The 118,785-nt window shown below is 35.3% G+C and overlaps 5 protein-coding genes, 5 long non-coding RNA genes and 2 pseudogenes across 12 annotated transcripts; 5 read left to right on the plus strand and 7 right to left on the minus strand.

Moving 5' to 3' along the window:
* Positions 1-19,514: 19,514 nt before the first annotated feature.
* Positions 19,515-22,224, minus strand: LOC141701376 (transmembrane E3 ubiquitin-protein ligase FLY1-like). Its single transcript, XM_074505040.1, has 8 exons — positions 22,197-22,224; positions 21,910-22,043; positions 21,762-21,821; positions 21,500-21,593; positions 21,221-21,385; positions 20,252-20,577; positions 19,742-19,868; positions 19,515-19,618 (listed from the first exon to the last, which is right to left on the minus strand). Exons 1-8 carry the CDS (start codon positions 22,222-22,224, stop codon positions 19,515-19,517), a joined length of 1,038 nt encoding a protein of 345 aa, XP_074361141.1.
* A 13,264-nt stretch (positions 22,225-35,488) lies between these two features.
* Positions 35,489-37,926, plus strand: LOC141701378 (uncharacterized). The gene is made up of 7 exons (XM_074505041.1): positions 35,489-35,521; positions 35,685-35,762; positions 36,066-36,094; positions 36,284-36,432; positions 36,556-36,737; positions 36,824-37,522; positions 37,773-37,926. Exons 1-6 carry the CDS (start codon positions 35,489-35,491, stop codon positions 36,863-36,865), a joined length of 513 nt encoding a protein of 170 aa, XP_074361142.1. The 3' UTR covers positions 36,866-37,522; positions 37,773-37,926.
* Positions 37,927-44,183: 6,257 nt separating this feature from the next.
* LOC141701379 (transmembrane E3 ubiquitin-protein ligase FLY1-like) lies at positions 44,184-46,698 on the minus strand (annotated as a pseudogene).
* A 7-nt stretch (positions 46,699-46,705) lies between these two features.
* On the minus strand, positions 46,706-56,083 carry LOC141701375 (uncharacterized). The gene is made up of 3 exons (XR_012566759.1): positions 55,869-56,083; positions 46,928-46,988; positions 46,706-46,739 (listed from the first exon to the last, which is right to left on the minus strand). It is a non-coding gene; the product is annotated as an uncharacterized LOC141701375 (long non-coding RNA).
* A 3,340-nt stretch (positions 56,084-59,423) lies between these two features.
* LOC141701380 (amino acid transporter AVT6C-like) lies at positions 59,424-60,949 on the plus strand. The gene is made up of 5 exons (XM_074505042.1): positions 59,424-59,555; positions 59,654-59,731; positions 60,256-60,331; positions 60,533-60,712; positions 60,798-60,949. The coding sequence occupies exons 1-5, from the start codon at positions 59,523-59,525 to the stop codon at positions 60,947-60,949; spliced, it is 519 nt and encodes a 172-aa protein (XP_074361143.1). The 5' UTR covers positions 59,424-59,522.
* A 7,230-nt stretch (positions 60,950-68,179) lies between these two features.
* Positions 68,180-71,167, minus strand: LOC141701381 (transmembrane E3 ubiquitin-protein ligase FLY1-like; the record flags this gene model as incomplete). Its single annotated transcript, XM_074505044.1, has 8 exons — positions 68,180-68,297; positions 68,426-68,542; positions 69,061-69,389; positions 69,990-70,154; positions 70,269-70,362; positions 70,531-70,590; positions 70,679-70,793; positions 71,061-71,167. Coding segments are annotated over 8 exons (1,089 nt in total), but the record flags the coding sequence as incomplete, so codon positions are not given.
* A 101-nt stretch (positions 71,168-71,268) lies between these two features.
* Positions 71,269-72,013, minus strand: LOC141701385 (uncharacterized). The gene is made up of 3 exons (XR_012566763.1): positions 71,990-72,013; positions 71,846-71,906; positions 71,269-71,317 (listed from the first exon to the last, which is right to left on the minus strand). It is a non-coding gene; the product is annotated as an uncharacterized LOC141701385 (long non-coding RNA).
* Positions 72,014-73,089: 1,076 nt separating this feature from the next.
* LOC141701382 (uncharacterized) lies at positions 73,090-73,494 on the minus strand. Its single transcript, XM_074505045.1, has one exon. It carries the CDS (start codon positions 73,492-73,494, stop codon positions 73,090-73,092), a length of 405 nt encoding a protein of 134 aa, XP_074361146.1.
* A 10,924-nt stretch (positions 73,495-84,418) lies between these two features.
* LOC141701386 (uncharacterized) lies at positions 84,419-85,499 on the plus strand. Its single transcript, XR_012566764.1, has 3 exons — positions 84,419-84,484; positions 84,583-85,229; positions 85,330-85,499. It is a non-coding gene; the product is annotated as an uncharacterized LOC141701386 (long non-coding RNA).
* Positions 85,500-85,617: 118 nt separating this feature from the next.
* On the plus strand, positions 85,618-87,066 carry LOC141701384 (uncharacterized). 3 transcript variants are annotated; one of them, XR_012566760.1, is made up of 3 exons: positions 85,618-86,339; positions 86,580-86,779; positions 86,973-87,066. It is a non-coding gene; the product is annotated as an uncharacterized LOC141701384 (long non-coding RNA). The 3 variants fall into 3 exon arrangements; XR_012566761.1 differs by having other exon boundaries at positions 86,592-86,779; XR_012566762.1 differs by having other exon boundaries at positions 86,595-86,779.
* Positions 87,067-101,001: 13,935 nt separating this feature from the next.
* On the plus strand, positions 101,002-101,781 carry LOC141701374 (uncharacterized). Its single transcript, XR_012566758.1, has 3 exons — positions 101,002-101,392; positions 101,460-101,541; positions 101,620-101,781. It is a non-coding gene; the product is annotated as an uncharacterized LOC141701374 (long non-coding RNA).
* A 4,564-nt stretch (positions 101,782-106,345) lies between these two features.
* On the minus strand, positions 106,346-113,990 carry LOC141701383 (transmembrane E3 ubiquitin-protein ligase FLY2-like; annotated as a pseudogene).
* Positions 113,991-118,785: the final 4,795 nt, after the last annotated feature.

The following is a 118,785-nucleotide window of genomic DNA, read 5'->3' on the forward strand; positions in this document are numbered from 1 at the left end:
TATATTGCAAAGGACAAATATCCTAGACCGAACAAAACCCTGATTTAACCCCCAAGAAGGGAGGACCTGGGCAAAAGTTCACTGATACGCTAAGCTGAATGCTCCTAGAAGTCAGATTTTGATGGAGATTAAGAAAGATAGAGATATTCGCTGACCTAAGCCCTTGAAGGCTGATCCCGCCAAGCTAGATAAGAGCAAGTATTGTAGGTTTTAAAGGATGTTGGCCATGACACCGATGAGTGTAGGCAATTGAAAGATGAAATTGAGTTTTTGATTCGAAAAGGAAGATTGAACAAGTACTGGAGATGGAGGGGACAGAAATAATAATGGAAGGAAGAACTTTGAAGATCGTAGGAGGGACCAAGACGATCAGGGGCGGAATCCCCAACCTAGAGGGCCGGTTATAAATGAAATTTTTGGAGGACCACGACGCCCTCGAGGACCTGTGATAAACACGATCTTTGGAGGTCCAACTGCTGCTGGATTGTCCAAAAATTCCAGAAAGGCATATACTAGGGAGGTTATGCATATTGTTGGAGAAGCCCCGAAGAGGGCCAGGACAGAAGTAACGTTGGCTTTTGATGATTCTGACCTAGAGGGCGTGAAGTTCCCTCATGACGACCCGCTGGTCATAACACCGATAACAGGAAATAGCCCGGTTAAGAGGGTCCTTGTGGATAATGGTGCTTCTGTGGATATCTTGCTCCACGACACCTTTCTAAGGATGGGGTATAACGACTTCCAGTTGACACCAACCGACATGCCGATATATGGATTTGCTGGAGTAGAATGTCCTGTGGAAGGGATAATTAAATTGCTAACCACCAGGACGGACAACCAAGGCAAGCAACGCAGATGCTGGATTTCGTGGTGGTAAAGGCTAGTTCAACTTATAATGCTATCATGAGGAGACAGGGATACATGCCTTCAAGGCAGTCCCCTCTTCCTATCATTCAGTTATGAAGTTTCCCACCCGAAACAGGATTGGAGAAGAGAGAGGAGATCAAAAAATGGCTAGAAGCTGTTATGTGGCCTCTTTGAGAGCGGATGGAGTCGGGGGGCAGGTTCTTCCTTTCAAAGATATGGATGTCCTAGAAAATGACGAGAATGGAGGAAGGCCAGCAGAAGACTTGGTTTCCGTTCCTTTAGACCCCGAAAATCCTGAGAGGATGACTTTCATTGGAGCCACATTAGAGGAGCCCCTTAGAGGGCAGTTGGTGAAATTTTTGCAAGAAAATAGTGATGTTTTGCATGGTCAGCAGCTGATATGCCAAGCATAGACCCAGAATTGATTACTCACAGGTTAAACATGGATCCAAGCCGGAAGACAGTAAAATAAAAGAAAAGAAATTTTGCCCCAGAAAGACAAGAGGCTATAAACAGGAAGTAGAAAAACTCTTAGAGGCTGATTTAATTGAGGAGATTCAATTTCTGGAGTGGTTAGAAAACCCTGTAATGGTGAAGAAGGCTAATGGAAAGTGGAGGATGTGTATAGACTTCACTGATCTGAATGATGCATGCCCCAAAGACTATTTTCCGCTGCCAAGAATTGATACTTTGATTGATGCCACTACTGGACATGAGATGCTGAGTTTCATGGATGGATTTAGCGGATACAACCAGATCAAAATGCATAAGGATGACATTCCAAAGGTATCATTTATCACTGACTTTGGTGTTTATTGTTATCTTGTTATGACGTTTGGTCTCAAGAATGCAGGAGCCACCTATGAAAGGTTGGTGAATAAACTTTTTAAGGATCTTATTGGTAAGACTATGGAAGTCTATGTTGATGACATGTTAGTCAAGAGTCTAGTAAAGACTGATCATATAACCCATTTGACGGAAGCTTTTGAGGTCCTGAGGTACCACAAGATGATGTTGAATCCTACGAAGTGTGCTTTCGGAGTAAGATCTGGAAAATTCTTGGGATTGATGGTCTCAAAGAGGGGAATTGAGGCTAACCCGGATAAAATAAAGGCGATCCTGGACATGGAACCACCAAAAACTGTCAAGGATGTTCAGAAGCTCACAGGAAGGGTTGCTGCGCTAGGACGATTCATCTCCAAGTCGGGAGACAAGTGTTTGTCATTCTTCAAGTTACTAAAGAGCATCAAAGACTTTGTATGGAGTGAGGAAAACCAGAAGGCATTTGAAGAGTTAAAGAAGTATATGGCCCAGGCCCCGTTGTTGGCCAAGCCAGTTCTGAGTGAAGTTTTATTCTTGTACTTGGCTGTTTCAGAGAGCGCCTTGAGCGCGGTGTTGGTTAAGGAGGAGCTAAAAGTCCAGAAACCCGTGTATTATGTCAGCAAAATTCTGCATGGTGCTGAATTAAATTATTCAACTATTGAGAAATTTGCTCTAGCCTTGGTAATGGCTTCAAGAAAACTGTGTCCTTACTTTCAGGCTCATCAGATTGAGGTGCTAACGAATCAGCCACTAAGAAATATCATTCACAGTCCCAAGATAAGTGGGAGATTGATTAAGTGGGCAATAGAGTTGGGAGAGTTCGATCTCAAGTATAAGCCACGTACGGCCATAAAAGCCCAGGTACTAGCTGACTTCATGGTGGAATGTACCATACCCAACCAAGAAGTCGGGGGGCAGGAAGATACCATACCTCAAGATAAGGGAGTCGATAATGGGGACAGAGAAAGGATGATAAGGAGAAAGAATATTGGGTTCTCTATTTTGATGGAGCATCAAAAACAAATTCCAGTGGAGTAGGGTTGGTTTTGCAAAGTCCTGATGGGTTCTTAATTGAGTATGCTATGAAGCTAGACTTCCTAACCACAAACAATGAGGAGAGTATGAAGCCCTGATAGCTGGCCTTGGTCTAGCTGGGACACTTAGAGTCAAAAACTTAAAGGTCCGTGGAGACTCGAAGCTGATCATATCCCAGGTAAAGGGAATTTGAGACAAGGGATGATACGATGGCTAAGTATGTCCGCCTAGTAAGGGCTGTGATGACCCAATTTAATGAATGCCATGTTGAACACATTCCAAGGGAAGAAAATGCTAAAGCAGATGCGGTATCAAAGTTTGCTTCATCTGAGATAGAAGAAAGTTCAGGAAGTGTGTACTTCCGTGTTTTGAAGACACGAAGCATAGATGTTAAGCTTGTGGCTCCCATAGGCCTGGGGACGTCATGGATTGATCCTATCAAGGCTCACATTCAAATCGGTTGGTTACCAAGTGATGCAACTGAAGCACGGAAGATAACTGTTCGAGCACTAAGGTACTCTTTGATAGATGGGATTCTTTACAAAAGATCTTTCGTGGTTCCCTACTTGAGGTGTCTCAGGCCCGATGAGGCACGCTTGGCTCTTGAAGAAGTGCATGAAGGTATTTGTGGACAACACTTGGGGGGCATGGCCTTGGCTCATAAGATAACTCATTTAGGCTTTTATTGGCCAGAAATGATGCCTGATGCCAAAAAATACGTGAAGAAATGTGACCGCTGTCAGAAGCATGCACCTGTTGTTAGACAACCCCCCGAGATGCTGACCTCTATCAACTCGCCCATTCCTTTTGCTATGTGGGGAATGGATATTTTGGGGCCTTTTCCCATGGCCACAACACAAAGGAAGTTTCTGATTGTAGCCATTGATTATTTCACCAAGTGGATCGAAGCCAAACCCTTGGCCAAGATCACAACTAAGCAGGTTGCACAATTCCTGTGGGAAAACATTATGTGCCGATATGGAATTCCCCGTATCCTCGTCAGTGACAATGGAACACAATTCAACAATGAGGAATTCAAGAAGTATTGTGAAGAAAAAATGAAATTGAGTTACGGTTCACCTCTGTGCCTTACCCGCAAGCCAATGGGTAAGCGGAGGTAGCAAATCGGATAATCCTGGATGGACTAAAAGAGGATCGAGAAGTCAAGAAATAATTGGGTGGATGAAATACTTCCAATATTATGGGCCTACAGGACTACCTGTAGAGTCACGACAGGAGCAACTCCCTTCATGTTGGCATATGGGGCAGAAGCAGTAGTTCTAGTAGAGATATCACATTCCTCTCCAAGGATTCAGGCTTTCAATGCAGAAGAAAATGAAGAAGGGCAGAGGTTAGCCCTGGATTTAATCGATGAAGTACGAGATAAGGCTAATGCAATGATAGTAGAATATCAGAAAAAGGCTTCATTCTACTACAACCTAAGGGTTAAAGAAAGGTTTTTCAAACAAGGTGACCTAGTCTTGAGAAAGATAGAAGCTTCTTGTGTCGGACAAAAAGGAAAGCTTGCCCCGAATTGGGAAGGGTCGTACAAAGTCAAGAGCGTTCAGGGTAGAGGAACCTACAAGCTGGAAACTATGGATGGTTTTGAAGTCCCGAGAACCTGGCATGCACAAAACCTGAAGGTTTACTATGTGTAAGATAGTCGAAGTACGATTCTTGCTTGTCATTATGACAAGCAGGTTTAAAAGCACCTTGAAGCTTTGCTTACGTAGGACTTTATATTCTATTAGAGTTTACATTGTCAAGTTATTATTGATTAGGGTCGAACCCATGCTATGTAAGGTTTTGGAAAACCAGACTTCGTATTAAAGAGTTTGAAATTATTTCAATCTAAGGATGCTTAAAGTTTAAGTGCATATTAAGTACTGTAAAGAAGAAAGAGGCAAATAAGGAAAACAGCATATCTAATATAGCCCCGAAGGGTAACAACTTCTGACATAAACTAAATTCACATATTTTCTCGAAAAAAGATATACAAAAAAAACTTAGGCCTCGGAAGCCTCGGATTCTTCAGAACCACTATCTGAAGTCTCCTCGGACGTCTCAGTTGTCCCCTCAAAAGTCCCCGTAGAGGTCCCATCAGATCCACCTTCGGATGCTTTGGATGATGCGGGAGACACTGGATTCTGAGGCGCAGCCCTTGGAGGCTCTTCCACCCTGACCTTCTTCTCAGCCGCAGAATCTTCTTCGGAAGAAGTCTCCTCCTCCCCAGAGCTGGACTTGAGTTCTTTCCTCTTGTGGCCTGGGCTCCCCGAAGGGCCGTCTTTGATCAAATCAACCAGCTTGTCAGTAACACCCCCAAGCTCCGGGACTCGCACAGGGCAAGGAAAGGAGGACCGCTCAAGGATTTCTGGAAACTCATCTTGGACGGCCTCTACAGCACATCCCAGCCTTCTTTATAGCTAATTGGGTGAAGAAGGGCATCGTGCTCCACCATCAAGTCTTTGAACTCCTGGGTGTCCATCCAGCCGTCAAAGGCTTTATCTTTCTGCGCCTTCAGAATAACATTTTCGACCCGGGCCGTTTCCAGGTCAGAAGTGGAAGAGGCCAGTTGAGCTTCAAGGGCCTCTATTCTCTGGTTGGCCTCCTCCAACTTCTTGTTAGCATCTTCCAGGCCAACCTTCCAAGCCGTAGCTTGGTGAATTGCCCCTTGGAAGTGGGCGTTAGCCTGCAAGAGAAGCAGCAAAAGTATGAGAAAAGAAACATGAAAAGGCAAGTATGAAGGGCATAGGTAAATGACGTACCGTCGTCAAAGCCTGCGCTCCGAAAAGCTCATTCCCCTCTAAGTCCTGTTGAAGGACAAAGTCTTGATAATCCACCGGGGAGATGGAATGCTTGGACCATTCCTTGGACAGCGCCGTGCTGCCAGTGATTGAATCCTTGCCCCGGATCCCCCAAGCAGGTTGAAAATAGGCCCCTGGCCTCTGCTTGGTGCGCAAAACCTGGCTGGGGCCTTCCTCGCCCGGTTCTATTGCTTGAAGAAGGAACTCAGGGAAGCGGTCACCAAGGCGTGGGACTTTAAAGACCTTTCCAGCCCTCTTCATCCTGGTTGTCTCCAGGTCCTTAGGCTTGGTAGCCTCCTCAATCTTCTCAGCCACTGCAACAAAAGAAGTAAGTTGAAAAATCAATGGAATAGAAAATGAAGGAAATAAAAAGGAGGTAAGGAAGGGAACTTACTTTTCTTATGAACGGGCGAGAGGCCGCGTTCTACCAGGACGGTCTCCCGGATAAGGTCCCAAGAATGGGAAGTCCCATTGTCTTGCGTAAGGAGGTTGAAAGCTCTAGCCTCCTCCTCAGACAAAGTTATATCATTTGGGCTCCCATCCACGGCCAGCCCAAAGGACGACCGAAATAGGGTGCCCCAATCTCCACCTTCCCAAACAATGAATAAAAAATCTTTCTTTCACCCCAAGTTGTTGTCGAGGATGGACTTCCCATTCACAATATGGGGAATAGTGGGGCGCTGGTTTAGAGAAACCCAACCCGGACTTTTATCAGGGCTGTTTTTGAACTGGAAAATTTTCCTGAAAATGGCAACGGAAGTAGGGACCTCGTGCTTGGCACATTGTGACAGTTAGCACAGAATAAGCCTCCAAGAATTGGGGGGGGGAGTTGGCAAGGGCTGATGCCCACATCAGCCAGTAACAAGGGAATGAATGGATGAAAAAGGAGTCTGATACCTACCCTTAGAGTATCCCTATAGACGCATAATGCGTCCTTTTTCCACTGGCAAGCCCTGTCAGCCGGACCCGAGAACAAGCTTAAAAGGTTCCTTGATTTTGAAGCAGCTGCTCAACTTTTCCAGCTCCTTGAGATCCCATAAAGCGCTAATATGGTCGTGCGCGTCCAGATGCGCATCAGACGGGTACTCGTCCCCTCGAGTGTTGATCATGTCGATCAAAGAAGTGTACCTCGATCGAATAGGAAATTCATTGGACTTTCTAGCCACATTCATCTCGGCCAAGCGAGTTATTTTTTTGTCAGCCATCTGAAAAAAGGGGGGCACGTAAGCAGGCTATCTTAAAAGGGCACACAATGGAAAAATAGACACGAAAAGTAATGGGAGGAATTTTACCTGAAAAAGCACTCCTAAAAAAGGATTTGAGCTCCGACTTGTTGTTATGCTCTGAGAATCTTAGCAGGAGGAGAAAGAAGAAAACTTAGAAATGAGAAGGTGAGAAGTAGTAGTCTCTCCTCAGTCCTTTATGTAATTGGAAAAGGAAGTTGAAGGGACGGCCCATTAAGGACAAAGGCCCATAGGAAAAAGCCCAGAAAAAAGGAATATTCTAGAATATTCCTAGGGATTCTAGAGGATTCTAAACAGGGTATACTAAGCTCAGATTAATATTAAGCCCAATAAAGATTTGAAAAAGCCCAAATAAAAAAGGCCCAGTAAGATTTGGAAAAGCCCAATAAAAGAGGCCCATTAAGATTTGTAAAAGCCCAATAAGATTTGGAAAAGCCCAATAGAAGAGGCTCAGTAAAATTTAATAAGGCCCAATAAAGAAGGCCAGGCCCAAATCCAATTAGGATTTGGAAAATACAATACCCTAAATTAAAGCCAAATGAAGAAGGCTAGTGGAAGACCAGAATCCAGGTCGAAATCCAGGTCGTGAATCCTGCCCGAAATCTTTCGAGCAGACACCCGAAAATAACGGGTAAAAAAGACCAGAATCCAGGTCGAAATCCAGGTCGTGATACCTGCCCGAAATCTTTCGAGCAGACACCCGAAAATAGCTGGAATAACGGGACTGAATTAAGGTCGAAACTTCAACCAGGAATGAGGTCGAATAAACCAAGCATCTTTCAAGAATGTGGATTAAAAATCCAGGTCGAAGTTCGACTAGGATCCTGGTCGAATTCCAGGTCGTGGATCCTAGTCGAAATCCTTCGACAGGAAGCAAGAGAATCAAAAAAATTTCGAACAGGATTCAGGTCGAAATGTCGACTAGAATCCTGGTCGAAATCCTAGTCGATAGGCTCAAGACCAGGAGCTAAAAAAAGTGGGGGAGTTTTCGACCTAGATCCAGGTCGAAAGTTCGACTAGGATCCTGGTCAAATTCCAGGTCGTGGATCCTAGTCGAATTCCTTCGACCAGGATGGCAAGGCTGACCCCTATTTCGACTAGGATCCAGGTCGAAATTTCGACTAGGATCTTGGTCGAAAAAGGGCTGGAAATCTAAAAAATCAAGAAATTAAGGATAAATCCCAGAAAATTAGGGAAAAATCCAGAAAATTAGGGAAAAAACCCAGAAAATTAGGGAAAAATCCCAGAAAATTAGGGAAAAATCCAGAAATTAAGGGAAAACCCCAAAAAATTAGGGAAAAATCCCAGAAAATTAGGGAAAAATCCAGAAATTAAGGGAAAAATCCAGAGAATTAGGGAAAAATCCCGGAAATAAGGGAAAAATTCCTGGAAATTAAGATAATTCCTGAATAAAAGGAAAATTCATTGTAAATGTGTAGGTCGCTCCACACTTTACGTAAAAACGAAACCCTGTAAGGGAACGAATAGACTTAACTTCTGCGAAACCTAATCAATGTTTCCCAAAAGTTGGGGGGCAAATGATAGGGATAAATAAATTATGATAGTATAATTAAATACTGCATTAATTGTACAAGGTGTGGACTGCTAGGCCCAATAAGAAGATGTATGACATTCAGACCAGAAAGGTTAACATGCTGATCAGGCCTGATGGACCAGATCAGGCCTGATGGAACAAAGAAGGCCCAAAAACCCTGATTATTAATTAATTTCGTAATTAATTAATAAGGGAAAAATTAGCTATTGAGAAGAGTCCCGATAAGGATATAAATCCTTACAGATTAGCCTCAAGGGGACCTAAAAGGATAAGGAATCAGTTTCCTACTATCTAGGACTCCAAAGTCCATTCTAATTATGAGACTTGCCCACCAAGTCTCGTATACCAAGTCCAATTCAAGGACTCCCAACATCTATATAATGGGCCTCACCCCACAGATCAGAACTATGTTTTTTGGCTTGATTCTCTAATTCACAGAGATACGTAGACATCTCGTAAAGGTAGAATTAAGCTACGAAACACGAGAGCAGCTATTAAAGGCCTTGAGCTCCCGAATCTTAGTAATAAATACAGCAAATAATAACCTTAGTTTTTTATCCATAACACCGGTCAACGTCGATTTCAGAAGCCGTAGCTTCACCAACAACCATGTTCACTACAGGCCCAATTGCTGTTCCAAGCACAACATTCGCTTGCGCTACCTCAGTTTTCTTCGCTTTCTTCGTAGGGCAGTCCTTACTCCAGTGCCCAACCTACCCACAAGATGTGCATGGTTTGTTTGCCTTGGGTTTCTTGGCCTTGTCCTTGTCACTCTTAGGTTTATTACTATTAGTTTTCTTAGCAAGAGCCTTCCTCTTCTGTCCTACAGTTGCTATGTTTACCTTCAAGGTACCATGTTTAGTAGGCATCACATGTCCCTTTTTGGACTTGTGTTGTTCTTGCACCGAGATGTCCAGCATAAGGTTGGTCCAGGTGATCTCTCCTTTCTGTCTTTTCAGGGAGAGAGAGAACTCTTCCCAAGACTTTGGGAGCTTTTCAATCACACTCATCACCTTGAACTTCTCTGGGAGGTCCATTCCAGACTCCTTCAAAGCATGCACTATCATCTCGAACTCATGCACTGCTCAGTCATGGACTTATTTTCCACCAGCTTGAACTCGAGGAACCTTGCCACATAATATTTTTCTAGACCTTGTGAGTGAGTATTATGTGTCTAGTCCAGCTTCTCCCATAAGAGTTTTGCAGAGTAGGCATCAGAAGAATAGACATTAAACAAAGTGTTTGTTAGTGCCGCCAAAATGGCCGCCCTAGCCACTCCATCCTTCTCAGCCCACTTTGCAAAAGCCTTAACTATGTCAGCCTTCTTTTGATCCACTACTGGTTTCTCATATTCCACAACCGGCCACTGACCCTTTATAGTCAGCCACAACTTCATCCTTTTCTGCCAGCGAGAAAAACCAATGCCACCGTTGAATTTCTTCGGTAAACCGGTAAGTTCAACAGCTTCTGGGAAACTATAGGTGGTCCAATCAATGGCCCCAACAGTTGCACCCGAATCGCTACCACCACCAACGATAACCTCACTTTCGTTAACCATTATGCTAAATTCTAAATAACTAATATTCTCTTTAAGAATGTTGTAAATTTCACTAACAAATATTGCAACATAGAGGCAAGTATATATAAAATTTAGCAAGTCCAGGCCAAGACCACAGTTAACAAAACAAAGCATGCATGTAAACAAAATTAGTAACTAAAATAACAAAGAGAAAAATAAAGATGTACCCGAAACCATAGCTTTCAAATGTGTCTGAAAATAATAGTACACAGATACAAAATGCCAAGAAAATACGATCACAGCTGAGTCACCAGGCCTTGCTTGAAGCCCTGGCTATTCTTGAAGAGAATATTGCCCCTACCTACTGTATTTGGGATGCGTGCAATATCTCCACCAGGATAAAACAGCTCGGAGTTTATGTTAACAGCAGCAACAAAACCTCCACCTCGACTAGCACCTCAGTCGCTGGAAAAATAACAGCACTTCGAACTTGTATTTTTGGGAGAGAAATGCAGAGAGGGAGAAGAGAAGAGAATGTTGTGTGGTGTATTTCATCAACAACTTAGGCCTCTATTTATAGAAGCTAAGTGTAACTTACAACCTTGACATTAATAGACTTTAATATACTTAATATCAGAAATCAAAACTGCTCATTTAATACATAAATCAAAACTGCTGATTTTGAATTTAAATAAAATGTAACAGCTTTTGTATTTAATCCACACATTAAATCAGTTTTAATGTTTTTAATTATGAATCTTTATTTATCAGTTACATGTTCAGATTCATTGAATCTGACTCAGCCCACTTACAAAGTGACCAAGCCCAACAGAGACAATAACCCAGCCCGACTGATAAATTAATTCTAATTAAAAAATTAAATCACAAATAAATATAATCCTCACTTTATTTATTTTCAATGTGGGACAAATGACACATTCTCCATTTCAAGCTTTTACAAGCTACTAGTTTCAACTCTATTTCTCTATGGATTTCATTAAGAAAAATTCTTAAAACCATACATGAAAGGTTAAGCCCACATATCATGGAACAACTTCCAATCATTAGATTTTAGGGTTATTATCAAGAACATAATAAAACTATGATCTAAAAATCCAATTTTTCTAACAGATGGATCATATATCATGGAAGTAGCCACCTTGAAAGTGGATAGTATATATATCTAGCCAAAGATAATAAATGAAGGCGCTTATTCGGAGACACATCATATATATTTATGTACTTGATTTTTGGGGAAATTTTTACTTTTGGAAGGGGCCTAATCTAGAAGACTTTAAGCTTGATCGCACAACTTCCTTGTCAACACATGGTGAGTTTATTCCCTTTAGCATGTCCATGTGATTACATTGCATGCTCATGCTGCCGCCCTATTGCTTGCCTATGCAGTCATCCACACTCTTGTCACGTATATCTACTATTAGGTTTTGTCTATTTGGCATGATCAATCACACCAATTAACTCCATGCTCACGCAACCTTACAAGAAGCGTCTGCCATATTTTTCCATTTTAGCATGAGCATGCCAATATTAAGCATGGTCATACAAGCTTCACATTATTGTCTTCACGCACACTTAGGTTTCAGGACTGTAGCGCTTTGTTTATTACGGGCCCAATTGCTTACCAGCCCATTTACCTGTTCCTTAATGTTTGCCGTGTAAAAAAAAATTCATGACTATCCCGCTCTATTTCTTATGGGCCCAATTACTTACCAGGACATTTATTCGTTCCTTCATATTTGCTGTGTAAAAAAATAATTGTACTGCTGTTGCATGAGCTCCAACTCCTGATCTTGTAGAGATCAAACATTTTCAAGTTGACTAAACAACCAGATGAGCTGATTCATATTTGTTCAATAATATGATCTTAATTATTATCTAAGGAAATTGAGCCTCAAGTTTGGTTCAATGGAGGGGGCAATTTTTTTTTCTCTTTTTTAAGGATGCACCTCATGCAAATGCAAGGGGAGTATTCTTAACTGTCTTTTGTATAATATTATTTTTTTCTAATTATAATTAGATATCATATTCATTGGGGATAATGAACCATTCAAGTGTGGGGATGTGTCCTTAATATTAATAAATTTAAAAATAAAAAATAAAAAATTGTAATCTTGTAAAATAGTTAAAACATGCCATGTTCGACTAAATTGTTGCATATTTATTAATTAATTCATATACATTGTATCAAATCATATAGTTGTATAATATATTAGTTGTATAGCATTGCGTAACATAGCATGATCTCAGATTAGTAGTAGTTCAAGTCAGTGGCCTATGATAATTTTATGTGTAGTTTGTGTGTAATTAAGTCTTGCTATGACCACTTTATATTACACTAGATAGTGCACTAGAGCGGAATTTATTTTCCTATACAATCTTTTTACGCTCTTGAACTGAGACTTAGATATCCTTATCTCTTGAGGGGTAGCCGTTTGTTGATAATTAGGATTTTGACTATTCATGTTTTAGCTTAGCACATAAATGCTTAACTTTGGGGGAAGTTGTGGGATGTAAATGTCTTTAAAAAACATAGAATCAATAAAGTGCGCGTCAAAAAAGTGGTATAATTGACTAGGTTGGGCTCATTAATACTCGAGTATTTAAGTCTGAGGGGACTTTGTGCCTTTAACCTAGAGCCTTTTATGGTTTGGGATTGCTGACCCAACACTCGCTACATGGGTATTAGAGCATAAATCTTAAGGGATCTCGACCATTGCACAGTTAAAATAAACCACTTATATACATATACGTGTATAATTTGATTGGCAAAGTCTGAGAGTGGTCGTAACTCACTTACCATGAGAAGCCACCCGATCTTAAACTTAGCTTGTGAAGTCTTATGGTGGTCATTACTCACTTACCCTAAGGAGTTTCCTGACCTTAGACCAAGCATTTTAAAAAATCATGTGTGTATATATTTATAGTATTGTAGCAATAAAATAAAACATAAAAATTCATGGTTAAACTTGAACGATGATTGGTTCTAAGTAACAAAGTGCTTAAGATCTATTCTAGTGATCAACTTGGGAGCTATTAACTCACGTTGCTTGTCATGTTAAAACTTGTGTTTCTTTGCTCTTAGTTTAGTAGAGAGCATTTTGTGAATATAAGAACACTCGCACACTCCGCACACTCCGCACTTGTGTTTACTATATGTGGTAATATTTTAGTGTGAGCTGGATGTGTTTAACTTGTTGCATATTCTGGAGGTTATTGCTCACTTGGTGTATACGATTATGTTTGAGATCCTTTGTAATCATTTAGTATCATTCATCTACATAGTTTTAGTCCTCCATTTCTTGAGGACGATTGTATCATATGCATTATTATTTCATGAGTTAGATATACTTTATGGGTTTATCTTCTATAAACCCTCACGAGACTCAGCTTGTCCTACTAAGGCTGCCTATGGGTTAACGACTTGTTGCATATGCTCAATACAATTGTGTCACTTACGAAAGTGGAGTTAGTTAGTTAAAAATAATTTTATTTTTCTTCTTTGCCAGAGGACGTGCAAAATGCTAAGCGTGTGTCAGATATTTGATAGGATATATTTGTGTATACTCTAGATGATTTTTATTTCCATATTATTTATATTTTGCATTTAATTGGATTTTTTGTTAATTAAATTTTAATTTTTTATTGTATAAAGCAAGAAATTCTAAATTGAAAAGGATTGAAGCTAAAATAGAAGAAAATTCGGATTTATTGGGTTATACGCGCAAGACATATTGTTTGGGTCGTATCTTGAGTTCTACTTATCATATTTGAGAGATTCAACTGCCCATGTGAAATAATGATTCTCTTTCATTATAGACATGCACATATATCAAATTTCACTTTGAACATTCCAGGATCAGATGAAAAAAGCCAACTACGAATTTGACTTTGAGAAACCTTTTCGGTTTGGTAAATATGTGTTAATTCCAAGAAATAATAAAAAAAAGACTTTATATTAAATGATTATTATTAAAGATTGAATATAGGTATTCATAGCCATCAAGATGAGAATCCAAGAAGAGAAGAAGGAGGACATTATGCTTGGAGATTTCACCGATAACAACATAGGGATAATCTTCATTCTCTACACTCTGTATTGTTTTCTAATGATCTTCTCATGAACCTTTTAAATTTTATTATGAATATGGTTGGCAAGATTATTATTATTATTATTAGATGGCTATTTTGAAGCTCTAAACTTTATGATAATTATACAATTTTGATATTTTAAGATGTGTTCTTGGTTGTGCCTGTTAGTGTATACTGAAAATATTTATTTGAAGTATGTACATTTATTTCTGGCCAGTTTATTTGAGAATCATTTGAATGTTTACATGTTGTCTAATATTATATATTATGAACAATCTAGTATCAAATGAGATACAGAATATTAGATTGTTAAATACGGTTATATATATAATTCACATCACAAGTGGTGTTGGACAATCCACTGGTATGGTTGTAGTATATTTAGATTAGTTTATATTGACTAATAAATAATACTTGTATACTTTGTGTATATTGAACAAGATCAAATTTAGAATTGTTCCCTTAATACTGATTAAGAAGGAGAACTAAGATTCTATGTTATTATTAATTCTTAGGTTCTTAATCCGGAAATAGTAATTGACACGTGTATATTATTTACATGCTTTGATTTATATATGAAATAATTCTTTTGAATTATATCATTATATTTTGGGTGATGGAATTATATACATGGTGGATATTATTTATTGAAGGAATCCATGTCCTGATAATATTCGGGTTAATGATGTCCCCTTGAAAGCTCAAAAAGATTTAATTATGTGAAACCCTACAGGTGGAATTTATTCTGGCATAATTAAATAAAGGTTGAGTGGATGATCAAGGATAAAAGATATTAATTAAATAAATTATCAGTAATTTATTTAATTAATGTACATGATATTTTAAACATGGGGAATTTAATAAGCAAATAATATTGGAACCGAATTAATTAAATTACGGTATTAGAAAAGGTAGTGCAAATATTAATTCTTTAGTGGATTGAATTAATATTTAATTACATTGGGCTAGAGGCTCAAGATGTAATTAGAAGGCCCCACCTAATTATCCATGGTCCCTATTGTAGCCTATATATTCTTATTCTCTTCGTGCGTGGGATTGTGTGAAAACATATTGTAGCCACCAAGGAGCAAGAAGAGAGGATAACTTGAGAAGACGGAGGTCACACTTCGCTCAAGGGAATTTGGGAATACAATAGAAGAGCGTGGAATCTACCATTAACAAGGTAATCCTCTTTTCGTAATCTTTATCGTAAAACGTAAGTAACACCTAAGCCCGTGGATAGAAGGCTTTTGGGAATACAATAGAAGAGCATAGATTTTGCTCTGTCCTGCATGAATGTGCTTATAACTAGTAAAAAACAAATTGGTGTTAGTTGTGTAATATTAAATTAAAGGATGAATGTGCTTAAAGGATGTATGTGCTTATGGTAAACAAATGTTAGTAAATTTTTGTAGAAAAAGATGAAGGAGGAGGTTAAGGAAGGAAAGCTTAAAGTTGAAGATACTAATGATGTGTTAACAATGGCGCTCGGTAAGCCTGAGCACGGAGGCAAGTACGTGGTCAGGGAATTCATGTGAAGCAGTCGGTTTATTTTGATCTTCCGAGGGAAAAAAAAAGCGGGACAGTGGAAGAAAGGGTACGTGAGGCAATTCAAAAGTACATGGCAGAGGAGACTCCAAAATTATTAAAGAGAGAGATGCATTTTGGGCTGCTAAATTTGAAAAATACAATGCACATTAATCGAAAAATGGTGTACAACATGATGGTAGTCCGAAACCAAATTCCCAGCAGGCAAGCTGTCCTCTAAGGGTGGGGGTTGATGTGGATGTGGATGTGGATGTAGGTGTTCATAAAAAATGTGACATTGATAGATAATTTGTTTATGGATTTAGCGGTGGAGCTTGAGGATAATAAAAAGGTGGCTGGGTGAGGATGATAGTGGAAGGGGCTGTTGAGGAAATGAAAGTGGATTCTTCGGGTAGTTCTGTATGCCGATTGGCTGTTGGATCGTTGAGCAACATTGTTGTTTGTGCAACAATTGATGAAGTACCGCGTTCCCGAAGGCACATGAGAAGACTATCCATGAAGTAAGTCTTGGAGAAAAGAATGCAAGGGTGTCCTATCACTAAAGTCATTCAAGGAGATGCTAAGATTCCCTTCCCTATTGGGGATGAAATTTTGACTGTTCAAGAAGCCATGGGAACTTTTATTGCATGGCCGAGAAACATGATAATTGTAGGAAATAATAGCAGTACCTTCTCATGTTTTTGGCCACCAAGGTCAGAATGCTTTTTTAGTATGGTTAATATATGTACTATGTGTTTGTTTAGTCTGTTTTTTTAATTATTTTTATTTGCAATTGTTTTAGAAAAACCAAGAAAGCCCATGCTAAGAAAATGAAGAAGATGTATAAAGTAATTGAAGATGTTGAACCAGAGCTTGTTGTTCAATTGGTTCAATTATCCTTCTGCAATGAAACGTTTGTGGACATGGGCAAAGGAAGCCTTGAGTGGTGGCCGAACAATTTCTTTTGAGCTAAGCAAAGAAGCATTTGGCTTTACAAGAAGCAAATCATGTTCTTATCTGAAATACATGCAGTGTGCTCTGGTGGTGAAATGGCCGGCTCTGTCATTTTGCCTTTTTTATTCAGTAAGCTTTTCATTCAAAGTTTTTTTTTCGAAGTAGTATAGCCTTGGATAAATATGACAATCTTTACTAAGGACTTCTTAATTTAATTTGTAGCTTCTTGAATGAATATGTGAAGAAGCATAAGATGGTCAACATGATTAGCTTTGTAGATCCGGGCACAATCGGTGCCATTGGATGTGGCAGTGCAGTGTAGAGGTCGCGTGAATTGTGTACAAGATTTAAAGATTCTAGGAAAGGGCAAACATTTCTCCTGCCGTACAATGATATGTAAGTATTTTTACTATCCCAAGCTATTAAGCTGTTAAGCCTTGCCATTTTTTTATTAATTTTTTTTAAGAATTAGCTTTTATTTTTAAGGAATGGATTCAATTGTATAGTTAAACTCGATTATATTTGTTGTTGAATTTATAATTAATTGCATTGGTTCAGTATAAACGTAATCAAATACCTTGACAGTTTTAAAGTTAATATAAAAGTAATCACATGCCTTACAGTATTTAATTGATTTTGTTACTAGATGTTAGGTTTGTTTCTAAGGACGGGGGAAATTGTATAGTTCAACCTCATAATATTTGAACTTCAAATTTGATGATAATTGTATAGGTTCAGTTTTAAAGTTGATTTATTTACCGGAATTTAAATTTTATGAGTACGAGCCTTCAATTTTTGAGTTATACCTGATCATGTTATTTACAGTAAATTACACTCTACTAGTATCACATTTTGGATTATTTTTCACAAATAGTGAGTTTAAATAATTTTAGGTTGATTTTAATTCAATAGAAATGTAATTTTTTTGATGATATTTTAGTTGTTTGGTTGAGAAAAAAGCATCAAATTTAGGCTTTACTATTTAACAAGCACCTCTATTTATTTTTCGTAGCAACCACTGGACCTTGACAGTTGTCAATCTAGACGCAGAGGTAGTCTACTATATGGACCCTCTTAAACGCCGAATTGCAAATGGAGAATGGGTGGAAGTTGTCGACAAGTAAGAGTTCACGTTATAAAATTTGATTATTAAGTCTTGACTTATAAATCTTGTCCGACCATATTTTGTAGTGGTTATTTTATGTTTTGATATATCTCGTTTTGGTTGCAGTGCCATTAAAATGTACAAGGAGGATTTGAGAAAGGTTCTGAAGAAGAAAGTATTGTGGGAGAACATGGCGGTATTTATTTATTTTTGTGATCATATATTAATTATGTTATTAAAGGAGACTGGATATTTTAAATGAATTTTGTTTGAATATTTTAGGGAGTTCCAGTGCAGACCGGGAACAAGGATTGTGGCCTGTTTGTGATGCGATATATGATGGAAATCATTCATGATAAGGAGCTGGACTTTGCTAATAAGGTGACAATTGACTATCTGTGGGCCTTTTCATCCACTTTGTATTTACTCTTATAAGGGCAGAACATGTTACTTATACAAATTTTGGATGATTTTTCAGTGGTTGCGTAGATCAAACCTGGTTTACACTGAGGATGACATCAACGAGATGGGTTGAGTTTGCAAAATATTTTATGAAACATTGTGCAAGCTAGGTCCTCGCCTTTCTTTTCTTTTGAACTTATCGTAAACTGGATGTTTTATGTATGTAGTTGGTGATAAGTAGACTCGTTTGAACTTATCGTATGTTGACAAGTAGACTCGTTTGAACTTATCAAATGTTGAAAAGTAGACTCGTTTGAACTTATCGTAAAGTGGATGTTTTATGTATGTAGTTGGTGATAAGTAGACTTGCGATAATGTATTTTGTGTTCGGTGGATTGCTGATAGTTTGGTAGGTAGATCTGGTTGTTTTGGATTGTTGAACGGATGGATTATGGTATGGTATGGATTATGGTATGGTAGTGAATTGGTTTTGTTTTGGGCGGGGGCCTAGATTATGGTATGATTTTGTTTGGATTATGGTATTTTTATTTTGGCAGGGCCTATTTTTTGTGGTTTTTTATGCAACTAGTTTTAATTAAATATGAAATTAATATGCAAAATGTATATACCTAATAAGATAATGGTTTTTTTAAATCAAAAGTAAGCATTATATCATTTTCGGACAACGGTTACCTCAAGTACATAATTTTGTCAAAATATAAGTCATTGTCTAAACAACAATTCAATAACACCAGTTAGTTATTAACTGTTGTTTGAACTATGAAGACATGACTTAGAACACAATATAAAAAGAATTGGTTTAAAAGGTTTTACACAATTGTTACTTTAAACAACCATTGCTTGAATAATAAGGAATTAGTTTTGAACTATTTCTTGCCATTGACTCCCTGTTGTCTATTACTTAGTAAACTGTCGTGTTACAAATGTTTCTTCAATGGTTCCCGAAAAGTAACCCGTTATCTCTTTTGCATTATAACACCACCCTAAAATTGTTGTCTAAAAGATACTTATATTACTACCTCTGAAAATAATTGTTGTTGTTCTTTTATATAAATAATAGATGTATAAAATAACTGTTGTTTGAAAAAGATATTTAAAATTGGAAAGAAAATTTAGAACTTTCTCTTGACGTAAATAAACTGTTGTTTATTACTAAGAAAACTGTCATGTTAAAAATGTTCCAACAATAGTTTTTCTAAAACAACCGTTGTGTCATCCAGATTGTAACCAGTGTTAAACATTGTTGTTGAATCTCCCTTATTACAACTGTATTAACGACTGTTGTCCAACCTTCGATCATACGAGTGTTGGATACACAACGGAAAAACTACCTTTCAGACAACGAAAAAAATAGTTGTATGATTGCAAAAATGTTGTAGTGTAGTCAGCATCCTTTACGGTTCCCGGGTTGATTGTTGTCTCTATTGGGATGGATTTTGGCGGGGGGCATGGGTCGCCATGGTCCCCTCAATGTTCCAATTATATATATATATATATATATATATATTAGATAGTTTTGATGGTCCCCCTCCCGGTTCCGTCCCTGTAGCTACACTGGTGGAAGCCGCCGCCTGTAGGTTGGGCAATCCATCTTTATATCCATCCACTTAAGTAAGCAATGTGAATGGAAGACATGTTCACATGGCGTCACCAGCACATATAGGTTCGGACAACGTTAGTTACACAGGGAGTGGCTAGCTACCTTTTACCCTTAAACATTTTTAATTAGTTTTACATAGCCTTAAACTTCAAGCTGAAAGCTGTCCAAAAGTACCATGCAAAAATCTGGATGTTGAGTGAAATCAATGGCAGTCATGCAGATGACGCGGTCACTGGCCCGGTTTATATCCTGATCCAACCTTTTATGGTAATTATATTTTATTGGAAACATCTGCATGAGGATCTATGAAAGAAAAAGATCAAAGTTAGGATATGATTTTCATAATTTGAGGAAAAAATTACGAAGCCATGGTTTACAGAAGACAAAAGTTGCAAGCAGCAATGAAAAAAGCATTATACAGACAAGACACAAGAATAAAGCAACTGATCTTTCCTAGAAACTACTATTTATAATGATCAAGTGAACCAGCAATATACAGGGATTAGAATATTCAGCAACTAAATTAAGTTAGAATATTGGTTGGCACTTTCTTTACAACAATATGCAGGGACTAGGCATTCTCTACCTTGATTTTATATATAATAACAGGGAAGAGTTACATAAACTAATTAACAAAATAGAAAACGGTTGCACGAATATATGGTGAAAAGTTACATCAAACCTGCCAAAAAAATGAAGAATCGACATCCAAGATAGTGCTGCAGAAGAAGAATGTTTGCTTGCAACCCAGCAAAACCCACCAAATAGATGCACCAACTCCTGTCAGGCTTAATGTGCATGAAGTTGCGGGGACATCCAAAGATATATAAAGGAATTACAAGCCGAGTTACACTCATTCCAATAATGTAACTAGGCTGTAGTGGCTTTCTTGGGTCACGAAAAACATTTGTGGCACTCTGAGGTATCCAGTAGGAGTGCACAACCAGAGTAATAACTGGAAGGAATTTAGGGAACTCGTACGTGATCAGAATACCTCCCAGAAGGATACCACCTGAAAACGTAAACCATAAAGATGTGTGAGTGTGAAGTAGCACTACTTCCCTACTAAGAATAAATATCCATAACTTTTAGGTTAATATAATTGATACTAATGCTAATAAGTTGAAACATTTATTCCACAAAAAAGTTATACGCCATCAAATATTTTTATCAGATATCTTATTTTACAAGTACACAAATGCTTTTCTTTCAAATGCAGAAGAAGAGGATAGCTTAGGATTGCAACTGTTCTGGAGCAGAACTGGCAACTGTATATATCCTCTCAAAAGATTCATGATTATGTTTTCTGGTATACTATTATCTTCTGTTACTAGAATGAACCTTACATATACTGCCAAACACTATAACAGCACAACGTTGCACAAGCTCATGCAATAAAATGATCATAATCTTAGCATTTCATGTAGGATTGTCAGAATAGGTAATCCAAGTAACAAAGATACATGTTAAATTGGGGAAGCAATTTAAAATTTAAAATTAAAAAAAGGTATCTTCCTATACAGAGTGGCCCGAGATTCAGGTATAACTGCATTCATAGTGATAAATGTTCAATGTGAATCTCAAGTTATGAATTTCAAAGGTATGCATACAGGACAAAAATTCATTACAAACAGCTAAGCAAAAGTTTTACTCACAGAAATAAATATAAAGAACTGAAAGTTCACGCCTCGCTTCCACACTCTGTATGTAATTTGTAGGCCTATTTGCCTTCCATATATGGAGAAAAAATCTCAACTCACAAAAAGAGAAGATAACAAACTTGAAGAATGCGGCAGTGGAAAATGCGTTATACAATTGTTCTGCATACATGAAGAAGTGATGATTATGGAGAACACAAGTAGTGAGAAATAGTTTTTTAAAGTAATAAAATTTGGTCAATGCCAAAGACAGAGAATAAGTTTTATTCTAATTACCAACTGTGATTCCTGCAGTCAAATGTAAAAGACAAAGGTATGCATCCATGACAGCCTGTTGTCCAATTGTGAAACTTGAAACTTTGACAGCTCCCTGACAGTAGGATGGAATATCCGTCAGCTAGTATATAAAAAAACTGCAGATATCCATAAAATAAGAACGGTACAAGTGTCTTAAAACAACAAAACTGCAGTAGCTGATCACTGGCACAAATTGAGAATCCTACAGAAGCAACATATAGGATCGAGATGGAACCCTTACAGATTGCGTGTTGCTATGTTTCCTTTGCTGAATTAACAGGAGAACTTGAAGGATAGAGATCTAATATATGGCAGACGGTTAAGGAGAATCAACCATTCTCAATCTATCAATACATAATGTTTGATCAAGTAATGTTAGAGAAGGATACAAAAGTGACCATCAGGTTATAATTAAATGCTTTGTCAAAAAACATCTCAGTGTTTACAGAAGTTGCATTCAATTGCATGGGCGGCAGACAATCTCCATTGTCATCCATCAAAAATCTTACCATTGCAGCTTCATCTAAACAAAGTAAAAGCACATGATAAAATGAATAACACTTTAGGCCACTACACCCAGCCGGAAATTATTTTCACACAAATTTTGAGCAATTGTGCCATTAAAAAGATTTTTTTTATAAATTGCAAAATTTTTAGGATCCTAAATATAACTTACCATTGGGGCACAGTGCAATGGAAGACATAATACTTTGCATTATTTATATTATAATTTCTGAAACTGAAAAAGTAAATAACATTGAGAGTTTACGCTCCATGGAAAAGGACGTACTACTTTGCATGGACGGGACACGTGATATCCGAGCCCTTACTGTGATGTTACAATGTTTCTCTATGTCGATCACAGGTGCTACAACAAAAATGAATAAGTTAGTAATTAGTATGGACTCTAGCCAATACAGAGTTAGAAAAAAAATTACAAATAATGAAGTAGATATCACACAGAGTTTTCTGTTCCAAATCTTGACCCATTGAAAATCTTGAAAATCCTGGGATGTGAGAAGTCCAAACTGTTTCAAGGCATAGCACGTCATGTAAGTTAAAAAAATTTCAAACTCCAGTCGAACACCCCCCCCTCCGAACAGGCACCAAAGTCTTGTTGATCCTCAAGAAAGGGTAACAATGAGTAATTGATGTCCCGAAGTTGCTAGATCTCATTGATATAGTCCCAAGTTCTACAGCTTATCACGGTCCTGCTGCTGCATATGATATGCCAGTGTGCCACAAGTAACAGGGTAAATTACGTGAGAAGGAACCATACAATGGCAAATAACATTACTATTAATTTGTGATAACAATTACTGATATGAGATACTTTAATCAACAATTTACTATCAAGTATCATATGGCCAAAACAACATTCAATTCAAATTGTTATGATAATTACCGAGTAATGTGGATTGGAGATATTGTAATCATCTTTGTATCCAGATTCTCTAGATTTTTCTCTGCAGTATAATTATACATATATCAGTATTGAACACACTATAAGATTTAAAACTGGAGTCACGGGTGCAAATCATATCAGTACGTGTAGGCTACTGCTCGAAGTAGTCGTAAGGGCCATATATAATCCCCTTTTATTTTGATTGTTGCACCCCACACTTTATGTTCATCTTCAAACACCTATAGAATATAACCATCCCCTGCCAATGGCAAAATGGAAACTAAAAATGAGTTCTTTTTAAGGAGAAAAATGACAAAAACGAGCCACATCAAGATTAAATCAACAATAGCATAATGCAAACATCCTAGTTAGGCTAAATATGCAAGATGATGATGTAAACTGAAGTAAACAAGTATGTTGCCTACCCCATAGAAGAAAACTATAAAAAATTAAACAGTTACAGATGAAATCACTAGGCAAAAACTTCGGCCACAAAAATCAAGCCAGGGAATAAGGACGAATCTCATTTTTTACCAAATCAATCAGACAGTTGTTACTCCTCAGTCAGTTGGTATCCCCTAAATGAAAAGGTTTTATCACAGATAGAGGGAGAACGAATAATAGAATTACTTTTGATTGGTCGTCCCTTGATAAGATTCTGCATTTCAAAAATGTTCAAAAATACCCATAATATTTAGTGCCAAAGCCTTTCAACATGGAAGAGCCATAAAATCATAACAAGAAAAGCTTGACATCTAATCCAGTAAACAAAACACATAAAGTTTGTCAAACTGAATCACAAGGTATAGGAATTGATGCAGGCTTTTATGAAAACTCAACATAAAGGGCCAAACAGTGGAGCAGTAATTAATAGTGATCAGAAAATAAGAAGAAAAAAGGAGAGGCTCTTATATTTTCACTTAACAGGTGAGGCCCAAGTAAGGATCTAAATTTTCTAACTTAAAGAACCTAAAGTTTTGTGCATATATTCAAATCATAGTAGTCCTCGGTTCTGCCTTCCAATCAGCAGAAACCAATCCACTAGGCGATCTAGCCAATTCAAAGCAACGTAGATCTGTTGAAGATTTTTAGAAGTAACATTCCTTGTTGAAAGTGGTTGCTTGGTTTGCAAAGGTCAATAAGTCTGCTTCTCTATGGCAGATTCCTCCTAAAGGTTAAGAATGGAGTCATGGACGTTGAAATGCAAACCATCTCTATCTTGTAACACCATAAACCTGGCTTGATCTTGTAAAGAGAAACAACATGCTATTAACGGGGATCTCATATCAACCCCTTTTTGTTAAGACTAATTTTTATAGTCTGAAAGTTGACATTTTTCATTCTCACAATTCAAATAACTTAACTACTGATAATACTTATTCAAGTGAATAGCATTCCAAGCATTTTTTATGGGTGTACCATCGAGCATAGACAGTCGGTAGGTTCCTAGCACGACGAGCCCTGTTACTTATTAAGATCCTTCCCATGGGGTTTTGAACTTTCTCGTGATGGTGGGTTGTGAAGCCGCCGACTCTCGAAGGACTAGATCCCCAACCAAAAACTATTTAACCTTTACTTTCTTGTTGAAATAAGCTGTTGTACGCACTTGCTGTTGGAGTACTCTCTTCGATGGCTCGTCCCTAACTTCTTCCATAAGAACATTATGAAGTTGGAATCCTTCTCGTGAGGCTTCAACATCAAAATACTCGACCCTTGATGAGTTAAGAAACACTTTGACGGGTAAAATTGCTTCCAAGCCAAAAGCCATCTTAAAAGGGGATATGTCCGTCGCACTTCTAGGGGTCGTTCTTTAAGACCAGGGCATATTCGGCAACTCATAGATTTCTTAAATCCTTGTTAGATTATGCGTTAGACACTTCAACTTGTCTGTTAGCCTGGGGTTATGCCACCGAGGATTTGATGTGTTTTAATCTTAAGTTGTCAAAGTGTTTTGGTGAACTTTTCTCCTTCAAATTGAGTTTCATTGTCAGTTACCACAATTCTTGAGACCCCAAACCTGAATATAATGAACTCCATTAGAAACTCGATCATCTCCTTCTCTCGGATTTTGGCTAATGGTCTTGCCTCAATCCATTTTTGTTACGTAGTCAACAGCCACTAAGATGTTTTGTGCCTGGTTTTTGGACTTCGGGAAGGGACCCACGATGTCTATACCCCATTGGTAGAAGAGACATGGGTTGACAATCTGGATCATTTCCACCGAGGGCTGATGAGATACCGCTCCATATATCTGACATGATTTACATTTTCGCAAGAAATCCTCACAGTCACTTCGCATTATGGGCCAAAATAAACCCTGCCTCATTATTTTAAGGGCTAAATTCTTTCCACCCAAATGATCCCCGCAAATTCCTGTATGGACTTTGATTATCGAGGTGTGAGACTCTTCTGGTCCCAAGCATCGGAGTAGTGGCTCCACGAGCCCTCGTCGATATAATTTGTTTTCTAGCACATAATAGTTATTTGCCTTGTATGAAATGGCTCTGGCTTCACCCTTATCTTGTGGCAATTTATTCTGCAAGATGTACTTCAAAATAGGTTGACGCCAATCTGTAACAGAGGAGATTTCATTAACCTTCAGCATGTCGACGTATGGAGTATCCATATCAATAGAGGAAGCATTTCTTTCTTCGACATAAATTGCCTCTGATGTTGCAAGCGACGGATGATGCTAATTTAGACAAGGCGTCAGCCCATTGGTTGTCTTCCCTGCAAATGTTCTTGATTGTCCATGACGAAACTTTCCCCAGCAGAGACATGGCTAGATTCAAATATGTCGACATTCGAACATCATGTGCCTTAAACTCGCCTTGTAGTTGTTTGGTGACAAGCTGGGAATCACCAAATATTTCTAAAACTTTCACTTCTAGCTCAATCGCTAGGCGTATTCCTGCTAACAATGCTTCCTATTCAGCTACATCGTTTGTTATCGGGAATGAGAATTTCAAAGTTTGTTGTATTTTGAAGCCCTCTGGACTGATCAAGATCACACCTGTACCCCCTGATTATGTTGTTGAAGATCCGTCGACATAAAGAGTATAGGCATCTGTGGGAACATCGTTTCTTCAGTTGTAGATGTGTCAAAATTGCATTCTACAACAAAGACTGATAGGATTTGGGATTTCATTGCACTATGGGATAGGTACTCGATGTGAAACTGGCTAAGTTCGACCATCCAAGCAGCGAGACGCCCTGTCATATCTGCTCTGTGCAAGATGCGCTTCAGGGGTTGATTAGTCATGACTTTAATAGGACGCCTTTAAAAGTAGTGACGGAGCTTCCTGCTTGTTATGGCGAGAGCATAAACTAGTTTCTCCACATGTGGGTAGCGAGTTTCTGCATCTTTCAGAGTATGGCTAACATAGTAAACTAGGGCTTCACATCCCTCGACATCTTTGACTAGAACGGAGGCTACCGACCCATCAGAGGCTGAGATGTACACTTCCAAAGCTTCACGAGACAATGCTCTTGCTAAAATTGGTGGGCTTGTCAGGAAATTTTTCAATACTTCAAAGCTTTCTTTACATTGATCATCCCACATCAACTTCTTATTCTTTGAAGCCTCTTTGATAACCTTAAAAAATGGACAACATTTTTAGAGGCTTGTGGTATGAAACGACGAAGGGCCGCTATCCATCTAGTGAGGCGTTGCACCTCTTTAATGGTCGAAGGCTCCTTCATTTCAAATATAGCTATTATTTGGGAGGGGTCAGCCTCAATCCCTTGTTGGGAGAAAAGAAATCCCAACAATTTTCCAGATGTTAGATCAAAAGAACATTTTAACGGATTTAATCACATTATTACGATGAACATTCTCAAAGGTTTCTCGAAGGTCTAGGGTATGACCGCTTAAAAATTTGACTTTGTTATCATATCGTCGACATACACCTCGGGGTTTCGACCCAACTGATTTTTAAATATTTCATCCATCATATGCTGAAATGTCGCACCGACATTGATCAACCCAAAAAGCATGTTTCGATATTCGAAGACATCTCGATGTGTGATAAACGTCGTTTATTTCCCAATCTTGATCATCCATCCTGATTTTATTATAGCCTGAGAAAGCGTCCATGAAAGATAGCATTTCATGACCCGCCATTGCGTTTATAAGTTGATCTATATTTGGCAAAGGATAATAATCCTTAGGGCATGCTCTATTGAGGTCGGAGTAATCAACACACATTCTCCATTTTCCATTACTTTTCTTAACCAGGATAGCATTAGCAATTCATGTAGGAAATTTCACCGGTTCGATAAATCGTGCCACTAAAAGTCGATCAAGCTCTTCGTCGATAGCTCGACATTTTTTATCTAAGAAAGTCCGCCTCTTTTGTATGACAGGATTCTTTTGACGGTCGACATGTAGAGAGTGTCTTGCAACATCAGTTGGAATTCCAGACATGTCGGATGGTGACCATGCAAATATGTCCGAGAACTCCCGAAGCAACCTCGTTAATTCATCTTTTATTTGAGGATTTAAATCTTTTCCAATTTTAACCGATTTGCTGGGGGAATTTTCATCAATCGCAATCTCGATCGTTTCACCGACAGGTGAGAACGAGGGATCCCTTGTAATGTCGAAAATGCTACCGGCATCTATCTGAACGACTTCATTGACAGATTGAGTGTCATTATCTTGCTTCTTATGCACAACAGTAGTGAAGTAGCATTGTCTTGACACAGCTTGGTCGCCACACATCTCTCCCACTCCAAACTCAGTCGGGAATTTCATTTTTAAGTGAGGGATCGATGTAATGGCTTATAATGCCGAGATTGTCATTCTCCCTAGTATAGCATTGTGACTTGAGGTTGCACTTATTACGTGGAACTTAGCTATCTTCCATACTTGACAAGGCATCGTGCCGAAAAGCACCGACAGGTCAATTATCTCGACCACTTTCACCTCATTACATGTGAAGCCATAAAGAGGTGAATGGGTATTTTCTAGCTTTCTATCTCCTGTATCCATTCACGGTAAAGCATGATGATAGAGGATGTCGACAGAACTACCGTTATCGACAAGGATCTTTTTTACTATGTTAGTGTTGATTTTGGCGGTGATAACCAGCGCATCTTGATGGCCTCGTATGATATTTGGGGCATAGCTCTAATCCAGAAGGATATGACGAGAGATGGAAAAGGCTTGTATCTTTTGGGACACTTAGGATTAACATTACACACTTCTCGAGCGTACGACTTACGAGAGTTGTTTGACACGCCTCCGGCGGCGTAACCCCCAAAAATTATGTCGACTATTCTGTCATCTTGTCTCTAATGAGTTTGGCCTTGTCCTTCGATATAATGGACGAAATGGCCTTTTCTGATTTTGGATTGAATGTGATTGCTTAATTGGTAACACTGTTCTATAGTGTGTCCAGTATCTTCATGATAGTCGCAAACTATGAGTTTGGTAAACTCTTTATCTTTTCTGTCCCGGGCCTGCCATTTTTGGTCTGAGAAAGACCATCATTGATATTCATGACCCCTCGCGGTTCGATGTTCTTCCATTCTATTATCTCTTCTTGCTGCTGAACGTCGAGGGTATTTGGAATTATATCCTCGCGATCTCGGAGTCCGGGGACTATGAGCTCTTGACCTGTCATATTTGTAACTAGAGCGTCTCAAAGATCTTATACTACCCACTGCCTCTTGGAGTGTCATACGGTGTTCAAAAATTTGGAATGTTGCATGAAGGTGTTGAGGATGTTTTTCTATGAGTTCTTCTAGTAAAATGTCATGTCGGTTTCCATCAATGTCTGCTGCTAAATAATTCACCGCCAAAGGCTCCTCTAGGTCTGTTATCTCAGATATAGCTTGACGAAAGTGACCTAAATAGCTTCTCAGAGATTCGCTAGGCCGTTAACTCATCGTAATCAAAGATTCCGTAATTTTGCCCCCTTTATAGTTGCTTGAAAATCTTTTTTGAAATTTAATCTTCAACATAGTCCAAGAGTCAATTAACCTAGATGGGAGATTGTTGTACCAACGTAGGGTTGTGCCTTATAAGCATGTAGAGAAGAATTTGCAACGGGCGACTTTTGAGTGTTCGTAAAACACCATTCGACCGTCAAAGGTGTTAAGGAAACCCGATGGGTCAGAGGATCCATCAAATTGATCAAGTGCCAGAGTTTTTAAAGTCCTGTCTATTTTGCTTTCTCGATGCTTCGAGAGAGAGGGCTTTCCACCGGGGCTTCGAACCTCGATTGAGTGCGAACTAGATCTCGCAACTGGGCCATATCTTCCTGCATTTTTAAGAACTCCTCCTGTAAGATCGAGTCTTTTGACACCGACCCTTGCGAAGTTCCCCCTAAAGACACTGTCTTAGGATGTCGGGGTCTTGAATATATAGACTCAGTAGAAACCTCATCTTCATCATAATAGTAATCATCATCATCCTCCGAAAGCTTTACATAATCAAGTTCCTCATCACCACCTTCCTTAATCAACGCTTGTTTCAACTCTTACTGCAAATGTTGAATCTCTCTTATTTTTTCCAATTTCGCCTCTAGTCTTTGAGTTTCAGCTTCTAACATCTTGAGCTCTTCATATGAGCCTTCTACACCGTCTATCTCTTGTTCTCGTAACAGTTTCTTCTGCCGCAACTTTTGTAAATGCAACCTAGCATCACTGGAGAGCACCTGCTTCCCCTTTTCTGTTAAAATACGAGAGCGAGTATCCTTAATCATTTTCCTCTTGCGTTTGACTGGTTGTCTATGCGCCTGAGATCCTTCAGGTGGGGGGTTTTCCTCCACCGGAAGCAACATGTTCTGATTTTTGAACAGTTTGGATCTCTGTCGTGTTCCCACATTTCTCTAGATCTGTTTCTTCAATGATCATGTTGGAGTATCAAATTTAAGAGCTCCTTCTAGTATCAAATGATGACCCTAGTTTGAGCCATGTTTATATGAGGAACTATACTCTTTATTGATACTTATTTTTCCAACCTTTTACAAGTAGGGCAATTACACTATATTTATATGGAGTCTTTAATGGGTTTCCCCCTTACAATTGGGCTTCTATTGGGCATTTTATTACAAACATCTATTCTAAGGTTCTAATTTCCTATTCGAAGTCCTCCTCATTTCCTTGGCCCAACATTGTCCAAAAGTACCATGCAAAAATCTCGATGTTAAGTGAAATCAATGGCTGTCATGCAGATGACAAATTCACTGGCTCGGTTTATATCCCGATCCAACTTTTATCGTAATTATATTTTATTGGAAACATCTGCATGAGGATCTATGAAAGAAAAAGATTAAAGTTAGGATATGATTTTCATAATTTGATGAAAAAAATTACGAAGCCAAGGATTACATAGGACAAAAGTTGCAAGCAACAAAGAAAAAAAGCATTATACAGACATGACTCATGTATAAAGCAACTGATCTTTCTTGGAAACTGTTGTTTATAATGATCAAGTGAACCAGCAACTAAATTGACACAATACTACGCTCTAAAAAACATATCACGATTCCCGGCCTAAATGTTGGACAACATATTACAATTTACATTAAGGTTTTTTGAAAAACACAAGCAATTTAGAGTGATGTTTGATCACATCTATGTGAGAAATCCTAAGTATGAAATTGATTACAAATTTTAGATTTTCTTTCCTCATTTGTGCTATGTGATTTGTATTTTTAGTATATAATTATTTGATAACTACTTGGATTAAAAATATGAATAGTGTGTAGCCTTACTTGTAGACTGCAAATTTGTTGTATGGATGCATTAGAGGATATTTTACACATTAAATTGTAGGTAGGTAGCTAACTAATAGATGTGATGGAAGTTCATATACGATGCTGACCTTTTTATAAATAATTTTAATTCAAATAAAAAATTAAAATTTTACCTCCAAATAAATGTAGACCTCACTTCTTTTGAGAGCACTTTTTTCATTGTTTCCTGCAATATAAATATTTAATATTTTAAAATTAAAAAATGAAAATGATCCATGACTTCTGTTAAACCTTTTATATGTATCAATTTTTTTCTTAAGGAAAAAAATTCATGTTAACAATTTTAGGCTATATCTTAATAAAAAAATCTAAAATCGAACTTAATTTAATTTGATTTACCGTAATATAAATTAGTATAATTTTTATAAATAAACATAGATGTGTACATATATGCATGGTACACTTAATCATGGTTTGAATCACATATATCCGATCAGCTGGTTCCCCGCTGACCAGAAGATGACGGGGTAAGTCGATTCATATTAAAATCAAGATGGTTAGCATTTTATAATTATAACTAGTTATAATTGGGAAAAGTTGGAAAAATTTACCAATATAGGAAATTTTTTAATTGTATTATTCTTGTTTTTGATGATTTTATTGAGTTATAACTCAAAAGTAGTATATGATTAGAACAATTAAGTCAATTTTGGTATAATAGGAATGATAGGATAGCAAATATATTTAAAATTTTGAGATTATATTGTTCAATGATTTTATTGAGTTACAGTTCAAAAATAGTTAGAGTATTACAACAGTGATTTAAATTTTTTAAAATTTATTTGGAAAGAGACGTAGATGGGTAGAATTTTAAATAGGGAAGGATGGATGATGTGTAAAATGTCAAGGCTAGATATAGATAAGGGATGGATGTAAGGGTAGATATAGATATGGGATGGATGTAAGGGTAGATATAGATATGGGATGGATGATGTAAAGTAAGGGTAGATATAGATAAGGGATGGATGGATAACGCACAGGGTAGATATAGATAAATGATGGATGGATGATGCAAAGTGCTCACACGAGGACGTGGGAGCGACTTTCAGCACATAAACATAATCGAAAAAAAATTAACACAAAAATACTAAAATTCATGAAAAATACTTAATTCAGACGCTCATATTAATCTTAATAATTGATTGGAGTGGGTAATGAAAGATGCATGAATCTCAATACAATCCACTCACACAATTTTTCTCTCTTGCTATGTCCAATTAAGGTACCGATGGATGATGAAAAATGGTTTGATGAGGAAGATGTGGGATTTGAGCATATAAACACAAATAAATTGTTAAAAAACCTAAAATCTTATCTTCAAGGATTCATGAAAAAATTGTTAATTCAGAGGCTCAGAATCTTATGAGTTGATTGAAGTGGATACCGAAAGATCTACAGATCCGAACATATTCCACTTGCACAATTTATGTTTCTTTCTATATCCAAGCAATTGGTTGAGAATCGTCCAACAATCTACAACAAGAACGATTGACCATGAATTGTCCAACGATCTGGAACAAGAACGATTATACAAACGCGTGCTCTCTCAGTGTTTCTCTCACTTGTGGGCGGCTAAGTATTTCACAGTATATGATATGAGTAATATTATTTTGAGAAGGAAATACATTTTGTGTGTATATAAAGGGAAGAGGAAAATCATATTTCCCTAAAGTGTTCAATAAAATTACTATTCCAACCCTTTATATCATATTTACAATTTTGTAATTAATTTATATAATTTTATCTAGTTAAATGTGAAATAATGTTATATTCGTAACTAGTATTTTTACAAACCAGAAGAATTTATCAATTTAGTACAATATATTTAACCAACTTGAAAGGCATGAAGAAATTTAGAAAATGTAATATTTACTTTCTACTCTTTTTTGGATAACAACCTTGTAACTAATTTTTTGACATTAACTTAAACACGGTATATTAATATACATATTAAAAAAATTATGTTGAGTAATGAGAAGAACTCCCTTCATCCAGTTTTCCTTTTCATTAATCAGAATTCATATTTTATTCAATCAAACAAAAAAGGGTAATAATTGCGCTAATATAAAATTGAGACAATGATATTCACGCTCTATTTATCATAATTTTTGGATTGGACAAATCATTTAGGGATAAGAAAAAAATAGTAGAAATGGACAACAAGACTAAAATGGACGGAGTGTATATAACATTACAAAAAAAAGTATAGTTCGGTGTAACATGTAAAATGGTCTAATATATGAAATTTACCAAATTCGATTCTCTAAGACATTAGACTTCTTTTACTTAGATTATATTCAAGAATATCGAATATCCTAGAGTTATATCACTATCTTCAATGGAAGATCAAGAACATAGGTATTCTACATAGTACTCATATTAATATACGACGTTCTTTTGCTTTTTCCAAACTTTCTAATATTCTTTTAAATTGTAAGAACGATAACTACAATTTTATAAACTTGCACGAACTTTATGGAATCATGATTTAAAGAAAAGTCTACAGAACATAGGATTTCATGTTCAATTGTTAGGTTCAAATCACATATATTTGAGAGGTGAAGTTGTCTCTTGGTGAAGAAAAAAATGGTCAAAGGTAAAGAATAATGATTTTAAATTTGCCTTATTTAGTTTGAAAGAGTATCGACAAGACTTGTTTTTTATCCTAAATTTCTAACAACTATTGTGTTCCTCCCATGTTAAGTTGTTCACTCATGGGTGTAAATTTATTAATGTGTTCTATTATGTTAGAATTAGGTGTGTAGATCTATTAAAGTATTCTGTTGTTGGTTTATGAAGATGTTATTGGTATTTCATGTTCATCAAGGGCATGGGTGTAGATTGATCATCAAGGTACTCTGTTAACGAGAATGTCCTATTGTTGAGGCTCTTTAAGCATATATATTTCTATTTACTACTAAGAAGCAGGCACCCAAAAAATCTTCTAAAATATTCAAAATACTACCCTGCTACTCTAAACAAACAAAATAAAGATATGTTTACACAAAATCCGAACCACAAGATCAAAATCAAATCAACCGTAATCAGTAGGACTCTCTAGTTCTCTCACTAAGCAGGGATTTCTTTTGAAATTCCTACAATTTATAAGTATGTATTATATGAGTAAAATTCTATGAAGACCATGTTTTTCTTGGAGACCACGGAGACCACTTATGTTTTGATAACTAAAATCTTGCATAAACATTATAAAATATAATATTTACGAATTATGTTCTACAAAGATCATTATTTTATTCAAAATATTGAATATCATACATGTACTTGCATGTAGAACATTACAAAATGTTTTATCCTACGAAACATGTTTAGTTTGCAAAAAAAATTGTTAGATTGCAGAATATACACATTATACTTATTAAACTTAAATGATATTCAATAATTTTAATAAATTAGTGATATTCATAAACATGCTTCAGGAAATAATATATTCATAGGGTTTTGATTGCAGAACATAGGTGGTCTGCGTGGTCTACAACAAAAATGTGGTGACTCATATATATATATATGCATTTTTTCAAATAGAAATAATCCTTAAAATGAAAACTAGAAAATAACTTTTAAAATTTGTATTAAGCTTTCTTTATTTTTAACACTAACATTTTACTAGTTCACACAATAACTTTCCTAATTTTAAAATTAGCCCTCCACGTTAGTAGGGACCCACCACTACTAGAAATAGTGCCTACGACATCACCCTTTTAACATCGGTTAGAAATTTCACTAATGTTAAAAGCAGTTTAACACGGTCGCTTCAAAATCGATATTAAAGGTATTGTCAGACATCGGTTATCTAACTAACCGATGTTTATAATCGTTTTTTTTTTTAAAAAAAAGGTCCGCTTGTTTCTTTCCCCCGTTAATACACCAAAAAATTCCCGCTCCCCCCCCCCCCCAAACCCATTTTATTCCTCAAGTTTTTTGCCGGTGCCCCCTCCCTCTCTCATTCTCTCTTCTCTTTTCTCTCCTCTCTCTCACTGTCTTCATCTCTCTTCTCTCAGTCTCTCTTCTCCCTCATCTTTCACTTGCCTCTCTTCTCAATCCACTCTCTCTAAACCTAATTATACCCTATTTGTAACTAACCTTTAATATTAAACGGGATAATTCCTAATCGAGCTCGAATTCCGTGCTAACTAATCTTGAAAGAAGTTGGGTCTACTCAATTTATGTGAGGAAAAGTAAGTTTATTCGAATTTATTTCAAATTTTATGTTTTTATTTTAATAAAGTTTTGTTTACAGGTCTTTGGAGCTTTGTTAGTGTTAAAAGAAATTGGGTTTGCTTGATTAGGTAAGATTAACTTCTAATCTACTCGATTAAAAGTTGGTGTATGTATTGTTAATCTTGAAAGAAGTGGGTTTACAGATCTTTATAAGCTATACTGGTGGCCTTGTTATTGTTACTGCTAGACACGTGTTGTATTGATATTAATTTTTTAGAATTTCATGTTGAATCGGAATTTTTGGAGGAAAGCCTATTCAAATTAGAATTTACTGTTGTCATTTCGTACTCGCATAAATGATTTTATTTGTGTAGCTTATAGCTGAAGATTACATTGATGTTCTAACATTAGTGGGGGAATGCTGTGTTTTTCGGTGGCTGTGCAGGGTCCCAAATATTATATTTTCTTAATGATTTGAACTGTTATTTTATCCATGTCTTCAGAGTGCAGCACGTGTGTTGGTTCCTGCTGAATTTGGGGATCATGGGATTAAAGGAATCATACTGGCTGCTAATTATGCCAGAGAAATAAAGTTCCATATCTTGGGATCTTCTAGGAATGCAGATTTCTGTTATTGATTTTGATCGATCTGTAAGTTAGAGTTTAATTATAGATTTATATTGATTAGGAATGCAGATTTCTGATTTGATCGATCTGTAAGTTAGAGTTTAATTTATAGATTTATTTATGTAGAACGTTCACTGAAAGATAATATACACTTAAGATTAACTGCATTGCTTCATGCATCTTGTAGGTGTTGGGTCTAGAAAAGCCAAACAGTTCAAAATTTGATGCTCGGACACTAGATCATGTTGTAATTTTTATGCCAGAGGTACATGCCCGTTCATGATAATACTTGACGGTTATGACATCGACAGATGCCTTTTACATTCCTGAGCTCTAAATGCATCACTGCAAAGCTATATGTTATTAGTCGCGGTTAATTAGTGCCACAGGATATCTTGCATGTTCCAACTAATTAAATGTATAAGAATGTTACAACTAAAAAGTTGATTGATGCTGGTCTGGATTGCGGAGCATGCCCATAATATATGTTATAAGACTGGACAAGAGAAATAATGCTTGTCCAGGTATTGGATGGTTCTGACGATATGTTGGTTCGACATCTTATCAGGGAAGAAGTGCTAAAATGGCAAGGCAAAGGTTTGAACATTTTGTAGGAATCAACTTACTTTAAGCTAACCTTGCACGTGTTATATTCACAGAGTCTATTTACTCATCAAGAATCATGTATCTGGAAATTCCTACCGTTCATTAGAGTTTACATTACCTATTTATGGCACCTGAGTGTGTGTATAAATGTCTAATAACATTTTAATGTGTTGTTTACAGGGGATGTATTATCAGGAAACCAGCCGGACAGACCAGTTCACTTGGGAGTACTGCAAGAATGGTTTGGCATCCACTGGTGGAACACTCGAGCTTTCGCTCTTTTGTTTACTCTAATATTCATTTCACTACCACTAGTTTTGTTCCGTCGAGTAGGTCAATACAATAATCAATGTAGACCTCTCTCGTACATACATTAGCTATGTTCCAGTTTAGTGATCCCTGTATCCGTGTTCTTTGTTTTTTGTTTTAAAGAATCATTAAGGTTTGTTCAGCAGTATCAGTTCTGTTAGCATTGGTGTTTGTGGGGATATGCTCAGGAATGGCAATCTCAGCACTCTTAGAAGGCAAAACAAATACACCAAAGCTCATACCTCAGTTGGACAATCGAGCCTCCTTCTTTAACTCTTCGCTTCATCTCCAGTCACCGTCACTACATTCACTTTTCACTTCAATGGTTAGTTAAACTAATAGAAACAAGTACTCTTATAAATGACACTAATTTTCTGAGGAAATTACTTATGAAAATGTTTTTAATTTCAGTTCATATTATTGGAGGGGCGCTTAGGGAAGCATCAGATATGACCTCAGTTGTTCGAATTTCTCTAGTACTTTGCTCAGGAATCTACTTTACCATTGGGATCTTCGGATACCTGTTGTTTGGGGATTCCATTATGGCAGACATACTTGTAAATTTTGATCAGGGTTGCCAGAAGTTAAAGCTACCCTTGTGATTTAATGGGTAAATGAGATTGATCGATTTAACTTAAGAGGTAGCAACAAGGTGCTAGTGTGTCATGGAGGCAACAGAGGCAAAACCCTTCATGAATTCTCAGATTATGATTTTGTTATTACTACATATTCTATTGTTGAAGCTGAGTAGAGGAAAAATGTTATGCCAGCTAAACATAAGTGCATTTGGTGTGGAAAGTTATTATTTTATGAACATAAGATATCTATTCACCTGAAATATTTTGGCGGTCTAAATGCTATTAGAACTCTAAGCAGTCGAAACAGAAGAAGGGTAAGAATCCTGAACTAAACAGATCAGAGAAAGGCAAGGGTGTTGAGTCGGTGGATGAAGGAAAGGAGGAGTCTTCAAAGAAAGGGAAGCATTACAACAAGGATAAGACTTTTGGAGCTGGTTCTTCTACCAACAAGTCGGAAGGAGTTGAATATGGATCCTGTAACGGCAAATCTACTTTACACTCCGTGAAATGGGATCGTATTATACTGGAAGAGGTGAGTAGGTGGTTACTGTTAGAAATTATTTCATACTTGGCTGGTCTGATTTCTTATCTCATGTGTGTGGATATGTACATATTTAATTCATCTTTCTCACGGTTACTCTTTTTGCATCTCTTTGAATCCAGATGATGTAGAATAAATTAGGAGCTGCTCTAATCATTTTTTTGTCCAAATTTAAGCTTATAGTGTATTTTTTTCTGGTCAAGAGTGTCACCAAATTTCTTACTTATAGCTGCTACTACAGCAGGAAGCATCCATTGGGATGACTTTTGTTCGGATGGGATTTTTCACAACAAATTGTATGTTTGATAAATTCCTGAATCGGCTACTGGTGATACCCCTTTCTACTCTAGCAGGACTATCCAGAAGTGTTATTGATTATTTGGTCAGGAGCCACATTCCAAATTACAGGATTTTTTAGTGTTCATAATAAGGTAAGTTTCATATATTGCTTCGCTACACTATTATTTATATATTTTTGTAATTGATATGAAAGGCTCTACAACATATTCTGATGTGACACGACCCTGGCTAATTTGGTAAAGTTGTTTTAGATAGATTCTCTTCTTCTCACTCTAGCAGCTACAACAAGCCTTAATCAGTGATTTTTTTCTTATCTTGAAAGCTCTTTGAATTACCCTATTTCGAATTATTGATTTAGTTGAGCTGAGAGCAATGGTTCCTAATCAAGGTCCAGGACACCCTACTTTAGTCATTATCCGAGCTGTTGAGCAAATTATGAGAGAGAATTTATTCAACTGTAAAAGTTTTAAAGCAATAGCGGCTAGAGATAACTTTTTAATTTCAGCTTTGTGCTAAATATTCGGTTGTATTGCTTTTAGACTGATTATTAACTCATATTGCTCTGCGACTAGAGAACACAAAGGCAAGATCTATGAAGTCATTGACAAAGCTAGAGCTTTTGTGGAAGTTGTACGTGATGCTACGAACTTTGCTTCAGCTGATACTATTTATGGTTTCGCAGCATATCCATCTGGGGAGAATTGCTTGGGGAATGCGCCTTTAGTGAGCTAGATAGGTTAGGAATGTAATTGTAAGTAGATAGTTTTTGATGTTGATGTAGATGTAGATATAGAAAAATGTTGTTTGAATGCTGATATATAAGTTTTTTGGTATATATTTGTTCTCTTTTAAGATTATTTTTTATTGATATAGCTTTTAATTTAAATGGGTTATTCTAATTGAGAGCTTTGTTTCTGTATTCAAGGGTTATCCTCATTGAGAAACTTTGGAGGTAATTCTCCAATTTAAAGTTGTATGCGTGGAAATCACTTACCTTGTATCTGGTGGATCAATTATCATGTAATCCGATGATTATCGTCCTTGTGGATAAGAGGGTAAGCCAAGGCTATACCTATACCTAAATTCAAGTGAGACATGTAATAATCGGAAATACCTAAAATCGTCCTTGCATGTGTTATATTCACAGAGTCTATTTACTCATCAATCATGTATCTGGAAATTCCTACCATTCATTAGAGTTTACATTACCTATTTATGGCACCTTAGTGTGTGTATAAATGTCTAATAACATTTAATTGTGTTGTTTACAGGGGATGTATATTAGGAAACCAGCCGGACAGACCAGTTCACTTGGGAGTACTGCAAGAATGGTTTGGCATCCACTGGTGGAACACTCGAGCTTTCGCTCTTTTGTTCACTCTAAAATTCAAGTGAGACATGTAATAATCGGAAATACCTAAAATCCCAATAACATATGTAGGCCTTGGTTCATTGTGACTAGGCCTTATTGTTTGGTATTTTCAGACCCAGTTGGAGTCATAGTTAGATTTGGAGTCGATTCGGGAGTTTTTGTATTAAACTTGGATTATATAATTAAATTAAAAATATGATATTTTTATAACCATACAAATTAATGAGCATGTTCAATTTTTAATTAAATTAATTTAATATCTAAATAATTAAAACAATAAAATTAGTTGTTGACCTCTAATTGAAGATGAAACAAAATTGAGTAATGAATTCATTGCTAAACTCTATTTCAATACGTCATTTTTACGTTAAGATTTTAGCGACACCAATGATTTAACCAATGTAAAAGTTTTACTTAATTCATTTCAGTTAATACCTTTTTAAGTTGGTAGTTCTACTCAAAATTTTGTTGTAATACAACCTCTATTTTTTTATATAACGCTTTAATTTTTGCACATATTTCAATCCGCTTATTTAGAAATATAATTTTTTAAATTGTTTTTGTGAATTAAATACTTATCTATTTTTATTCACAGAAAGAAAATTGTGCAAATAAACTTTATCTGCCTAGTTAAAGAACATTGAAATGTGTGTAAAAGTTAAAGCGTCATATAAAAAGGGCGTAATGATTTAGCTCAATGCCAGTTATCATGTGAAATTCCTTAGTATAAAAAACTAATAAGTTTAATAAGTTCATAAAGAGTTTTTTACCAGTTAAGCATCGTGCGTGCATGAGTTCGTCAGTATGTGATTTATCATCAAGAAGCACTTAAATTTTACTTTATTGTATTTGACTGGTTAACTACATATACAACCGGCGTTTCTTGAACACTTTACATCCTCGGCTCTTCTATTTTTTAAGTATGCATACAACATTTTACATTCATTCAATCAATTATACAAACATGAGCAAACGTTAGCTAGGCTACAGCTAATTTGTAATCTGCATCCTTCAGAGTTTCTGGATTGATTGTTTCTCTATTGTATCAAGTTACACATGGACGGATTTAAGGTGGCATGGGTGGCAATAGTCCCCTCAAAACCTCTTCATGAGCTACAATGTTCCAAATTATGTATAAAAATTGATTAGATAGTGTATTTCGTCCTCCCATAAATTTATGATCCCCATAAAATTCACAAATCTTGGAGCATCTCCAACAATGGATTGCCAAAATAGTTATTAACCTTGTCAAATCATCATGGATATTAATATTTTATTTTTACTTAATTTCATATTAACTTGGAAACATTGTACTCCAATAGTTAGTAACATTTGTAGTCCCTGAATTAAATTATAAATAACTCAAAAACTAAAAAAGTATTATTAATATACACATTTTATACTTATTATATAGGATCTTACTCCACTGAGAAACTGTTTTATTGTGAAATATGAGATTCAATCATAACCACTGATTCTTATATATTATTTAATACTTTACCACACATTAATTTTTTAATATTTAAATATTTTATCACCCTATTCTTTCAAATTCCACCACCTGCCGCTCCAACCACCGCCGACCTCCATTTTAGGCGACCAACATTTCCGGCGACCACTACCACGAGCATATATACAAACCACCAATTACATAAGAATCGCCAAATACAAGCCAAAATCACCACAATTAAATTAAAACGACTAATACACAACAAAGAAAATGCAATTTTGTGATAAATTATATCCGTACATGATAAAAGGCTAGTGGAATTTTTGTGATCAAAAATAAATCGGAGGCTATGTATATCTTTGTAGTCGTTAATTTTTAAGTGAAAGACGTCGGCGGCGATGAGGATGGAGCTGGAGGTAGGGGATGAAGATGAGAGAGAGATAGGGGAGGGGGAAGGTGAGAGAGAGAGATGAAAGTCCGAAAATGAGTGATGGAGCGGCGACGACATCGGGTGGTGGAGGTGGAGAGAGAGAAGCAAAGGTTGGGGTTGTGTTGATGAGAGGGACTGATAAAGAAATTTTTGGGTTGGAACAATAATTGTGTGGTGGGGATTAAAAGAAATTTATAAAAAATTTAAAATAGAGGGCTGAGATAGTTCTCATATCTCACGTTTCTCATTTGACAACTCCCTATATATATATATATATATATATGGGAATTGCTCAAATGAGAACCTCTATTTGGTGAGATATAAGATCTAATCTCGCCCTTAATTGTTATTAATTTTTTATAATCTAAACCACACATTTCTTATCCCTTCTTCCTTCCTTGCCAATTTCATCTCCTCCGTTTCTCTCACCTCTCACCTGCCACAAATCATTCACACCACACTTATATACATACATAATATATCCACCTTCTACACTCTCCTCTCTCCACCGCCCCCACCCTCCGCCACCCGCCGTCGCAGCCGCCTCATCAAACTTCACCATTTCTTTCACCTCCGCCACCACCATCCACCATTGCCGCCCTGACCTCCTCTACATCTTTTACAATACAACATCACATACCTCTTTTTTAATCTCCAACTCATCAACTCTCTACACTGCTTATTTCTTTCCCACCGGAACATTCACCATCGATGCCGGAATCTCAATCCTTAACAACCACTTCAGTTTTAAAATCACTGATGACGGAGATTTACATGGCCTCCTCTATACCCCCATTGTAAAAAATTCATTCAACCTGTACATATTTAATTTATCACAACTTTTGTTTTTGTGTTATGCAACATCTCTGTAGTTTTAATTAGTTAATTAGAGTTTGTGATGATTGTTGGGATTGATTGAGGTCGTCTAATGATTTTTGGTTGTGTGATTCGATTTTGGTGCTTATAGTTTATTCGTTGGTGATTTAAATTTAAATATGGTGGTCGGAGTTTATGAAAGGAGCTGGTAGCCGGATCTGGTGGACATAAATAGTTGTCAGATGTGGTAATTTTAGGTTGTCGAAGGCGATTTTTTATATTCTGGATTTGATTTTTCAATTTTTAGGTGGTGATTTTTTATTTTCCGGAGGTGATTTTTGATTTGACAGTGGTGATTTTGATTTGACGATGGTGATTTTCCGGTGGCTGCCGGTGGTGGTGGTGGCGGTGGCGGTGGCGACGGTGGTGGCCGAAAATGGTGGTTGGAGGTAGTGGTAAGCAGAAAGAAGATATGGAAGAGGTGATAGTTAGAGATGATGAAATATAAAAGGGAGGTGATATTAGATCTATAATTTTGTGATGATATTGGTGATCATAGTCAATGAACGGGAGTTGGTGGCCGGATCTGGTGATAAAAGTGGTGACAGTTGTGATGATGTTTTTTCTTCGATGTTGATTGTTGTTTACAGGTGCCCGGATGGGTGATTTTTATGTTTCCGACGGTGATTTCTTATTTGACAGCGGTGATTATATTTTGCAGTGGTGATTTTCTGAGGTCGCCGGATGTAGTGGGTATCTGGAAAATGGTGATGTCCGACGATTGAGGCGGCGGTGGTTGGCTGTTTAGAAAGAAGATGGGGAGGGTGATAGTTGAAGATGATGTGAGATTTAAAATGAGTGGTGTAGATTAAAGTAGTTTTAATTTTGTGTGGTAAATTAGATCTCATATCTCATTTTAAAATGAGTTCTCATTTGAGTAAGACCCTATATATATATATAATTGAACAATGTAAGCTCGTGGGGAGGTTTTGAGGGGACCATGGCCACCCCATTCCCCCCTAAAATCCGTCCCTGTGTAGTTTGATACATAGAAACAATGATCAATTCGGGAACTGTGAAGGATGCTGATACAGGCTAGCTGAGCTAACTTGCCCATGTTTATATAATTGAATGGATGTAAAAAAATGTTTGTATGGATACTTAAAATGCAGAAGAACTGAAGATGTAGAATGTTAAAAATAGTAAAATCGCAAGTAAAATTTGAACTCAAGTAATTATATACATTGGAGGGCTTTTTGATGGATAACTCACCCAAATGCATGTAAACTTTTTATATTTTTAACGGTTAAGAATTTTCACTTGTAAACGCAATTGAGCTAAAGTATACTGTACTCATCAATCAAAATTTTCAAAACGACCAACTTAAAAAAAACATTTCATCAAATATTAATAAAGTATTTAGTATTTACTGATCAGAAGTCCATGTTAGCTACATTCTCCACATCATCCACTCACCATTCTCCTGGATCACTCCTCCGTCCTCTTGTCTTGCCTTTGGACTGATTAGGACCACCTTCATTTCTGGTATCCTTATAATTTTTATTTTATCCTTGTTGTTGGAAAATTTATGTCCTTGGTGCTTATCATAAACTTTGTTCAACCTATTGAGACATGAATGAAATGTTAATAGAGATGTGCTGTTTTGTTCAACACTTGTGGTCTTGTCCGCATTTCTTAGATTTTGTCTATTAATCATCATGGTAAAAGAGCTACTAATGCAGCACATTTCCTAAGTTTCTTTTGAGTTTTTTTAGTGCACTTTTTGCTTCTTTTTCATTCCTTGAAAGTATGAAGATGGAGAGAGAGAGGAGGGGGAAGGAGAGAGATATAAAAGTCCGGCGATGAGTGATGGAGCGGCAGCGGCGTCAGGTGGTGGTGGTGGTGGAGGTGGAGAGAGAGTGCACGGGTTGGGGTGGTGTCGATGAGAGGGAGGGATAAAAAACTGTTGGATTGGAGCAATAATTGTGTGGTAAGGATTAAAAAAAATTATAAAAAAATTAAAATAAAGGACTGAGATTAGATCTCATATCTCAATATAATTAGGCATCTCATTTGAGTAACTATATATATATATATATATATATAGATTAGATAATTTGATGTGCCCCAGATATATTCACAAACCTTACACATTTTGAGGTTTTATACACATAAATTCACAGTATGGTTCTTGCGAATCCATAATGTCTCAAAAAATTTTGGCTTCAAAAGTCATGTTCTATATTTTGGCATTCCAAAAAAAATTTCTGGTTCCGGCCCTTAGCTACACTGGTGGAAGTCGCCGCCTGCATGGTTGGGCAATCCATCTTTATATCCATCCACTTAAGTAAGCAATGTGAATGGAAGACATGTTCACATGGCGTTACCTGCACATATAGGTTCGGACAACGTTAGTTACATAGCCTTAAACTTCAAGCTGAAAGCTGTCCAAAAGTACCATGCAAAAATCTGGATGTTGAGTGAAATCAATGGCACCATGCAAATGACACAGTCACTGGCATGATTTACATCCTGATCCGGCCGTTATGATAATTATATTTTTGTGGAAACATCTGCATGAGGATCTATGAAAGAAAAAGATCAAAGTTAGGATATGATTTTCATAATTTGATAAAAAAAATTGCGAAGCCAAGATTTACAGAAGACAAAAGTTGCAAGCAACAATGAAAAAAAGCATTATACAGACAGGACTCATGAATAAAGCAATTGATCTTTTCTGGAAACTGCTATTTATAATGATCAAGTGAACCAGCAACTAAATTGACACAATACTACACTCTAAAAAACATATCACGATTCCCTGCCTAAATGTTGGACAACATATTACGATTTACATCAAGATTTTTTGAAAAACACAAGCGATTTAGAGTGATGTTTGATCACATCTATGTGAGAAATCCTAAGTATGAAATTGATTGTGCGGTTCCTCATTTATTTAAGAATCCTTTAAGCATTACAATTATTGCAGCTCCTCAGAATATTGGTTGGCACTCTCTTTACAACAATATACAGGGATTAGGCATTCTCTACCTTGATTTTATATAAAAATAACAGGGAAGAGTTACATAAACTAATTAACAAAATAGAGAAGGGTTGCACGAACTAATATATTGTGAAAAGTTACATCAAACCTGCCAAAAAATGAAGAATCGACATCCAAGATAGTGCTGCAGTAAAAGAATATTTGCTTGCAACCCAGCAAAACCCACCAAATAGAGGCACCAACTCCTTTCAGGCTTAATGTGCATGAAGTTGCGGGGATATCTAAAGATATATAAAGGAATTGCAAGCCGAGTTACACTCATTCCAATAATGTAACTAGGATGTAGTGGCTTTCTTGGGTCACGAAAAACATTTGTGGCAATCTGAGGTATCCAGTAGGAGTGCACAACCAGAGTAATAACTAGAAGGAATTTAGGGAACTCGTACGTGATCAGAATACCTCCCAGAAGGATACCACCTGAAAACGTAAACCATAAAGATGTGTGAGTGTGAAGTAGCACTACTTCCCTACTAAGAATAAATATCCATAACTTTTAGGTTAATATAATTGATACTAATGCTAATAAGTTGAAACATTTATTCCACAAAAAAGTTATATGCCATCAAATGTTTTTATCAGAAATCTTATTTTACAAGTACACAAATGCTTTTCTTTCAAATGTAGAAGAAGAGGATAGCTTAGGATTGCAACTGTTCTAGAGCAGAACTGGCAACTATATATATCCTCTCAAAAGATTCATGATTATGTTTTCTGGTATACTATTATCTTCTGTTACTAGAATGAACCTTACATATACTGCCAAACACTACAACAACACAACGTTGCACAAGCTCATGTAATAAAATGATCATAATCTTAGCATTTCATGTAGGAATGTCAGAACAGGTAATCCAAGTAACAAAGATACATGTTAAATTGGGGAAGCAATTCAAAATTTAAAATTAAAAAAAGGTATCTTCCTATACACAGTGGCCCGAGATTCAGGTATAAGTGCATTCATAGTGATAAATGTTCAATGTGAATCTCATGTTATGAATTTCAAAGGTATGCATACAGGACATAAATTCATTACAAACAGCTAAGCAAAAGTTTTACTCACAGAAATAAATACAAAGAACTGAAAGTTCACGCCTCGCTTCCACACTCTGTATGTAATTTGTAGGCCTATTTGCCTTCCATATATGGAGAAAAAATCTCAACTCACAAAAAGAGAAGACAACAAACTTGAAGAATGCGGCAGTGGCAAATGCGTTATACAATTGTTCTGCATACATGAAGAAGTGACAATTATGGAGAACACAAGTAGTGAGAAATAGTTTTTTAAAATAATAAAATTTGGTCAATGCCAAAGACAGAGAATAAGTTTTATTCTAATTACCAACTGTGATTCCTGCAGTCAGATGTAAAAGACAAAGGTATGCATCCATGATAGGCTGTTGTCCAATTGTGAAACTTGAAACTTTGACAGCTCCCTGACAGTAGGATGGAATATCCGTCAGCTAGTATATAACGAAACTGCAGATATCCATAAAATAAGAACGGTACAAGTGTCTCAAAACAACAAAACTGCAGTAGCTGATCACTGGCACAAATTGAGAATCCTGTAGAAGCAACAAATAGGATCAAGATGGAACCCTTACAGATTGCGTGTTGCTATGTTTCCTTTGCTGAATTAACAGGAGAACTTGAAGGAGAGAGATCTAATATATGGCAGACGGTTAAGGAAAATCAATCATTCTCAATCTATCAATACATAATGTTTTCCAAATCTCATTGATATAGTCCCAAGTTCTACAGCTTATCACGGTCCTGCTGCTGCATATGATATGCCAGTGTGCCACAAGTAACAGGGTAAATTATGTGAGAAGGAACCATACAATGGCAAATAACATTACTATTAATTTGTGATAACAATTACTGATATGAGATACTTTAATCAACAATTTACTATCAATTATCATATGGCCAAAACAACATTCAATTCAAATTGTTATGATAATTACCGAGTAATATGGATTGGAGATATTGTAATCATCTTTGTATCCAGATTCTCCAGATTTTTCTCTGCAGTATAATTATACATATATCAGTACTGAACACACTATAAGATTTAAAACTGGAGTCACGGGTGCAAATCATATCAATATGGGTAGGCTACTGCTCGAAGTAATCGTAAGGGCCATATATAATCCCCTTCTATTTTGATTGTTGCACCCCACACTTTATGTTCATCTTCAAACACCTTATAGAATATAACCATCCCCTACCGATTAAAAAATGGAAACTAAATATGAGTTCTTTTTAAGGAGAAAAACGACAAAAATGAGCCACATCAAGATTAAATCAACAATAGCATAATACAAACATCCTAATTAGGCTAAACATGCAAGATGATAATGTAAACTGAAGTAAACAAGTATGTTGCCTACCCCATAGAAGAACACTATAAAACATTAAATAATTACAGATGAAATCACTAGGCAAAAACTTCAGCCACAAAAATCAAGCGAGGGAATAAGGACGAAAATCATAACAAGAAAAGCTTGACATCTAATCCAGTAAACAAAACACACAAAGTTTGTCAAACTGAATCACAAGGTATAGGAGTTGATGCAGGCTTTTACGGAAACTCAACATAAAGAGCCAAACAGCAGAGCAGTAATTAATAGTGATCAGAAAACAAGAAGAAAAAAGGAAAGGCTCTTATATTTTCACTTAACAGGTGAGGCCCAAGTAAGGATCTAAATATTCTAACTTAAAGAACCTAAAGTTTTGTGCAATATATTCAAATCATAGTAGTCCTCGGTTCTGCCTTCCAATCAGCAGAAACCAATCCACTAGGCGATCTAGCCAATCATATTCAAAGCAACGTAGATCTGTTGAAGGTTTTCAGAAGTAACAATCCTTGTTGAAAGTGGTAGCTTGGTTTGCAAAGGTCAATAAGTCTGCTTCTCTATGGTAGATTCCTCCTAAAGGTTAAGAATGGAGTCATGGACGTTGAAATGCAAAACCATCTCTATCTTGTAACACCATAAACCTGGCTTGATCTTGTAAAGAGAAATAACAGGCTATTAACCGGGATCTCATATTAACCCCTTTTCATTAAGAATAATTTTTATAGTCTGAAAGTTGACATTTTTCATTCTCACAATTCAAATAACTTAACTATTGATAATACTTCTTCAAGTGAATAGCATTCCAAGCATTTTTTATGGGTGTACCATCGAGCATAGACAGTCGGTAGGTTCCTGGCGTGACGAGCCCTGTTACTTGATAAGGTCCTTCCCATGGGGCTTTGAACTTTCCCGTGATGGTGGGTTGTGAAGCCGCTGACTCTCGAAGGACTAGATCCCCAACCAAAAACTGTTTAACTTTTACTTTCTTGTTGAAATAAGCTATTGTGCGCGCTTGCTGTTGGAGTACTGTCTTCGATGCCTCATCCCTAACTTCTTCCATAAGAATATTGTGAAGTTGGATTCCTTCTCGTGAGGCTTCAACATCAAAATACTCGACCCTTGATGAGTTAAGAAACATTTCGACTGGTAAAATTGCTTCCAAGCCAAAAGCCATCTTAAAAGGGGATATGTCCGTCGCACTTCTAGGGGTCGTTTTGTAAGACCAGGGCACATTCGGCAACTCATAGACCCACGGTCTTAGTAATTCATCGACCCTTTTCTTAAGTCCTTGTAAGATTATGCGTTAGACACTTCAACTTGTCTGTTAGCCTGGGGTTATGCCACCGAGGATTTGATGTGTTTAATCTTGATTTGTGAAAGTGTTTTGGTGAACTTTTCTCCTACAAATTGAGTTCCATTGTCAGTTACCACAATTCTTGAGACCCCAAACCTGAATATAATGAACTCCATTAGAAACTCGATCATCTCCTTCTCTCGGATTTTGGCTAATGGTCTTGCCTCGATCCATTTTGTTACGTAGTCAACAGCCAGTAAGATGTATTGTGCCTGGTTTTTGGACTTCGGGAAGGGACCCACGATGTCTATACCCCATTGGTAGAAGAAATATGGGTTGACAACCTGGATCATTTCCACCGAGGGCTGATGAGATACCGCTCCATATATTTGACATGATTTACATTTTCGCAAGAAATCTTCACAGTCACTTCGCATTGTGGGCCAAAACAAACCTTACCTCATTATTTTAAGGGCTAAATTCTTTCCACCCAAATTATCCCCGCAAATTCCTGTATGGACTTCGATTATCGAGGTGTGAGACTCTTCTGGTCCCAAGCATCGGAGTAGTGGCTCCACGAGCCCTCGTCGATATAATTTGTTTTCTAGCATATAATAGTTTCTTGCCATGTATGAAATGGCTCTGGCTTCACCCTTATCTTGTGGCAATTTGTTCTGCAAGATGTACTTCAAAATAGGTTGATGCCAATCTGCAATAGAGGAGATTTCATTAACCTTCAGCATGTCGACGGATGGAGTATCCATATCAATAGAGGAAGCATTTCTTTCTTCGACATAAATTCCCTCTGATGTTGCAGCGACGGATGATGCTAATTTAGACAAGGCGTCAGCCCATTGGTTGTCTTCCCTGCAAATGTTCTTGATTGTCCATGACGAAACTTTCCCCAACAAGGACATGACTAGATTCAAATATGTCGATATTCGAACATCATGTGCCTTAAACTCGCCTTGCAGTTGTTTGGTGACAAGCTGGGAATCACCAAATATTTCTAAAACTTTCACTTTCAGCTCAATCGCTAGGCGTATTCCTGCTAACAATGCTTCGTATTCGGCTACATCGTTTGTTACCGGGAATGAGAATTTCAAAGTTTGTTGTATTTTGAAGCCCTCTGGACTGATCAAGATCACACCTGCACCCCCTGATGATGTTGTTGAGGATCCGTCGACATAAAGAGTACAGGCCTTCTGTGGGAACATCGTTTCTTCAGTTGTAGATGTGTCAAAATTGCATTCTACAACAAAGACTGATAGGATTTGGGATTTTATTGCACTATGGGATAGGTACTCGATGTGAAATTGGCTAAGTTTGACCGTCCAAGCAGCTAGACGCCATGTCATATCCGGTCTGTGCAAGATGCGCTTTAGGGGTTGATTAGTCATGACTTTTATAGGACGCCCTTGAAAGCAGTGACGGAGATTCCTGCTTGTTATGGCGAGAGCATAAACTAGTTTCTCCACATGTGGGTAGCGAGTTTCTGCATCTTTCAGAGTATGGCTAACATAGTAAACTGGGGCTTCACGTCCCTCGCTGTCTTTGACTAGAACGGAGGCTATCGACCCATTAGAGGCTGAGATGTACACTTCCAAAGCTTCACGAGACAATGCTCTTGCTAAAATTGGTGGGCTTGTCAGGAAAGTTTTCAATACTTCAAAGCTTTCTTTATATTGATCATCCCACATCAATTTATTGTTCTTTGAAGCCTCTTTGATAACCTTGAAAAAAAGGACAGCATTTTTTAGAGGCTTGTGGTATGAAAAGACGAAGGGCCGCTATCCATCTAGTGAGGCGTTGAACCTCTTTTATGGTCGAAGGGTCCTTCATTTTAAATATAGCTATTATTTGGGAGGGGTCAGCCTCAATCCCTCATTAGGAGAAAAGAAATCCCAACAATTTTCCAGATTTTAGATCAAAAGAACATTTTAACGGATTTAATCACATTATTACGATGAACATTCTCAAAGGTTTCTCGAAGGTCTAGGGTATGACCGCTTGAAAATTTTGACTTTGTTATCATATCGTCGACATACACCTCGAGGTTTCGACCCAACTGATTTTTAAATATTTCATCCATCATACGCTGAAATGTCGTACTGGCATTGATCAACCCAAAAAGCATGTTTCGATATGCGAAGATACCTCGATGTGTGATAAACCCCGTTTGTTCCCAATCTTGATCATCCATCCTGATTTGATTATAGCCTGAGAAAGCGTCCATGAAAGATAGCATTTTATGACCCGCCATTGCATTGATAAGTTGATCTATATTTGGCAAAGGATAATAATCCTTAGGGCATGCTCTTTTGAGGTCAGAGTAATCAACACACATTCTCCATTTTCCATTAGTTTTCTTAACCAGGATAGCATTAGCAATTCATGTAGGAAATTTCACCGGTTCGATAAATCGAGCCTCTAAAAGTCGATCAAGCTCTTCGTCGATAGCTCGACGCTTTTCATCTGAGAAAGTCCGCCTCTTTTGTCTGACAGGATTCTTTTGACGGTCGACATGCAGAGAGTGTCTTGCAACGTCAGTTGGAATTCCAGACATGTCAGATGGTGGCCATGCAAATATGTTCGAGAACTCCCGAAGCAACCTCGTTAATTCATCTTTTATTTGAGGATTTAAATCTTTTCCAATTTTAACCGATTTGCTGGGGGAATTTTCATCAATCGCAATCTCGATCGTTTCACCGACAGGTGAGAACGAGGGATCCCTTGGAATGTCGAAAATTCTACCGGCATCTATCTAAATGACTTCATTAATAGATTGAGTGTCATTATCTTGCTTCTTATGCACAACAGTAGTGAAGTAGCATTGTCTTGACATGGCTGGGTCGCCACACATCTCTCCCACTCCAAACTCAGTCGGGAATTTCATTTTTAAGTGAGGGATTGACGTAATGGCTTCTAATGCCGAGATTGTCGTTCTCCCTAGTATGGCATTGTGACTTGAGGTTGCACTTATTACGTGGAACTTAGCTATCTTCCATACTTGGCAAGGCATCGTGCCGAAAAGCACCGGCAGGTCAATTATCCCGACCACTTTCACCTCATTACCTGTGAAGCCATAAAGAGGTGAATAGGTATTTTCTAGCTTTCTATCTCCTGTATCCATTCATGCTAAAGCATGATGATAAAGGATGTCGACAGAACTACCGTTATCGACAAGGATCTTTTTTACTATGTTAGTGCTGATTTTGGCGGTGATAACCAGCGCATCTTGATGGCCTCGTATGATATTTCGGGCATAGCTCTAATCCAGAAGGATATGACGAGAGATGGAGAAGGCTTGTTTCTTTTGGGATACTGAGGATTAACATTATACACTTTTCGAGCGTACGACTTACGAGAGTTGTTTGACATGCCTCCGGCGGCGTAACCCCCGAAAATTACATCGACTATTATGTCATCTTGTCTCTGATGAGTTTGGCCTTGTCCTTAGATATAATGGACGAAATGGCCTTTTCTAATTTTGGATTCAATGTGATTGCTTAATTGGTAGCACTGTTCTATAGTGTGTCCAGTATCTTCATGATAGTCGTAAACTGTGAGTTTGGTAAACTCTTTATCTTTTCTGTCACGGGCCTGTTCGCGGTTCGATATTCTTCCATTCTATTATCTGTTCTTGCTGCTGAACGTCGAGGGTATTTGGAATTATATCCTCACGATCTCGGAGTCCGGGGACTATGAGCTCTTGACCTGTCATATTTGTAACTAGAGCCTCTCAAAGATCTTATACTACCCACTGCCTCTTCGAGTGTCATACGGTGTTTAACAATTTGGAATGTTGCATGAAGGTGTTGAGGATGTTTTTCTATGAGTTTTTCTAGTAAAATACCATATCGGTTTCCATCAATGCCTGCTGCTAAATAATTCACCGCCAAAGGCTCCTCTAGGTCTGTTATCTCAGATATAGCTTGACGAAAGCGACCTAAATAGCTTCTCAGAGATTCGCTAGGCCGTTGTCTCATCATAATCAAAGATTCCGTAATTTTGCCCCCTTTCAAGTTGCTTGAAAATCTTGTTTGAAATTTAATCTTCAACATAGTCCAAGAGTCGATTGACCTAGATGGGAGATTGTTGTACCAACGTAGGGTTGTGCCTTATAAGCATGTAGAGAAGAATTTGCAACGGGTGACTTTTGAGTGTTCGTAAAACACCATTCGACCGTCAAAGGTGTTATGGAAACCCGATGGGTCAGAGGATCCATCAAATTGATCAAGTGCCAGAGTTTTTAAAGTCCTGTCTATTTTTGCTTTCTCGATGCTTCGAGAGAGAGGGCTTTCCACCGGGTCTTCGAACCTCGATTGAGTGCGAACTAGATCTCGCAATTGGTCCATATCTTCCTGTATTTCTAAGAACTCCTCCTGTAAGATTGAGTCTGTTGACACTGACCCTTGCGAAGTTCCCCCTGAAGACACTGTCTTAGGATGTCGGGGTCTTGAATATATAGACTCAGTAGAAACCTCATCTTCATCATAATAGTAATCATCATCATCCTCTGAAAGCTTTATATAATCAAGTTCCTCATCACCACATTCCTTAATCAACGCTTATTTCAACTCTTGCTGCAAACGATGAATCTCTCTTATTTTATCCAATTTCGCCTCTAGTCTTTGAGTTTCAGCTTCTAACATCTTGAGCTCTTCATCTGAGCCTTCTACACCGTCTATCTCTTATTCTCGTAAGAGTTTCTTTTACTACAACTTTTGTAAATGCAACCTAACATCACTGGAGAGCACCTGCTTCCCCTTTTCTGTTAAAATATGAGAGTGAGTATCCTTAATCATTTTCCTCTTGCGTTTGACTGGTTGTCTCTGCGCCTGAGATCCTTCAGGTGGGGGGTTTTCCTCCACCGGAAACAACCGTCTTGGTTTAAGGGTCGACGATATTTTATCATTTTCTGCAGGAGCAACATGTTCTGATTTTTGAATAGTTTGGATCTCTGTCGTGTTCCCACATTTCTCTGGATCTGTTTCTTCAATGATCATGTTGGAGTATCAAATTTAAGAGCTCCTTCTAGCGTCAAATGATGACCCTAAGTTTGAGCCATGTTTATATGAGGAACTATACTCTTTATTGATACTTATTTTTCCAACTTTTTACAAGTAGGACAATTAGCCTATATTTATATGGAACCTTTAACGGGCTTTTCCCCATACAACTGGGCTTCTATTGGGCTTTTTATTACAAACATCTATTCTAAGGTTCTAATTTCATATTCGAAGTCCTCTTCCTTTCCTTGGCCCAACACTTTCCAAAAGTACCATGCAAAAATTTGAATGTTAAGTGAAATCAATGGCTGTCATGTAGATGACAGATTCACTGGCTCGGTTTATATCCTGATCCAACTTTTATCGTAATTATACTTTATTGGAAACATCTACATGAGGATCTATGAAAGAAAAAGATCAAAGTTAGGATATGATTTTCATAATTTGATGAAAAAAATTACGAAGCCAAGGGTTACGGAGGACAAAAGTTGCAACCAACAAAGAAAAAAAGCATTATACAGACAGGACTCATGAATAAAGCAACTGATCTTTCCTGGAAACTGTTGTTTATAATGATCAAGTGAACCAGCAACTAAATTGACACAATACTACACTCTAAAAAATATATCACGATTCTCGGCCTAAATGTTGGACAACATATTATAATTTACATTAAGGTTTTTTGAAAAACACAAGCAATTTAGAGTGATTTTAGATTTTCTTTCCTCATTTGTGCTATGTGATTTGTATTTTTATTATATAATTATTTGATAACTACTTGGATTAAAAATATGAATAGTGTGTAGCCTTACTTGTAGACTGCAAATTTGTTGTATGGATGCATTAGAGGACATTTTACACATTAAATTATAGGTAGGTAGCTAACTAATAGATGTGATGGAAGTTCATATACAATGCTGACCTTTTTATAAATAATTTTAATTCAAATAAAAAATTAAAATTTTACCTCCTAATAAATGTAGACCTCACTTCTTTTGGGAGCACTTTCTTCATTGTTTCCTGTAATATAAATATTGAATATTTTAAAATTAAAAAATGAAAATGATTCATGACTTCTGTTAAACCTTGTATATGGATCAATTTTTTTCTTAAGGAAAAAAATTCATGTTAACAATTTTAGGCTATATCTTAATAAAAAAATCTAAAATCGAACTTAATGTAATTTGATTTACCGTAATATAATAAATAAACATAGATGTGTACATATAAGCATGTAACAGTTAATCATGGTTTGAATCAAGTTCTTCTTCTCGTATGGTTACACTAAATATAAAATAATTTTTTTTTGTTTAAGAAAATCTGAACACAAAAAATCAAGATGATTTAAAATGTAATCATAATAAAGTATACATTCATTACTTTGTAAAATGACCCATTCCCGAGCACAAATACACACACACACATATATATATATATATATTAAAAATTGATTCAGATGACGGGGTAAGTCGATTCATATTAAAATCAAGATGGTTAGCATTTTATAATTATAACTGATTTTATTCAGTTATAACTCAAAAATAGTATACTACTAGAACAATTAATTCAATTTTGGTATAATAGGAATGATAGGATAGCAAATATATTTTAAAATTTTGAGATTATATTGTTCAATGATTTTATTGAGTTACAGTTCAAAAATAGTTAGAGTATTAGAACCGTGATTTAAATTTTTTAAAATTTATTTGGAAAGAGACGTAGATCGGAAGGATGGATGATGTGTAAAGTGTCAAGGCTAGATATAGATAAGGGATGGATGTAAGGGTAGATATAGATATGGGATGGATGATGTAAAGTAAGGGTAGATATAGATAAAGGATGGATGGATGATGCACATGGTAGATATAGATAAAGGATGGATGGATGATGCAAAGTGGTCACACGAGGACGTGGGAGCGACTTTCAGCACATAAACATAATCGGAAAAAAATTAACACAAAAATTATAAAATTCATGAAAAATACTTAATTCAAACGCTCATATTAATCTTAATAATTGATTGGAGTGGGTAATGAAAGATGCATGAATCCCAATACAATCCACTCGCACAATTTTTCTCTCTTGCTATGTCCAATTAAGGCACCGATGAATGATGAAAAATGGTTTGATGAGGAAGATGTGGGATTTGAGCATATAAACACAAACAAAATGTTAAAAAACCTAAAATCTTAACTTCAAGGATTCATGAAAAAATTGTTAATTCAGAGGCTCGAAATCTTACGAGTTGATTGAAGTAGATACCGAAAGATCTACAGATCTGAACATATTCCACTTGCACAATTTATGTTTCTTTCTATATCCAAGCAATTGGTTGAGAATCGTCCAACAATCTACAACAAGAACGATTGACCGTGAATTGTCCAACGATCTGGAACAAGAACGATTATACAAACGTGTGCTCTCTCAGTGTTTCTCTCACTTGTGGGCGGCTAAGTATTTCACTGTATATGATATGAGTAATATTATTTTGAGAAGGAAATACATTTTGTGTGTATATAAAGGCAAGAGGAAAATCATATTTCCCTAAAGTGTTCAATAAAATTACTATTCCAACCCTCTATATCATATTTGCAATTTTGTAATTAATTTATATAATTTTATCTAGTTAAATGTGAAATAATGTTATATTCGTAACTAGTATTTTTACAAACCATTTAGTACAATATATTTAACCAACTTGAAAGGCATGAAGAAATTTAGAAAATGTAATATTTACTTTCTACTCTTTTTTGGATAACAACCTTGTAACTAATTTTTTGACATTAACTTAAACACGGTATATTAATATACATATTAAAAAAATTACGATGAGTAATGAGAAGAACTCCCTTCATCCAGTTTTTCCTTTTCATTAATCAGAATTCATATTTTATTCAATCAAACAAAAAAGGGTGATAATTGTGCTAATATAAAATTGAGACAATGATATTCACCCTCTATTTATCATAATTATTGGATCGGACAAATCATTTGGGATAAGAAAAAAATAGTAGAAATGGACAACAAGACTAAAATGGACGGAGTGTATATAACATTACAAAAAAAAGTATAGTTCTGTGTAACATGTAAAATGGTCTAATATATGAAATTTACCAAATTCGATTCTCTAAGAAATTAGACTTCTTTTACTTAGATTATATTCAAGAGTATTGAATATCCTAGAGTTATATCACTATCTTCAATGGAAGATCAAGAACATAGGTATTCTACATAGTACTCATATTAATATACGTTCTTTTGCTTTTTCCAAACTTTCTAATATTCTTTTAAATTGTAAGGATGATAACTACAATTCTATAAACTTGCAGGAACTTTGTGGAATCATGATTTAAAGAAAAGTCTACAGAACATAAGATTTCATGTTCAATTGTTAGGTTCAAATCACATATATTTGAGAGGTGAAGTTGTCTCTTGGTGAAGAAAAAAATGGTCAAAGGTAAAGAATAATGATTTTAGATTTGCCTTATTTAGTTTGAAAGAGTATCGACAAGACTTGTTTTTTATCCTAAATTTCTAACAACTATTGTGTTCCTCTCATGTTAAGTAGTTCACTCATGGGTGTAAATTTATTAATGTGTTCTATTATGTTAGAATTAGGTGTGTAGATCTATTAAAGTATTTTGTTGTTCGTTTATGAAGATGTTATTGGTATTTCATGTTCGTCAAGAGCATGGGTGTAGATTGATCATCAAGGTACTCTGTTAACGAGAATGTCCTATTGTTGAGGCTCTTTAAGCATATATATTTCTATTTACTACTAAGAAGCAGGCACCCAAAAATAATCTTCTAGCCTCTCCAATGTATTTGTAAATATCCATCTACAAGTCTAGTAAAAAAGTAATGTGTAGAATTAGAAGTGAAATTGGAAAATGAGGAGGATGGACAGACGGAGGATGATATCTATGCATCCAAAATTTGTAACACAGTAGTCTATCGCATGGTTTTCAACTATTTCATGTCATTCTAGTGTTGTATGTTTAGTACACATTGTTACGTATTAATCATTAGTAAACGACTACCTACAAAATTTTTAATATTTCATCTTTATATAATAGTATAGATATATCAAAATAAATATTTTATTTTATTTTGAAATTCTTCGAGGTGATTTTTAAGATCTAAAAATATTCAAAATACTACCCTTCTACTCTAAACAAACAAAATAAAGATATGTTTACACAAAATCCGAACCACGAGATCAAAATCAAATCAACCGTAATCGGTAGGACTCTCTAGTTCTCTCTCTAAGCAAGATTTCTTTTGAAATTCCTACAATGTATATGTATGTATTATATGAGTAAAATTCTATGAAGACCATGCTTTTCTTGGAGACCACTTATGTTTTGCAACTAAAATCTTGCATAAACATTGTAAAATGTAATATTTTACAAATTATGTTCTACAAAGATCATTATTTTATTCAAAATATTGAATATCATACATGTACTGCATGTAGAATATTACAAAATATTTTATCCTACGAAACATGTTTAGTTTGCAAAAAAATTGTTTAAATTGCAGAATATACACATTATACTTATTAAACTTAAATGATATTCAATAATTTTAATAAATTAGTGATATTCATAAACATACTTCAGAAATATGGTCTCCATAGAACTTGACCCATATATATATATACATTTTTTCAAATAGAAATAATCCTTAAAATGAAAACTAGAAAATAACTTTTAAAATTTGTATTAAGCTTTCTTTATTTTTAACACTAACATTTTACTAGTTCACACAATAACTTTCCTAATTTTAAAATTTAGCCCTCCACATTAGTAGGGACCCACCACTACGAGAAATAGTGCATACGACATCACCCCTTTAACATCGGTTAGAAATTTCACCGATGTTAAAAGCAGTTTTAACATCGGTCGCTTCAAAAACGATGTTAAAGGTATTGTAAGACATGGGTATCTTAACTAACCGATGTTTATAATCGTTTTTAAAAAAAAAATAAAAAAGGTCCGCTTCTTTCTTTCCCCCCGTTAATACACCAAAAAATTCCCCCTTAACCAAAAATTTTATATTGAGTTTTTCCCCCTTTAACCAAAACCGTTCCCCCTCTCTCTCATTCTCTCTTCTCTTTTCTCTCTTCTCTCTCAGTGTCTCATCTCTCTTCTCTCAGTCTCTCTTCTCCCTCATCTCTCACTGCCTCTCTTCTCAATCACTCTCTACAAACCTAATTATACCCCTATTTGTACTAAATAATTTTGAAAGAAGTTGGGTCTATTCAATTTATGTGAGAAAAGTAAGTTTATTTTGAATTTATTTTCAAATTTTATGTTTTTATTTTAATAGAGTTTTGTTTACAGGTCTTTGGAGCTTTGTTAGTGTTAAAAGAAATTGGGTTTGATTGATTAGTAAAGATTAACTTCTAATCTGCTCGATTAAAAGATTAAAAGTTGGTGTATGTATTGTTAATCTTGAAAGAAGTTGGGTTTACAGATCTTTATATAATCTGTACTGGTGGCCTTTTTATTGTTACTGCTAGACAGGTGTTATATTGATATTAATTTTTTAGAATTTCATGTTGAATCGGAATTTTTGGAGGAAAGCCTATTCAAATTAGAATTTACTGTTGTCATTTCGTTCTTGCATAAATGATTTTATTTGTGTAGCTTATAGCTGAAGATTACATTGATGTTCTAACATTAGTGGGGGGATGCTGTGTTTTTCGGTGGCTGTGCAGGGTCCCAAATATTATATTTTCTTAATGATTTGAACTGTTATTTTATCCATGTCTTCAGAGTGCAGCACGTGTGTTGGTTCCTGTTGAATTTGGGGATCATGGGGTTAAAGGAATGATACTGGCTGCTAATTATGCCAGAGAAATAAAGTTCCATATCTTGGGATCTTCTTAGGAATGCAAATTTCTGTTATTGATTTTGCTCGATCTGTAAGTTAGAGTTTAATTTATAGATTTATTTATGTAGAGCGTTCACTGAAAGATAATATAGAATTAAGATTAACTGCATTGCTTCATTCATCTTGTAGGTGTTGGGTCTAGAAAAGCCAAACAGTTCGAAATTTGATGCTCAGACACTAAATCATGTTGTAATTTTTATGCCAGAGGTACATGCCCGTTCATGATAATAATTGACGGTTATGACATCGACAGATGCCTTTTACATTCCTGAGCTCTAAATGCATCACTGCAAAGCTATATGTTATTAGTCGCGGTTAATTAGTGCCATAGGATATCTTGCATGTTCCAACTAATTAAATGTATAAGAATGTTACAACTAAAAAGTTGATTGATGCTGGTCTGGATTGTGGAGCATGCTCATATTAGTATGTATATAAGACTGGATAAGAGAAATAATGCTTGTCCAGGTATTGGATGGTTCTGACGATATGTTGGTCGACATCTTATCAGAGAAGAAGTGCTAAAATGGCAGCGCAAGGGTTTCAACATTTTGTATAGGAATCAACTTACTTTAAGGTAACCTTGCACGTGTTATATTCACAGAGTCTATTTACTCATCAAGAATCATGTATCTGGAAATTCCTACTATTCATTAGAGTTTACATTACCTATTTATGGCACCTGAGTGTGTGTATAAATGTCTAATAACATTTTAATGTGTTGTTTACAGGGGATGTATTATCAGGAAACCAGCCGGACAGACCAGTTCACTTGGGAGTACTGCAAGAATGGTTTGGCATCCACTGGTGGAATACTCGAGCTTTCGCTCTTTTGTTTACTCTAATATTCATTTCACTACCACTAGTTTTGTTCGGTCGAGTAGGTCAGTACAAATAATCAATGTAGACCTCTCTCGTACATACATTAGCTATGTTCCAGTTTAGTGATCCCTGTATCCCTGTTCTTTGTTTTTTGTTTTAAAGAATCATTAAGGTTTAGCTCAGCAGTATCAGTTCTGTTAGCATTGGTGTTTGTGGGGATATGCTCAGGAATGGCAATCTCAGCACTCTTAGAAGGCAAAACAAATACACCAAAGCTCATACCTCAGTTGGACAATCGAGCCTCCTTCTTTAACCTCTTCGCTTCATCTCCAGTCACCGTCACTGCATTCACTTTTCACATCAATGGTTAGTTACAACTAAGAGAAACAAGCACTCTTAAATGACACTAATTTTCTGAGGAAATTACTTACGAAAATGTTTTTAATTTCAGTTCATATTATTGGAGGGGCGCTTAGGGAAGCATCAGATATGACCTCAGTTCGAATTTCTCTAGTACTTTGTTCAGGAATCTACTTTACCATTGGGATCTTCAGATACCTGTTGTTTGGGGATTCCATTATGGCAGACATAATTGTAAATTAATCAACTTGTGATATGTCCTCTTGTTGTTATTATTTAATGGGTAAATGAGATTGATCCATTTAACTTAAGAGGTAGCAACAAGGTGCTAGTGTGTCATGGAGGCAACAGAGGCAAAACCCTTCATGAATTCTCAGATTATGATTTTGTTATTACTACATATTCTATTGTTGAAGCTGAGTACAGGAAAAATGTTATGCCAGCTAAACATAAGTGCATTTGGTGTGGAAAGTTATTATTTTATGAACATAAGATATCTATTCACCTGAAATATTTTGGCGGTCCAAATGCTATTAGAACTAATAAGCAGTCGAAACAGAAGAAGGGTAAGAATCCTGAACTAAACAGATCAGAGAAAGGCAAGGGTGTTGAGTCGGTGGATGAAGGAAAGGAGGAGTCTTCAAAGAAAGGGAAGCATTACAACAAGGATAAGACTTTTGGAGCTGGTTCTTCTACCAACAAGTCGGAAGGAGTTGAATATGGATCCTGTAACGGCAAATCTACTTTACACTCCGTGAAATGGGATCGTATTATACTGGAAGAGGTGAGTAGGTGGTTACTGTTAGAAATTATTTCATACTTGGCTGGTCTGATTTCTTATCTCATGTGTGTGGATATGTACATATTTAATTCATCTTTCTCACTGTTACTCTTTTTTGCATCTCTTTAAATCCAGATGATGTAGAATAAATTAGGAGCTGCTCTAATCATTTTTTTTGTCCAAATTTAAGCTTATAAGTGTATTTTTTCTGGTCAAGAGTGTCACCAAATTTCTTACTTATAGCTGCTACTACAGCAGGAAGCATCCATTGGGATGACTTTTGTTCGGATGAGATTTTTCACAATAAATTGTATGTTTGATAAATTCCTGAATCGGCTACTGGTGATACCCCTTTCTACTCTAGCAGGACTATCCAGAAGTGTTATTGATTATTTGTCAGGAGCCACATTCCAAATTACCGGATTTTTTAGTGTTCATGATAAGGTAAGTTTCATATATTGCTTCGCTACACTATTATTTATATATTTTTGTAATTGATATGAAAGGCTCTACAAACATATTCTGATGTGACACGACCCTTGCTAATTTGGTAAAGTTGTTTTAGATAGATTCTCTTCTTCTCACTCTAGCAGCGACAACCAAGCCTTAATCAGTCAGTGATTTTTTTCTTATCTTGAAAGCTCTTTGAATTACCCTATTTCGAATTATTGATTTAGTTGAGCTGAGAGCAATGGTTCCTAATCAAGGTCCAGGACACCCTACTTTAGTCATTATCCGAGCTGTTAAGCAAATTATGAGAGAGAATTTATTCAACTGTAAAAGTTTTAAAGCAATAGCGGCCAGAGATAACTTTTTAATTTCAGCTTTGTGCTAAATATTCGGTTGTATTGCTTTTAGACTGATTATTAACTCATATTGCTCTGCGACTAGGGAGCACAAAGGCAAGATCTATGAAGTCATTGACGAAGCTAGAGTTTTTGTGGAAGTTGTACGTGTTGCTACCTACTTTGCTTCAGCTGATACTATTTATGGTTTCGCAGCATATCCATCTGGGGAGAATTGCTTGGGGAATGCGGCTTTAGTGAGCTAGATAGGTTAGGAATGTAATTGTAAGTATATAGTTTTTGATGTTGATGTAGATGTAGATATAGAAATATGTTGGTTGAATGCTGATATATAAGTTTTTTGGTATATATTTGTTCTCTTTTAAGATTATTTTTTATTGATATAGCTTTTAATTATTAAATGGGTTATTCTAATTGAGAGCTTTGTTTATGTATTCAATGGGTTATCCTCGTTGAGAAACTTTGGAGGTAATTCTCCAATTTAAAGTTGTATGCTTGGAATCACTTACCTTGTAGTCTGGTGGATCAATTATCATGTAATCCGATGGATTATCGTCCTTGGTGGATAAGAGGGTAAGCCAAGGCTATACCTAAACCTAAATTCAAGTGAGACATGTAATAATCGGAAATACCTAAAATCCCAATAACATATGTAGGCCTTGGTTCATTGTGACTAGGCCTTATCGTTCGGCATTTTCAGACCGAGTTGGAGTCATAGTTAGATTTGCAGTCGATTCAGGAGTTTTTGTATTAAACTTGGATTAAATAAAATTAAATTAAAAATATGATATTTTTATAACCATACAAAAATTAATGAGCATGTTCAATTTTTAATTAAATTAATTTAATATCTAAATAATTAAAACAATAAAATTAGTTGTTGGCCTCTAATTGAAGATGAAACAAAATTGAGTAATGAATTCATTGCTAAACTCTATTTCTATACCTCATTTTTACGTTAAGATTTTAGCGACACCAATGATTTAACCAATGTAAAAGTTTTACTTAATTCATTTCAGTTAATACTTTTTTAAGTTGGTAGTTCGACTCAAAATTTTGTTGTAATACAACCTCTATTTTTTTATATAAGGCTTTAATTTTTGCACATATTTCAATCCGGTTATTTAGAATTATAATTTTTTAAATTATTTTTGTGAATTAAAAAACTTATCTATTTTTATTCACAGAAAGAAAATTGTGCAAATAAACTTTATCTGCCTAGTTAAAAAACATTGAAATGTGTGTAAAAGTTAAAGCGTCATATAAAAAGGGCGTAATGATTTAGCTCAATGCTAGTTATCATGTGAAAATTCCTTAGTATAAAAAACTAATAAGTTTACATAAGTTCATAAAGAGTTTTTTACAGTTAAGCATGGTGCGTGCATGAGTTCGTCACTATGTGAGTTATCATCAAGAAGCACTTGAATGTATAATTTTACTTTATTGTATTTGACTGGTTAACTACATATCACAACCGGCGTTTCTTGAACACTTTACATCCTCCGCTCTTCTATTTTTTAAGTATGCAATACAACATTTTACATTCATTCAATCAATTATACAAACATGAGCAAGTTAGCTAGGCTACAGCTAATTTGTAATCCGCATCCTTCAGAGTTTCTGGATTGATTGTTTTCTCTATTGTATCAAGTTACACATGGACGGATTTAAGGTGGGCATGGGTGGCCATAGTCCCCTCAAAACCTCTTCATGAGCTTACAATGTTCCAAATTATGTATAAAAATTGATTAGATAGTGTATTTCGTCCTCCCATAAATTGATGATCCCCATATAAATTCACAAATCTTGGAGCATCTCCAACAATGGATTGCCAAAATAGTTGTTAACCTTGTCAAATCATCATGGATATTAATATTTTATTTTCACTCAATTTCATATTAACTTGGCAACATTGTACTCCAATAATTAGTAACATTTGTAGTCCCTAAATTAAATTATAAATAACTCAAAAACTAAAAAAAGTATTATTAATATACACATTTTATACTTATATATATAGGATCTTACTCCACTGAGAACCTGTTTTATTGTGAAATATGAGATTCAATCATAACCACTGATTCTTATATATTATTTAATACTTTACCACACATTAATTTTTTAATATTTAAATATTTTATCACCCTATTCTTTCAAATTCCACCACCTGCCGCCTCCAACCACCGCCGACCTCCATTTCAGACGACCAACATTTCCGGCGACCACCAATAATCATCACCGTCAAATATAATATCACTTACCACCAGAGAATGAAAAATCACCACAATAAGAAATCACCACCATAATAGCATAAATCACTCTATCTGACCACCGGTAAACAGAAAATCACCGCCGGAGAAAAAATCACCATAATTGATCACTTCCTCTACCCACCAGATCCGGCCACTAACTCCATCATTAACTCCAATCACCAATATCATTACCAAAACCTCCAAATTTAATTAAAGAACACCACATTTAAAAAAAAATTATCACAATATCACTACCACGAGCATATATACAAACCACCAATTACATAAGAATCGCCAAATACAAGCTAAAATCACCACAATTAAATTAAAACGACTAATACACAACAAAGAAAATGCAATTTTATGATAAATTATATCCGTACATGATAAAAGGCTAGTGGAATTTTTCTGATCAAAAATATAAATCGGAGGCTATGTATATCTTTGTAGTCGTTAATTTTCAAGTGAAAGACGTCGGCGGCGATGAGGATTGTGCTGGAGGTAGGGGATGAAGATGGAGAGAGAGAGAGAGTGGGAGGGGGAAGGAGAGAGAGAGAGAGAGATGAAAGTCCGAAAATGAGTGATGGAGCGGCGACGTCATCGGGTGGTGGAGGTGGAGAGAGAGAGCAAAGGTTGGGGTTGTGTTGATGAGAGGGACTGATAAAGAAATTTTTGGGTTGGAACAATAATTGTGTGGTGGGGATTAAAAGAAATTTATAAAAAAATTAAAATAGAGGGCTGAGATAGTTCTCATATCTCATGGTTCTCATTTGAGCAACTCCCTATATATATATATATATATATAGGGAATTGCTCAAATGAGAACCTCTATTTTGGTGAGATATGAGATCTAATCCCGGCCATTAATTTTTATTAATTTTTTATAATCTAAACCACACATTTTTTATCCCTTCTTCCTTCCTGCCAATTTCATCTCCTCTGTTTCTCTCACCTCTCACCTGCCACAAATCATTCACACACACTTGTATACATACATAATATATCCACCTTCTACACTTTCCTCTCTCCACCGCCCCCACCCTCCGCCACCCGCCGTCGCAGCCGCCTCATCAAACTTCCACCATTTCTTTTCACCTCCGCCACCACCATCCACCATTGCCGCCTGACCTCCTCTACATCTTTTACAATACACATCACGTACCTCTCTTTTAATCTCCAACTCATCAACTCTCTCCACTGCTTGTTTTCTTTCCCACCGGAACATTCACCGTCGATGCCGGAATCTCAATCCTTAACAACCACTTCCGTTTCAAAATCACTGATGACGGAGATTTACATGGCCTCCTTTATACCCCCATTGTAAAAAATTCGTTCAACCTGTACATATTTAATTTATCACAAATTTTGTTTTTGTGTTATGCAACATCTTTGTAGTTTTAATTAGTTAATTAGAGTTTGTGATGATTGTTGGGATTGATTGAGGTCGTCTAATGATTTTTCGGTTGTGTGATTCGATTTTGGTGCTTATAGTTTATTTGTTGGTGATTTAAATTTAAATATGGTGGTCGGAGTTTATGAAAGGAGCTGGTAGCCAGATCTGGTGGACATAAATAGTTGTTAGATGTGGTAATTTTAGGTTGTCGAAGGCGATTTTTTATATTCTGGGTTTGATTTTTCAATTTTTAGGTGGTGATTTTTTATTTTCCGGAGGTGATTTTTGATTTGACAGTGGTGATTTTGTATTTGACGATGGTGATTTTCCGGTGGCTGCCGGTGGTGGTGGTGGCGGTGGTGGTGGCGGTCGGCGACAGTGGTGGCCGAAAATGGTGGTTGGAGGTAGTGGTAAGCAGAAAGGAGATATGGAAGAGGTGATAGTTAGAGATGATGAAATATAAAAGGAGGTGATAATTAGATCTAGTAATTTTTGTGATGATATTGGTGATCATAGTCGATGAACGGAGTTGGTGGCCGGATCTGGTGGATAAAAGTGGTGACCAGTTGTGATGATTTTTTTCTCCGATGTTGATTTGTTATTTACAGGTGCCCGGAGGGGTGATTTTTATGTTTCCGGCGGTGATTTCTTATTTTGACAGCGGTGATTATATGTTTGACAGTGGTGATTTTCTGGAGGTCGCCGAAGGTAGTGGTTGCCGGAAATGGTGATGTCCGGCGGTTGGAGGCGGCGGTGGTTGGCTGGTTTAGAATGAAGATGGGGGAGGTGATAGTTAGTGAAGATGATGTTGAGATTTAAAATGAGTGGTGTAGATTAAAAGTAGTTTTAAATTTTGTGTGGTATAAATTAGATCTCATATCTCATTTTAAAATGAGTTCTCATTTGAGTAAGACCCTATATATATAATTGGAACAATGTAAGCTCGTGGGGAGGTTTTGAGGGGACCATGGCCACCCCATTCCCCCCTAAAATCCGTCCCTGTGTAGTTTGATACAATAGAGACAATGATCAATTCGGGAACCGTAAAGGATGCTGAGTACAGGCTAGCTGAGCTAACTTGCCCATGTTTATATTATTGAATGGATGTAAAAAAATGTTTTTATTGGATACTTAAAATGCTGAAGAACTGAGGATGTAGAATGTTAAAAATAGTAAAATCGCACTCAAGTAAAATTTGAACTCAAGTAATTATATACATTCGAGGGCTTTTTGATGGATAACTCACCCAAATGCATGTAAACTTTTTATATTTTTACGGTTAAGAATTTTCACTTGGTAAACGCAATTGAGCTAAAGTATACTGTACTCATCAATCAAAATTTTCAAAATGACCAACTTAAAAAAATATTTCGTCAAATATTAATAAAGTATTTAGTATTTACTGATCAGAAGTCCATGTCAGCTACATTCTCCACATCATCCACTCACCATTCTCCTGGATCACTCCTCCGTCCTCTTGTCTTGCCTTTGGACCGATTAGGACCACCTTCATTTTTGGTATCCATATAATTTTTGTTTTATCCTTGTTGTTGGAAAATTTCTGTCTTGGTGCTTATCATAAACTTTGTTCAACCTATTGAGACATGAATGAAATGTTAATAGAGATGTGCTTGTTTTTGTTCAACACTTGTGGTCTTGTCCGCATTTCTTAGATTTTGTCTATTAATCATCATGGTAAAAGAGCTACTAATGCAGCACATTTCCTAAGTTTCTTTTGAGTTTTTTTAGTGCATTTTTTGCTTCTTTTTCATTCCTTGAAAGTATGAAGATGGAGAGAGAGAGAGAGGAGGGGGAATGAGAGAGATATAAAAGTCCGACGATGAGTGATGGAGCGGCAGCGGTGTCAGGTGGTGGTGGTGGAGGTGGAGAGAGAGTGCACGGGTTGGGGTGGTGTCGATGAGAGGGAGGGATAAAAAACTGTTGGATTGGAGCAATAATTGTGTGGTAAGGTTTAAAAAAATTATAAAAAAATTAAAATAAAGGGCTGAGATTAGATCTCATATCTCAATATAATTGGGGATCTCATTTGAGTAACTCCATATATATATATATATATAGATTAGATAATTTGATGTGCCCCAGATATATTCGCAAACCTTACACATTTTGAGGTTTTATACACATAAATTCATAGTATGGTTCTTGCGAATCCATAATGTCTCAAAAAATTTTGGCTTCAAAAGTCATGTTCTATATTTTGGCCTTCCAAAAAAAATTTCTGGTTCCGTCCCTATAGCTACACTGGTGGAAGTCGCCCCCTGCAGGTTGGGCAATCCATCTTTATATCCATCCACTTAAGTAAGCAATGTGAATGGAAGACATGTTCACATGGCGTTACCTGCACATATAGGTTCGGACAACGTTAGTTAAACAGGGAGTGCCTAGCTACCTTTTAGCCTTAAACATTTTTAATTCACTAAATTTTACATAGCCTTAAACTTCAAGCTGAAAGCTGTCCAAAAGTACCATGCAAAAATCTGGATGTTGAGTGAAATCAATGGGCGTCATGCAAATGACACAGTCACTGGCATGATTTACATTCTGATCCGGCCATTTATGGTAATTATATTTTAGTGGAAACATCTGCATGAGGATCTATGAAAGAAAAAGATCAAAGTTAGGATATGATTTTCATAATTTGATGAAAAAAATTACGAAGCCATGGTTTACAGAAGACAAAAGTTGCAAGCAACAATGAAAAAGAGCATTATACAGACAGGACTCATGAATAAATTGACACAATACTACACTCTAAAAAACATGTCACGATTCCCTGCCTAAATGTTAAACAACATATTATAATTTACATCAAGGTTTTTTGAAAAACACAAGGGATTTAGAGTGATGTCTTATCACATCGATATGAGAAATCCTAAGTATGAAATTGATTGTGGTTCCTCATTTATTTAAGAATCCTTAAGCATTATAGTTATTGCAGCTCCTCAGAATATTGGTTGGCACTCTCTTTACAACAATATACAGGGATTAGGCATTCTCTCCCTTGATTTTATATAAAAATAACAGGGAAGAGTTACATAAACTAATTAACAAAATAGAGAAGGGTTGCACGAACTAATATATGGTGAAAAGTTACATCAAACTTGCCAAAAAATGAAGAATCGACATCCAAGATAGTGTTGTAGAAGAAGAATGTTTGCTTGCAAATTAACAAAACCCACCAAATAGATGCACCAACTCCTGTCAGGCTTAATGTGCATGAAGTTGCGGGGACATCCAAAGATATATAAAGGAATTGCAAGCCGAATTACACTCATTCCAATAATATAACTAGGCTGTAGTGGCTTTCTTGGGTCACGAAAAACATTTGTGGCGATCTGAGGTATCCAGTAGGAGTGCACAACCAGAGTAATAACTGGAAGGAATTTAGGGAACTCATACGTGCACAGAATAACTCCCAAAAGGATACCACCTGCAAAACGTAAACCATAAAGATGTGTGAGTGTGAAGTAGCACTACTTCCCTACTAAGAATAAATATCCATAACTTTTATTCCACAAAAAAGTTATACGCCATCAAATGTTTTTATCAGAAATCTTATTTTACAAGTACACAAATGCTTTTCTTTCAAATACAGAAGAAGAGTATAGCTTAGGATTGCAACTGTTCTGGAGCAGAACTGGCAACCGTATATATCCTCTCAAAAGAATCATGATTATGTTTTCTGGTATAATAATATCTTCTGTTACTAGAATGAACCTGACATATACTGCCAAACACTACAACAGCACAACGTTGCACAAGTTCATGCAATAAAATGATCATAATCTTAGCATTGCATGTACGAATATCAGAACACGTAATCCAAGTAACAGAGATACATGTTAGATTGGGGAAGCAATTCAAAATTTAAAATTGAAAAAGGTATATTCCTATACAGAGTGGCCCGAGATTCAGGTATAAGTGCATTCATAGTGATAAATGTTCAATGTGAATCTCAAGTTATGAATTTCAAAGGTATGCATACAGAACAGAAATTCATTACAAACAGCTAAGCAAAATTTTTACTCACAGAAATAAATACAAAGAACTGAAAGTTCACGCTTCGCTTCCACACTCTGTATGTAATTTATAGGCCTATTTGCCTTCCATATATGGAGAAAAAATCTCAACTCACAAAAAGAGAAGACAACAAACTTGAAGAATGCAGCAGTGGCAAATGCGTTATATAATTGTTCTGCATACATGAAGAAGTGACGATTATGGAGAACACAAGTAGTGAGAAATAGTTTTTCAAAATAATATAATTTGGTCAATGCCAAAGACAGAGAATAAGTTTTATTCTAATTACCAATTGTGATTCCTGCAGTCAGATATAAAAGACAAAGGTATGCATCCATGATAGCCTGTTGTCCAATTGTGAAACTTGAAACTTTGACAGCTCCCTGACAGTAGGATGGAATATCCGTCAGCTAGTATTTAACGAAACTGCAAATATCCATAAAATAAGAACGGTACAAGTGTCTCAAAACAACAAAACTGCAGTAGCTGATCACTGGCACAAATTGTGAATCCTACAGAAGCAACATATAGGATCGAGATGGAACCCTTACAGATTGCGTGTTGCTATGTTTCCTTTGCTGAATTAACAGGAGAACTTGAAGGATAGAGATCTAATATATGGCAGACGGTTAAGGAAAATCAACCATTCTCAATCTATCAATACATAATGTTTGATCAAGTAATGTTAGAGAAGGATACAAAAGTGACCATCAGGTTGTAATTAAATGCTTTGTCAAAAAACATCTCAGTATTTACAGAAGTTGCATTCAATTGCATGGGCGGCAGACAATCTCCATTGTCATCCATCAAAAATCTTATTATTGCAGCTTCATCTAAACAAAGTAAAAGCACATGATAAAATGAATAACATTGTAGGCCACTACACCCAGCCGGAAATTATTTTCACACAAATTTTGAGCAATTGTTCCATTAAAAAGATTTTTTTTATAAATTACAAAATTTTTAGGATCCTAAATATAACTTACCATTGGGGCACAGTGCAATGGAAGACATAATACTTTGCATTATTTATATTATAATTTCTGAAACTGAAAAAGTAAATAACATTGAGAGTTTACGCTCCATGGAAAAGGACGTACTACTTTGCATGGACGGGACACGTGATATCCGAGCCCTTACTGTGATGTTACAATGTTTCTCTATGTCGATCACAGGTGCTACAACAAAAATGAATAAGTTAGTAATTAGTATGGACTCTAGCCAATACAGAGTTAGAAAAAAAATTGCAAATAATGAAGTAGATATCACACAGAGTTTTCTGTTCCAAATCTTGACCCATTGAAACTCTTGAAAATCCTGGGATGTGAGAAGTCCAAACTGTTTCAAGGCATAGCACGTCATGTAAGTTAAAAAATTTCAAAACTCTAGTCGAACACCCCCCCCCCCCGCGAAATTTAACAATTGATATTTGTGAGGGAGTAACTTCACAGAAAAAGTGATTATTAGAGAACCCCCCCCCCCCCCGAAACACCCTCAAAATGACATAATTTAGTTCTAGACTAAATATATAGAACTAACTGGAAGAAGCTTTCGCACAACAGGCACCAAAGTCTTGTTGATCCTCAAGAAAAGGGTAACAATGAGTAATTGATGTCCCGAAGTTGCTAGATCTCATTGATATAGTCCGAAGTTCTACAGCTTATCACGGTCCTGCTGCTGCATATGATACGCCAGTGTGCCACAAGTAACAGGGTAAATTACGTGATAAGGAACTATACAATGGCAAATAACATTACTATTAATTTTTGATAACAATTAATGATGTGAGATACTTTAATCAACAATTTACTATCACGTATCATATGGCCAAAAACAATATTCAATTCAAATTGTTATGATAATTACCGAGTAATGTGGATTGGAGATATTGTAATCATCTTTGTATCCAGATTCTCCTGCTTTTTCTCTGCAATATAATTATACATATATCAGTACTGAACATGCTATAAGATTTATAACTGGAGTCACGGGTGCAAATCATATCAGTACGTGTAGGCTACTGCTCGAAGTAGTCGTAAGAGCCATATATAATCCCCTTCTATTTTGATTGTTGCACCCCAGACTTTATGTTCATCTTCAAACACCTTATAGAATATAACCATCCTAATTAGGCTAAACATGCAAGATGATAATGTAAACTGAAGTAAACAAGTATGTCGCATACCCCATAGAAGAACACTATAAAACATTAAACAGTTACAGATGAAATCACTAGGCAAAAACTTCAGCCACAAAAATTAAGGCAGGGAATAAGGACGAATCTCATTTTTTACCAAATCAATCAGACAGTTGTTACTCCTCAGTCAGTTGGTATCCCCTAAATGAAAAGGTTTTATCACAGAGAGAAGGAGAACGAATAATAGAATTACTTCCGATTGGTCGTTCCTTGATAAGATCCTGGACTCGGGCCCATAATATTTAGTGCCAAAGCCTTTCAACATGGAAGGGCCATAAAATCATAACAAGAAAAGCTTGACATCTAATCCAGTAAACAAAACACACAAAGTTTGTCAAACTGAATCACAAGGTATAGGAGTTGATGCAGGCTTTTACGGAAACTCAACATAAAGAGCCAAACAACAGAGCAGTAATTAATAGTGATCAGAAAACAAGAAGTAAAAAGGAAAGGCTCTTATATTTTCACTTAACAGGTGAGGCCCAAGTAAGGATCTAAATATTCTAACTTAAAGAACCTAAAGTTTTGTGCAATATATTCAAATCATAGTAGTCCTCGGTTCTACCTTCCAATTAGCAGAAACCAATCCACTAGGCGATCTAGCCAATTCAAAGCAACATAGATCTGTTGAAGGTTTTCAGAAGTAACAATCCTTGTTGAAAGTGGTAGCTTGGTTTGCAAAGGTCAATAAGTCTGCTTCTCTATGGCAGATTCCTCCTACAGGTTAAGAATGGAGTCATGGACGTTGAAATGCAAAACCATCTCTATCTTGTAACACCATAAACCTGGCTTGATCTTGTAAAGAGAAACAGCAGGCTATTAACGGGGATCTCATATCAACCCCTTTTCGTTAAGACTAATTTTTATAGTCTGAAAGTTGACATTTTTCATTCTCACAATTCAAATAACTTAACTATTGATAATACTTCTTCAAGTGAATAGCATTCCAAGCATTTTTTATGGGTGTACCATCGAGCATAGACAGTCGGTAGGTTCCTGGCGCGATGAGCCCTGTTACTTGATAAGGTCCTTCCCATGGAGCTTTGAACTTTCCCGTGATGGTGGGTTGTGAAGCCGCTGACTCTCGAAGGACTAGATCCCCAACCAAAAACTGTTTAACCTTTACTTTCTTGTTGAAATAAGTTGTTGTATGCGCTTGTTGTTGGAGTACTGTCTTCGATGCCTCGTCCCTAACTTCTTTCATAAGAACATTATGAAGTTGGATTCCTTCTCGTGAGGCTTCAACATCAAAATACTCGACCTTTGCTGACTTAACAAACACTTCGACGGGTAAAATTGCTTCCAAGCCAAAAGCCATCTTAAAAGGGGATATGTCCGCGCGCACTTCTAGGGGTCGTTCTGTAAGACCAGGGCACATTCGGAAACTCATAGACCCACGGTCTTGGTAATTCATCGACCCTTTTCTTAAGTCCTTGTAAGATTATACGTTAGACACTTCAACTTGTCTGCTAGCCTGGGGTTATGCCACCGAGGATTTGATGTGTTTAATCTTGAGTTGTGAAAGTGTTTTGGTGAACTTTTCTCCAACAAATTGAGTTCCATTGTCAGTTACCACAATTCTTGAGACCCCAAACCTGAATATAATGAACTCCATTAGAAACTCGATTATCTCCTTCTCTCGGATTTTGGCTAATGGTCTTGCCTCGATCCATTTTGTTACATAGTCAACAGCCACTAAGATGTATTGTGCCTCGTTTTTGGACTTCGGGAAGGGACCCACGATGTCTATACCCCATTGGTAGAAGAGATATGGGTTGACAACCTGGATCATTTCCATCGAGGGCTGATGAGATACCGCTCCATATATTTGACATGATTTATATTTTCGCAAGAAATCTTCACAGTCACTTCGCATTATGGGCCAAAACAAAGCTTACCTCATTATTTTAAGGGCTAAATTCTTTCCACCCAAATGATCCCCGCAAATTCCTGTATGGACTTCGATTATCGAGGTGTGAGACTCTTCAGGTCCCAAGCATGGGAGTAGTGGCTCCACGAGCCCTCGTCGATATAATTTGTTTTCTAGCACATAATAGTTCTTTGCCTTGTATGAAATGGCTCTGGCTTCACCCTTATCTTCTGGCAATTTGTTCTGCAAGATGTACTTCAAAATAGGTTGACGTCAATCTGCAATAGAGGAGATTTCATTAACCTTCAGCATGTCGATGGATGGAGTATCTATATCAATAGAAGAAGCATGTCGACGGATGGAGTATCCATATCAATAGAAGAAGCATTTCTTTCTTCGACATAAATTGCCTCTGATGTTGCTGCGACGGATGATGCTAATTTAGACAAGGCGTCAGCCCATTAGTTGTCTTCCCTGTAAATGTTCTTGATTGTCCATGACGAAACTTTCCCCAGCAGGGACATGACTAGATTCAAATATGTCGACATTTGAACATCATGTGCCTTAAACTCGCCTTGCAGTTGTTTGGTGACAAGCTGGGAATCACCAAATATTTCTAAAACTTTCACTTCCAGCTCAATCGCTAGGCGTATTCCTGCTAACAATGTTTCGTATTCGGCTACATCGTTTGTAACCGGGAATGAGAATTTCAAAGTTTGCTGTATTTTGAAGCCCTCTGGACTGATCAAGATCACACATGCACCCCCTGATGATGTTGTTGAGGATCCGTCGATATAAAGAGTACAGGCCTTCTATGGGAACAGCGTTTCTTCAGTTGTAGATGTGTCAAAATTGCATTCTACAACAAAGACTGATAGGATTTGGGATTTTATTGCACTATGGGATAGGTACTCGATGTGAAACTGACTAAGTTTGACCGTCCAAGCAGCGAGACGCCCTGTCATATCCGGTCTGTGCAAGATGCGCTTCAGGGGTTGATTAGTCATGACTTTTATAGGACGCCCTTGAAAGTAGTGACGGAGCTTCCTGCTTGTTATGGCGAAAGCATAAACTAGTTTCTCCACATGTAGGTAGCGAGTTTCTACATCTTTCAGAGTATGGCTAACATAGTAAACTGAGGCTTCACGTCCCTCAACGTCTTTGACTAGAACGGAGGCTACCGACCCATTAGAGGCTGAGATGTACACTTCCAAAGCTTCACGAGACAATGCTCTTGCTAAAATTGGTGGGCTTGTCAGGAAAGTTTTCAATACTTCAAAGCTTTCTTTACATTGATCATCCCACATCAACTTATTGTTCTTTGAAGCCTCTTTGATAACCTTGAAAAAAAGGACAGCATTTTTTAGAGGCTTGTGGTATGAAACGACGAAGGGCCGCTATCCATCTAGTGAGGCGTTGAACCTCTTTTATGGTCGAAGGGTCCTTCATTTCAAATATAGCTATTATTTGGGAGGGGTCAGCCTCAATCCCTCATTGGGAGAAAAGAAATCCCAACAATTTTCCAGATTTTAGATCAAAAGAACATTTTAACGGATTTAATCACATTATTACGACGAACATTCTTAAAGGTTTCTCGAAGGTCTAGGGTATGACCGCTTGAAAATTTTGACTTTGTTATCATATCGTTGACATACACCTCGAGGTTTCGACCCAACTGATTTTTAAATATTTCATCCATCATACGCTGAAATGTCGCACCGGCATTGATCAACCCGAAAAGCATGTTTCGATATGCGAAGATACCTCAATGTGTGATAAACGCCGTTTGTTCCCAATCTTGATCATCCATCCTGATTTGATTATAGCCTGAGAAAGCGTCCATGAAATATAGCATTTCATGACCCGCCATTGCGTTGATAAGTTGATCTATATTTGGCAAAAGATAATAATCCTTAGGGCATGCTCTGTTGAGGTCAGAGTAATCAACACACATTCTCCATTTTCCATTACTTTTCTTAACCAGGATAGCATTCGCAATTCATGTAGGAAATTTCACCGGTTCGATAAATCGAGCCTCTAAAAGTCGATCAAGCTCTTCGTCGATAGCTCGACGCTTTTCATCTGAGAAAGTCCGCCTCTTTTGTCTGACAGGATTCTTTTGACAGTCGACATGCAGAGAGTGTCTTGCAACGTCAGTTGGAATTCCAGACATGTCAGATGGTGACCATGCAAATATGTCCGAGAACTCCCGAAGCAACCTCGTTAATTCATCTTTTATTTGAGGATTTAAATCTTTTCCAATTTTTACCGATTTGCTGGGGGAATTTTCATCAATCATAATCTCGATCGTTTCACCGACAGGTGAGAATGAGGGATCCCTTGGAATGTCGAAAATTCTACCGGCATCTATCTAAACGACTTCATTAACAGATTGAGTGTCATTATCTTGCTTCTTATGCACAACAGTAGTGAAGTAGCATTGTCTTGACACGGCTTGGTCGCCACACATCTCTCCCACTCCAAACTCAGTCGGGAATTTCATTTTTAAGTGAGGGATCGACGTAATGGCTTCTAATGCCAAGATTGTCGTTCTCCCTAGTATGGCATTGTGACTTGAGGTTGCACTTATTACGTGGAAGTTAGCTATCTTCCATACTTGGCAAGGCATCGTGCCGAAAAGCACCGGCAGGTCAATTATCCCGACCACTTTCACCTCATTACCTGTGAAGCCATAAAGAGGTGAATGGGTATTTTCTAGCTTTCTATCTCCTGTATCCATTCACGTTAAAGCATGATGATAAAGGATGTCGACAAAACTACCGTTATCGACAAGGATCTTTTTTACTATGTTAGTGCTGATTTTGGCGGTGATAACCAGCGCATCTTGATGGCCTCGTATGATATTTGGGGCATAGCTTTAATCCAGAAGGATATGACGAGAGATGGAGAAGGCTTGTATCTTTTGGGACACTGAGGATTAACATTATACACTTCTCGAGCGTACGACTTACGAGAGTTGTTTGACATACCTCCGGCGGTGTAACCCCCGAAAATTACATCGACTATTCTGTCATCTTGTCTCTGATGAGTTTGGCCTTATCCTTAGATATAATGGATGAAATGGCCTATTCTGATTTTGGATTCAATGTGATTGCTTAATTGGTAGCACTGTTCTATAGTGTGTCCAGTATCTTCATGATAGTCGCAAACTGTTAGTTTGGTAAACTCTTTATCTATTCTGTCCCGGGCCTGCCATTTTTGGTCTGAGAAAGACCGTCATTGATATTCATGACCCCTCGCGGTTCGATGTTCTTCCATCCTATTATCTCTTCTTGCTGCTGAACGTCGAGGGTATTTGGAATTATATCCTCGCGATCTCGGAGTCCGGGGACTGTGAGCTTTTGACCTGTCATATTTGTAACTAGAGCGTCTCAAAGATCTTATACTACCCACTGCCTCTTCGAGTGTCATACGGTGTTCAACAATTTGGAATGTTGCATGAAGGTGTTGAGGATGTTTTTCTATGAGTTCTTCTAGTAAAATGCCATGTCGGTTACCATCAATGCCTGCTGCTAAATAATTCACCGCCAAAGGCTCCTCTAGGTCTGTTATCTCAGATATAGATTGACGAAAGCGACCTAAATAGCTTCTCAGAGATTCGCTAAGCCGTTGTCTCATCGTAATCAAAGATTCCGTAATTTTTCCCCCTTTGTAGTTGCTTAAAAATCTTGTTTGAAATTTAATCTTCAACATAGTCCAAGAGTCGATTGACCTAGATGGGAGATTGTTGTACCAACGTAGGGCTGTGCCTTATAAGCATGTAGAGAAGAATTTGCAACGGGCGACTTTTGAGTGTTCATAAAATACCATTCGACTGTCAAAGGTGTTATGGAAACTCGATGGGTCAGAGGATCCATCAAATTGATCAAGTGCCAGAGTTTTTAAAGTCATGTCTATTTTTGCTTTCTTGATGCTTCGAGAGAGAGGGCTTTCCACCGGGGCTTCTAACCTCGATTGAGTGCGAACTAGATCTCGCAACTGGTCCATATCTTCCTGTATTTTTAAGAACTCCTCTAGTAAGATTGAGTCTGTTGACATCGACCCTTGCAAAGTTCCCCCTGAAGATATTGTCTTAGGATGTCGGGGTCTTGAATATATAGACTCAGTAGAAACCTCATCTTCATCATAATAGTAATCATCATCGTCCTCCGAAAGCTTTACATAATCAAGTTCCTCATCACCACCTTCCTTAATCAACGTTTGTTTCAACTCTTGCTGTAAACGTTGAATCTCTCTTATTTTTTCCAATTTCACCGCTAGTCTTTCAGTTTCAGCTTCTTACACCTTAAGCTCTTCATCTGAGCCTTCTACTCTTGTTCTCGTAAGAGTTTCTTCTACTGCAACTTTTGTAAATGCAACCTAGCATCACTGGAGAGCACCTGCTTCCTCTTTTCTGTTAAAATACGAGAGTGAGTATCCTTAATCATTTTCCTCTTGCGTTTGATTGGTTGTCTCTGCGCCTGAGATCCTTCAGGTGGGGGGTTTTCCTCCACCGGAAACAACCGTCTTGGTTTAAGGGTCGACGATATTTTATCATTTTCTGCAGGAGCAACATGTTCTGATTTTTGAATAGTTTGGATCTCTGTCGTGTTCCCACATTTATCTGGATATGTTTCTTCAATGATCATGTTGGAGTATCAAATTTAAGAGCTCCTTCTAGCATCAAATGATGACCCTAAGTTTGAGCCATGTTTTTATGAGGAACTATACTCTTTATTGATACTTATTTTTCCAACATTTTACAAGTAGGGCAATTAGCCTATATTTATATGAAGCCTTTAATGGGCTTTTCCCCTTATAATTGGGCTTCTATTGGGATTTTTATTACAAACATCTATTCTAAGGTTCTGATTTCCTATTCGAAGTCCTCTTCCTTTCCTTGGCCCAACACTGTCCAAAAGTACCATGCAAAAATCTGGATGTTAAGTGAAATCAATGGCTGTCATGCAGATGACAGATTCACTAGCTCGGTTTATATCCTGATCCAACTTTTATCGTAATTATACTTTATTGGAAACATCTGCATGAGGATCTATGAAAGAAAAAGATCAAAGTTAGGATATGATTTTCATAATTCGATGAAAAAAATTACGAAGCCAAGGGTTACAGAGGACAAAAGTTGCAACCAATAAAGAAAAAAAGCATTATACAGACAAGACTCATGAATAAAGCAACTGATCTTCCTAGAAACTGCTGTTTATAATGATCAAGTGAACCAGCAACTAAATTGACATAATACTACACTCTAAAAAACATATCACGATTCCCGGCCTAAATGTTGGACAACATATTACAATTTACATTAAGGTTTTTTGAAAAACACAAGCAATTTAGAGTGATGTTTGATCACATCTATGTGAGAAATCCTATGTATGAAATTGATTACAAATTTTAGATTTTCTTTCCTCATTTGTGCTATGTGATTTGTATTTTTAGTATATAATTATTTGATAACTACTTTGATTAAAAATATGAATAGTGTGTAGCCTTACTTGTAGACTGCAAATTTGTTGTACGGATGCATTAGAGGACATTTTACACATTAAATTGTAGGTAGGTAGCTAACTAATAGATGTGATGGAAGTTCATATACAATGCTGACCTTTTTATAAATAATTTTAATTCAAATAAAAAAATTAAAATTTTACCTCCAAATAAATGTAGACCTCACTTCTTTTGGGAGTACTTTCTTCATTGTTTCGTGTAATATAAATATTTAATATTTTAAAATTAAAAAATGAAAATGATTCATGACTTCTGTTAAACCTTGTATATGGATCAATTTTTTTCTTAAGGAAAAAAATTCATGTTAACAATTTTAGGCTATATCTTAATAAAAAAATCTAAAATCGAACTTAATGTAATTTGATTTACCGTAATATAATAAATAAACATAGATGTGTACATATAAGCATGTAACACTTAATCATGGTTTGAATCAAGTTCTTCTTCTGGTATGATTACACTAAACATAAAATAAATTTTTTTTTTGTTTAAGAAAATCTGAACACAAAAAATCAAGATGATTTAAAATTTAATCATAATAAAGTATACATTCATTACTTTGTAAAATGACCCATTTCTGAGCACAAATACACACACATATATATATTAAAAATTGATTCAGATGAAGGGGTAAGTCGATTCATATTAAAATCAAGATGGTTAGCATTTTATAATTATAACTAGTTATAATTGGGAAAAGTTGGAAAAATTTACCAATATAGGAAATTTTTTAATTGTATTATTCCTGTTTTTGATGATTTTATTGAGTTATAACTCAAAAATAGTATACGGTTAGAACAATTAAGTCAATTTTGGTATAATAGGAATGATAGGATAGCAAATATATTTTAAAATTTTGAGATTATATTGTTCAATGATTTTATTGAGTTACAGTTCAAAAATAGTTAGAGTATTAGAACGGTGATTTAATTTTTTTAAAATTTATTTGGAAAGAGACGTAGATGGGTAGAATTTTAAATAGGGAAGGATGGATGATGTGTAAAGTGTCAAGGCTAGATATAGATAAGGGATGGATGTAAGGGTAGATATAGATATGGGATGGATGATATAAAGTAAGGGTAGATATAGATAAAGGATGGATGGATGATGCACATGGTAGATATAAATAAAGGATGGATGGATGATGCAAAGTGGTCACACGAGGACGTGGGAGCGACTTTCAGCACATAAACATAATCGAAAAAAAATTAACACAAAAATACTAAAATTCATGAAAAATACTTAATTCAGACGCTCATATTAATCTTAATAATTGATTGGAGTGGGTAATGAAAGATGCATGAATCCCAATACAATCCACTCGCACAATTTTTCTCTCTTGCTATGTCCAATTAAGGTACCAATGAATGATGAAAAATGGTTTGATGAGGAAGATGTGGGATTTGAGCATATAAACACAAACAAAATGTTAAAAAACCTAAAATCTTATCTTCAAGGATTCATGAAAAAAATGTTAATTCAGAGGCTCGGAATCTTACGAGTTGATTGAAGTAGATACCGAAAGATCTACAGATCTGAACATATTCCACTTGCACAATTTATGTTTCTTTCTATATCCAAGCAATTGGTTGAGAATCGTCCAACAATCTACAACAAGAACGATTGACCGTGAATTATCCAACGATCTGGAACAAGAACGATTATACAAACGTGTGCTCTCTCAGTGTTTCTCTCACTTGTGGGCGGCTAAGTATTTCACAGTATATGATATGAGTAATATTATTTTGAGAAGGAAATACATTTTGTGTGTATATAAAGGTAAGAGGAAAATCATATTTCCCTAAAGTGTTCAATAAAATTACTATTCCAACCCTCTATATCATATTTACAATTTTGTAATTAATTTATATAATTTTATCTAGTTAAATGTGAAATAATGTTATATTCGTAACTAGTATTTTTACAAACCATTTAGTACAATATTTTTAACCAACTTGAAAGGCATGAAGAAATTTAAAAAAGGAAATATTTACTTTCTACTCTTTTTTGGATAACAACCTTGTAACTAATTTTTTGACATTAACTTAAACACGGTATATTAATATACATATTAAAAAAATTACGATGAGTAATGAGAAGAACTCCCTTCATCCAGTTTTTCCTTTTCATTAATCATAATTCATATTTTATTCAATCAAACAAAAAAGGGTGATAATTGTGCTAATATAAAATTGAGACAATGATATTCACGCTCTATTTATCATAATTATTGGATCGGACAAATCATTTGGGATAAGAAAAAAATAGTAGAAATGGACAACAAGACTAAAATGGACAGAGTGTATATACCATTACAAAAAAAAGTATAGTTCGGTGTAACACGTAAAATGGTCTAATATATGAAATTTACCAAATTCGATTCTCTAAGACATTAGACTTCTTTTACTTAGATTATATTCAAGAATATCGAATATCCTTGAGTTATATCACTATCTTCAATGGAAGATCAAGAACATAGGTATTCTACATAGTACTCATATTAATATACGACGTTCTTTTGCTTTTTCCAAACTTTCTAATATTCTTTTAAATTGTAAGAACGATAACTACAATTTTATAAACTTGCAGGAACTTTGTGGAATCATGATTTAAAGAAAAGTCTACAGAACATAGGATTTCATGTTCAATTGTTAGGTTCAAATCACATATATTTGAGAGGTGAAGTTGTCTCTTGGTGAAGAAAACAATGGTCAAAGGTAAAGAATAATGATTTTAAATTTGCCTTATTTAGTTTGAAAGAGTATCGACAAGACTTATTTTTTATCCAAAATTTCTAACAACTATTGTGTTCCTCCCATGTTAAGTTGTTCACTCATGGGTGTAAATTTATTAATGTGTTCTATTATGTTAGAATTAGGTGTGTAGATCTATTAAAGGATTTTGTTGTTCGTTTATGAAGATGTTATTGGTATTTCATGTTCATCAAGGGCATGGGTGTAGATTGATCATCAAAGTACTCTGTTAACGAGAATGTCCTATTGTTGAGGCTCTTTAAGCATATATATTTCTATTTACTACTAAGAAGCAGGCACCCAAAAAATCTTCTAAAAATATTCAAAATACTACCCTACTACTCTAAACAAACATAATAAAGATATGTTTACACAAAATCCGAACCACAAGATCAAAATCAAATCAACCGTAATCGGTAGGACTCTCTAGTTCTCTCACTAAGCAGGGATTTCTTTTGAAATTCCTACAATTTATATGTATGTATTATATGAGTAAATTTCTATGAAGACCATGTTTTCCTTGGAGACCACGGAGACCACTTATGTTTTGCAACTAAAATCTTGCATAAACATTATAAAATGTAATATTTTACGAATTATGTTCTACAAAGATCATTATTTTATTCAAAATATTGAATATCATACATGTACTTGCATGTAGAACATTACAAAATGTTTTATCCTAGGAAACATGTTTAGTTTGCAAAAAAAATTGTTTAGATTGCAGAATATACACATTATACTTATTAAACTTAAATGATATTCAATAATTTTAATAAATTAGTGATATTCATAAACATACTTCAGAAAATAATATATTTCATAAGGTTTTGATTGCAGAACATAGGTGGTCTCCGTGGTCTACAACAAAAATGTGGTGACTCATATATATATATATATGCATTTTTTCAAATAGAAATAATCCTTAAAATGAAAACTAGAATATAACTTTTAAAATTTGTATTAAGCTTTCTTTATTTTTAACACTAACATTTTACTAGTTCACACAATAACTTTCCTAATTTTAAAATTTAGCCCTCCACGTTAGTAGGGACCCACCACTACTAGAAATAGTGCCTACGACATCACCCTTTTAACATTGGTTAGAAATTTCACCGATGTTAAAAGCAGTTTTAACATCGGTCGCTTCAAAACCGATGTTAAAGGTATTGTCAGACATCGGTATCTTAACTAACCGATGTTTATAATCGTTTTTAAAAAAAAAAGGTCCGCTTGTTTCTTTCCCCCATTAATACACCAAAAAATTCCCCCCTTAACCAAAAATTTTATTCTCAGTTTTTCCGGTGCCCCCTCTCTCTCATTCTCTCTTCTCTCTCACTGTCTCATCTCTCTTCTCCCAGTCTCTCTTCTCCCTCATCTCTCACTACCTCTCTTCTCAATCACTCTCTCTAAACCTAATTATACCCCTATTTGTACTAACCTTTAATTAAACTGGATTAATTCCTAAATCGAGCTCGATTGGTGCTAAATAATCTTGAAAGAAGTTGGGTGTACTCAATTTATGTGAGAAAAGTAAGTTTATTTCGAATTTATTTTCAAATTTTATATTTTTATTTTAATAAAGTTTTGTTTACAGGTCTTTGGAGCTTTGTTAGTGTTAAAAGAAATTGGGTTTGCTTGATTAGGTAAGATTAACTTCTAATCTACTCGATTAAAAGTTGGTGTATGTATTGTTAATCTTGAAAGAAGTTGGGTTTACAGATCTTTATAAGCTATATACTGGTGGCCTTGTTATTGTTACTGCTAGACAGGTGTTGTATTGATATTAATTTTTTAGAATTTCATGTTGAATCGGAATTTTTGGAGGAAAGCCTATTCAAATTAGAATTTACTGTTGTCATTTCGTACTTGCATAAATGATTTTATTTGTGTAGCTTATAGCTGAAGATTACATTGATGTTCTAACATTAGTGGGGGGATGCTGTGTTTTTCGGTGGCTGTGCAGGGTCCCAAATATTATATTTTCTTAATGATTTGAACTGTTATTTTATCCATGTCTTCAGAGTGCAGCACGTGTGTTGGTTCCTGCTAAATTTGGGGATCATGGGATTAAAGGAATGATACTGGCTGCTAATTATGTTCCATATCTTGGGATCTTCTTAGGAATGCAGATTTCTGTTATTGATTTTGCTCGATCTGTAAGTTAGAGTTTAATTTATAGATTTATTTATGTAGAACGTTCACTGAAAGATAATATACACTTAAGATTAACTGCATTGCTTCATGCATATTGTAGGTGTTGTGTCTATAAAAGTTAAACAGTTCGAAATTTGATGCTCAGACACTAAATCATGTTGTAATTTTTATGCCAGAGGTACATGGCCGTTCATGATAATACTTAACGGTTATGACATCGACAGATGCCTTTTACATTCCTGAGCTCTAAATGCATCACTGCAAAGCTATATGTTATTAGTCGCGGTTAATTAGTGCCATAGGATATCTTGCATGTTCCAACTAATTAAATGTATAAGAATGTTACAACTAAAAAGTTGATTGATGCTGGTCTGGATTGCGGAGCATGCCCATATTAGTAAGTATATAAGACTGGACAAGAGAAATAATGCTTGTCCAGGTATTGGATGGTTCTGACGATATGTTGGTTCGACATCTTATCAGGGAAGAAGTGCTAAAATGGCAGCGCAAGGGTTTGAACATTTTGTAGGAATCAACTTACTTTAAGGTAACCTTGCACGTGTTATATTCACAGAGTCTATTTACTCATCAAGAATCATGTATTATCAGGAAACCAGCCGGACAGACCAGTTCACTTGGGAGTACTGCAAGAATGGTTTGGCATCCACTGGGGAAACACTCGAGCTTTCGCTCTTTTGTTCACTCTAATATTCATTTCACTACCACTAGTTTTGTTCCGTCGAGTAGGTCAGTACAAATAATCAATGTAGACCTCTCTCGTACATACATTAGCTATGTTCCAGTTTAGTGATCCCTGTATCCGTGTTCTTTGTTTTTTGTTTTAAAGAATCATTAAGGTTTAGTTCAGCAGTATCAGTTCTGTTAGCATTGGTGTTTGTGGGGATATGCTCAGGAATGGCAATCTCAGCACTCTTAGAAGGCAAAACAAATACACCAAAGCTCATACCTCAGTTGGACAATCGAGCCTCCTTATTTAACCTCTTCGCTGCATCTCCAGTCACCGTCACTGCATTTACTTTTCACTTCAATGGTTAGTTACAACTAATAGAAACATGTACTCTTAAATGACACTAATTTTCTGAGGAAATTACTTACGAAAATGTTTTTAATTTCAGTTCATATTATTAGAGGGGCGCTTAGGGAAGCATCAGATATGACCTCAGTTGTTCGAATTTCTCTAGTACTTTGTTCAGGAATCTACTTTACCATTGGGATCTTCGGATACCTGTTGTTTGGGGATTCCATTATGGCAGACATACTTGTAAATTTTGATCAGGGTTGCCAGAAGTTAAAGCTACCCTTGTGATATGTCCTCTTGTTGTTGTGATTCAATGGGTAAATGAGATTGATCGATTTAACTTAAGAGGTAGCAACAAGGTGCTAGTGTGTCATGGAGGCAACAGAGGCAAAACCCTTCATGAATTCTCAGATTATGATTTTGTTATTACTACATATTCTATTGTTGAAGCTGAGTACAGGAAAAATGTTATGCCAGCTAAATATAAATGCATTTGGTGTGGAAAGTTATTATTTTATGAACATAAGATATCTATTCACCTGAAATATTTTGGCGGTCCAAATGCTATTAGAACTAATAAGCAGTCGAAACAGAAGAAGGGTAAGAATCCTGAACTAAACAGATCAGAGAAAGGCAAGGGTGTTGAGTCGGTGGATGAAGGAAAGGAGGAGTCTTCAAAGAAAGGGAAGCATTACAACAAGGATAAGACTTTTGGAGCTGGTTCTTCTACCAACAAGTCGGAAGGAGTTGAATATGGATCCTGTAACGGCAAATCTACTTTACACTCCGTGAAATGGGATCGTATTATACTGGAAGAGGTGAGTAGGTGGTTACTGTTAGAAATTATTTCATACTTGGCTGGTCTGATTTCTTATCTCATGTGTGTGGATATGTACATATTTAATTCATCTTTCTCACGGTTACTCTTTTTTGCATCTCTTTGAATCCAGATGATGTAGAATAAATTAGGAGCTGCTCTAATCATTTTTTTTGTCCAAATTTAAGCTTATAAGTGTATTTTTTCTGGTCAAGAGTGTCACCAAATTTCTTACTTACAGCTGCTACTACAGCAGGAAGCATCATTGGGATGACTTTTGTTCGGATGGGGTTTTTCACAACAAATTGTATGTTTGATAAATTCCTGAATCGGCTACTGGTGATACCCCTTTCTACTCTAGCAGGACTATCCAGAAGTGTTATTGATTATTTGTTAGGAGCCACATTCCAAATTACCGGATTTTTTAGTGTTCATAATAAGGTAAGTTTCATATATTGCTTCGCTACACTATTATTTATATATTTTTGTAATTGATATGAAAGGCTCTACAAACATATTCTGATGTGACACGACCCTAGCTAATTTGGTTAAGTTGTTTTAGATAGATTCTCTTCTTCTCACTCTAGCAGCGACAACCAAGCCTTAATCAGTGGTTTTTTTCTTATCTTGACAGCTCTATGAATTACCCTATTTCGAATTATTGATTTAGTTGAGCTGAGAGCAATGGTTCCTAATCAAGGTCCAGGACACCCTACTTTAGTCATTATCGGAGCTGTTGAGCAAATTATGAGAGAGAATTTATTCAACTGTAAAAGTTTTAAAGCAATAGCGGCTAGAGATAACTTTTTAATTTCAGCTTTGTGCTAAATATTCGGTTGTATTGCTTTTAGACTGATTATTAATTCATATTGATGTGCGACTAGGGAACACAAAGGTAAGATCTATGAAGTCATTGACGAAACTAGAGCTTTTGTGGAAGTTTTATGTGATGCTACCAACTTTGCTTCAGCTGATACTATTTATGGTTTCGCAGCATATCCATCTGGGGAGAATTGCTTGGGGAATGCGGCTTTAGTGAGTTAGATAGGTTAGGAATGTAATTGTAAGTAGATAGTTTTTGATGTTGATGTAGATGTAGATATAGAAATATGTTGGTTGAATGCTGATATATAAGTTTTTTGGTATATATTTGTTCTCTTTTAAGATTATTTTTTATTGATATAGCTTTTAATTATTAAATGGGTTATTCTAATTGAGAGCTTTGTTTCTGTATTCAATGGGTTATCCTCATTGAGAAACTTTGGAGGTAATTCTCCAATTTAAAGTTGTATGCTTGGAATCACTTACCTTGTAGTCTGGTGGATCAATTATCATGTAATGCGATGGATTATCGTCCTTGGTGGATAAGAGGGTAAGCCAAGGCTATACCTAAACCTAAATTCAAGTGAGACATGTAATAATCGGAAATACCTAAAATCCCAAAAACATATGTAGGCCTTGGTTCATTGTGACTAGACCTTATCGTTCCGCATTTTCAGACCGAGTTGGAGTCATAGTTAGATTTGGAGTCGATTCGGGAGTTTTTGTATTAAACTTGGATTAAATAAAATTAAATTAAAAATATGATATTTTTATAATCATACAAATTAATGAGCATGTTCAATTTTTAATTAAATTAATTTAATATCTAAATAATTAAAACAATAAAATTAGTTGTTGACCTGTAATTGAAGATGAAACAAAATTGAGTAATGAATTCATTGCTAAACTCTATTTCAATACGTCATTTTTACGTTAAGATTTTAGCCACACCAATGATTTAACCAATGTAAAAGTTTTACTTAATTCATTTCAGTTAATACTTTTTTAAGTTGGTAGTTCTACTCAAAATTTTGTTGTAATACAACCTCTATTTTTTTATATAACGCTTTAATTTTTACACATATTTCAATCCGCTTATTTAGAAATATAATTTTTTAAATTGTTTTTGTGAATTAAAATACTTATCTATTTTTATTCATAGAAAGAAAATTGTGCAAATAAACTTTATCTGCCTAGTTAAAGAACATTGAAATGTGTGTAAAAGTTAAAACGTCATATAAAAAGGGCGTAATGATTTAGCTCAATGCTAGTTATCATGTGAAAATTCCTTAGTATAAAAAACTAATAAGTTTACATAAGTTCATAGAGAGTTTTTTACAGTTAAGCATCGTGCGTGCATGAGTTCGTCACTATGTGAGTTATCATCAAGAAGCACTTGAATGTATAATTTTACTTTATTGTATTTGACTGGTTAACTACATATCACAACCGGCGTTTCTTGAACACTTTACATCCTCCGCTCTTCTATTTTTTAAGTATGCAATACAACATTTTACATTCATTCAATCAATTATACAAACATGAGCAAGTTAGCTAGGCTACAGCTAATTTGTAATCCGCATCCTTCAGAGTTTCTGGATTGATTGTTTTCTCTATTGTATCAAGTTACACATGGACGGATTTAAGGTGGGCATGGGTGGCCATAGTCCCCTCAAAACCTCTTCATGAGCTTACAATGTTCCAAATAGTTGTTAACCTTGTCAAATCATCATGGATATTAATATTTTATTTTCACTCAATTTCATATTAACTTGGCAACATTGTACTCCAATAGTTAGTAACATTTGTAGTCCCTAAATTAAATTATAACTAACTCAAAAACTAAAAAAAGTATTATTAATATACACATTTTATGCTTATATATATAGGATCTTACTCCACTGAGAACATGTTTTATTGTGAGATATGAGATTCAATCATAACGACTGATTCTTATACATTATTTAATACTTTACCACACATTAATTTTTTAATATTTAAATATTTTATCACCCTATTCTTTCTAATTCCACCACTTGCCGCCTCCAACCACCGCCGACCTCCATTTCAGGCGACCAACATTTCCGGCGACCACCAATAATCATCACCGTCAAATATAATATCACTTACCACCAGAGAATGAAAAATCACCATAATAAGAAATCACCACCATAATAGCAGAAATCACTCTATCTGACCACCGGTAAACAGAAAATCACCGTCGCAGAAAAAAATCACCACAATTGATCACTTCCTCTACCCACCAGATTCAGCCACTAACTCCATCATTAACTCCAATCACCAATATCATTACCAAAACCGCCAAATTTAATTAAAGAACACCACATTTAAAAAAAAAATCATCACAATATCACTACATCGAGCATATATACAAACCACCAATTACATAAGAATCACCAAATACAAGCCAAAATCACCACAATTAAATTAAAAAGACTAATACACAACAAAGAAAATGCAATTTTGTAATAAATTAGATCCGTACATGATAAAAGGCTTGTGGAATTTTTGTGATCAAAAATATAAATCGGAGGCTATGTATATCTTTGTAGTCGTTAATTTTCAAGTGAAAGACGTCGGCGGCGATGAGGATGGTGCTGGAGGTAGGGGATGAAGATGGGGAGAGATAGAGGGAAGGGGGAAGGAGAGAGAGAGAGAGAGAGAGAGAGAGAGAGAGAGAGAGAGAGAGAGAGAGAGATGAAAGTCCGAAAATGAGTGATGGAGTGGCGACGGCATCGGGTGGTGGAGGTGGAGAGAGAGAGCACAGGTTGGGGTTGTGTTGATGAGAGGGACTGATGAGAGGGACTGATAAAGAAATTTTTGGGTTGGAATAATAATTGTGTGGTGGGGATTAAAAGAAATTTATAAAAAATTTAAAATAGAGGGCTGAGATAGTTCTCATATCTCACGGTTCTCATTTGAGCAACTCCCTATATATATATATATAATTGGAACAATGTAAGCTCGTGGGGAGGTTTTGAGGGGACCATGGCCACCCCATTCCCCCCTAAAATCCGTCCCTGTGTAGTTTGATACAACAGAGACAATGATCAATTCGGGAACTGTAAAGGATGCTGAGTACAGGCTAGCTGAGCTAACTTGCCCATGTTTATATAATTGAATGGATGTAAAAAAATGTTTATATTGGATACTTAAAATGCTGAAGAACTGAGGATGTAGAATGTTAAAAATAGTAAAATCGCACTCAAGTAAAATTTGAACTCAGGTAATTATATACATTGGAGGGCTTTTTGATGGATAACTCACCCAAATGCATGTAAACTTTTTATATTTTTACGGTTAAGAGTAAACGCAATTGAGCTAAAGTATACTGTACTCATCAATCAAAATTTTCAAAACGACCAACTTAAAAAAAATCGTCAAATATTAATAAAGTATTTAGTATTTACTGATCAGAAGTCCATGTCAGCTACATTCTCCACATCATCCACTCACCATTCTCCTGGATCACTCCTCCGTCCTCTTGTCTTGCCTTTGGACCGATTAGGACCACCTTCATTTCTGGTATCCTTATAATTTTTGTTTTATCCTTGTTGTTGGAAAATTTCTGTCTTGGTGCTTATCATAAACTTTGTTCAACCTATTGAGACATGAATGAAATGTTAATAGAGATGTGCTTGTTTTTGTTCAACACTTGTGGTCTTGTTCGCATTTCTTAGATTTTGTCTATTAATCATCATGGTAAAAGAGCTACTAATGCAGCACATTTCCTAAGTTTCTTTTGAGTTTTTTTAGTGCACTTTTTGCTTCTTTTTCATTCCTTGAAAGTATGAAGATGGAGAGAGAGAGAGATAGAGAGAGAGAGGACGGGGAAGGAGAGAGATATAAAAGCCCGGCGATGAGTGATGGAGCGGCAGCGGCGTCAGGTGGTGGTGGTGGAGGTGGAGGGAGAGTGCACGGGTTGGGGTGATGTCGATGAGAGGGAGGGATAAAAAACTGTTGGATTGGACCAATAATTGTGTGGTAAGGATTAAAAAAAATTATAAAAAAATAAAATAAACGGCTGAGATTAGATCTCATATCTCAATATAATTGGGGATCTCATTTGAGTAACTCCATATATATATATATATATATATATATATATATATATATATTAGATAATTTGATGTGCCCCAGATATATTCACAAACCTTACACATTTTGAGGTTTTATACACATAAATTCACAGTATGGTTCTTGCAAATCCATAATGTCTCAAAAAAATTTGCCTTCAAAAGTCATGTTCTATATTTTGGCCTTCCAAAAAAAATTTCTGGTTCCATCCCTATAGCTATACTGGTGGAAGTTTCTGATTTATGTTGATACTTACGTTGTTGTTAAATATCAAAGGTGGTATTAGTATAGATGATTGATGTTGACTTCAGTATGGGTGTTCCAAAAAAATTCAGTTTCTGATTTATGCTGATACTTACATTGTTGTTAAATATCAAAGGTGGTATTAGTATAGATGATTGATGTTAACTTCAGTGTGGGTGTTATGAGCATCAAAGTTCGTATTGATATCTAATTTGATATGACAACAGAGTAAGTATTGATTTCAAGAGTTCGGTTTGAGTAAACTTTATGATTTATTCCATGATCATTGTTTCATGTTATTGTGGTTTACGATATTTCCGTAAACACTGTTTTATGAGTTTTATTCTCGTCAAGATTCAAAGTATTGCTGAAGCATTTCGCTCAAAAATATCAAAATGGTTTTCAATATAATTAAGGAATTAAATCTGGGATTCCTCAACTAAAATTTTATGATTCAGCAACTATTATTCTAAATGTTCTGCTCTAACGCAAATGTCAGTTTTATATCAAAACGACCCTATATATGTTATAATTATCTTGCTGAGCATTTCTTTCGCTCATACTTGCCTGTTTTCAAATCTAACCTCCAGTGAGGATTAGCTTGCGCTGTTTAGCTGCGTAATTCGAGGAAGCAAAGAAGAAGCTTTTGGGAAGGTGGTTGGTCCAGGGTTTGCGGACTAGTGTAAGTTTTATTGTATAAAGTTGTTTATATTATATTATATTATAGTTGTGTATTTTATTTGGGCCTAGTATACTTCATTTCAAAGTTATACTAGCGGGTTAAGTTTGGAGATTGAGAATTATTGAAAAGAGTTTTAAAAGGAAGAGAAAAAAATTTATTTGTGGAATTTGGATATCTTGTTTCTAGAACTGTAACCTTAAAAGATCTTGGATTAGTTTATGGTCATAGATGATAAATATCTTCCGCTGTCATTTGTTTATTGATTAAACAGGTTAATTTGGATTGAGGTTTCATAGTGACGACCAAATCCTCTGACCCCGGATTTGGGGGCGTTACAGGTTGGTATCAGAGCTGAGGTTATAGTAAACTAGAAACGAGAGTGTGTAGGAGTGTGTATAGCTATGTGAGGACGTTTGAGCTCATATCGAGTTCCTGTTGAACTATCGGATATAGTACCAACGAGTAAGTTAAGATAGGCGTATTCGTTTGAGATGGTTGTGATGAGCTGGATGGAACTCCGGGAAGCTACAAACTTCTATTGTGGAACCTTTCGAGGATACTATGATTTGACGACGATGAAGATTATCAATATCCCTGTAATATGAAGAAGTGTCGAGAATCGGATGACGAGTCAACAGAAGAATTCAAACAGAAGATAAGCATTAAGACTTTGGCAATACCTTCTATTTCTATAATTTCTTTTGGCCTCTCTCAAAAGAAGTAATTATTAGAGGATATATTCCCTAACACTCATTTTCAATCATAATTGTGTTTTAAATGTGCCAGAGCCTGTCATGAAGCCTATTTTTTAGGTTTTGATAGCTCTGTCAAGTTATGATAATTAATTCCACTTTTCTTATTTGGTGGATAGTTTCTTGATGATGTGACACCATTTGCTCATTTGGTGCCATAATTTTGTTCTCTGGATTTCATTTCCTTCAGAAATATCAGCTTTGAAATCTTGTCAGCTTTATTCATTTGATTTTCAATTTCTTTCATATTCTTTTATTCTGAATGAGATGAACAACCCTAACTATAGGGGACACAAGGTATCCCTGTCTGTGTGATAGGAGTTGGATGGGACGCCATCACTTGTGTGTGTTGTGAATACATGAAGGTTAACAACCTTTTGTAGTGTCTTAATTTGGACACGCAATACCAAGTTCATTTGATCATATTGATCTCTCAGTTATTCTTTTATTTCAATAATACTTTTTCTCAAATTCAGATTTTGGTTCCGTTATGGTATCAAATTCTTTTCTCTTTGAAATTCTATGTTTCATCATCTCAAATATTCGAAGGTATGCCAATCAAGTTAAGCTAAGTTGTGCTGGTCAAGTCAAAGCAGGGTTATGTGATAGGATTACTAAGAGCAACAGTGGACTGCGATGCGGTTAGAAAATCAGTGGCGTATAACGAAGTCAATCTGTTTCTTTATTTCTCTCTCTATCTTTCTTTCTTTTCTTCTCTCTATCTTTCTCTCTATTCTTCTTTCTCGCGATCAGTAAAAGTGATTCTATTGAGGAATTGGTCAAAGGACGTGGATGGAACAATGTTGCAAGGTGAAGCTTCAGTGGTAACTGTGTGGTATAAAGAATTGCAGTGTTATTGGAAATTCTAAGAAAAGTTGCATATGCAACATTGGGAAGTTGGTTAGGAAACCCTTAGTGCTCTCTTCTGCTGATTCCGAGGACGGAATCCTTATAAGGGGGTAGATTGTAATATCCCATATATTTAAATATTATTATTATTATTATTTGGAATTATTAATTTGACTTTTATGTGAATTTCGGTGAATTATCTAATAAGTGTAATTGATGTTTGGGTGTTTAGATGTGACATTATTTGAATATTTGAATTTTTATATGTACACAATAAAATATAGATAATTGTGATATTTTTCTGGTAATTTTTGGACTGTTAGATGATTTTATATTGATTTATGAATTATTAATTATTTTCTGAATAATTACCAAAATTATTTTATAAAGCCGGGAATCGTCCGACTTCAACTGTTTCTGCGTTTTTAAACCCGAAACTCTTCCGAAAACTCCTTCCTAACCTAATCTGGTAATTCCGGACATTTTCCGTGTTTTGACTTTTTCAATCGGGATTACGGTTTGACTCGTGCACGGCCCGGTGCAAGATTTTCGATACGATAGTTATTTCGGTAATCAATAAAACCCGTATTCTCGAGAGACGGGATATTTTTACGTTATTTTCGTATATAGTGTTTTATAAAAAGCCCGGTTTTTATAATTATCCAATTCTGGTATTGAATTGTATCATTTTTATAGTTACTTAGCGGCTAAGCAACTAATTTAACGATCCAAAACGATCCAGAATGATCCAATATTCCATAAATATAAATAGTCTATTTCTTATTTCGTTTATTCTGTTTATTCATTTGCAACCAGTTAAAATACCGTAAATACAGAGAAAAACCCGAGAATCAGAAACGTTTCCGAGAATCAATCACACGAATGAAGGCGTTATCAAACTCTGATTCGGGCGTGCAGCATATCAAAACGAAGCTCTCGAAATCCTCTTTCTGAATCAATCATCAGTTTCTTCCCAGAAATTATGGTAATTTTCTTATTTATTTATTTATATTCGAATTATTTAGTAATTAAATTATGAAAATTTGTTCTTGATGTTATTGATATGATTTGATGCTTCCATGTTGTAGAGCATGTTTTTCTAGTCGATTTGGTATATTATACTTCAAAAATAGAGTTCAATATCATATAGAAATTAAGGTTTGATTTTCTGAAAATTTCTTGAATATGTGTTCTTGGTGTTCTTGGAGAATTCTGAAAATCAAAGTTAATTTTGAAGGTGTTATTGAACAGCAAATCACAAGTATGAATATCCGTTATGAAGCTCTCAATCTGTTCTATCTGATTTGAGCATCAAAATTAATTGAGGTTTGGTAATTTTCAAATTCGTAATTTTTGGGTTTATACCCGAATTTGGGGTTTTTATTTCTGCTAAACCTGGGTTGGATTAAATGATTTCAGTATATTACTCGTGACCTGAGCTTTGTTTTGAGATATATTTCATTAAATTTGGTGTTAGTTTGTGTAAAATTGGTGTTTGGCCGGAAAATCGGGCTTCAACGGCGGCGAGTTTTCCGTTGGCTTTTCCAGTCGATTCGTCAATGGTTTGAATGATTAGTTGTAGCAGATGAATTCTTGCAGGGTTGTAGAAGATTTTCCCGTGTTTTTGACTGGGTTTGGTTCACTATTAGGCTTGCAGGAAAGCTTGGTGGCCGCCGTTAATGGCGGCCGGCCCCCGGAGCAGAACTGGGGAAGACGATGGCAAACTTCAGTTTAGCCATCGTTCTTTCGTCCTTTTTACAAACCAGCCCCTGGCTTTTTCAGAAGATTTAAAAATTGGATTTCTGTTTTTATTATTTACAAAAATTGTATTATCTTTTTATAATTACTTTCAGAAAATGTTTGTATTTATTTTAAATTCCAAAAATCAATATTTTTAATTCTAAAAATCATTTTTTTATTTAAAAATAAATCTTAATTATTTAGTTAATTAATTTTAGTTGATAATTAATTATTTAATTAGTCAATTAATTTAAATATTAATTGATTAATTAATTTAATTAGTTATTAATTAATTTTAATTGATTATTTAATTAGATTTATTTATTTAAAATTGATTTAAAAATTCTGAAAAATAGTTCGAGCTTTAAAATATTATTTTGAATTATTTTCAGGCTCAATAATTCTTATAAAATTATTTTCGGGTGTTCGAGCCCTATTATTTAATTATTAAATGATTCGGAGATTGTTTTTATTCCGAAAAATGTTCAAAAATTGATAATAAATCAACCGTTCGTCCGTTTAATACAAAACGAACGCGTATAGACTCAGAAAAATATTCTGCTTTCAATAAAAATACTTTCGAGACCCAAATCCTTTTGCTTTGAAAGGTCGCTTGTTTTACGAATCATTCTGAGTCGATTATTGATCGAAAAATCATATTTTTGACCCGATTTCTGTTTTAAACGTACTGAGTCGACCCTTTTGATGAACCGAGTCTTATGTGATATGAATTATGTGATCTATGAATTATGTGCTTATGTGCTATGTGAATTATGTGCATATGTGGATCAAGAGTCCTGTGATTGTCTGTTATAATTATGTGTGGGCTATCGTATGGGTAGATGATAGGATTTTGACGCGTAGTTCATCGAGTAATTATCATTTAGGCGATTAAAGTGTATCTTTTAATTATAGATGCGGATCGTTCGAGTTAATCAGGACAAGACGTTGGATAAAGAATGAGATGGAATGGCATTGGATATCTGGCTTCTAGCAATCGCAGGAGCAACATATTGATGGAGTGTTAAAAAGAAAGATGGTGATGTTTTGAGATAGAATGTCAGAATAGATGCGTCTTTACGAGTGTGACTAACCACTAAAACCCAAAGGCAAGTATCTCTATCATCACTTATTGTTCAAGTGATATTTATTTTAAATCTTTTGATGCAAGTATTGCTTTCCCTATTCTCAGTTTAGAATCAATAAATGTTTTACATATCGTTGAATTAAATAATTCTGTTTATGAAAGTATTCTTCCGTTATTCTATGTTGAGAGTAGCTAAGTGATTTTACTTATCCAATTATCGGATTTACAAATGTTTTGAATTTTGAGAAAAGTGATTTGGTTGCGAGTATTCCTGCCCAAGTGAATGGGAGAATAAAATTATTTAGGATGTCGAAGGATTCGGCTCCTTTTTCAATAAAAAGGTTTTAAGATTGGAATGGTTACTGGTTATTGGTTACAGCGTAGGTGATCGAGATATTGGTCCAGCTGTAATATCTTTCAAGGCTAGTTATGCCTTTTATGGCGCCCTATAGGTACCGTATGTCTTCGGGATACAGGTAGTACCTATATTTACGGTATGGCTGCGGGATACCGGTGCTGTTTCGTGACTGATCATCAGGAACAACATAGTGCATAATTGGTTCCAATCTAAATAGATATCTAAAATTCTTTATTGTTTTGATAATCATAGCATAAATGATTTATCAACTGTTTCTGTTTTGGAATAATGGTGAAATGCAGTTTTGATTTAGATTCTGATTTATGCTGATACTTACGTTGTTGTTAAATATCAAAGGTGGTATTAGTATAGATGATTGATGTTGACTTCAGTATGGGTGTTGTGAGCATCAAAGTTCGTATTGATATCTAATTTGATATGACAATAAAGAAAGTATTAATTTCAAGAGTTCGGTTGAGTAAAGTTTATGATTCATTCCATGATCATTGTTTCATGTTATTGTGGTTTACAATATTTCCGTAAACACTGTTTTACGAGTTTTATTCTCGTCAAGATTCAAAGTATTGCTGAAGCATTTCGCTCAAAAATATCAAAATGGTTTTCAATATAATTAAGGAATTAAATCTGGGATTCCTCAACTAAAATTTTATGATTCAGCAACTATGATTCTAAATGTTCTGCTCTAATGCAGATGTCGGTTTTATATCAAAACGACCCTATATATGTTATAATGATCTTGCTGAGCATTTCTTTCACTCATACTTGCCTGTTTTCAAATCTAACCTCCAGTGAGGATTAGCTTGAGCTGTTTAGCTGCGTAATACGAGGAAGTAAAGAAGAAGCTCTTGGGAAGGTGGTTGGTCCAGGGTTTGCGGACTAGTGTAAGTTTTATTGTATAAAGTTATTTATATTATATTATATTATAGTTGTGTATTTTATTTGGGCCTAGTATACTTCATTTCGAAGTTATACTAGCGGGTTAAGTTTGGAGATTGAGAATTATTGAAAAGAGTTTCAAAAGGAAGTGAAAAAAATTTATTTGTGGAATTTGGATATCTTGTTTCTAGAACTGTAACCTTAAAAGATCTTGGATTAGTTTGGGGTCATAGATGATAAATATTTTCCGCTGCCATTTGTTTATTGATTAAACAGGTTAATTTGGATTGAGGTTTCATAGTGACGACCAAATCCTCTGACCCCGGATTTGGGGGCGTTACAAGCTATGTGAGGAAAGTGACATTTTTTGACAAGTTTGCCGAACGGGTGGATGCTGAATTGAATGCTCAATCTGATGATTCTTTTATAGTTATTATAGCAAGTGCTAAAGTTAATAAGTACGAAGGTACATTCTGGGAACTCTATCAAACCTTAATCTTAAAATTATAATTCATTGTTGTACCTGAGAATGAACTTCTAATTTCATTTTGTACTTTGATATTTAGGTGAACTTTATCTCACGAACTACCCGGCAACGAGATTCTATATTAACATCAACAACTATAGTGTAAAGGATTTGCAGAAAAAGTAATTACAATTGTAGTATAATAATATTTGCTTATACATTAGGATTGCTTCATTTATACCATATTATGAACATGTTAAATTAGTACTTCTAATATTAGTTCTGATATTAAAAACAGAATGATGGATCCTACTTTCCGAAGAACTCCAGATGATGTTGATGAAAATGACATTGTTCTCTTACAGAATGTAGAACAGATTTGTAAGCTTGACGAAAATTTCAAAGGGGTAATTTGTTTAAAGATATTATTTTATGAAGCATTACTGAAATATTGTTATTAGAAGCGCACTATCAAATTTCCATCCTATAACAAATTATGTTTTGTAGTGTATTGTCAATTGCCACCTTACCTTAAAAAAGGTAGAATATGAATCAAACTGGTTTGTTTACGTATGTTGGAAATGTGATCTTGATTTGGTCTTGGAAGATAAAAGATATACATGTCCTAATGTTGCATGCATGAGATATTACCCATACCCTGAGAAAAGGTATCTGCTGAGTATACTCTGAAGCAATTGACTTTTCATTTTATTTGAAACTTAAAATTTACCGAACTAATCGTGAACATTTAATATTAAATCAGGTTTAGAATTTGTGGGTTATTCTCCGATTCAACTGGAGTACTTCCTGTTGTACTCAAAGATGCTGAGTTGAAGAAGTTGACCGGCAAAACTGCTTCGAAGTAATGTTGGATGAAGCAGAAGTACGTTCAATTTCCAGCTATTTGTTATTTGCATGAGCATTTCTTATTTTTAACATTGGAATCCACTGTGTTTATTATTTGGGAGTTCCACAATTTTTATAATTTTTTTAATTAAATGACGAACATGTTTTGTTTTACCTTTTAAGGATGATTGTTCTATATCAAAGTTACCTCCATGTATAAAACTGCTTGAGGGAAAAGACTACACTGTCACGTTATGCATTAAGGAAGAAAATCTGAAAGGTGCTAGCAAACTGTATGAGGCATGTTCTATTTTTGAAGGTTTTGAAATGGTTGATGAGAACAATAATAATGTTGATCCAAAGGCTTATACTGAAGAGAATGTGAATTCAAGTGTAAGAAACTTTACAGAATATGACCATATATTGTGCCCAACTAATGTTAAATTGCAGGAATCTTTATTTAAAATAACATAGATTGTTTTTTAGGAAATGGATTGTTTTGTGGTGGAACATGTTCCTAAGAATCAGAAGAAAAATATACATGAACCGGGAAAGAAATCTAAAGCGCGCAAGAAGCCTCATACATTATCTCTTATTGATGATGAAAATGTTCCTTTGACAAAGTATAGGAGCATTAAGCTGGAGAAGGTATATACCATGGTACAAAAATTCTTTTTCATAAATGAAGACAAATTTTTTTGTATTCTGAATTAGGCTCATGTGTTTAATTTTGCAGTGATGATGTTGTTGCGTTTTGGTGAAATCGATGTTATGGAGATATATTTTTATATTTTTGTTAAAATCATTCTTGATGAAGGACGCTTTTGAAATATTGAAGGCCATATTTTGTAATATGTAATATGTTTATTTTCGGTACTATGAGAAATTTTTATTTTGCTATTTTGCTATCTCTGAAAACTTTGATTTAATCATCGTGTCGAAATTGTTGTGTTTTTTAAATCTTTATTGCAGTTTCATAGTTAATTCATAGAAAGTAAAGTTTATTATATTTATGATCGTTGAAATCGCTTTATTAAATATTTCCTGTAATTCTATAGAGTATATCGTACTTTACAGGTTTTAGTTTTTTAATAAAAATGTTAAATGGAATCAAGTGTATTATAAAAAGACACTGCATGAACATTAACTTTATCCAACAACCAGTTGTTCAATTCTTAAATATGAAATACTTATGTTCCATTCTACTATAAATGTCAAAGTAGTACTAGCCTATCCATACTCATCAGCTGTAATACATATTTTGCGCCAACAATGTCTACTATATTTCATGATTTGAGAATTGTTTCTCCTGGAAGTTACAAATGGAAAATTAAAGTCCGAGTTATAAGATTTTGGCGTGGAGTATCTTTGAAAGGGGAAATTTTTAAAGGCTTCAACTTGCTGTTACTTGATGATAAGGTTTGTTATTTATCGAGCATGTAGTCATCTATCAATTACATGTAATGGATATTGTGAATCATACGTAATTAACTTTTGTTATGCAGAATTATAGGATGCATGCTTTTGTTCCCGGAAGTATTTCTGATGAAAAACTGGAAGAATTTATCATAGGAAGAATTTATATCATATCTAACTTCACTGTCAAAGAATATAGACCTGCTGATAAGTTTAGATGCATCCGTGCGGATAAACATATCATTTTTACTGCTTATACCAAAATTGAAGAAATTGCTGAGAATCAGACTTTAATACAGGAGAACGTATTTGATTCTTTGATCTTGGCGATTTAGGACAGGTGGCAAAGCAAAATGTTTATATTACAGGTATAATCTATTACACAAAATCTATTGCAGCCTATTTTCCATGTATGACGATTCAACTGATTTTATTGTAAATTGTATTCAACAGACATTGTTGGATTGGTTAAAAAAGATCTCCCTTTGAAACACCTTATTAACTGCAATGGAGAAGCCCAGGTTCAACAAAAGTTTCGATTAACCGATGGAAGGTTGAAAACATGTTGATTAATAAACTTTCAAATGAAAACTGAAATTAGGTAATAAATGGTATTGTATGAACACTAAAAAATGGTTGATAAATATATGATTTATTATGTAGATCCACTATTGATGTTATATTTTGGGACAAGTTTGCTGAGGAGTTGGATGAGAACTTACAGGACGATCTTACAGGATGATCTAGAGGAACCTATAATCATGATAATTGCTAGCGCAAAGATATATCTTTATGAAGGTACATGTGAACATAGCATATATTTTAATCCTTGACTTTTGATTAACAAACATTCGATCTATTTTAGAAAAAGTCCAGGTTGGACATGTATGGTCTACAAAGTTTTTCCTCAATTATCATCACCACAGTGTTGCTCAACTTCGTCAAAGGTACTTCAATAGTACTTGCATTAGTTTCATCTTAATTTTTTATGTTCAAAACATATGATTAATAGAAATGATCATCAGGTACAATAGTGGTGATTTTTCTGAAGAAGATTTTTCAAGTGTTAAGGTAGAGAAAGTCCGACAATTTAACTTGGAAGAAATATTGAATCTTGGTCCTGAATTTACAAAGGCAAGATTCATACTATAGAAAGTTGCAGAATTATGTTGATATATGATGCTCAGTAACTGATGTGTTATAAATATGACAACATTTGTAGAAAGAGGTTATCTGTAATGTCAAAATCTGGAAAGTAGCAACAAGAATGGGATGGTTCTTTCGTACGTGTACATCATGCTACCGTGAAAATGAAAATATGGATGAGTTGTTCAAATGTGTTATGTGTAACTCTGACATTCCACATCCCCTGAAAAAGTAACTTCAATAATTATTAATTTTAATTATATTTTAAACATTTTATTTGCACCCTAGACTCTTTCTAATTGAAGTTGTTAATGCAGATTCAGGATATATGCGGAGACATTGGATTCCACTAGTGAAATTGGCATAATACTGGAAGATCGGGAAGTTCGTTCATTGATAGGAAAAACTGTTTATGACTTTATTGATGAGGTGCCATTCTAATTTAAAAGTAGACCTTTTATTCCTTTAAATTTAATCATGTATTAAATCCGATTGAATGCCAAATACTTGATAATATAGGAATGTAATGAGAAGATATTTCCGGAGATGTTAAAACAAATTGCAGACAAGGAATATAGTGTGAAGCTATTGATTAAACAGGCTAACATTGAAAAATCATGCAAGTCTTACCTAGCTACAGATATTTATGAAATGAGCCTATTATGTGAATCTGAAGAGATCAATCTTAGTTGTGAAATTGACAAATATCAAGACTCTCCACTTGAGGTAATTTTTAACATGTATCTGTTTGATTTAATTTTATTTCTTATTGTTACAAAGATTATAATTATCCTTATTGTAGCCATCTACATCAAAGTATCATTTGGATAGTTTGTCGCAACTCAAGTTCAAGACCCCCGAAACGTCAACAAAGAGCAAAAGGACTTCGGAAAAAAATTCAAAGACTAAGAAGTATATTAATTAATTTTCTTTTTTTATGCTATGTATTTGGGATGGTGAATGAACATCCAGAGTTCAAATTATTATTACCTTAAATTGTAGAATCTTCTACGTAGGTGTGTTCTACATTGGACTGCTAATTTATATGCTTCATGTTGGACTTATGTTATTAATGTATTTTGATATATTTTTTATATAAAAAATATGAATGAACTAGGTAATTCAATGATGTTGAAAAGTGTGATAGTCCAATATATTGAAAAAAAAAATTGTTACGATGGAAGAATATTAAGCTATGGAAAATATAATATCAGCCCAGAAATTGAATTTTTTGAACAGTTGAACTTTGCAGTGTAGTTTTCACAATTCGTCAATGAGAGAGTTATGTTTTCTTCAATTTCTTGGCATGACCTAATGCTAAATGATATTTGTAATTCTTCAAATATTATAGGTTGTAAAAATTTAAAAACTCACATTGTTACACATATAAGTAGAATATTAAATAAGAATTTTCTGTTCTCTGGATGACGAAAATGTATTGTTTAGAATGTTACACCATTTCCAATTATAATTGACCCTTTCTATAATACATGATTAAAATAATTATAAAGCTTGAAGAATTTTTAAAATAATTATAAATTATTTATTAGTTTAACTGTCATCTAGAGTTTGGCGCAATTTAAAGTTGTAACTCCATCAACAGATCTAAAGTACCAAATTAATGTAAAATTACAATTGCTTTTCTACTTCCTCGAAGGAAATAATATAGTAATAATTTTTTGTATCAATTTTACAATATTTCTATATTATATTATAGTATGTTATGAACACATATTGATAAGACGTTGACTTGCGAGATAAATTATGGCTTCTTACAATATTTTTTTGGACAGTCATAATCTTTAGAAAAAATGGTAGAAGTAAAATTTGTCTTTAAATAAAGACAGTACTTACTACAAATTAAAGTTGAAAATTTATAACTTTAGGGACGAGAAAATCTCTAATTATCAGAATAGTTGCAACGACGAAAAAGTGATTAGCATCGTTTACTGGAAAAAATAAATAAATAAAGTGTAAAGTATCACTATTTATTTAGAACTGTTTTCTCTAAATAATGTTGTTAAAACAATCGCATTAATATATAATTTCCAATAAAGGATAATCAGATTAACCTTATAATAATTAGGAGTCTAGGTATACCGGATATATGAAGAATTGGCCAAATTCTATCCCAGTATTGAATTTTTGTGACACGGCTAATAAATATTAAATTATTAAAAAAATTATACCGGATATAGCTCGAAGTCTTGACATTGAGCGTATTGTATATATATGTATATAGTATTGTCGATAGTAATATTGCTTTACTTATATTTTCTCAGTCATTCTAATTAGGGAAAATGAAGTGGTAGAAAATATGTAGTACATTGTGGGTAAAATATTTATAATAAAGCAAACCATTTTTTAAGTAATTTTGTTGAAAAAGAAAAGATAATAAACTTCCAAAGAGTTTGAATACATAAAAAATTTAAAAAAAATATAAAGTTAAATTTAGTGCAATAATTTGAACTGCACCAGTAGTTGTCGAAATATGCATCAACTAATTGGTTCCGGAAAACTGTAATATCATTATACAAGTAAAGAACTTAAAGAAATTTCAAATATCTCCAGTAGTTAAGCATATAAAATACATAGTAGTAGGTAAGACCTGCGGCAAAACTATGATTACTTTATGAAAAAAGCTATGTCATTCTCATATTAAGAACTACATCACACACGTTAGCCTCAGAAGAGAAGCAAACGTCAAGTTGATTGTTGAATAAAGTTGGAAGAAGAATACTTTTAACAAATCTTCAAAATATCATTTCTTCTTACCAGCAATAACATTACTATTTACCAGCCGTTTTATGATAGACAGTTATACATCAACTCAAAACTTGACAGTAGAAGTTAACTTTGACATTAAATAATGTAAAGTGGTTGATGCATGTATGGTTCTTCCGTTGACTTCATTTATTGTACAATATTAATTTTAATATGCCTATATAAGCTCAACTTTCAATACTTCTAACTGATTGTTATTTGTAAAAGTAAACTACTTAATTGTACAAAATGGCAACCCATGTTATAGGGGATCTAAGGCCAAAGCGAACATCCAATTGGAGAATTAGAGTACGAGTTTCAAGTAAGTGGTGTGATAGGAATTTTTCCACCGGACATCGCAATGCATTAAACCTGATCCTGGTGGATGAAGAAGTAAGTTCAATTATTTAAAAAAATTATAAATCTTTACTTTGATAATTTTCCACATTGTTCATTTTAATGCATCTACATTCGTTTTTTTGAGCAGCATAATCGAATTCGTGCATTCGTTGGTGAGACAGTGTTGCATTATTTTGATAAAAAATTCATTGAAAGCCATGCGTATGAGATTAGAAATTTTGTTGTCAAATATTATGAACCAACAGAGGCAGCAAGATGTTTCAAGGATGACAAGTTTATACTACAGTCTAACTTAACAAAAGCTACAGCGTTGCACAATGTACATGCAAATATTCCAACTAATGTCTGGCAATTTACGGAACTCGCGGCGATTAGTGAATTCCAGGAAAATGTTCTTCATTGCATTGGTATAACTATTACACGTATCTCTTTAAATAATTTTTTAAGATTAAAAATTTAATTTAGTTAATTAAGAATGTTACGTAAATAATTTGTAGATGTTGTTGGAATTTTTACTCGGTTGAACCCACAGAGAAAACAACAATTCCAGGAAAAACTAATGTTTCGCGAATAAACTTCTGTATAACTGATTCAATGTAAGCATAATTTGCTCTACTATTTCTCATTTATCCTCCTAACATTGACACATATGCTTATATTTCATTATAGAACTGGATTATGCTTCTTGGTAGCACAAAAGTAAATGTTACATTCAAGGGTAAATTGGCTCCATTACTTGATGTTGCACTAATTGAAGCAACAGAACAACCCGTTGTACTTGCAATGACTAGCTGCAAAATTATGTTTGCCAAACAATTGAACGAAATATTTATGTGTAACACTCAAGCTACAAGGATTAACACAAATCCAAATACAGAAATTGCAGCTACACTAAGGAGAATGTATTTTACTTTCTTAAGATAGTAATTCTTTAGTTCTTCAATAAGCAGTATTGCAATATTAAACAAGTACTGTTTGTTTTGTACAAGATTTTAGGAATTGCATGGAGGATGAGCAATCAAATAATGTTGGAGATGCCAATATTTGTTGGCAGGCTACTCCTGTATTTGTTGGCATGTAATGAAGAAATAGGTATAATTATGTAATACTTATCCATAAGTGGAACATTTTGTTTAATCGCTCTACTATCATGGTTTACAAATGATGTAATGAGAAATTTATCAAAATCATGCTTTGTGAAACATGTTTAATCAGTCTACTAATATGTTTTTATGAATTTATAGTTACTTAGACCAATATTATTTTATCAAAGTTGAGAATTTGATTACCACAAACATAAAACTGTAAGTAGAATGATAACTTCAAACAGGTGACTTAAAATAATAATCAACATCCGTTACAATTTCAAATTCTTAGAAATATATCAATTTTACTGGAAAATATGAAGAAATCGAAAGATATCTCTTCGTTGCATTCAGATAGAAACTAGACATGTAATCAAATGCATGCTTTGAAATTACTCTAAACAAATACTACGAAGGTGAAATTGCCAATATACTGAAAGGTTAGAATCTGACCAACAGTGAGATTGTTATCCCTTGTGAATTTATCCCAGCCCTTTGCAAACCTGTAACATTTCTTCATTTTCCGAACATCAACATTCCAAAGTGTTTCACCTACGGATAAGAAAACTGTAGTACGTCTACCCCATTTTGCATAAAAAGTTCTCATCCACCTTGGAATATACTGCATAAATGGAAAAAATTCGATTTGAGTAAATAGATAAGATTTGGTATTTAAAAATTTTATATGATATAAAGTATACCACTCCATGACCACGCTGATCAACAAGAGAAAGTAACAATCGAACTCTGAAAGTATTGTCTTGATCAGGAACTAAGGCATCATGGTCTGAAATTTAAGATTGTTAGGTAATTGTTAAAATAATTTGAAGAAGACAGAGTATCATTTTATTGAGAAACTGCAGAACTGATGGTACAACTTTTATACTAACCTTCTTCTACATCATCATCTCCTTCCGCTTGAATCATCATTTCCATTTCATTGTTTTCTGAAGAACAGATGCACTATGTAAAATTAAACGAATCAGGAAACATAGATTATGCTATATGTTCCAAAGTAAAAGTATATATACCTTGAAGAATATTTTCATCATCTGATATGATAATAACAACATCATTTACAGGAGGATACATGAAATCCTCAAAGCGGAAATATTTTTCTATGTCGCGGAAGTGGTTCATGCACTGGTAATCAAATACTGTGATGGCAAATGTAGAGTTTCCCAAGTACTTAAAGAAAATTACAAAGTTCTCATCGATATCATACTTCCCAAAGAATCGACGAAGCCCATAAATTTTACAGGTTCTAGGACAGTACTTGAATTTTGAACGATATCCACCTCCAAGTTCAATGTTTATAACATCACTAATGGTATCACCGTGAACATCTGAGAACATTTTCGGAAGTTCCTGAATGAGTAAAAAATGCAATTAACATATAATCATTCATATATCTCATTGGTAAATGTACAAGGTATTACCAATTCAGCTTCTTCAAGGACATAATGGCTGATAAATTTGAAAAAAATTGATCTTGAGTTCTGTAAAGACACATCTGTTGTATAAGAAATTTCAGAACTCAAACATTTTGGTAATTGGAAGAAAGTTAAATGCAATTAAGGTCAATATACCTAAACTTGATCCTGCTGCACCTAAAGTTGCTTTATCAATAAACTGGTAGAGGAAGTTCCTACATAATAAATTACAAAAAATCATAATACCTCAGTGAACAACACATGCAGACATTTTTTTACAATAATTTTACTTACAAGTTTGCCTTGCTCGAAGTGTGATGGATAATTGAGACATATGAAGTTTATTTCCCTATCTTGACTTTCCATCTGCAAAGACAAAATTGGAACAATAAGTCTGTGCCTGAAACCCTAGATATGTTATAAGTTGAAACAATTGTGCTACAAGCATTGTAACTATAATATGAGAAAAGGAATCGAGAAAAAGGAACACAAATTCGATTAAGACACAACATTTAAGATCTGTGTATAAGAAGATTGGAGTATGAAGGTTGAATGAGAGTAATAAACCGTGAGTTTAGATTATATCTCAGTTGAAATTTTGAGTAATTAATTAGGTGGTTGTGGAATTAGAAAATGCAAAATAAGTAACATCTTTAATTTACATAAATGAATTAGTTGGGGTTACAAAACGAGTTAATTAACAACATTAAGGTAATGAATTTAAAGTTAAAAATATAATATATAATTTAATGTCAAATAAACAATTCGAAACAAAATAAAGGTTCAAAGAATATATTTACTCCTGGATAGTATTAATGTTATAAACGCCGCAGCAATGCGTGCAAAAATCCTAATGTTCTATATTTTGGCCTTCCAAAAAAAATTTCTGGTTCCCCTATAACTACACTGGTGGAAGTCGCGGCCTGCCAGGTTGGGCAATCCCTCTTTATATCCATCCACTTAAGTAAGCAATGTGAATGGAAGACATGTTTCACATGGCGTTACTTGCACATATAGGTTCGGACAAGTTAGTTAACAGGGAGTGCCTAGCTACCTTTTAGCCTTAAACATTTTTTAATTCGCTAAATTTTACATAGCCTTAAACTTCAAGCTGAAAGCTGTCCAAAAGTACCATGGCAAAAAATCTGGATGTTGAGTGAAAATCAATGGGCGTCATGCAAATGACACAGTCACTGGCATGATTACCTCCTGATCCGGCCGTTTATGGTAATTATATTTTAGTGTGAAACATCTGCATGAGGATCTATGAAAGAAAAAGATCAAGTTCAGGATATGATTTTCATAATTTGACGAAAAAAATTACGAAGCCATGGTTTACAGAAGACAAAAGTGCAAGCAACAATGAAAAAGAGCATTATACAGACAGGACTCATGACTAAATTGACACAATACTACACTCTAAAAACATATCACGATTCACTGCCCTAAATGTTAAAACAAATATTATAATTACATCAAGGTTTTTTGAAAAACACAAGCGATTTAGAGTGATGTCTTATCAATCGATATGAGAACTCCTATGTATGAAATTGATTGTGGTTCCTCATTTATTTAAGTATCCTTAAGCATTATAGTTATTGCAGCTCCTCAGAATATTGGTGGCACTCTCTTTTACAACAATATACAGGGACTTAGGCATTCTCTACCTTGATTTTATATAAAATAACAGGGAAGAGTTACATAAACTAATTAACAAAATAGAGAAGGGTTGCACGAAACTAATATCGGTGAAAAGTTACATCAAACCCTGCCAAAAAAATGAAGAATCGACAATCCAAGATTAGTGCTTTGCAGAAGAAGAATGTTTGCTCTGCAACCCAGTAAAACCCACAAATAGATGCCCACCAACTCCTGTCAGGCTTATGTGCATGAAGTTGGGGGGACATCCAAAGATATATAAGGAATTGCAAGCCGAGTTACACTCATTCCAATATGTAACTAGGCTTGTAGTGGCTTTCTTGGGTCACGAAAAATATTTGTGGCGATCTGAGGTATCCAGTAGGAGTGCACAACCAGAGTAATAACTGGAAGGAATTTAGGGAACTCATACGTGCACAGAATAACTCCCAAAAGGATACCACCTGCAAAACGTAAACCATAAAGATGTGTGAGTGTGAAGTAGCACTACTTCCCTACTAAGAATAAATATCCATAACTTTTATTCCACAAAAAAGTTATACGCCATCAAATGTTTTTATCAGAAATCTTATTTTACAAGTACACAAATGCTTTTCTTTCAAATGCAGAAGAAGAGTATAGCTTAGGATTGCAACTGTTCTGGAGCAGAACTGGCAACCGTATATATCCTCTCAAAAGAATCATGATTATGTTTTCTGGTATAATAATATCTTCTGTTACTAGAATGAACCTTACATATACTGCCAAACACTACAACAGCACAACGTTGCACAAGCTCATTCAATAAAATGATCATAATCTTAGCATTGCATGTACGAATATCAGAACACGTAATCCAAGTAACAGAGATACATGTTAGATTGGGGAAGCAATTCAAAATTTAAAATTGAAAAAGGTATCTTCCTATGCAGAGTGGCCCGAGATTCAGGTATAAGTGCATTCATAGTGATAAATGTTCAATGTGAATCTCAAGTTATGAATTTCAAAGGTATGCATACAGAACAGAAATTCATTACAAACAGCTAAGCAAAATTTTTACTCACAGAAATAAATACAAAGAACTGAAAGTTCACGCCTCGCTTCCACACTCTGTATGTAATTTGTAGACCTATTTGCCTTCCATATATGGAGAAAAAATCTCAACTCACAAAAAGAGAAGACAACAAACTTGAAGAATGCAGCAGTGGCAAATGCGTTATACAATTGTTCTGCATACATGAAGAAGTGACGATTATGGAGAACACAATTAGTGAGAAATAGTTTTTTAAAATAATATAATTTGGTCAATGCCAAAACAGAGAATAAGTTTTATTCTAATTACCAACTGTGATTCCTGCAGTCAGATGTAAAAGACAAAGGTATGCATCCATGATAGCCTGTTGTCCAATTGTGAAACTTGAAACTTTGACAGCTCCCTGACAGTAGGATGGAATATCCGTCAGCTAGTATATAACAAAACTGCAGATATCCAAAAAATAAGAACGGTACAAGTGTCTCAAAACAACAAAACTGCAGTAGCTGATCACTAGCACAAATTGAGAATCCTACAGAAGCAACAAATAGGATCGAGATGGAACCCTTACAGATTGCGTGTTGCTATGTTTCCTTTGTTGAATTAACAGGAGAACTTGAAGGAGAGAGATCTAATATATGTCAGACGGTTAAGGAAAATCAACCATTCTCAATCTATAAATACATAATGTTGGATCAAGTAATGTTAGAGAAGGATACAAAAGTGACCATCAGGTTGTAATTAAATGCTTTGTCAAAGAACATCTCAGTGTTTACAGAAGTTGCATTCAATTGCATGGGCGGCAGACAATCTCCATTGTCATCCATCAAAAATCTTACCAATGCGGCTTCTATATGGTAACTACTCCCATCTTCATCTAAACAAAGTAAAAGCACAATATAAATATATAACACTGCAGTCCACTACAGCCAGCTGAAAATTATTTTCACAAATTTTGAGCAATTGTGCCTAAATATAAGTTACCATTGGGGCACAGCGCAATGGAAGGCATAATACTTTGCATTATTTATATTATAATTTCTGAAACTGAAAAAATAAATAACATTGAGAGTTTACGCTCCATGGAAAAGGACGTACTACTTTGCATGGACGGAACACGTGATATCCGAGCCCTTACTGTGATGTTACAATGTTTCTCCATGTCGATCACAGGTGCTACAACAAGAATGAACAAGTTAGTAATTAGTATGGACTCTAGCCAATACAGAGTTAGAAAAAAAATTGCAAATAATGAAGTAGATATCACACAGAGTTTTCTGTTCCAAATCTTGACCCATTGAAACTCTTGAAAATCCTGGGATGTGAGAAGTCCAAACTGTTTCAAGGAATAGCACGTGATGTAAGTTAAAAATTTCAAAACTCCAGTCAAACACATGCATTAAAGTTAGTTTTTAGAGAAATTTAACAATTGATATTTGTCAGGGAGAAACTTCACAGAAAAAGTGAATATTAGAGAAAACACCCCCCCCCCGAAACACCCTCAAAATCACAGAATTTAGTGCTTTCGCACAACAGGCACCAAAGTCTTGTTGATCCTCGAGAACGTGATATGGAAGAATATGTATAATGGGTGAGTTAAGTACATGGAAATATTTAAGGTTTAAATTTTTGCAATCTCATGTCTATATAAAGAGCCAGTTGAAATTTAATTGGGAATTGTTCTTAGGAATAGGCACTGTTGCAACTACATCTTCTGATTACCATATAATAAACACATATTGCTAACTAATTAAGCACATGCTGAACTTGGTCAACTGAAACACACGCCGGGTATTAGATGACTAGTTTAACTAAAAGAAAGGTTAACAATGAGTAACTGAAGTCCCGTAGTTGCTAAATCTCATTGATATAGTCCAAGTTCTACAGCTTATCACGTCCTGCTGCTGCATATGATATGCCAGTGTGCCACAAGTAACAGGGTAAATTACGTGATAAGGAACTATACAATGGCAAATAACATTACTATTAATTTGTGATAACAATTAGTGATGTGAGATACTTTAATCACAATTTACTATCAAGTATCATATGGCCAAAAACAACATTCAATTCAAATTGTTATGATAATTACCGAGTAATGTGGATTGGAGATATTGTAATCATCTTTGTATCCAGATTCTCCTGCTTTTTCTCTGCAATATAATTATACATATATCAGTACTGAGCATGCTATAAGATTTATAACTGGAGTCACGGGTGCAAATCATATCAGTACGTGTAGGCTACTGCTCGAAGTAGTCGTAAGGGCCATATATAATCCCCTTCTATTTTGATTGTTGCACCCCAGACTTTATGTTCATCTTCAAACACCTTATAGAATATAACCATCCCCTGCCGATGGGAAAATGGAAACTAAAAATGAGTTCTTCTTAAGGAGAAAAACGACAAAAGCGAGCCAAATCAAGATTAAATCAACAATAGCATAATGCAAACATCCTAGTTAGGCTAAACATGCAAGATGATAATGTAAACTGAAGTAAACAAGTATGTTGCCTACCCGATAGAAGAACACTATAAAACATTAAACAGTTACAGATGAAATCACTAGGCAAAAACTTCAGCCACAAAAATCAAGCCAGGGAATAAGGACGAATCTCATTTTTTACCAAATCAATCAGACAGTTGTTAGTCCTCAGTCAGTTGGTATCCCCTAAATGGAAGGGCCATAAAATGATAACAAGAAAAGCTTGACATCTAATCCAGTAAACAAAACACACAAAGTTTGACAAACTGAATCACAAGGTATAGGAGTTGATGCGGAATTTTACGGAAACTCAACATTAAGAGGCAAACAGCGGAGCAGGAACTAGTAGTGATCAGAAAACAAGAAGAACAAAGGAGAGGCTCTTATATATTCACTTAACAGGTGAGGCCCAAGTAAGGATCTAAATATTCTAACTTAAAGAACCTAAAGTTTTGTGCAATATATTCAAATCATAGTAGTCCTCGGTTCTGCCTTCCAATCAGCAGAAACCAATCCACTGGGCGATCTAGCCAATTCAAAGCAACGTAGATCTGTTGAAGATTTTCAGAAGTAACAATCCTTGTTGAAAGTGGTAGCTTGGTTTGCAAAGGTCAATAAGTCTGCTCCTCTATTGCAGATTCCTCCTAAAAGTTAAGAATGGAGTCATGGACGTTGAAATGCAAAACCATCTCTATCTTGTAACACCATGAACCTGGCTTGATCTTGTAAAGAGAAACAGCGGCCTATTAATATACTTCCATACAGGGACCAACAGGTTTTTTGCAGCAACTAAGAATGACAAATCTGCAAACAACGTTAACTTAGGATTGAAAGTGGAAAAATGAATCTACAGGCCACAAGCTAACTAGTCTTCTTTTAGCCACCAATACAAGATACCAAGTTTTGAATTGGAACAGAGGTGGTGGAATGCAAGATCTTTCTTTAGGTGGGCTGCATTCACAATGCAGATATTTGGCAAGCAAAAGGAATATCAAAATTCATAATCATGAGCTTAAAAACAAAATTCAGATTTTTTCACCCCCTTCATTCAGTTTAAAGAAGGCTCTAAAATTCAGCACGGTTCGTGCTGAAATTAGTTCAAAGAAAAAATAAAGACGTCATACACAACTCCAAAATACTCCTTATAGGATACTACTGAAACTTAAATTGGACTAATTTCCTAGTTAATTCAGCCGTAGTTGTTTATGTTCAAAGCCCCACGCGGGGTAAAACACGTGGATGCATAATAAATTTAAATTCATGCACAAACTTTTGGACTTCTATTATCGCAACAATTTCTTTTCAGAACGTCACTGATGACGTTGTCAGGGTTCCGTTACTTTCTATTGGATTTCGCATGACATTACTGCATCAGACAACATGCATCCATATTAAGAATCATAAAGATTCGGACGAATCAAACATATTACCTTAACATGATATACCCCTTTACTTGTTGGGGGTACTGATCAATTTGAGGACAGAGTCACCGCTGGACTTTCTTATTATAGGATTGCTTTCCGTGGGATTCATTAAGCGCCAAGATCCTGCATATAAGATGCCATTCAAAACAACTATACATTGAGATCTAAAACCAAAGTTTCCAAAAGAGTTAATATGAACATAAGGTAACTCGAGACCTTGTGTGATGACGTGCAACTACTGTGTGCAGACATGCATAAAACGTATAGACTATAGTAGTATAGCACTTAATACAACACAGAAAGAACTGAAATGCTAAAGACTTGGGGAACATCCTCAAATTTGTGCACTCCAATTCTCTGCTTAACGCCTAATTGACCTAACAAAAAACCACCATTTTTTTTTGTTATTAAGTCCTACAATCTCCACTATTACCACAGTCCTCCACAAATGCAATACAACTACAAAGAAATTACTCAAAAATAAGCACTCAAACACACAAATTGACAAAAAATATCATGAAGTAGCTGTAATAAACCTTCAACTGAACATTCATTTTAAACAGTAGCTGATCAATATATAGTCAGAAAACGATAACTACATAATCCAAAAAAAAACAAGTGCAAAAACCAGCCAACCTGCATACTTTCCGGTAATGTTCCAATCAAAAGGTGATGTTGGTTGCCACTGCAAAAAAACATCAAGCCAATAATTACTAAACCACAACATACCGGCCCTAATCAAGCCTCATCAAATAAAACTTAAATTGTCAAGAAACATCAAAGATCATCAAAAACACAATCTTTACTAACAAATTAAAACATAAACTAACCTGATCGTCGGTTGAATGAGTAGTATTACTTATTGATTGCACCGCAGTGGCAAGAGGGGCAAAGAGAACTAAAACAACAGATAAACTTAGGAAAACTCTAATCAAGACAGTTGTGAAATGTAAATTTGTGATCACAGAGTCCATTTTGTAAAGTGAATTGAAATGAAATGTGGTTCTTATCAGGTGTGTGCTAGATTGTAGTAGCAGTAGATAAAGAGTAAGAAATGTTTCAACAACATAACCCCTTTACTAGCTAGTGTAACATTATAAGCATGCAGTTTCTTGACACGTATAGACATAGCTAAAAAAGCTTACGCATACAGAGGTGTATGTCTATCTTTTAAGAAATAGTGGTAGTTGTTCTACCGTTTATGGAGTTACCGACTTAAAATTTGTGTGTTCTTTGTTGGAGAATGTTTTGTTTAGATTTTATACTTTATGAAAGGGAAAAAATCAAAAAAATAAGCCACCCCACCAAAGTAAAATTTTTAAATCTTAATTTTTTAAATCTTAATGTGTACATAAAAGGTTTGGTTATTTTTGCTCCTACATATATATTAATAATTTTCTTTAACTTGTTTCATTTTTATTTTATTCAAAATTATAGTTTTGAAAATATTGTTAAATAAATTTGTAATCATTTACAAATCAAATATTATATAATATTGATATGTAAATTATATAGCCTTTCTTTTATATTTTCACATATTTTTTGAATATTAGATTAGAGGTTTAAAATAATGTAACTAAAAAAATTGAACTTTTTTATTAATTTGATTTTTTTCCCTTCATAAATAAATTCTAAATTGTTTATCTTTTTAAAGTATCTCTAAAATTTAATCAAAGTTATAATAAGTTAGTATAAATATATTTAAAATACTCTCTCTATTTATAAATGTTTGAAAATAGTTATAGATCGAGGGAGAACGAGAAAGATAGGGGGAAGGACAGAGAGGGGGTGAGAGGGAGAGAAGTTAAAAAAAATGGAATGGGAAGATGAAAATGATATTTTTGCAATTTAATTGTTTGTGTGTTTAAAAAGATAGTAAATTTGCAAGATTTTAAATAAGGTAGTAAAGTTGCAAATAAATATCCAAAAGTTGGTATATTTGTCAAATTTTTTATATTTTAAAATCTAAAAACACTTTGATGGAACACAATAATACAACATACAAACGGTAACATTTGATATTGACTCACCTTACTTAATTGCAATAGTATTAGATTGGCTGCAGACACATTATATTGTTGAGTATCCAACAACGAAAGCAAAATTCAAAGCGAATAAACAAGAACAAGAAAATAAACGACAATAACACAAGACAAAGATTTACGTGGTTCACAAATTCATAGTTCACAAGCCGCACTAATTCTGTATTGATCTCTCACAATTTGTTGTGTTATGATTTTACAATAACATGAGTATTTATAAGAGAAGAAATTAGGTCTAAATCAAATTATAGTCCAAATCTGAAAAGTAGACTAATCCATAAACTAATCTGAATAGTTTATTTTCATGAGTTTAATTAATAGTCTCCACAAACCCAACAATCTCCCACTTGGAGTCTGGCCAATCTTCACTTCACTCTTGTAAGTCTAGTAAAATTAATTATTCAATCAATAACTCTAACTAGTGCAGCGCCTTCTCATCAATCAATTCTGAAGGTCAGTTAAAGTTACGCAAAGCTTCAACTTTTCATTCATAACCACCTTAGTCAACATATCTGCAGGATTCTTTGAACAAAGAATTTTCATCAAGAAAATGTATCATTGCTTATCAACTCTCTTCTAAAGTGATATTTCAGTTGAATATGCCTCGTCCTAGCATGAAACGCGGGATTCTTCGCAAGATGAATAGCACTCTGACTATCGCTATACAAAGCACTGTCCGCCTGTTTCTTGCCCAACTCCTCAAGAAAATTCTTCAACCAAATCATCTCCTTGCTAGCTTCAGAGATAGCCATATATTCTGCTTATGTGGTTGAAAGAGCAACACTCTTTGAAGTCGAGACATCCAACTAACTGCGGTGTAACCCAAAATGAACATATAACCCCTTGTACTTTTTCTTGTATCCAAACATCCACCCAAATCTGCATCAGAGAACCCTTCCAAGATAACATCTTTATTACTGAAACATAGTACAACCTTGGATGTGCCTTTCAAGTAGCGTAACAACCACTTGACTGCTTCCCAATGCTCTTCCTGGATTAGACATAAATCAGCTAACAAATCCCACTGAATGAGCAATGTTTAGCCTTGTACACGTCATAACATAAATTAAACTGCCAATTGCAGATGCATAAGGAACTTTAGCCATATCTTTCTTGCCTTCATCCGTTTTAGGTGATTGCTTTTGTGAGATTAAAGTGACTCGCCAATGGTGTACTTCTGGTCTTCGCATCCTGGACACTGAATTTCTGCAATAGTTTCTCAACATACTTTTCTTGAGATAATTTTAAAGTACCTTCAACTCTATCCCTTATAATACTCATACCAAGTATCTATTTTGCTGCACCCATATCATTTATCTCAAACTCCTCAGACATCTGTCTCTTTAACGTGTTGATTTCCTTCATGTTTGATCATGCTATCAACATGTCATCAACATAAAACAATAATATGATATAAGATAAATTAAACTGTTTAAAGTAACAACAATGATCCATAGCTGTATCCATTCTTCATCATAAAGTTGTCAAACTTCAAGTATCATTGTCTTGGTGCTTGCTTTAAACCATACAAGCTTTTTATAAGCTTGCAGATAAGGTTTTCTTTCCCAGCTACCTGAAATCCCTCTAGCTGAACCATGTAGATATCTTCCTCAAAATTACCATGTAAGAATGCAGTCTTAACATCTAGTTGCTCTAGATGTAACTCCTATGCAGCCATAATACTTAGCACAATTCTAACTGTAAACATCTTAACACGGGAGAAAATATATCGGTATAGTCAATACCCTTTTTTGTTGATAACCTTTGACTACTAACCTTGCCTTGTATCTCTTACTGCCATCATGTTCTTTGATCCTGAACACCCACTTATTCTGTAAAGCCTTCTTTCCTGCTGGTAACTCTGTTAAAGATCAAGTCTCATTCTTCTCAAGAGAACTCATCTCCTCATCCAAGGCTGGTTTCTACTGAACTGAATCATCCACTTGTACTGCCTCTGAATAACACTGAGGCTCCCGTCCTCGGTCAATAACATATAATATGCTGAAGGAGAATATCTTGTGTGGCCTCACACTTCTGCTAGATTTACTTACCACAACATATGGAGTTACTGGAACCCTGTCATCAATATTCTCTGAACTCCCATTATTTCCTGCAAGATCTGTTTCTGTAATATCTTCAAGCAGTGCTTCCCTTTCTCAGATTGTTCCTTTGTAAACTCGGAATCGACTACAAGCTTATCCTTATACATTGTATTCTCAATATAAGTAACATCTCTACTTCTAATGACCTTCTTAGTCAGTTCATCCTAGAAACGGTAACCCATATCATCTGGATAACCAATGAAGATACACTTCTTTGCTTTCGGATCAAGCTTGTCCATGTCGGAATATTTAACACGCACATAAGAAACACAAAAAATTCGCAAGTGTGAAAGATTTACCTTTTTTTCCTGCCACTCTTCTTTAGGAATCTTGAACCCCAAAGGACTTGAAGGTCCTCTATTTATGAGATACGTTTTTGTGCTAACTGCATCTGCCCAAAACATCTTTGGCAACCCTGCATGTAATCTCATACTCTTGGCACTCTCATTCAAGGTTCTATTCATGGCTCTGCAACACCATTCTGATGTGGTGTCTATGCAATAGTTGTAATCATTCTAATCCCAAATTTCGCGCAATAACTTTTAAACGCATCACTACTGTATTCACCACCATTATCTGACATCAAACTCTTCACCTTCAAACCGGTCTGATTTTCAACTTCAGTCTTCCATTTCTGAAAGTAGAAAACGCTTCTGATTTATTCTTCAAAAAATAAACTC

The sequence above is a fragment of the Apium graveolens genome, unplaced genomic scaffold (genome assembly GCF_009905375.1).
Source record: "Apium graveolens cultivar Ventura unplaced genomic scaffold, ASM990537v1 ctg3791, whole genome shotgun sequence".
NCBI lineage: Eukaryota > Viridiplantae > Streptophyta > Magnoliopsida > Apiales > Apiaceae > Apium > Apium graveolens.

Bases quoted from the DNA above. Each gene is read 5' to 3' on its own strand.
- LOC141701376 (XM_074505040.1), bottom strand. From the start codon at position 22,224: ATGTCTTCCATTGCACTGTGCCCCAATG. The intron at 21,822-21,909 runs GTATCCTTCTCT...GCCATATATTAG, and splicing joins ATAACCTGATGGTCACTTTT to ATCTCTATCCTTCAAGTTCT. The intron at 21,594-21,761 runs GTAAGGGTTCCA...TCCTACTGTCAG, and splicing joins AACATAGCAACACGCAATCT to GGAGCTGTCAAAGTTTCAAG.
- LOC141701378 (XM_074505041.1), top strand. From the start codon at position 35,489: ATGCAGATTTCTGTTATTGATTTTGATCGATCT. The intron at 35,763-36,065 runs GTACATGCCCGT...ACATCTTATCAG, and splicing joins TTGTAATTTTTATGCCAGAG to GGAAGAAGTGCTAAAATGGC. The intron at 36,738-36,823 runs GTTAGTTAAACT...TTTTAATTTCAG, and splicing joins ATTCACTTTTCACTTCAATG to TTCATATTATTGGAGGGGCG.
- LOC141701380 (XM_074505042.1), top strand. From the start codon at position 59,523: ATGCAAATTTCTGTTATTGATTTTGCTCGATCT. The intron at 59,732-60,255 runs GTACATGCCCGT...TGTTGTTTACAG, and splicing joins TTGTAATTTTTATGCCAGAG to GGGATGTATTATCAGGAAAC. The intron at 60,332-60,532 runs GTGGAATACTCG...TTAGCTCAGCAG, and splicing joins GAATGGTTTGGCATCCACTG to TATCAGTTCTGTTAGCATTG.
- LOC141701382 (XM_074505045.1), bottom strand. From the start codon at position 73,494: ATGGCTTTTGGCTTGGAAGCAATTTTACCCGTCGAAGTGTTTGTTAAG.